Genomic DNA, 116,804 nt, shown 5'->3' with positions numbered 1-116,804 from the left:
GTAGTCATGTCCGTGTCCAGCTTGGAACTCCAGGACATGCCAGCGGCAGAAGAAAGAAGCGGGGGACAGTAGAGGACTACGGAGGTGGAAAGCTAAAGAAGGTCCCCCCCTGTACAGCATGTTACTGTAGGTTAAATAAAAATTATCATTAATTTATAAAATTGGTGTTTGTACTGTATGTAATTCAGTCTTTAAGTGCGCCTGAGACCCAACATGTGCATCTGTCATTAAAAAGGTACAAAAAGTCAATAACACACAGATGGAGGGGTGTATCTTCCTATTGGCCAAGATTTCACTCACCAGGGGCGCGTCGGCCGATGGGGGTTGCCGCCCACAGTCATATACTGTAGAGTATCCCTGTTGCCCATCCCAGTGATTTCACAGCTGCCCGGCACTTACAGTAGTATATAGTACAGTAGACATACAGTACTGTACACACTGAGGGCCGTTTTCAATTTAGGGGTCTATTTACTTTTTTTAGCCGGTCTCGTCTTTTCACTACAAGGGGTCTATTTACTGTACTAAGCAGTGTTAAGAGACAGAGTGAAAAGTGATAAAAACGTGATAAGGTGTCAGTCAATCAGCTCCCAACTGTCATTTTTCAAACACAGCCTGTGAGATGACAGTTGGGAGCAGATTGGTTGGCACTTTTTCACCCATTGGAGCGAAAAGACGTGATCGGCTAAAAAAAGTTTCGCCGATTATGTAATTTCGCCAGGCATAAAATTATCGCTGTATTCAATTTGAAAGCTTTTCCGCCTACCGTTGGCGGGAAGTCAATGCAATGTACAGTAAGACAGTATGTGAAAAAGTTTCACCTACTGTATGAATAGCAGGCGGAAAAAATTGGTGAATTGGGGTGCAACGTTGCGGGAAGCCTTCAATGTGCAGCCTTAAGACAGTCCCCTAAAGCTACTGTAAACTGCGTAATTTAAAAAAAAAAAAAACAGTCAGAACACACCAAAAATTCACTTTCATTTTGGGGGCGGAAGAAAAAAATTTTGGGGGAAAAAGTTAAACATGTAGGGGTAGAAGTTACTGTATTGTATGTTGCCCATAGCAACTAATCAGATTCTACTTCTCATTTATCTACAGTAGCACCTTCTAGAAGATAATACCTGGAATCTGATTGGTTGCTATGGGCAACATCACTTCTTAATAGAACTCCCATCTTAGTAAATTTACCCCCTAATATATCAAATGTACTGAGTTTAGTAAGGGTTGGATAACAATACTGAACAAAAGTAGTGAAGAATTAAAAAAAAAAAGCGCTACATGGGTATGGATCTGGGCATGCGCCTGACATACGATGACGTACAGTATTGTAGGACACACTCAAGCCAGGTGCAACCTTGGTATTGCAGGCGGCTGTAGTGTAATGGTAAATAATCAAACCAATACATTACATCGCTTGTACAACCCTTTTGTGGGTTAGAAACTTGAAAGGTTACACTTTTTATTTTTTATTATTATTACACAGTCAAGGTTACACTTTTTGTCATAAAGTACTGTGGTATAGAAATACCAGAATTTCTGGATAATGTATTAGTGAAGATTTAAAACAAAATAAAATTACCATATACAGTATATATTTTAAAGGTCTCGAACCAGCGGGACAAGAAAATGGTAGATGCAGTAGGGCTAGGCATTAGCCCCCTAGACTACTGCATCTACTGTACTGTAGTTCCTAGAGTCATGGAATCACTACAATGTTTACCGTAAGTCCGGGACAGTGCCGACAGTATTGTACTTACTATAATACAGACAACTGGGCATGCACAGTGCTATGAGACTCAATGCGCCACAGTGTAGCGCGCAACTAGCAATGCGGTATATGGCGTACCATATGGAGCAACAAACTACAGTACTGTAGCTGGGAACATCTACAGTACATACAGTATAATATATTGAGTTTTGTAAGGGTTGGATAACAATACTGAACTACAGTACTATAGTGAACATTTAAAAAAAAAAATTATCAAGGTCTCGAACAGAAGGAGAGAAGTGTAAGCAAGACGGATCACCTAACTCTTTGCTCACAAGTCTCTCCTAGTAAGAATTGCATCTGTCCTCTACAGTACCATACGATGAAGTACTCAGGCGTCTGTAGCGTAGAGGTAAGAAATCGAACTTCTACATTGCAGACGTCTGTACAACCCGGTTCAGGGTTCGAAACCTGGAACGTTAAACTTTTTATTTTATTTTTTTTATTATTATTAGACAGTCAAGGTTACACTTTTTATTTTTAATATTATTATTACACAGTCAGTGTGTAATACGGAGATCCCACTTTCACTGTGTGTGAATCATGACCCGCTACTGTATGATCTTCCATACCGTACGCCATGGCATAGTGCTACAAGGGTATGGCTATGGTGCAGCACCACTGGTAATGCATTGCAACCCCACCACTGGGCTAGCGCCAGAGATCCTATTTGTACCGTAACCCCTCAGAACTGGCTATAAGTCACCACCTCGCCAACTGTGCAGACATTGACGCAATTTTGCAGTTTAAACGCAGAGTCAGTTTGTAATGCAGGGACCTCTCTCTCAAACAGAGTCAACTATCAGTTACTGAACTCATTAAATCACTAAAGTTTCCAAGTCTGGGACAGCAATGACATTGACACAAGTTTGTGCTCTAGAGCACAGTCAGTTTTTAATACAGAGACTTCACTCCAAACAAAGCCCACTACTGTAGCACTTTCTGAAGTCATGAAATTACTATTGTGTATACTGTAAGTCTCGGACAGTGCAGAATGGCACAAGTGTGAAAATTCAACAGTACTATAGCAATACAGACAGCTGGGCATGTGCCATGGCATAGTGCTACTTGGTTTATGGCTTGGCTCCACTGGACATGCGGCACACATTCCATTGTCATTGCAACCTGTCCACTGGGCATGCACTGACATTGACGCAATTTTGTGGTTTAAACGCACAGTCAGTTTGTAATACAGAGACCACTCTCTTTAACAGAGCCCATTACCACTTGATGGTCATAAAAAAATCACTATAATGTCCACGTCTGGGTCAGCGCTGGCATTGACGCAAGTTTGTGTTCTAAGGTACAGTACTGTATGTACAGTAATAAAAATCCAATTTTCGCTGTTTGACTCCCGAAGCACTGGGCATGCGCTCCACATGTACTGTATTGAATACTGAATATTTTAAGTGAAGATTTTAAAAATAATAAAAAAAAAACATATTTTCAAGGTCTCGAACCCACGGAACAAGAAGAGGGGAGAAGCAGTAAGACTAGGCATTAGACCGCTAGGCCACACGCTTCACCCATTACTAGAGTTCTGTAGTTTGTAAAGTAATGAAACCACTACAATGTCTAACTCTGGGACAGTGCCGACAGTATTTACATTTGCGAAAGTACAGTATGATTTCAACCACACAGTCAGTGGGTAATACAGAGCTTAATGATTTCAAACTTTATTAGACATTCTTCTACCGCTTTATTATACCGCACATTCCTGATTCCATGTGGAAAACGCTGTAATACCGCTTCTGTCAACCAATCATCGGGCGGTGATACAGAACATACCGTACGGTACATTGGAAATCACACGCATGCGCTATGTAGTTTAGGAAAAGTGACACCTGGTGGGCAAAATGTTGTATTACACGTAATGAAATCAGACGCATGCGCTATGTAGTTTAGGAAAAGTGACATCTGGTGGGCAAAAAGTTGTATTACACGTGATTACTTTTTTCATTACTAAACTTTCTTTGTGTCGTGACTCATGGCGAGGTGTGTGGCGCACCATGCGTGGCGTGAGAGATAACGCTGTGATGCCATGTTATAGCTGGGCACATCTGTAGGATAATCTTAAGTCTTATTACATAGGAACCCCATAATGTTAGGGACACCAGTATAGAGGAGGCTTGATGCTGGCCTGGCACTTATTCATATATTTGCAAATGTATGTAACTAATACCTCTGAATTTCTATTATTATGTAGGATTGAAGTATTTTTTTTGCTATTGCTGCAGTGTGCTGGAGGGAAAATCTTTTTTTTACCCTGTAGTTCAGTGTAAACCTCGCCCTTTACAAGCACCTGTGCAATGTCATTAAGCTGATGTGAGCGACCACCATACTTTTTGTTTGCAGTTCTGTGAGGCATGAAGGGAGCCAGCATTGGGAGGATGTGCTGGTCCGTACAGTGCCATTAGGAGGTTTCTGGGGTACCTCCTAGGTGAGTCAGCTCTCGGCTTATATATGTGCTGTTATCATGCAGTACATTAATTTGTAATTATATGACCCAGAGTGGGTGCTACTATTAGGTAGCAACAATTATTTTGGGGTGAGCGTTTGGGCGTGGGGCCCCCGGAGTTGCTCTGGCTGGGCCTTTTTCAGTGCATCACCACTTAATTCACATAGATATTTTTTCATCACTTTTATATTTGTTTGTCTATTATTTATGTAATTTTAACTCTTTCTCATTATATTAACACTACTGATTTATCTTTGCACATCTATACTTTACGCTTCACTATCACTTTTTTTCCCTTTTTCATGTGATGCCTTGGGGATGGTCCTTGGCTAGATTCTTTTGGGGTTCCCTGTGCCTCAGACGTGAACCCAATAATGTTAGGGACGCCAGTATAGAGAAGCCTTGATGCTGGCCTGGCGCTTATTCATATATTTGCAAATGTATGTAACTAATACCTCTGAATTTCTATTATTATGTAGGATTCAAGTATTTTTGTTGATATTGCTGCAGTGTGCTGGAGGGAAAATCCCTTTTTTTTCTGTAGTTCAGTGCCCTTTACAAGCACCTGTGCAATGTCATTAAGGTGATGTGAGCGACCACCATACTTTTTGTTTACCTAGGATCTTGGTAAGTAATTTATAGTCAGTGTTGTGGAATGAATTTTTCCTATAAAACTCTGGTTGTTTCATATCCCTACCTGGTTTATAATTCCATTATAACTTTCATACCTTCATTCGGTAATAATTAAAAACTGTTTGAAGTATATCACAAATTCTAAATGAAAGAATTTAGTAAAATTCCCAACTTGGACATTGTGCCTTCAACGGCTTCAGTGCCTTTATTCCTTTAATAATTTCTGCCTTTGTAGTGTCATAAACAGTGATAATTGCTAGGAAGTCAACTGAGAGAGATACACCACCCCAAAGGGTAGCTTTTTATAAATCACTATCAGTCTATAAAGAAACTTAGGAAATTACCTCAAAATCTCTAAAATGTATTTCCCATGAATTGTACAAGTGTCATCCTGTGTTTGTATGAAATTAATGGTAACGTGGAGGAGGAAATTATGAATATGAACTTGTGGAAACAATACTCCTGATAAGCGTGTCTCTCCCCCAGCAAAGTCAAAACATCATTAAAGGTGATTTTATTTATTTTATTTAATCAACAAGCCTCCTAATGTACCTATGTTGGAGAACGTTTCATCATTTGATAAGCATCTGTGAGTTTTTGTTGGCCCATAATGTAATAAGTACTATAGTTCTTATAAAGCTATTTAGGGGCATATTTATCATTATGTATTTTTTACTAAAATAATGTGAAAACAGGTGTTTACACATCCTCTTTTCACATTATTTTAGTATCACTTAAATGTATAGAACTAGCAAAATTCTTCATGCCCTAAAATTTGCATATTTTTAGTATGCAGATCATATTCCTCATATCTGTAATGGGAAATGTGATTTACTAAAGGCAAATCTAAATAAAAATCCTGGAGGGAGCCTCACAAAATGAATGCCATCTTCAGATGGCGTTATAGAGGCTTCCCTCCATTCCGCAAGACAGAGAGGGAAATCCCTCCCCTGTTCTTCTGCTCTGTTGTGCTGAAAACACAAGCAGAGCAGAACTGATGTCACTGACTGAACTGCATGGAGATCCATCAACAGTGGCGTAACTAGGGTATTTGGAGCCCAGGGCAAATTTGAAAACGGAGCCCCCCCCCTAACACACCGATCCGCGCGCGGGAAAAAATGGCCGTGGTCACTTAAAAATGGGGCGTGTCAACATGACACACCCCTTTATTTTCACGCTGAACATTCCTATCCATATGCACCTTAACCCCAGTAGTTCCCCTTATACAGTATCCCCAGTATGCAGTTGTGGTCCCTCTTATGCAGGCCCATAGTAGTGCCCCTTATACAGTACCCCCAGTAGTAGTCCCCCCCCTATGCAGTGCCCTTTATATAGTGCCCCCAGCAGTAGTCCCCCCATGCAGTTTTCCCAGTAGTGGTCCCCTTATGCAGGCACCCTGTAGTGATCCCCCCTGTCCAGTGCCCCCTGTAGTGGCCCTTCCTATTATTGCCCTCAGTAGTGGTCCCCCGAGTGCAGTGCCTCTAGTAGGCCCCTTTCATAATGCCCCCAGTGGTAGTTCCCCCCCAAGTAGTAGTCCCCAGTAAAGTAGGTGCTCCCAATGGTGCCCCCAGTAGTAGCCACCCCTCCCCCAGTAGAGGTCCCCCCCAGTAGTAGCCACCCCTCCCCCAGTAGAGGTCCCCCCAGTAGTAGTCACCCCTCCCCCAGTAGAGGTCCCCCCGGTAGTAGCCACCCCCCTCCCCTGTTGTGCAGATAGGTTACAAAAAAAAAAAATATATATATATATAGCTATAAAAATATACTTACCTGAATCTCTGCTGCTGCTCCTGATCGCGACGCCGCTCCCGCCCGGGCGGGCGCGCTCAGCATTATGGGACAGACGTCATGACGTCAGTCCCATTACCCACTGCAGGAGCCGGACGGAAGTCCGGCTCTTGCAGTGGGTGCTGCAGCAGTCAATGAGAGTCTATCTGACTCTCATTGGCTGCTGTTTAACACACGCATCGCCGCCGGAAGCTGACAGCAGATGCAGGGAATCTTGCAGATCACCTGCATTGGAGTAGGTAACTCTCATTGATCACCTCTATCGACGGGTATGTGACCAAAAACAGATTATCTCTTCATATGAATGCAGGCGCTTTTCAGAACTAATCTATCAACATATAGAGCCTTCTTTGTTACTCTATTAACACACATACTGGTAAATTATACTGATGAGCTGAGAATTTTTTGGAGTAATCTTCCTGTGCAGATCTCAGCCAGTTGACTTGGAAATATGTGCATATAAAATACCTATGATATTGGCATAAACAACCATATGTGATTATCATTAAGAGCAAACCATTAATTAATATGATGTGATAATGTGTTTACCATCAGCCGCAACTTTTATCAAGAGTTATAACATTATTCAATGTGGCTATTGAAACTGTGATGAATACATGTATAAATAAGCTTAGATGGTGATTTAAGGCTATAACTCTCTGCAATAAGTCCATTCATACTCCAGAATCTTTGAAGGATAAGGATATCTGACGTTAATAGACTGCCCCTTAAGGCAGCTAATATCTAAGAGATTGGATATTCAAAAGCTTTTGTGCTTGAGTATATATTCTTGTAGCAGGTTGTTTGAACAATTCGTTGATTTTAACATATCTTTGTATCTAAGTATGTATATATGTTATATGTTGTGAGTAACTGTGTCAGTCTTTGAGATAGATCCAATAAAAGTAAAGTTTTATAATAATTTCTTAGAGTGCCCCCACATAGAGAGTCTTCTTTCTCTTTTCTTTCTTGTTGTTAAACAACATACCGTACCTAACATCACAAATGGATGTATCTAAAATAACATTGAGTCTCAGGGTCTGTGACACAGGAATGGATTACCCCACCACGTGCCTTGGATATAAAGTAAGAAGCTACCAATATGCTTTGCATCAAATTCAATTTGAGTCTTTGGAGCAAAGAGGTGAGTTTCTTGTAGAAGAGCTACATCTATATTTAGCTTGTTGAAATGGGATGTAGTTAATAGACCAGCGGACGCGATGGCACCGGTCTAAATCCCGACTTGTCCTGCCCGACAAGGGACTAAAGATAGGCTTCAAAATGCTGACGCCTATCTTAATCCCGACACCAGAAGAATGACCCCCGCCATTCCGATTGTCCTCGAATGGGTAAGTATACTACTTAGCCTGGGGATGGGGGGGTTAGGTTTAGGGACCCCTGGGGGTCTTAGGGTTAGGCCTCCCCCAGGGAAGGTTAGGGTTTAGCTAGGGGAAGTAGGGGTTAGGGTTAGGCACTAGGGGGGGAAGTTAGGGTTAGGCACCACCTCGGGAGGGTTAGGTATGGGGAGGGGGGTTAGGTTTATGCACCCCTGGGGGGAGGTTAGGGTTAGGCACTAAGGGGGGAGGTTAGGGTTAGGCACCCCTAAAGGAGGGTTAGAGGGGAGGGTTAGGGTACTTACCTTTAGCTGTCAGGATTTTGACCCACCGGCCTGCCACTGTTGGTATTTGATCCGACGGCTAAACAGCTGCCGGCATTACATACCGATTCCTAGGAAATATGTAAGAATTTTCTTTCTTTTCACCGGAAAGTGAATACCTCCCATATTTCAAGTGCCTGTTGTTAACAAGGGCATTAAAAAGTAATAAAAGATTTACCTATGACAGAGACAAGAAAACCAGCATTAAATTTGAAATGCATGCTACACAAAGCATAATGGGAAAAATTATTCAGCTAGACTCAGGAGTCGATAATATCTGATCAAGGACAGCACCTGCATAAGATTAAACATTTGCATGGGGAAAGGGAGGAGGGAGACACACAAACAAACAAAATAACATGATCAGGGATTCCAATGGGGAAAGGGTAGAAATAAAAGGGGAGAAAATAGGCCCTTTACTAAACAACTCCAACATGGACTTCCAAACAAATACAAGTGGGGGGAAAAATACTGTTTATCAAGATAAAGAAAAAATAGGAACACTGCTCATTCCTCAGCAAACCAAGCAAGTAATAGAAGGGTTATTTTGTAAAGGGCAACACAAAGACAGTCCAGTTTTCATCTTCAGAAAGTCACAAGGATCAGACTTCATAACGATCTAGCAGAGTAAAAGACCAGTGGGGTAAATAGAGCACAGTGTGATACCCAAGGGTCCATAGTAGCCAATCTATGTTGTAATTTAGGAGACTGCCAGTAGGTGGCGCCATTACATGCCAAAATAGAAGCAAGCCAGCAACAGAAACAGGAGTTTGTGGTTACACACATGCGCAGTTGACACTGGGAGATGCAGAGAAGCAGAGAGCAGAGTGGGGTGATGTGCCGCAGCTCTGCTGTGAGAGACAAGAAACTGGGAAAAGCATTATCGCTGAAGTGGTGAGGGTGACAGAAGCCACCGAGTGACAGCTTATGGTGCACTGAGTGATCTCTGTAGAGATGTCAGATGAGAGTGAGACATAGAACTCTGTCAGCACTAGGAGCCGCAGCTGAGATTAGTGGAGACTGTGAGTAATGTCAAAACTGGATTATTGGCTGAGACAAGATCAGTTTAAGATCAGTTTAAAATTGAATCGCAGCGAGACCATCTTGCGACTGGCCGCAAGACGCCATTTTGCAAAATGGTCACCTAAGCGCCATTTTAGATAAACTCACACTTTAGTACATGTGGCGATAATACTATTAGCATCATGCGAATGCATCTGTGGCCATCGCCATAGGTTATGGCGATTCACCAAAAGCCCATTTCATTACTTTATGTATTATAAAGGATATATATTTCAGAAATGGCTTTAAAATTTGCTGAATAGAGCAAGTGGCCAAGTGACAACTACCTTGTGTAGATAAGCTTCCTGGACAGTGTCTGCTCTCACTACAGGTGGTCCGGCTAGAATACACACCTTACATTAGCAGGCTTCCTGCAATGACATGATTTCAAAGACTAGAGTGTCATCTTAGGTCTGTCTCTTGTAGCTGGGCTATTTGCACTTCACACAAGAGACTGAAAGAGTTTTTCTTTTGAAGCCTGGGACAGGTGGGGGGGACTGCTGACAGTGGGCATTTGGAACTATCTGGCTCAGCATGTCACACTGCTAAGATGTTCACTTAGTGAGAGTTAAATGCACCCTTCCTCATACACACATTAATATATCAAACCCTGAATACTCACACATTACATATTCATACATAAGGTTTAATAAGCTTTAAAGTATATGATTTAAGTTGGTTCAGTTAGTTTAAATGCTGAGAAATAAAGATATTTGATAACTAAGGTTCTATACATGTTAAGACAGCCGTGTTTGGTTTTGCGTACTCTTTCAACAGAATTCTGGTACTATCGGTGTGGAGATCGCATCATGCATTCCCAACTTATGGACCGCAGAGACTACAAGCAACAAAATGTATATTTTAGGAACAACTGTTAGGATGCAGCATGGGGAGGCGGGAGGGAAAAGACCCTCAGTTGTTAGAGGCTGGGCGAGTCTATTTGAACCAGCCTGTTAAATGCACTGTAACATATGCTTCTCCCCTGGGAACCAATGGCATAAGCAAGAAACTTCTCTATTGTCTTGTCTATTCTGGGGGGGTATAAACATATGTGCTCAAAGTTTTAGTCTTCTTGCTGAATGCTGATTGACGGAGGTTTTCTTTCTGAAGGCCGGGATCTGGTCCAGAGGCGCTGCGTATGTATACTGTACTTGGGTCTGTATAATTCCTTTGCGCTAAATTGTTCACAGATCATAGCGTGTAACTGACTGTACTTTTACTTGAATAATACTTTGTGCTTCGGAACCACATGTTCTGAGTCTGGAGTCTCTATTTATTGTATGACTGCGTACGCAAATTAGCGTCATCCTTAGAGGTTTATAGGAAGGATTTTAGAAGGTACAGGCAGGGGTATATAGAGGTTCATTTTAATATCGTTAGTAACGAGCTGTAGAAGGGAGATGTCCTTATTGAGCTGCAGAGCTACTGAAAATTGTTTAAGGACTATAGAAAACTAATATATCAGAAATAAATAAAGGCTCTAACAAAACAATAATTATATGTCCCTTATAGGTGATGACCAATGGTGGTTCAGGCTGGTATCATGTTGAATTCATATATCACTCTTATTCTTTCTTCTTTAAACCTGTAATCCTTGTATATGTAGATCCTTCATACAACTCAAAAGAAGAAGAAACAGCCAACTGCGTAATTATGGAGTGTAGTAATGTTACAACAATACTTAAATATTCGACTCCTACCAGGCGGTGAGTCTACATAATAGGTAGACTAATGCACATATGACAATAGAGACTCCTCTAGACGTAACACAGGATGATATGTCTCAATTTCCCCAGATGTCCTCCAACAAAGGGAGTGAAAAAGTTAAAAAACATACATATATAAGGAAAAAAAGATGGGCGCCAATCAGATGGTATGTCTACACTATCAGGTAGACAAATAGGCATAAAAAGATATAGAGAATGGGCGTCCCCAGATGCAGGATACCAATAGCCAGACAGAGTCCACTGTTCCTCCTCCTCACCAATGCGTTTCAATACTCCTGGTATCTTTTTTAAGGCATGAGGAGGAAGTGCTAGTGAACAGTATTTATACTGCCATTGTCACAAAGAAAACTCCTAACACTAGACATGGATCATCTATTCTAAACACAATCCCATACATTTCCATGAGACAGTGAAAAGTCCATTCCATATTTTCCACATATCCCTTTCTATAATCTCTGCCAGAATCTGTTTTTCCCACCTTTATCATCCAGAAGTTACGACCAGTAAATATCACAGTTGTCTGAATATCCAGCTGCAACACTTTTGGTTCCCACTGTAAACTGGTAGTGACACGCAGCTGTAAACATCAAATGTATTGAAGTCCTACATTAGTAGAGAACCTGCTGGGGGATGGCTGCACATAAACACTAGTGACAACCACACCATCATCTTGCCGATAAGCCAATGTCCTTGAAGTAATATTTCCATAGTGATCGACATCATACTTAGAAGCGGCTGCCATTCTTAACATATACATCTAAAATAATATAATTTGGACACGCTAACTAAAAAAACACACACACATAACAAAGCCTTACAGTCTTAAATTAATCATAAAAAGCACTTTAACTCAAAGTCTTTATTAAGTCTTAATGGAGTGTTTTCCAATTATGAAACTCAATTATGAAGCTCATTTCCTCCTTGGCTAATTTATATGTGGTATCTTTAGCCCTGATATCCCCGTTAATCTTTTTCATACCATAAAAATGCTTACTGTTGCTTTGGTGTATTTCCTTAAAATGCATAGAGAGTAAACCCTTCTTAAAAACCACTTAACTGGCAGTCAGAAATTGCCAGGTCCACACATGAGTCCAGATCTATTCTGCACATGTGTAGAATGGATTTCCTCTTCAAAAACACAGTGGGCGGAGCTATCACACCTTGTCAGCTGAAGCACATTTGGCTGTGTTCACATCCCATCTGACCACGTCAGTTAAGTGGTTAATATTACGTAAATGCTCCCCTATTCTAATTTTAAGTGGTCTACTGGTACTACACACATAGAATTTTTCACAGGAGCATTCATCCCATATATTACATTCTCAGAATAGCATGTAATAAAATAATCTACCTGGCATTCCCATTAATAACAATCTCCTCAATTTTGTTACCAAAATTATTCTTTATATTTTTGCAACCTGAGCAACAACTACATCTGTAAAAGCCAGTTGATTTAATCTGCTTGTCAATATTTTAGGGTACAAGGTGATTTTCCAAATTCTTGCTCTCCTCCTATGTCGAGCACTATAGAATTAACGAGCTACGTCGCTGTGGTCCTTACAATTGGCTGTTTATAATTGATAATTGTGATGTGTGTAATTTGTAAGGTGCAAATTCACACTCCCAAAGTCTTACAGAATCGAATTATAATATAAAATTTGCATCAATCTATAACTTTAGGCGAGTACTTTTGCGAGTAACTTTGCATCAGTCCCTCGATCACAAAAGACCAAGATAATAGCTATTGGCTAGAGCTATAAAACAAAATTGAAAAAAGTAGTCTCTTACAAACAAGAAGCAATCTCAGCAAATCACACAAACTGGGCAAACACAGGATCCTTAGACATTTCTATGGTACTTTTTGTGCCCTATATAGACAATCCATACAAAAGACATGTAGTGTTAAATCTACAGAGCATTAGCTTTAATTTTAGATTTTAAATACTAGTCTGGAGGAAGGCTCTGGATGGACATGTAAATCCCCATGTGCATGCCTATGCATATGTATAAACTTATGGGGGGCAAGAACTAAATTACACTACATTCGAAGCATCACTTGAATTCTAGAATGCTTTGATATTGCTTTCCTTGCATAAGTCTGATAGGTTTGTGTTTGCTATTGTGTAAGCGAAGCAGGTGCTTATGTAAGCTTTGTTAATATTTTAGCAGTTAAATTATTGATTACTGTATTCAACTTAAATAGGATATGGGAAGCAGGTGGAAATGACTAACTATTGCTGCAATGAAGAGGGGGCATACATCAAGGCCAGTACAACAACGTCTTTTGACTGGGGAGGGAATCATGGGGCAAAGCTCAAGTCTTGCTGTGCTCCCTTGTAGGCATATACCTGCCAGACCTTGTGTAGCAACTACTGTACAAAGCTTAGTGGACGATTGCAAGAAACCACAACATGCCAGGTCAGTCTTAAATACTTGTTAGAAGTTTATCCTTTATTGCTGTTTCTTTAAAAAAAAAAATGTAAGCCTCAAAAATGTGAATAGGAGGTTGTAACATGCTACAAATGGTAAAACCAATATATATATATATATATATATATATATACACACACACACAGGAAATTTGTACATTTTGCAAAGCAGTTATTGTGAAAAATGAAAAAAACAAAACAAAAACAAATAACAATAATGAGACTTCAAATGTAGAAAATTATTCTTTATTCACAGGGCAGCCATCACAGGATATCTTTATTACATAAAGAGTTATAGCTAAATAAACAAGGGAGCACATTTGTTGCTACCAGAATTGATAGTAAAACATCTTATTAGCTGTTTGATTATCACTAAGTTGGTCGCTGTATTATATGCGTTTTTTTTTACTTTAATTTCATGAAATAAGCTGTGTAACTTATTTAGGATGGAAAGCAAAGTTAGCTTTGCACAGCAGAGCGGCGGGGAAGCAGTGGGTTAAGGAATCTGCCTTTGAACCTCTATATACCCTATACCCCTGCCTATACCTTCTAATATCCTTCCTATAAACCTCTAAGGATGACGCTAATTTGAGTACGCAGTCATACAGTAAATAAAGACTCCAGACTTAGAATCTGTGGTTCCAAAGCACAAAGTATTATTCAAGTAAAAGTACAGCAGTTACACGCTATGATCCTCATATAATCTTAGCGCAAAGAGATTATACAGACCCAAGTACAATTATACATATGCAGCGTTCTCTGGTCCAGATGTTAGGCATCAGTAAGAAACCCCTCGTCAATCAGCATTCAGCACAAAGACTAGGAACCCAAGATCAGAGCACACATATTTATACCCCCAGAAATAAACAACACAATAGAGAAGTTTGTTGCTAATACCATTGGTCCTAAAGGAGAGGGCATATGTTACAAGGCATTTAACAGGTTGATTCAAATAGACACAACCCAGCCTCTAACAACTGGGGGTCTGTGGTTTCCTGCCTCATGCAACATCCTAACAGTTGTTCATATAATGTACATTTTGTTGCTTGAAGTCTCTGCGGTCCTTAAGTTGAGAATGCATGATGCGATCTCCACACCGATGGTACCGGAACACTGTTGAGAGAGTACGCATCAGTACAATACCAATCACGGCTTACTTATCATGTATAAAACCTTAGTTACCAAATAATCTTTATTTCACAGCATTTATGCTAAATGAACAAACTTAAATCTTATACTTTAAAGCTTATTAAACCTTTTATGTGAATATGTAATGTGTAAGTATGTGGGGTGTGATGTAAAGACGCTAGTTAACTTGGGGCAGATGCGTGCGCATGAAGCTAATAAACAGCGTTTTCATTCAGGATCTTATGCATTCGCTAATATGCGACTAGTTAACAGCACAATTGTGTGTATTAATGTGTGTTGAGAAATGGTGCACTTAAATCTCACTAGCAGTGTGGAATGCTGAGCCTTATTGTTCCATGACTTGCTCATGCACCAGCAGCCCCCACCCTTTTCAGGCTCCAAAATACTGGTCTTTGTTCTCCCAGGGCCTGTGTGGATGCAAATTAGCACAGCTACAAGACCCAAACCTCAGATAACACTCTTGGCTTTGAAGGTATTTTATTGTAGGAAGCCTGCTAATGTAAGGTGCTACAAACGACCCTCTTGCTGTATTTGAGCAGGGCCGCCTGGAGTGAGAGCAGACGTTATGTCCATGAAGCTTGTCTACACAGGCTAGTTGTCACGTGGCCATTTGCTCTGTTTAGCTAATGCAATCCAATTTTGACATACTGTACAGCCATTTCTGAAATATATCCTTTAGGGGAATTATAATAATATACACACTTTATCCAGAGCACCCAAACTACGTATAGTCATGAAATGGGCTTTTGATGAATCGCCGTAACTTATGGCAATGGTCACAGATGCAATCGCATGATGCTAATAGTAATATCGCCACATGTACTAAAGTGTGAGTTTATCTAAAATGGCGCTTAGGCGGCCATTCGCAAAATTCCAGCTTCGACAGTGTGAATAGCGTCTATATGCAGATATATACAGAGAGAGCCTGGTGCAGTGTATATATATATATACATATATATATATATATACACACATATACACAGTATATATATATATATATATATATTCCATAGACAAAAGACTTTATGGTTTCACATGTCTCATTAAGGCTTCTTAGACATTATCTAAAATATCACAAAACCTGCTGAATTTCTGCCACTCAAACTTAAAAAAAAGCAATGAAATTCGGATCATTAAGGCTGACGCCTTAATGATCCGAATTAAAAAACACAGAACGCGCACACACCGTGCAAGTAAAAGTTTTTTTAAAACACACATACTCACCTATGTATCCCATCACGTCATGCAGGCTCAGATCAGGGAGATCCATGATGCCTGCATCTGTGTGTTACAAAAATAAACACAAATGCATGGATGGATCAGTGAGATCCATCTGTGCTGCTGTGTTTAAAAAAAGGAAAACTTGTAATTCAAAAAAAATTTTGTGGCCTCTACCCCACCCCAAACGAACAACAAGCACCGGCCTTTGGAGGCCCATAAGTGGTTGTGCTAAATACAGGGGACAAACAACGCAGGGGTCTCCTGCAGTATGCACAACCAACACTGTGCTTTCCAGAACCAGTCCTTGTTGCCAAAATAGAGGGGACAAACAATGTAAGAGTCCCCTGTATTTAGCACAATCAGCACTGGGCTCTGAGCCGGTCCTGGTTTTGGAAATACAGGGGAAAAAATGTGTAGGGTTCCCCAGTAAATTCCAGAACCAGGTTCGGAACCTTTCTAGTGGGGGGTAATGCCACAGCCAGGGGAGCCCTTTCACCGGGTTCCCCGGCCAAAGCATCACAGCTGACCACTAGTCAGCCCAGGCTGGAGATCCCTGTGGATCTGGGGACCCCCCCAATAAAGGGGTCCCCAGCTCCTTGGCACCCTAGGACTAGGCCGATAGCCGGGCTGGGTTGATTGTGTATAGAGTGGTGCATTTGAAATAGTTAAATATATTATCTTTTGCTTTGGAACTACAGGCCCTAACAGCCTCCCCCACATGCTGGTACTTGGAGAACCACAAGTACCAGCATACGGGGAATTACGGATCTGCTGGTACCTGTAGTTCCATAGAAAAATAAATATTAAAATAAAACACAAGACACACACACCATTGAAGGCAATGGTGGAAACCGCTCATTGGCTGAGAGGCTGAAGGCTCCCCTCTCTCAGCTAATGAATGCTCAGCACCGGGGTTTCTATAGTGAAATCCTGCTGCTAAGCCTTCATTCGGGTAGTACTGTCAACAGAAGATGGTGCTAGTGTCCGTGGCTCGCATACTTCATTTTTTTGCTTTGCAAAGACTGGGGACTGCCTACATGGAACAAAGACGATCCACGCATAGGAGAAGGGGAGTTTGGATTGTACTGGAGAAGAGGACGCGATTGGCTTCAGGGATACATAGGTGAGTATGTGAGATAGTGAGTGCATGTGTGTGTGCATGTATGTTTTAATAAAGTTTTACTCTACGGTGTGTGTGTTCTGTGTTTTTTTAATATTGCTTTTGCTGTGGAACTACAGGTACCAGTGGGCCTATAATGCCCTGAATGCTGGTACTTGTGGTTCTACAAGTACCAGCATGCAGGAGAGGCTTGCTGGGACCTGTAGTTCCACAGCAAAAAACAATATTTTTAACTATTTCAAATGTACCACACTACATAATTAACCCAGCACCCACTGGCCAGGGTGCTGGGGATAGCCCCAGGTTATCAGCCTAGGCCTCGGGTGCCATGGAGAGGGGAACCCCTTTATTGGGGGGTCCAAAGCTCCCCAGCCTAGGCTGACTAGTGGTCAGGGTTAATGCTTTGTCTGGGGTACCCAGCGAAAGGGTTCCCCTGGCTATGGCATTACTCCCCTGCTAGAAAGGGTCTGGTGCTGGTTCTGGAATTTAAATTTTTTCCCCTGTATTTCCAGAACCTGGACCGGCTCAGAGCCCAGTGCTGGTTGCGTTAAATACAGGGGACCCCTACGTAGTTTGTCCCCTGTATTTTGGCAACTTGGACTGGTTCTGAAAAGCCTGGTGCTAGTTGTGCTTAATACAGGGGACCCCCTACGTCATTTGTCCCCTATATTTAGCACAACCAGTACTGGGGCTCCAAACCCCGGTGCTGGTTGTTCTTTTGGGGGTGGGGGGGCACGCCATTTTTATTATTTACACGTTTTAATTTTTTTTTCAACAGAGCAGCACAGACGGATCTCACTGATCCATCCATGCATCTGTTTATTTTTATAACACACAGATGCAGGCATCACAGATCTTCCTGATCCAAGCCTGCTTCTGTCTGCCATCGCTAACCCGAGCACTTAAGCCAGGTCCCTGCTGACACTTGCACCCGCTACTCCCCCCCCCGGGTCCCAGCCGCAGCTAATGCCCACCTCCTTCCCAAGACAGCCATCTTGGTGCACCCAGGTGATGCCACGTATACCCCCCTGCTGGAGGCACCTACTGAGGCTGTGAAACAAGTTGAAGCTCCCTATCTATATAAAGGGGCATTTGTATGGTAATGGTTTAAAAACTGTAACTTTCTCAATTACCTGAACCCCAAAGCACCTAGCCTGCAACAAGAGCTACCTAATAAAACAAACCCCAAGTCTAAATTCGCCCTCTGCCCTGACTTATGCCTTTCCAAACATCCCCCATAGAGAACAGCAGAAAAGTGGTCCTAATTGAGAGTGGCCAAAAAAACTGACAGTTGGAACTTTAGATTGTTCCCAAATCCTAATTTTTTTATTTTTTTTTGCCCTGGCATGCAGCACCGAGCGACAGTTCTACCCATCCATGCCAAATTTCAGCTCAGCACCTTCAATAGCTTTTGGGTTGTAGCACCTTAAACACCAAGCCCCCTTCTCCGGAATTCTCTATGGGAAAATTCTGTTTTTTTTTTTGCGATTTACCCTTAATATAAGGGCACAACCCTTATAATATATATATATATATATATACAGTATATGTATACTGAACAACCTTATAATAGAATTGGGTTTCCATATTCTATTGCTTCTAAATAATTAGTATTGGTGGATTGTTATGTATGTATCCAAAAAGTGAATCCATGCATATACACCCTTGCATAATTCTGCCATTTATGCCTGCCTGCATGTGGAGAGGTGAGTTATGTAGAGGGAAGTGGAATTCTAATGTAGACTGAGTTAAGTAAGGACATATGCCTGAGGGCGCTATATTAATTACTTGTGGCCTGGGTCGGTTGCAAATACCAGATGATGATGACGACAGTCTCCAGCTCTAGCAAACCACTAATGATTGGCCATTGCGAATGTCCAGCTAATGCTGACAGGTGCTTTCTTCTTTGCGAAGGCATATATTTTACTTAGGTGTGCATATTTTAGCATTTTTATTAATGTAAATAAGATGGAGAGTTGTTGTGTCTGCTGTATTAGAAAGGTTTTTGAATTTTTTTTTTAATAAAGAATTTGTAGTTTGCCAGCAAAACAAATGTGAGTAATTGTGTGTGATGTATGAATGGCGTAAACTGAGCGCACATGCAACTTTCATGCATCTTGATTTGTGCCCTCAGAATCAGAGCCAGATTAACACCTTGTGGGGTCCTAGGCAAGTTACTGGTTCGTGGTCCCCAACTTTAACCTGTCTCATCAAAAACTAAAGTAGAAAGTTTAAAAATAGATAAATGTATATATTTTTTTAATGAATATTTTACAAAATGTACACATAAAAATACTTTATTCAAGGATATAAAGCTGTTTTTTTTCCAAATGATTTTAATATATACGCTACATGAGCCGCCATATGATGACACAATACATTTAGGTAATGTTACTGCACCACATCGTAGATCGCACTGTTCCATCTGACGTGCAGCACATTACGAGACAATGCAGCACATTGTGAGATTCATGTGATACTTTTATACCATTGTGCATTTTTGTGAATTGCTTTTTAGTATTCCAACTATACCAGTTGAATCCAATGCTTTATTAAACATTCACGTTATCTATTTGCGCTACCAATTTTTGTATCTCTCTTTTTCAATTAGCGGTTAGCCTCCCCTTTTGGTGAGCTGTATTTAGATTTTTAGTTTCACCACAGCGCCCTTTATTTCTCTATATATAACCTTAAGGATCACTGCCTTCCTGGGGACATGGTCCTACAGCCAGAATATACAGTATAATTATATAAATATAAAGGTCACACAACTGGGAAACTGGTATCCTTGCTGTATGCTGCACAAGACTGTGTATAATACACAGAATAAGTTACACTGACAGCAGGGGAAGACAATAAAACATGGAGATAGGGGCTATGATCCTCATAGTCTGCTCATGTTCTTATATAAACCAGCCAGAAGACCCCAGTATGTATGCTATAGTAGTTTGTAGGGTATGTCATGTATGTAATAATAACCGTTATACAGTCAGGTGTATAAATATACAAGGTACTGTACATAAAATATATATATATATATATATATATATACACACACAGTCAGGTCCATAAATATTGGGACATTGACAGAATTTTCATATTTTGGCCTCTATTCACCACCACATTGGCTTTGAAATTAAACAAATAAGATGAGCTTTAACTGCAGACTTTCAGATTTAATTTGAGGGTAATTACATCCAAATCAGGTGAACGGTGAAGGAATTACAACGGTTTCTATATGTGCCTCACACTTTTTAAGGGGCCAAAAGTAATGGGACTATCAACTCAAAAGCTATTTCAAGGACAGGTGTGGGCTATTCCCTCGTTATTTAATTATCAATTAAGCAGGTAAAAAGTCTGGAGTTGATTCTAGGTGTGACATTTGCATTTGGAATCAGTTGCTGTCGACTCTCAATATGAGATCCAAAGAGCTGTCACTATCAGTGAAGCAAGCCATCATTAGGCTGAAAAATCAAAACAAACCCATCAGAGAGATAGCAAAAACATTAGGTGTGGCCAAATCAACTGTTTGGAACATTCTTAAAAAGAAAGAACACACCGGAGAGCTCAGCAACACCAAAAGACCCGGAAGACCACGGAAAACAACTGTGGCGGATGACAGAAGAATTATTTCCCTGGTAAAGAAAAACCCCTTCACAACAGTTGGCCAAATCAAGAACACTCTCCAGGAGGTAGGTGAATATGTATCAAAGTCAACAATCAAGAGAAGACTTCCCAAGAGTGAATATATAGGGTTCACCACAAGATGTAAACCATTGGTGAGCCTCAAAAACAGGAAGACCAGATTAGAGTTTGCCAAACAACATCTAAAAAAGCCATTACAGTTCTGGAACAACATCCTATGGACAGATGAGACAAAGATCAACTTGTACCAGAGTGATGGGAAGAGAAGAGTATGGAGAAGGAAAGGAACTGCTCATGATCCAAAACATACCACCTCATCAGTGAAGCATGGTGGTGGTAGTGTCATGGCGTAGGCATGTATGGCTGCCAATGCAACTGGTTCCCTTGTATTTATTGATGATGTGACTGCTGACAAAAGCAGCAGAATGAATTCGGAAGTGTTTTGGGCAATATTATATGCTCATATTCAGTCAAATGCTTCAGAACTCATTGGACGGCGCTTCACAGTGCAGATGGACAATGACCCAAAACATACTGCAAAAGCAACCAAAGAGTTTTTTAAGGCTAAAAAGTGGAATGTTATGCAATGGCCAAGTCAATCCCTTGACCTGAATCCGATTGAGCATGCATTTCACTTGATGAAGACAAATCTGAAGGGAAAATGCCCCAAGAACAAGCAGGATTCTGAAGACATTTGCAGTAGAGGCCTGACAGAGCATCACCAGGGATGAAATCCAGCATCTGGTGATGTCTATGCGTTTCAGACTTCAGGCTGTAATTGCCTGCAAAGGATTTGCAACAAAGTATTAAAAAGTGAAAGTTAGATTTAGGATTGTTTAGTTTGTCCCATTACTCTTGGCCCCTTAAAAAGTGGGAGGCACATATAGAAACCGTTGTAATTCCTACACCTGATTTGGATGTAATTACCCTCAAATTAAATCTGAAAGTCTGCAGTTAAAGCACATCTTGTTTGTTTTATTTCAAAGCCATTGTGGTGGTGAATAGAGGCCAAAATATGAAAATTCTGTCAATGTCCCAATATTGATGCACCTGACTGTATATGTATCTATGTCAGGGTCCCCCTATCTTACCCTCCCCAGGGATGAGTGAGCACCCACCTTGTTGATAGTGACCCACCTCATCCCCATCCCAGCAGCTCCTATCAGTGCAGCGAATACCACTCACCCGCCTGTACTGCTCACCCTCACACAGGCCATAGAGCGAGCGCTGTGCTATACAGAGTCCTGCACGAGAGAGAGAGGGGTCTATAGGGGCCTCAAAATAGTATCTTACCTATAGCCTGGTGGGGCTATAATCCAGCTCCACAGACAGGAATATACTGTGTTCTTGGAATAGTGTTGATTTGATTAGCAACTTAAAACAAGGCAATTATGCATTAAACTTGATGCATGGTTGCATTGCACTTAGGACTTGATTCAGACCCACTCGCTAGATGCGTACGCTCGCATCCAGTGTATGCAAATTCAGTAAAGGCAGGCGATCGCATGGCAAGGGATTAGCATGCCCACAATGTCTTGGCGTGCGATAGCGATGTGTATGCAGATGCTCACCAGCCTGTCTTAAGATGCCCACTAATGCGCGTCATCTTCATGAAGTGTATGCAGCCATCGGTACTATCGAGTACCATCGGATGCGATCGCAGCGCTTGTGGTTGACCATACCCTGCCACAAGCACTGACAGTGCTTCAGTGTGAAAACCAACCAAGTGACGTGTACTTTGACACTCTTTGTTAATTATGCACGCCTCTTCAATGGCATTGAGACGCTCAGACACGCCTGCGTTCGCACCTCCACTCCCCCGTTTCCTTTGGCGAACCCGTTGCCACCCACAAACAGCTGTCTATGCGCAACTAGTGAACGCTTCCCGATCGCCTGGACTAGTCCGCACAAGCGCACTGCGATGCGTACGCATTTGCAGATTGCGAACCATCGGCAGCTAGGAGCGAACGCAGCCTAGCGAGTGGGTCTGAATCGAGCCCTTAGTGTGTACGTATACTGGATCATTTGAATCTGTAACTGATACTTTCATGAATGGGTGTGTAAAGAATAGGAACAGGTGCTTAAAGCTGAAATCCTCATAGCAGGAAGGATTTGGTTTCAGTTAATCTCCAAGAAGAGTGTCATCTATTCTTATCTCTAGTCTGGGCCCATGAGTTATGGAGCTCCTCACTAGATTCTATGTCAGTGACTGTAGTTGCCCTGTAAATCTAATAATATTTATCATTAATGGCAGCTTAACTCAAAACGCTAAGGGAAATAAAACAACTCAGTGTGTCTTTTAATAGGTTACCATAGTGATTTGTGTTATAGGGCCTTATTCAGAGTTGTACGCAGCTGCAATCCTGTACACAACTGCTGGGTGAAAATATGCAAAAGTCACAGCTGCCGGGATATGTATTAAGAAATCCACCGGCGTCTTTACAGATCCAAGCATCTACATACAAAGACGTAACTCTAGTCGCGCAGTATGACCGCAGGAACTGAGACGCTTTATCCATGTTTACTGCGTAAGAGATAGTGGATGCAGCCTATGACACGCCCCCTAAACAGCATCGAGACACGCCTGCATTTTTAGCCAACACTCCTCATTACCACCCCCCAAACACTCTGCTTATCAATCACCCTGCAAATAAATACTCGCTGTGAGCGACTTCGGTAATGTTCCTTGATGCATTCGCAATGTGACTCAGACGCATGCGCAGGTGGACGATAATCCCTCAACTGCGACAACATTGGCATAGGGTATATCTCTGAATCAGGCCTATAATACACACAGTGGGGCGAGTACTAATAGCCCAGGCCTGATGGAGGGGCCCGGAGGGGATGTCTGTCAGTGTCTCCTCCCCAGCCACGCACACGCTGCTCTGGGCTGATGTGGGTGCAGAAAGGCTGCTGCTATTGAGCTATTGGCTGTGCGGAGGAGGGGAGAGATCATACTGATGTTAGTGAGTTATATATATATATATATATATATAACCTCATCATCCCGCTGTCGGTTTCTCACAGGATTTGGACTGTATATAAGTCCCTTCCCTGCGGTGATCGGCGCCATTTGCTTGCTGAGTCCCGGGCTGTCGGGCTGTGCTCCGTCCATGGGGCTGTGCTCTGTCCAGGAGGAAGGCTATATTGTCCATCCAGGGGTGTGCTGTGCTCTGTGCAGGGGGCTGTGTTGCGCTCCATCCAGGAGTGTGCTGTCTGTGGATGGGCTGTATAAAAACAAAAAGTAACTGAAAGTTAAAAAAAAAAAAAAGTAAAATATTTTTTTTGTGCTGTATCCATATAAGCACCATGACGCTGTATACAATACCCCTCCCCCCAGTGTATCCAAAACACTGTGATGCTGCTGTCCATACTGCAGTGTAATATTCATAAAAGTATTGTGACGCTGTAGGCCATTGATACCGCAGTGCAAAATTCATACAAGTATTGTGAGTGAGATGCTGTAGGTTCATCATACCACAGTGTAAAATTCATAAAGTATTGTGACTTTGTGACACTGTCGGTCAGTAATACTGTAGTGTAACATTCATACCAGTATTGTAACGCTGTTGGTCAGTAATACCACAGCGTAATATTCATACAAGTATTGTGACGCTGTTGGTCAGTAATACTGCAGTGTGATATTCATAAAAGTATTGTGACGCTGTAGGTTCTACCCCAGTGCATTCACATAAGTGACTGCTCAGTGTTGTTTCTGACCAAATTTTTAAATAAAATTAAAAAAAAAATGTTGGTTGAAATTGTGGTGTGTACTGTACCCCACTTCGTACGTGTTTGTTGATATGGAGAACAATCAGTTGAAAGGAGAGCAGGAACCACATACTAGTGCTGGAGCTGCTTCCACCAGTGATGATACTATTCTGTCAATGTCACCTACTAAAGCCAATGCCCAAGGGCATACAGGGCTTAAGTCAAGGAATCTAAAATCAAAGAACCAATCTTTTACAGTTGTAAAGAAAAAAAAATCAAAGGGAAAGTTAGCTGCAGAAAGACATAAAATTGGCAATATGCCTTTCACCACATGAAGTGGCAAGGAAAGGCTAAGGCCTTGGCCTTTATTTATGACTGGTGGTTATGCCTCTTATGATGATGTAAGCCCTTCTCCCTGTAGAAGTTTAAAAAAAATTAAAATCTTTAAGGCACAGGAACCAACTGTGCTCAGAAATGTCACAAATCCCTGAGGAGAGTCTAAGGGGTAAATGTACTATGAATCGAGTTTGGTCGAGTTTTTTAGTTTTTAAACTCACTTTGCTTCACCAAAACTCGGGTGAGTTTGCACTTTAACAACTCGCAAATTTACTATGAAGTGAGTTTAGGTGAAAGTGAGTTTTTCGATGGTGAAGCAGATTGAGTTTTTTCCTCCAAATTGTGAGTTTAGAGGAGAGTTTAAGGAGAGTTTAGATGAGATTACTCACCCGAGATTGCAGTGTTTTCTCTCTTCCAAACTCACCCGAGCAAGCAGCCTGCACAAATCAGTGACATGTGTAAGCTGCTTGTGTGTTAAGACCTGTAAAAAATGGGTTAAATAATATAAAAAAAAAAATTACATGGGGTCTAACCCCCTAAATCTTAACCAGCCCCGGACTTGCCAGCCTGTCCTGGTACCTACAATTACGGGGAACAAAATGAGTAGGGTTCTACCGTAAATAAGGTACCAGCACCAGGCCGCGGGTCCAGACCTGGTATTAATTATAGGGAGTAAACATTTGCGTAAGGGTACCCCTATAATAAAAACCAGCACTGGACCTTTTCTAGCTGGGGACTGATGCCACAGCCAAGGGAGCCCTTTCAGCCACAGCATCAGCCCTGACCCCTAGTCAGTCCAGGCCAGGGATCCCTGGGGAGTTGGGGACCCCTCCAATAAAGGGGTCCCACTCTCCTGGGCACCCCTGGCCTAGGCTGATAGCCCGGGGTTATCCTAGGGTGGTGGGTGCCTGGTTAATAGTGTTAGTGTGTAGTGTAAAATCAATGGTTAAATATTGTCTTTAGTTGTGGAACTACACATACCAGCAAACCTCCCCTGCATTCTGGTATTTGGAGAACCACAAATACCAGCATAAGGGGCATTACGGGCCCGCTGGCACTTGTAGTTCCACAACCAAAGCAATAAGTAAATAAACACAACATACACCGTGAAAGTAAAATTTTATTATAACATACATGCACACTCACACTCACTGTCACACATACTCACCTAGAATCCGAAGTAATCCATAGGGGCACCTATAAAAAAAATCCATACTCACCTCTCCTATGCGTAGTTCACATCCTCTTCTCCAAGTAGGCATCCAAAGGGTTAAAAAAAACACGAGTGTACCTGAATCCAAGCGGACTGAGGAAAAGTGTGTGTGTGTACACATGCCTTTACCCAGCGCAAATGACCGAGGCACACGTGTGCCCCGTCATTGAAGGAGCCGCCAACCAATCTGTGGGCATCTCCGTCGGAGCAGCTCGCTGATTGGCTGTATGAGGTCAGCGTGTCTCCCCATAGACTTCTATGGAGAGAAATCTCCATTGAAGTGTATGCTGGGACCTGCTACATTGTATCATCGATGTAACCGCAAGGTTAATTATGTTTAACCTTGTGGTTACATCAATTATACAATGCAGCAGGTCCCAGCATAGACTTGAATGGAGATTTCTGTCCACAGAAGTTTATGGGGAGACACGCTGACCTCATACAGCCAATCAGCGAGCTGCTCTGACAGAGATGCCTGCTGATTGGCTGGTGGCTCCTTCAATGATGGGGCACACGTGTGCCACGGTCATTTGCGTGGAATAAAGCTATGTGCCTACTTGGAGAAGAGGATGTGAACTACGCATAGGAGAGGTGAGTATGGATTTTTTTTCATAGGTACCCCTATGGATTACTTCGGATACTAGTTGAGTATGTGTGATAGTGAGTGTGAGTGTGCATGTATGTTATAATAAAATTTTACTTTCACGGTGTATGTTGTGTTTATTTACGTATTGCTTTAGTTGTGGAACTACAAGTTCCAGTGGGCCCGTAATGCCCCGCATGCTGGTATTTGTGGTTCTCCAAATACCAGCATGTGGGGGAGGCTTGCTGGTATGTGCAGTTCCACAACTAAAGACAATATTTAACCACTGATTTTACACTACACACTAACACTATTAACCGAGCACCCACCGCCCTAGGGTGCTGGGGATAGCCCCGGGCTATCAGCCTAGGTCAGGGGTGCCCTGGAGAGGAGGACCCCTTTATTGGAGGGGTCCCCAACTCCCCAGGGATCCCTAGTCTGGGCTGACTAGCGGTCAGGGCTGATGCTGCGGTTGGGGGCCGGTGAAAGGGCTCCCCTGGCTATGGCATCAGTCCCCCACTAGAAAGGGTCTGGAGCTGGTTTTAAATATACGGGGGACCTCACACTATTTTTTTCTCTGTATATTTAAAACCAGGTCTGGCCCTGCTGCCTGGTCCTGGTTCTTAAATTATGATGGAACCCTATTCATTTTGTTCCCCATAATTTTAGGAACCAGGACTGGCTGGCAAGTCTGGGGCTGGTTATGCTTTTGAGGGGGGACCTTATGTAATTATTTTAAAAATAAAAACACTTTATGTTAGGTATACAGGCAGAAACATACACAAATCACACTGTTCTGTGTATGTTTCTGAAAAAACTCGCAGCTCAGGAGGTGGTCTATTTGAAACTTCTATTTCACAGTGAGTTTGCTACAATCTCACACGAGATTGGAAACTCGATTTTTAGTAAATTTGCGAGTTGCTTCTTTTTCATCTAAAGTACTTCCTATTTTGACCGATGGTGAGTTTTTTCGAGTTTGCAAAGTCACATGACTTTTAACAGTGAAAAAAGAGAACTCACTTACTCGAATTTGTCTTTAGTAAATTTGCGAGATGAAAAAAATGCCAAAACTCACGTGAGAATGCAATCTCACCAAAACTCACACAAACTCGAATCTTAGTAAATTTACCCCAAAGTGTGTTGGCGGGTGCCATGTGTGAGCCTGACCTTTCCAATACTGTACTCGAAGATACTTGTACGCCCTCTGCAAATGTGCGGATGAGCAGCACAAGTCAACATGCTGACATAGAGATCGAGGATGCTGCTTTGGAAGTGTACCAGGATGGGGAGGACATTTGTGTAGCTGATGCTAATAAGGATGCTGATGATGAGGATGTTGATGATGAGAATGTTGTTTGTGTAAATCAGGCACCAGTTTAAACAGTTGTTGCCCATGTTAAGTAAAAGACCATTTTCATGCCTGGGCATAAGACCAAAACAACCCACTTTGTATGTGTACCCTTTGTAAAGCCAGAGTAGGTAGAGGTAGGGAACTTAACCATCTAGGAACCTCCTCCCTGTTACGTCATCTGCAGAGCATCCATTAAAAGTTTTTGCCAAATTCAGAAAGTTTGACTAAAAAAGTAACAACAAGCAATCCAACGTCAGCTACCTCCCATCTCCCTGCTAGATCCAAGCACCTGTCATCAACAAAATCCTCAATCATGATCGGAAGTAGTCCTGCATCCAATTTGATTAGGCCAACGCAGTGTTCCCCTTTCCTGGATTCCTCAGAAGAATTCTTGAGCGCTACGTCTGCTGCTGCGAGTGGATCTTCAACCCAGAAGATGACCAGGAAGACTACTAGTAGTAGTTTAAAAAAACAATTTACTGTTAAACAATCCTTTGCAAGTGGTAGCAAGTATGACAGCAGTCACCCAGCTGCACAGCGGATCAGTGACACCATAACATCTATGTTGGTATTAGATGTGCGTCCAATATCCGCCATTAATGTAGTGGGTTTTAGACAGTTAAATGAGGTCCTGTGTCCCTGCTACCAAATACCATCTAGCTTCCACTTCACTAGAAGAGCAATTCCCACCATGTACAGGGACATAAAAAAAAAACTTAATTAATGTCCTCCAAAATTTAATTGTACCCACTGTCCACTTAACCAGATATGTGGACAAGCGGAACAGGGCAAATGAAAGATTACATGACTGTAAGCCCACTGGGTGGATGTATTGTCTTCAGTGGCACCAACAGCAGCAGCAACTAAGAAACAGCAGCTCATTCAGAGGCAGGCTACTCTGTGTATCACTGGTTTCACTAAAAGGCATACCATTGACAACCTTTTAGAATAACTCAGGGAAGTTATTGTAAAATGGCTTACCCCGCTTGAACACTCCTCGGGATTTGTGATTTCTGACAATGCCACCAATATTGTGAGAGCATTACAGCTGGATGAATTCTAACACATCCCATGTTTTGCTCACACAATCAACTTGGTGGTGCAACATTTTTTTTTTTAAAATGACAGGACCGTGCAGGAGATGCTCTCTGTGGCTCGAAAAATTTCTGGACATTTTCGCCATTCAGCAGATGCATTTAGAAGATAGCAGCACTTGCAAGAAATGGTGAATTTTTCATGCCACCAGCTGAAGCAAGAGGTAGTTACGAGGTGGAACTCCACCCTTTATATGCTTCAACGGATAGAGGAACTGCAAAAAGCCATCCAAAGCTACACAACGAAGTATGACATAGGAAGAGGAGGGGGAATGTATCTTAATCAAGCTCAGTGGAAAATATTTCCATGTTGTGCAAAGTACTGAAACCCTTCGAAGTAGTCACCTGTGAAGCTGCCAGCTTGACTCAGGTATTTTCCCTAATTAGACTGTTGGAAAAGCAGCTTGAGAAACTGAAAGAGGAGCTGAAACAAAGCGATTCCGCTAAGTATGTCAGACTTGTAGATCAAGTCCTTTATTCGCTTTGCCAGGATCAAAGGGTTGCCAGGCTCTTCCAATCAGATCAATACATTTTGGCGACCATGCTTTATCCTAGGTTTAAGTCATATGTCATTCTTCCCAAAGGACACAGATCTGAAGAGATGCAAAGAGCTGTTGGTAAGCAAATTGTCAGCTCAAGTAGAACATGATGCAGCGATGGCTACTCCTTCAGTTTCTCCAGCAAGTGCGGCCGCCAAGAAAAAACTAAACTTTCCCAAAAAAAGACCCACTGGTGATGCAGATGAGACAATACAACGAAGTTTTGACATCTGGTCGGGTCTAAAAGAATTGCCTACAATTAATGAGACCTCTACCGTGACTCCATCTGATATGATCACCATTCAAAGAATGATTGAGGGCTATTTTAATGATAACATCTAAATAGGCATGTCAGACAGTCCGTTTGACTACTGGCAGGAAAAAAAGGCAATTTGGAGGCCCTTGCACAAACTGGCTATGCTTTATTTGAGCTGCCCACCCTCCAGTGAGTACTCAGAAAGAGTTTTGAGGCTACTTCTTCAAAATGTGGAGATGTTCATCAAAATGAGCTACAAATTCCATGAGGAAGACCTTTACCACCACTTATGTCCAACAATTACAGATACACCTGTAATGGTGGATTCCAGAGAGGACGGATAAATATTGTGTGAAGATGATGTACACACTGATGAGGGTGAGGAATCGCATGATAATGGCGACAACATCTTGCCTCTGTAAAGCCAGTTTGTGCATGGAGAGATCATTGCCACCAATGTCAGCTGCCCATTGGTAGCTTGTTTTGTGGGGGTCCAAAAAAACCAATCACTTCAGCCACTTTTGACAGTCCCTGTCGCTGAAGTGATTGGTTTGTTAGCCATGTTTGGTCAGATGCATCTCAAATACCAAATGTAGAGGCTATTTTGTGATTATATCTGGAGATGTTCTCCCTCCTCCCCTCCCAGCCTTTCCATACATAATCCCAGAGATGTTTAGTACCAGACTTTTAAATCCCTCTGCCTCCTTCTTGTTCAGAGCTTAAATTTTGTGTGCTACCACATTCAGCATCTACTGCATGCCCTTTTAATAAAAAAACAAAAATGCAGAACCACCAAAGAGCTCAACTGGGGCAAGGACTGATGTGAATGATTTACATATTTTGTGTATTTTTTTTAAATGCCTCCCCTCCTCCCTCAGAAATTTGCTTCAGAATATAAAAATTAAATTTACTACGAATCAACCCTTCCTTTCCTTGCCTTCAACTACATACATAATCCAACTCCCTCAGACCTCTTGAATACTAAAAACATTTGTGCCTAATGTGCCACGTTGGCAGTAGAACTGCCACTGTTGCTGCAATCTTTGATATGCGGTTACTGAATGCCAAAAATGTCCAGAAATGTTTATGGCCACAGATAGCATTTCCTACATGCCCCTTTAATTTAAAAAAATATTCTGAACCTCCAAGTTGATTTTGTGGGCAAAACATGGGTCATATTGTTCACCCATGCTCTCCCTTCCTCCCTCATAAATTTGCTTCGGAATCAAAAAATGAAACAAAATTTACTACGAATCAAACATTCCTTCTTTGCCATGTTGGAAGTTGAACTGTCACTTGTTTGTGCTGCCCACTGCAGCTAGCTTGGTGCAACATTTGGGCCTAAACTGGATAAATACAATATTGTGAGGTGGTCAAAATGGACTGGAAACAAGTGGAAATTAATGCTATTGAGGCTAATAATACTGTAGGCACAAAAAAAGCCGAAATTATGTGATTTTAGCAGTTTTTATAAAAAATTTTTTAATAAAGAATATAGATGCAAATCCAGATCCAAAATACGGAGACACAGATCCTGGTACATATATACAAATATTGAAACTGGATAGGAGCACCTGATGTGCTTATATACCCTTATATTTGTGTATTTATAATAGTGACTTCAAAATACAAAGTGCTAAGTGACAAATTTAAAGTGCTACTGTAGGTGTGTAAATACAATTCAGAAATTTCTAAGAATCTTAAGATCACTTTATACTCATATTAATGTTGATAAGTTATATAAATACATAAAAGTGCAATTCACAGTGAATAAATATGTGCAAAAAGTCATAAAATTGTATATAAAATATAGACAATTTTTATGCAGAACAAATGGACTATCCCCATCTATATATAGGATATTATACGTACAATCCATAAATAAATACATATGTAAAAAAAATATTTCAAATATACTTAAAAACATCAAATAAAAAAAGGGTTAAAAATGGCTTATCAGATCATAAAATTGGTAAGTTCATGAAAGGAGAAGAATAGGAGCCACCAACGCGTTTCGTCCATTCCTTGGACTTCTTCAAGGGATACGGAAGCTCCTGTGGGGTGTCTGATCTTTATACCTCCTTAATGAGGACAAACAAGCAAGGATTAGAATCAATTGTGACCTCACTTCCGGTTTTCTAACCAGCATGTGTTTTTAAATTCAAAAGAAATTCCCAACTTTCATGGTGGGTTAAGTTCTGTTTCAGTTATGTGTCCATATTCATAATCACTTTTTGATTATGAGCTAGCTATAGTCCACAAAATCGCAAATTAGCTCCCGCGATTGGGACCTCGCATGACATCACTTCCGCATGCTTTGATAGATGGCACGTTGCCTCTATCAGGATAATAATACTTCCGTTCAGACTTCTGCCCGGGACTCTCTTCCGGACTTGTCGCCTTCGCACTTAAGCTATAACAGCAGCCATCTTAGTACGCAGGTGGGGAGTTTGACTGGGGCGGTACACCTGTAAAACCGTAACGCAGGTGTCATAAGGCGAGCTCAGGGAGGACTGAAACCTCCCATGGAGCAGATGGGCAAATCTGTGGCCATCTTGGTACTCCCGGTAATATACACTTGCGGCCATCTTGGTACACCCACGGCCATCTTCCGGACTCGTCGCCTTTAAACAGCAGCCATCTTGGTGCTCCCGATATTGTATACACCCGTGGCCATCTTGATACTTCCGATATTCCATGCACTTGCAACCATCTTGGTACACCTTCTTATGCATTGTTCCGATTCTTAGGTGCTGCAAATGTCAGAACCAATGTTCCTGATATTATATAACATAATAGGAGAGGTGTTAATACAAATATCCATCAAATCTAAAATAAGGGAGGGGGGAGGAAAATCATTGTATATTATACCCCTGGATGTAACTATTTATAATCACATTCCCCTAAAGTAGTTATCTTATATATGTTTCTAACCTTTTCTATAATCGTATCCATATATCTATATAACATAAATGATAGTTGGTCAGTGTGGCAATAGGGCTACTCCCATTGTGTTTAGGATAAGTTACATATATGTGAGTTTTTATGTGACATAATGACTTTTATTCTTGATCATAACTATTTTACATTTTTAGATAATTTTTATCGTCAAACCTGCGTTACGGCAATGGGGACAACCTTTGCCCCCAGCTTTGCCAACATTTTTATGGGGTGCTGGGAGAAGAATTACATCCATGAGAATAACCCTTTTAAAGAGAACATCAGACTATATAAGCGGTACATAGATGATATCCTGATAATATGGGAAGGGTTGGAAGATGATTTTAGACTGTTTTTACATCATATTGCAGATAACAACATGAACAACGTCTAACATAAATGCTACCTCCATCGAATTTCTGGACTTAATTTTGATTGAAGAACGGGGTAAGGTCATCACAAAAAAGTGGATATGAATAGTTATCTCCACTACAAAAGCAGGCACTTGAAGAAATGAAAGGAGAATATACCATATTCACAGTTTCATTGAATTAAAAGATATTGTAGTGAAATGGAGACATGTAATGAAGAAATTAGGCTCTACACAAACAGGTTCTTAGAAAAAGAATATCCTCCAAGAGTGTTATGGGAAGCGGAAAATAATACGAAAACCCTGGAGAGAAATAATCTACTTGAATACAAGAACACCAAGGAAGAAGGAAAAAACATTATTCCATTAATTACTACGTACAATGCACAAGAAAGAGTTAAACAAGAACTCTTTAAACAAACATTGGAAAGTACTCCTGATGGACCAAGATCCCCCATTGTTTTTAAGAAGGCCAAAAATCTTAAGGATACCCTAGCACACAGTATGTTGAAAAATACTAATATTTCAAGATCCATTCCTCTCCATAATTGTCCTGGAAGTTACAAATGTGGCAGATGCAATGTATGCAAATATGACAAAGGAAGACTTTTAATAATTCAACGAACAACAAGGAATACAAAATTAAACAGCACCTAAACTGCAATTCAACATTGGTCATATATCTCTTGGAGGGTTGCTGTGGGATAAAGTACGTGGGCAAAACTAAATGCATGATGAAGCTAAGAATACAGGAATATGTATGAAAAATCAAGAACAAGGTGGAAGGAAGGAATCGGTATGAAATACCGCCAGCCGCACCCCCTTCCCCACTGCCTAAACCTAAGTCCCCCGGGGGGGGTGCCTAACCCTAAGATCCCCCCAGGTGCGCTAAACCTACCCCCCCCCGCGGCTGTCTGCTCGCAACGCCTGGCATCCCTTCAATCGGGATGCCGGGCGCCTGTCTCCCGGCGTCGGGAAAGTGACAGGTGTCTAGATATAGACGCCTGTCATTTAACCCACGCCGGGATAAAGCAGTCGGGAAGCCGGCTGTCGGGATCACGTCAGCCGGTTTTCCGATTGCATCCCGGAAGGACATATGGTATCAAAACATTTTAGCTTACATCATAATTCGGATTCGGATCAACTTACTTTCAAGACAATCGTACATGTGGAATTGGGAGACAGAAAATAGCAAATAAAGTCTCCAGGCGTGAGATGTACTGGATCTTCGAACTCGACACCATGACCAGCAGAGGATTTAATGATAGCTATAAAATAGCTCCTTTCTAGTAATCGGATGGGGTTGTACAGATGGGAAGGACACACTGTGTGTCCTAATGTTACCTACAGTCATACCTAGGTTCAAGCGCCCAATCTTGTCTGATATTGGAAGCTAAGCACTGTTGGGCCTGGTTAGTACTTGGATGGGAGACCTCTGGGGGAAGACCAGGTATTGTAGATTTATATGGTATACATAGGTTCAACCTATCGATGCCATGTGATCTATAAATTGTTCTCTGAAATTTCTGAAAATCAGTCAAACAATTGATACCAGATTGGTTCCCAAAGATGTGGTATTATTCAAGATGGACAATAAAAGAACTATAATAAACCAATTTTTGGATATATCAATTCTGAACAGTGAAGAACATTTTCTTACTAATTTTATATTTTTCATTGATTGCTCCTCCATTTTTCCTAAAATTGTTAAATAACACAAATTCTCACATATATGTAACTTATCCTAAACACAATGGGAGTAGCCCTATTGCCCCAACTATCAATTATGTTATATAGATATATTGATACGATTATAGAAAAGGTTAGAAACATATACAAGATAACTGCTTTAGGGGAATGTGATTATAAATAGTTACATCCAGGGGAATAATATACAAAGATTGCCCCCCTCCCTTATTTTAGATTTGATGGATATTTGTATTAACACCTCTCATGTTATATAATATCAGGAACATTGGTACTGACACTCGCAGCACCTAAGAATCAGAACAATGCATAAGAAGGTGGCCGTGGGTGTACCAAGATGGTCGCAAGTGCATGGAATATCGTGAGTACCAAGATGGCCGCTGTTTAAAGGCAGAGGCGACGAGTCCGGAAGATGGCCATGGGTGTACCAAGACGGCCACAAATTACCGGGAGTACCAAGATGGCCGCGGGTGCATACACCACCTGGCATACTAAGATGGCCGCTGTTATAGCTTAAGTGCGAAGGAAACAAGTCCGGAAGAGAGGCCCGGGCGGAAGTCTGAATGGAGGTATTAGTATCCTGATAGAGGCAACGTGCCATCTATCAAAGCGGGCGGAAGTGACGTGCTGCTCACAGAATTGGGCGGAAGTGATGTCATACGAGGTCCCGATTGTGGGAGCTAATTTGCGACTTTCTGGACTATAGCTAACTCATAATCAAAAAACGATTATGAATATGGACACATAACTGAAACAGAACTTAACCTCCATGAAAGTTGGGAATTTCTTTTGAATTTAAAAACACATGGTGGTTAGAAAATCCGGAAGTGAGGTCACAATTGATTATAATCCTTGCTTGTTTGTCCTCATTAAGGGGGAATAAAGATCAGATACCCCACAGGAGCTTTAGTATGCCTTGAAGAAGTCCAAGGAATGGACGAAACGCGTTGGAGGCTCCTAGTCTTCTCCTATCATGAGCTTACCAATTTTATGATCAGATAAGCCATATTTAACCCCTTTTTTATTTTATGTTTTTATGTACCTTTGAAATAATTTGTTTACATATGTATTTATTTATGGATTGTACGTATAATAATAATAATAATTATATATATATATATATATATATATATGGATTGTCCCTTTTGTTCTGAATAAAAATTGTCTATATTTTATATACAATTTTATGACTTTTTGCACATATTTATTCACTGTGAATTGCACTTTTATGTATTTATATAACTTAACATTAATATGAGTATAAAGTGATCTTAAGATTCTTTGAAATTTTTGAATTGTATTTACACACCTACAGTAGCACTTTAAATTTGTCACTTAGCACTTTGTATTTTGAAGTCACGATTATAAATACACAAATATAAGGGTATATAAGCACATCAGGCGCTCCTATCCAGTTTCAATATTTGTATTTGTCTATATGTAACAGTTCACCACTGTTACAACTCTTTCTGGTTGAACGGACCCATATTATTGGGGTGTACTTCAAATATATCTGGGCCTGATTCATATAAGTAATATTACATATACGAGTAGTAAAAATAACAAATCAGGAGTGTCACTAGTAAGGGTCTGTCTTAAGTGGCGCTGTAATCTTCCTCTTCACACAAATCCTGGTACATATATATTTACCATACATGATACTGTATGCTGCAGCATGTTTGGTGTGATGGTCACCATAATGTCATGGCAGCTGCTGATTACTAACATACAGTATTATTGTCAGGCAGAATGTTAGCAGATGGTGGGACCGATTGGGGTGTCTAAAGACGCACCAAGATGTATTGCAGCATCTGTAGATGATAAAAGTGGGTGTCTCAGTCCTTGCATATTCAGACGCACAATGCAAGGAGTTTGTAGTGACTTTAGCATAAAGTTTCAGATGCAACTGCAGCATAGGACGTTCAGACAGGCGCTGCTGCATCCCACTCAGAAAATACAAAGTAAAATGATTCCGAGTCTAATGTAGATCTTTAAGGTGCTGGTTAATTCTTCATTTCTGCAAAGCAATATTAATATTATTAATGGGCTGGGCGTTCCTGGGTGGTTACAGGTGGTTGTTAATCAGATCTGATTAGCAACCATGCAAGGGGTTAGCAGAGGCCGAAATTGAGTATCCCGTCCCTTCAGCAGACCCTGCCCTCTCAACAGAGTCCACCCCCATTAGGGCTGCTTCCAAAAAGTTTCCGGACTGGTTTTCCATCCCAATCCTCCCCTGAGTAATGGTCAAAGATGGTGAAGACCAAAAGGCTTTTAGCTAATAATACTGCAATGCAATAGAGCCTCCATGTTGTTTTACAGATTGGACTTTGACAAAAATGTATATGTGCGCTAATGAATGCACATATTTCTGCTCCTCTATGAAACACCTGTTCTTTATCAGTCAATTGCATTGAGATGAAAAGGAAAAGGGGTGCTTCTTAGTGTGACAAAGATTTCTACTAACAAAATAAACAAAGATGTTTATCTCTAGGAGGATAGTATCAGGTGAAAATACAGAATAATACACAGATCGTAAAGTTATGGCACATTAGTAAATGCAATAGTCTAGGAAATCCTTTAACAAAGAAATCTTTATCAAAGTCCTAATAGATACATTTTGTATATCACGATCATAGGGGCTGATGCATAGATACACACAAGTCCATTTTGTGGTTGCGATTTTTAGCACTGTGCATGCTCTATAGCTGAGCAAATACCTCTATGAGTGATTTCAAATTACACGCATCTCAGTGGTATCTACAGTTGTGACTGAATTTACGTAATAGGGCAGCAACAGGGGATTCACACCTAGACTAAATTTAGTGTAGGCATTCAGAGGATATATATATAGGTAATTGACTGATCTCACTGACAACCAGGTGGGTGAGTCTCCATCCACATAATACTTTAATCATTGATTCAGTATAATGTAATAATCAATCAACATTATTGAATAAAATTAATAATCACTCAGCAATGACGGGTAGGCACTGCAAGCATTTTATAAATGTATATTTGTATTTGTTTAGGTAATTCTGTGGACAGCACTTGGCTTTTAAAACAGATAATCTGCAATTTGTATTGTCCCAAAATACATGGGTAGTTCAATTCTGACCCTATTTTAATTTCTTTCAATTTGTATAGTATTTGCAATGATCCTCATTCCAATAAATAGTTATTGGCAGTGGCACTACCATTGTTTCTGTCATCACAATGTGCTCCAATTCCTTTATAATATGCACTTCTAAGCATTGTCTACCCAAACACTGCTACATGTCCCTTTTTGAGGTGCCATCTGTCCCCACTGAAGTACAGAGACACATTTGGGATCTTATATAAGGTAGGCCACAATTTTGCTGAATGAACCTAGAATGCAAAGGTGTAGCGCGTGGCCAGGGCACCTGGAGCACGTGTGTGCTATGGCGCACCCCCCAAGTGTGCCAGGGAGGAGGCGTGTCCAGCATGTGGAGGTAAATTAAAGGGAAATAAAAATAAACATTAGGGGCAGCATCGAATTGGGGCATAGTGGGTTAGATATATTCCAACCCACTAAGTAATTCCACTAATAAAGAGGTTCAAACAGACTCATTCCCCTTGTCACCTCCTATCCTGTGTCCCCTACAGTCTCCTGCCCCCTGTATCTCTCCAGCCTCCTGCCCAGTTTTTTCAGCCTCCTACCCCATCACTCCATCCTCCTGCTCCATATGACACCAGTCCCCATCACATCAACCCCGTGTCACACCAGGGTTCTGCATAGATCCCCTTCAGTTAATGTACCTGGATGTGATGTGGAGTGAGGGCGGATGTGTATTTCCATGCCCTTAAAGCACTGTTACATTAGAAACTTGTATCCTCGCTTCGCTCCCCAGGCTTCGGGCATGGTGGCTCGCTCGCAACAGGATACTATTCCTGATGATGTCCACATGGATAATAACTGATGACATCAGGGTACATTTACTGAAGGGGATCTATCCCCAATCTTCACACTAGCCCCCTTTCTCTTCAGTCATCTGTCACTCCAGCCAACCCCTTCCCCTGCCCCCTCTGACTTACCTTCTCCTCTTTAACCTGCATGCTCCTCTTCCTGCTCCTCATAGTATAATTGTTGTGTATAGCACTATATATATATATATATATATATATATATATATACATACACACAGGCAGCAAAAGGCGGCGGCACTCAGAGGCTTCCAAAGGGTGTGAGTAATTTATTCCAACATCAACATTTCGAGGAGCATATCCGCTGATTTTGGAATAAATTACTCACATAATTTGGAAGCCTCTGAGTACCACCTTGTGCTGCCTACATGTATACCTGGATATTACAGTGTGAGCAAGTACCTTTTCTTTCTTCTATTTGTATGAGTGCCGGATTTATGACATTATATATATATATATATATAATGTTATCCTACACTCACACCTATGCAGTGAGTCACCAGGGGGGTGTCACTAGAATCAAAATTGATCCAAAAATATCAAATATGTTCGTTCACTGTCAATGAACAAGAGCACTCTCCAAAGTCAATTCTATGAAACAAATCATTTTTATTCGGGCTGATTAATGCTATATTATCGATAAATATCCAAGCTGACAAATGCCTTATGTCAACGTTTCGGTTCCTGTCAAGCCTTCCTCAGGACATTGTATTTCAATCAAAACATCTGTTGCACATGACCTACATAGGGATAACAGTTTCTGTGAAAAAAACAAACAAAAACATATAGACATAGTCTATCAGGCTCCACAAACCATTTAAAAACTAGGGCACAATCATATGGATGTACTCACACATTAGGTTGCAAAAAACAACAATAATTCTGGCCTCTGTGCATACTGGTATTAATGAAAACTGAACCATCTGTGTCAATCACGCTAAAAACTGACAGTGAGAATGCAGTATCCAGATATAAACAAATGTCAACAACGGGCACCTAGTAACAAGGTGTATAAATGTATATATATTCAGACATACATGTGCCTAAAAATGGCATGTCAACACCAAAACAGTGCAGCGAGATACTATGTGCATTACAGTTGTGGACCCAGGACAGAGTGCACACTGGTCAGAAGTAAAACAAACATAGCATAATGTGTACACAAGGCAAACATTAATCAACGATCTAAGCTAAGGTCTGATATACCAACGGGACAACCTAGAACTGCAGCATAGAATATGAACAAAGTGCTTACCAGTGTGTCCTAACACTGTGAATGGCCGATGCCCAAGAGGTGCTTCCAAACACCTATGTCTTCAATCGCCTGTAAAGAGGACCTGCAGAGACTTGAGTTTAAGACACCACACAACCGGAAATGCGCGCCGGCGCGTGGGTGTTAAACATGCCCATCTATAACTACACCTTGCTAACTACGGTGGTCTAGATGGTCAAACATAAGTAAGTCAAAGTGTGGAAACGGCTTGCGTTCCACCAAAATGGCAGAACTTCATAGGTGTGAGTGCAGGATAACATTTACTATTTTTTCAGATGTTGTATAATAGCAAGATTTTTCCCTGACACCCACCATTTCACTAATACCGTGATTTTTAGTGGATTGAACCTACATTTTTTTTCATATAGTCTGGTCACCATCTGTTTGTATTCATATTTGTTGGAGTCACCGACTGTTTCAATATAATATGGCCCAAGGAGGCGCAGGATTAATGGATGAGGGACTGTTGTTCCAAGCCGAAAATGGGACAATATCATTTACTGATGATGAGATTGAGAAAGTATTATTCGAAGAAATTAGATATTGATGCTCTTCCCGTTGAAACCTGTGCAGAGTTATTTTACATATCATTAAACCTACACAGAAGAGAGAATGACCTGTTACTACACGGGCAATTTCTTCAGAATATCATAGACGTAAAATAAAATTCCTAGGGGTTTCCAGATTTCAAATATCCCCACATTGGGACAAAACAACCCTGTATTTTGCAGCCGCTGGTGCGCATATTAAATAAGTGTTCACTAGATTTAATTGTTTTGGTCATTGAAGAGGCAGGAAGCGAGCTTAAAAAGGTTAAAGTTGAAATAGAGCAGTTAAACCTAACTACATTACCAACTCTCAAGGAAGACAAAAGCACTAATTGGTTGGAGAGGTTATAGAATCAAATTGACCTGTACAAAAGGGATCTAACATCTTTTCAACTCAAATATTTTTATTAGCGAAAAATTTTCAATACAGATCATATATATCAATACAGAAAAATACTATACAGAACAATAATAAAAATATAGTAGTACTGAACATAATAACAGATCAATAAAATTGGAGATAAGTTAGAAAAAAAAATAAAAAAAAAATTAAAAAGTAAAAAGAAAATAAAGAGAAAACTAGTAGCACATACTCATGACAATCACTACTAAAGATAAAGAAATACAACCACCGTATTACATGTATTATCAATGTGAAACACGGATAATACTAATAGGAGATGACTTTGATATGTGAGCATCATAGAAATCAGACCAAGGTCGCTATTGATTCAAAGGGGATGAAGTTAAAATAGAATATTTGAACCCAAAAGTTTCCATTTCAAAACTTCTCTGGATCTTGGAGATTATTTCTAACATCTTTTAAAAGGAAAAAGTGATCAACTGTAACTACTGACTATCAGACCCACTCTGTATATAGGTGGTTGCTGGGGGACAATGCCCAAGGAAAAGGTGCCAGACGGTCCTGTCCTTTCAGATGAAAACAGCAGCCATAATTCCCTATAGACTGTCACGACCCTGTCTAGTTGTCACCTTTTTGCCTTGGGACTTACCCCTGTCAGCTTCCCCATGGAGCGGTGTGTGTAATTTGCCTGGAGGATTTGCTCTGATTATTGCACCTGGCCTCTCCTCTGTCTGTGAGCACTGCTAGCCCTGATTGGAATCACAGGTGTGGTTCTGATTCTCAGAGCTGCAGAGATGAATACTCCCTCTGCATGTTGTGCCTTCCACCACTCAGAATGCTACTACCAGACCACCTGTCCGTATCCACCTATTGCTGCCAGACCCATGATATATATATCCTCTCTTGATAGCATTCTGGGCCTGAACATCTCGTCTTCCCGTGGTGTATGGTTCATGCATTCAAGTCTGTCCCTGTAACCTGCTACAGCAATCCCTGGCGCTATCCAGAAAACCTGTTTCAGCTGTACCTGGCAATCCAGTAAATCTGCTGGCAGCAACCCCCGGTGCTTTCAGAAAACCTGTTACAGTCAAGCCTGGCAATCCAGTAAGCCTGCTGACAGCAACCTCTGGTGCATCCCGAAAACCTGCTACAGTAATACCTGGCATCCAGACGTCCTGTTACAGCAATACCTGGCCTGTGCTCTGTTGCTAGTCCTACTCCTGGTTGGTCCCTGGCACTCTGTAAACCTGCATCGTGTTACCCTGCCTTGCTTCCTGCTGTGGATCAACTCCTGTCCCTGTTACCTACCTATTCCCTCCCTGAACCTAAAATTCCCAAACCTACCCATTCCTTCCTGAAACCTGTTATTTCCAATTATCCTGTCCAGCCTGCAAGTTCCCAAACCTACCCATTCCTTCCTGAAACCTGTTATTTCCAATTATCCTGTCCAGCCTGCAAATTCCCAAACCTACCCATTCCTTCCTGAAACCTGTTATTTCCAATTATCCTGTCCAGCCTGCAAATTCCCAAACCTACCCATTCCTTCCTGAAACCTGTTATTCACTATTATCCTGTCCAGCCTGCACCTGAGTTCTAGCCTTTGTCATAGTAATTCCAGATTACCCTGTTTAGCCCTCGTCTCAGCATTACCTGACTTCCCTTCAGCCATTGTCACATTCCAGTCCTGAGTCAAGTTCCAAGCTCATCAGTTCAGTCCACGTTGCTCCAGTCCAGAGTCAAGTTCCAAGCTCATCAGTTCAATTCAACAAGTCTTCCTGCCGGTCCCAGTCCGGTCCCTCCAGTTCCTGTCATTTATCATCAAAGGCAGTTTTCACTGCTACCCAAGTCTTGTAAATAGAGCTATTTACATTATCTGTGATTCCAGTCATGCCGGCCTCCGTTGAAACCCGATTACCACCTGAGACAGGTAACTCGCAGACACCAATCATGACATAGACACTGGTTCTTCATTTTCCACTTCCGACACTGAGTTCAATGAGAGCAGGGTCCAGAGGGAGAGATGATTTTTTTACAGCAAGGCCCAGTCAGGGAACCTCTGCCACCTGAACTTGGAGACAGAAACGATCAAAAAATAGGAGACCCCACCCGCGGAGGGGGAGATATAAGAAGGTGGGGGTGCAGAAGACAGATGTAAATACTGTCTTTAATTTATCCAGCACCCCACTGGGTGAACCGGAGATGAGACTAGTGGCTAAAGGTCTTACATTTATTCCCACGTTTAAGCATAAAGATTTTGACGCGACAGTTGATCTATATAAATTTGGAAGGAACCTCAAACTAAGAGATTTTTGTGGACAAAGTTACCACCTCTGAAGGCAAGCTATTCAAAAAAAAGTCAAACTTTGATCCCAACTCCAATAATGCCAGTCTAAAAACCTATCTTCGGTTGGTCGATAATGAGAAATCTGTCACTAAAAAGCCAAAAATCTATGATAATCTCCCAGATGAGTAGACTTTGTGACAATCCCAATATTGTCATCAGATCAGCGCATAAAGGTGGTCCAAGATTGGGAGAAATACGACCATGATATTTCAAGACAGTTATCAGACCCCTCTGCGTATTTGCGGTTGGAGTCCAATCCGATTAACAAGATTAAGATGTAGGTGGATCGTGTGCTCACCCAAGGGTTACATCATGGCTGGCTGGATGATGAATTTAAATATCTGATGGTGGACAAACCCAGATGTCCTATTCTATATATGCTACCCAAGATACACAATTCAGCTGACCACACCCCAGGAAGACCCATCATATCTGCCCAAGGTTCCGTGTTACAGCCATTGGCAATTTACATTGACCACGAATTACAATCATTTGTACGTGATATCAAAATTTATATATGAGACATGGGTGACTTTCTTGATCAACTAAGACTGATTGGTCCCTTAAGCGAAGACATATTGCTTGGAACCATGGATGTAAATTCCTTGTAAACAGTTATACCGCATGAGGAGGGTCTCGAGACGATCTGGAACACCCTCAAGTACAGACCAGGAGCTCATCCTCCAACTGAACACATGATTGATCTAGCCACATTGGTGTTGTACAATAACCATTTTTTCTATAAGGCTGTTTACTACATGCAAACCGCTGGGACGGCAATGGGGTCCAATCTTGCTCCGTCATATGCTAACATATATGACAAGATATGAAACTAAGCATATTTACCTAGATATGGATCGAATATCATCTTTTTCTGCTGGTTCATAGATGACATTTTTACCCTGTGGAAAAGCACTAAAGGCTCTTTTGTAGAGATGGTTGACAAGTTAAACCAACTACCAAGTCCTATTAGGTTCATATTTCAGATAGAACACCATTCCATCAATTTCCTTGATGTAGCCATTTTGAATGAACGTGGCCAGTTGACAACCTCATTATATCGGTAAGAGATAGACAGAAATATGGCCCTCATCCCTACCAGTTATCACCCGCCGGCACTAAAGGAGAATCTTCCCATTTCTCAGTTCCTACGTGTCATGAGAAACAATAGCGATCACACCTTAAGGGATAAACAATTGAAAGAGATGACAGCCAAGTTCCTGGAGAGAGGCTACAGGATAACTACGCTCCAGCGATGTCACAGTAAGGCACAGAAGATCTTCTCAGGAACTTCAGGTGATATTGAATGCAGGTCAAGGAGACAACAAAGCCCGATATTTATTACGAGATACGATAATTGCGCACCAAAAGAGCAGAGAGCTCTCAAGAACTTTTGGCCTATAGTGTCAAGTGATAAGTCACTGCCTTTTAAAGCCGATGATTGGGTTCAAACGAGGACCCAATCTTAAACAACTTTGTAATGAGGCCAACTGCCCACCCGGGCAGCCAAAATAAAATCATAGAGGCCATGACATCTAAGCCTGGTAGTTTTTCCTGTGGTAACTGCCTCACGTGCACTTCCATGTTGGTGGGACCTATGTTCCTACATCCGCATTCTGGCCATAAAATCAAGATCCGTTACCATCTCCATTGTGCATTGGATCAATTGATCTACATTTTGACATGTCCCTGTGTACTTTACTATGTGGGGTTGACCTCAAGGCAGTTCAGAGACCATATGGCCAATCATAGGGCCTCGATTAGGTCAACCTTGAACACAGGCTCTACTGATAAAACCAAGGCCAGGCATTTTCTGGAGTAAGGACATCAAATTGCCAGTCTGAAATGCAAGTTGATCGACTGGATACTGCCTCCTGAATTTGGGGGTGATAGACTTTAAATGGTGAAGAAGCACAAAAGCTACTGGATTCATCAGTTGGACACTGTGGCCCCTAGGGGCCTAAATGAGTACAATCCACTGAACATATTCTTATGAGCACAGGGGTGACTAATTGGACCTTGCATGACTGGTGGCATGTTTGGTGACTGGGCTGTCTCTTTATTGGTTGTTATACTTTGTGTTCACTTGTCATAGTATATGGTATCTGTTTTGCATCCTTTGGCCTATCACCTTTTCCTGTATATTTTTTGTTTCTCATGCTCATGAACTGTAGGCACTTTAACTTATATGTCTGCAGTAGTCACGTTTTTTCCATGTACATCACCACCCTTGGGTTCTCTACCAGCTCCTGGGTCACCATTATGTTCCACTTAATATGCATGTTCTTGTCTCTTCATACACCATATTACCATTCATCTTGTTTTTTGTTTTTAATTTGTTCACGCTGACTTTTAATTGTCTTTAAGAGGCATAACACCCGCAGTGGTGTGTATTGTATATTGTTTTGTTTGTGTGTGTTTTCCACTCTATGAATAGGTTCAGACCCCAGGCTTCACAACCATTGTTTTGAATAACACTTAGTAAGTCACACTGCCTTGTGTATATTGTTTTATATATTACCAGTACTGGATACCTATTTGTCTACTTACCCATGTGTCTATACACTTTGAGCACGATCAGCGCTCTGGTATTGGGTGCCTACAGCAACCCTGGTGTTTACACACTGTCAGTGCTATTTTGTTCTCTGGCACACACATCAGTTCCTAATTCCGCCACTTTGGTGGAACGCAAGCCATTTCCACACTTTGACTTACTTATGTTTGACCATCTAGACCACCGTAGTTAGCAAGGTGTAATTATAGATCGGCATATTTAACACCCACGCGCCGGCGCACATTTCTGGCTGTGGGGGGTCTTAAACTCAAGTCTCTGCAGGTCCTCTTTACAGGCGATTGAAGACATAGGTGTTTGGAAGCACCTCTTGGGCATCGGCCATTCACAGTGTTAGGACACACTGGTAAGCACTTTGTTCATATTCTATGCTGCAGTTCTAGGTTGTCCCGTTGGTATATCAGACCTTAGCTTAGATCGTTGATTAATGTTTGCCTTGTGTACACATTATGCTATGTTTGTTTTACTTCTGACCAGTGTGCACTCTGTCCTGGGTCCACAACTGTAATGCACATAGTATCTCGCTGCACTATGTTGGTGTTGACATGCCATTTTGAGGCACATGTATGTCTAATATATATACATTTATACACCGTTGTTGACATTTGTTTATATCTGGTATGGATTCTAGCTAATCTGCTATACCAAATTGTCACTTAATAGCGTAATGAGTCACACAAGAAATAAATGCTTTCAGACTTTGAATGTGGTTCCAAAGCACAAAAAGATATTATTCAATATAAAAACAGATGGTTACACGCTGTGATCTAAATACAATTAGCGCAAATAAATGTATACAATGACTAGGTACAGTTAATATACATACACATAAAACAGTGATTACACTTCAAATTACAACGAGAGAGAGAGATATGTCTGCTGAGAGCACATGTCCAAGATGGCTGGTGAGGGTGTGTGTGTGTGTGTGGGGGGGGGGGGGGTTGGGAATTACACATGATACTCACATAATACACTCCACTTTGAAAGTAAGAAAACTCACATTATGTTGTAACTCTGTAAATCATGTATCATTAATGATCACAATTATAATAACTACAACAACCTATTTGTACTATACAACAACAAAACTGGGTAGAATTATAACTATAATCACAAAACTATTAATTCACAACTTCCATGAATCAAGCACATGTTTCAATGGGGGGAGGGGAGTATCACATGTAATGCCATGCATTGTCTAACCCACTTGCTGGTAACCATCTTTAACAAAAACTGCAGTCTCTATCTTACACACGGTTATTACTTATACCATTCAAAGCTGTTATTAATTAAACTTCCATGATATAACACTGATACCAGCCTATGATTACATTCATACTATACAAACTTATTCAGATAGTAAGCACCATATAGTAGCCAAAATACCAGTACTCACAGTACACAATTCTATCATAACACTGAAATAACACCAAACCTATGCCAGTCTTATAGCCATGATCACACTACTAATAATTCATCATTCCATTGAATCAAGTACTTGGTTCCAGGCCCTAACACAGCTCACCAGTGGATCTCAAACAATTAAATCAACCAGCACCAATCATTACAAATACCATAGTTCTGTTTCACATATTACAAAAACTCCATAATCAATCCCTGCATGCTGATAATACAACCAGTATAAACAGACAATTGTACACTGCAGAGTGGATGATAATCTTACAGGCTTACAGGCATTCCTGCATGCTGATAATACAACCAGTATAAACAGACAATTGTACACTGCAGAGTGGATGATAATCTTACAGGCTAGATCACACTATATCATCCACTGTATGCTAACACAGACTTATGAATTCCTTTAACTACAAACTTGTTACATACAATCTTTATAAGCTACTTTACAGATTAACACACAACTAGCTACAGATACCCAAATAGACTAACTACTGTACAGTTTAACAACAATATACATATTCCAGGAGTACAACGTCCCATTTTTGGTTGTCTTGTGAGAGGAAGACCTCTCTCTTCCAGTTCCCTGCTACAAGTGTGTCTCCTTGCATGTGTGTTCTCAGACTATTTCTCTGTGAGTGTCCCCAGTGTGAGTGCCATACTCCTGCCCCTCACCTGTGAGGCCGTTTCCATAAAAGGGCATCCCAAACCTCCACCTTGAAACTCCTGTCCCAACAGTGTGAGAGCAGGCCACTGGTATACAAATGCTAGTTAGATTGTAGTATCAGTTAGCCATCTCTTTTGATATGCTTGTAAACTTGTTCTGGGACCTGGCTCTGGGATGTGATTACACACATATATATATTTGGTTCTAGTTGTATAAGGATTTGTTTTTAATATATATTGGTCTTAATATATTCTATATTATATGGTGATATTGATATACCCTCTGTACAAAATGCAAACAAAATCTCATTGGCTTTTGATAAGGGTCATAGTAGCATTCAACAGTTTCTTGGACAATTAGTATGATGTCATTAGGGGTAGTTCTTGGTCTTCTGTTGCTGCTTTGTTCTTGGTTTTCCCGCTCTTGGTATGCTAATCTAAAGGGAAATACTACATACATAGTACATTTCTATCACCTAATATCTTCATAATCCATAACTTGCAGACGCATGTTGCGATCTTCTCACCGATGCTACCAGAAATCTGTTGAGACACAGTGGATCAGTACAACACCAAACACGGTCTGCTTACCATGTACTAAACCTTAGATATCAAATAATCTTTATTTCACAACATTAATAATTACTGAATAAACCTTGAATATTACACTTTAATACTAGGGAACCTTTTATGTGAGTGTGCAGTGTGTAAAAATTGGGGAATAGGGAGAAGACACTAGTTAGCGCTGTGCGATTGTGTTTTGTGGAGTACATTATGGTACGTGTTTTGCAGGGATAATCGTTTAATATGTTTTAGTGACTGTCTGTATTTACATGGTGAGGACTTTTAACTTCTTTCTATTGCGTGGGAATCGCACGACGCTAAATAATAGCATCGCCATATGTACTTATAATGGCGAGCTTCACTAAAATGGCGCTGGGCGGCCAGTCGCAAAATGGCGTCTCATTGCCATTCGCAAAATGGTGTTGCGCAGATCTAATTTTAAACCGATCCTGTCTCAGCCAATTATCCGGCTTTGACACTGGATACTGCATTCTCACTGTCAGTTTTTAGCGTAATTGACACAGATGGTTCAGTTTTCATTAATACCAAAATGCACAGAGGCCAGAATAGTTGTTTTTTGCAACCTAATGTGTGAGTACATCCATATGATTGTGCCCTAGTTTTTAAATGGTTTGTGGAGCCTGATAGACTATGTCTATATGTTTATGTTTGTTTTTTTCACAGAAACTGTTATCCCTATGTTGGTCATGTACAACAGATGTTTTGATTGAAATACAATGTCCTGAGGAAGGCTCGACAGGAACCGAAATGTTGACATAAGGCATTTGTTAACTTGGATATTTATCGATAATGTAGCATTAATCAGCCCGAATAAAAATGATTTCATTCAAAGAATTGACTTTGGAGAGTGCTCTTATTCATTGACAGTGAAAGAACATATTTGATTCACTATTCCTAGATTTGAGGTGCAACATGGTATGTGACAGCATTGTTTAAATAGAAATCACAGGGGCTCTGCACTCACCATAATAACTAACAATAATAATAAACAGTTTGGTTTTGGTTCATGAATTGATCAATGCGTTTAAGCTTGCAGCACCCGTCAAGGGACCCCACCTTACTGCAAGTCCCTACTCTATTGCTCAGAATTATAACATGGAAATAAATATCACATTAGTGTTAAACTCAAGGTATGCTATTAGGTTTAAAGCTCACAACAACACCAGTTGCAAAGCACCTAGGAAAACAGCTGACATAAGCTAGATTAAACAGGTTAAAAAGGGTGCATGAGAAAATGTGATTACAAAAAGATTAATTACAGTAAGGTGGGGTCCCTTCAAAGCAATTCATTTAGAAGATATCTTTATCCATCATGATATTAAAATCCGACATGAAGAATAGAAGCTGGGTTATGTGAACCTCAAATTTTACTTCAACGTTTCAATCGTTAGATTTTCATCAGGAAGTATAAAATGTACAATACAAACACTTATCTATATAACACCACGAGTGCACAAACCGCATCTGTGAGAGGCATGGTCTGACGTCATCGCAGCGCACAGTCTGGCGGGTGCGACGTCTGACGTGCTCATCACTATGGCAACAAAGTAAACAGTGAAGCGAGTGAACATCGATCACCAAGAGACAGATACATGGAAATAATAATAAAGACTTACAAAACATAAATGCAAAGGACACCATAACCACAATATTATTAATGAAAACACACTGCACCAAAAAAGAAAAGAGACAATATAGCCATACATCAGAAAAAAGAATCACCTATGGAAATAGGTATAACTAAAATAATCACTCCCGAAGCATATCACAAAAGGACCGTTAATTGTAGCAAGATAAGGACAGGGTCTCATTGAGACCAAAGGGTTATACAGTATTGAGTAGGTGTATCCACCTGGACTCCATCTGCAAAAGCAATCTGGATCTATCACTGCCTCTGGTACTCTCTGGGACGTGATCTATCATTTTATATCTGATCGTCGACGAGTTATGCCTGTGATCTTTAAAATGTCGAGATACAAGTTGCTCGTTATCCTTGCCACCAAAAGCTGGTCGGATTGCCGACCTATGTAATGCCATCCTTTCACGAAATTGGCGGGTGGTTTTACCAACATATAGTAAACTGCAGGGGCACCTGATACAATAAACGACATACTGACTAGTACAGGTCAGTATATGGTTAATTTTGTATCGGCGTCCCGTGTGGGGGTGCAAAAAGCTGTCACCTGTTTCTAAGTAAGTGCACGTCGTGCAGCCTAGGCACTTATAGTAGGCAGGTTTCTTGGACAAAAAGTGGGTCCTGGTCACATTACCAAAACCGATGATATCATTGTGAACAAGCCAATCACGGATGTTCTTACCGCGTTTGTAACAAGGTAGCAGTGTAGTATTTTTTAATGCTGGAAGATTGACCTCGGTTTTTCATGGGCCAAAACTATTTGGACCGTGTTCACAATGGAGCCGCTCCCTGCACTAAAACGGTTAACCCAAACCATCCTATCATTCAGTAGGACCCTGTCCTTATCTTGCTACAATTAACGGTCTTTTTGTGATATGCTTCGGGAGTGATTATTTTAGTTACACCTATTTCCATAGGTGATTCTTTTTTCTGATGTATGGCTATATTGTCTCTTTACTTTTCTTTTTTGCTGCAGTGTGTTTTCATTGATAATCTTGTTGTTATGGGTGTCCCTTGTATTTATGTATCTGTCTCTTGGTGATTGGTGTTCACTCGCTTCACTGTTTACTTTGCTGCCATAGTGATGAGCACGTCAGACGTCGCGCCTGCCAGACTGTGCGCTGCGATGACGTCAGACCATGCCTCTCACAGATGCGGTGTTGTGCACTCGTGGTGTTATATAGATAAGTGTTTGTATTGTACATTTTATACTTCCTGATGAGTACCGAGCCCATGCTGTGAATATATATATATATATATAAAAAATACACCGCAAAATTAACTTGTGTTCTATGAAGTGAGGGCGGAAGTAGCCCTATGGACAACTTTAACAACATGGACTAGATTGATATCAACTAAGAGCGGAAACTCCCGGAGGCCGCTATACGTAATGTAAGTTTCTAAAACACCATTTAAACTTAACATCTAATGACTATTTATACTAAATCTAGGTTAAATAACTTAGTTTATATACATATATATAGATTAAGAGCACTTGGGGCAATATTAACCACAGGAAGTGAGATCAAAGATGGCTGCCAATTAACCCCCATTAGTGGGGTATATATAGTCCCAAAATCCCTAATGGAGCTACACTACCCTTGAAGTAGTCCACACAACGGACGAAACGCGTTGGGTAGCTCCTCGCCTGTCCTATATGAACTTGCCTGAAAATTTTAAATAAGATAAGCATTTGGCACTTTGTCCTATTTTTGCATATATTGCACTTGGAAATACCTACTATATTTATTACTAGGATAATTTTTAAAACACTTGTGTAATTGATTCAGTATTTTTATGTCTCCTATATTCTATGTTTTAACTATGTTCTTAGTTTAAATAAAATCTTGTATATTTTGTGTATATAAAATATTCGCCTTTTCTATTTTTACGTTTTCAATCATGGAGGTCTATTAGCACTCAACCATATTATTGCACTGACACTTTATTTATTGAAGGCTAAACATATTTCTAAAAATACATATTTTTTTGTATATATAAATTATTTGCCTTTTTATTTAAAATAAGGTATACAAGCCATTTATATATGGATGTCCACCAACATTTAATTTGCACTATTGCACAGACACTTTATAAGATCTATTGTATATGCATATTAATTTATTCACTATTTAGCACTATTGTCACTTTTCACCAAGTCTATTTTTCTAATATCTTTTCACTTAATAGCAGATTACCACTGCTATTTCTATACCTCTTGTTTTAAGCTGACACCCAGAACCGATTGGTGTGCAACCAGTTATCAGTAAGGTTGTATATTTGTATAGATAGAATCCAGGTGGCGCTGATTGATCTTTCACATATATATATATATATATATATATATATATATATATATATACACACACCAGTACGGGTGGCACTCCCATGTAATGTAACAAACGTGTGGGTGCCTTCCGGAGAAGCTCCACTCCAGTGGGCTTCAATATACATACAGACCGGCGGCACTCGTCCAAAAACCACACAGACGGCAGGTCAAATGCGTTCAACGTTTCGATGTTAATACATCGTCATCAGGATGACGATGTATTAACATCGAAACATTGAACGCATTTGACCTGCCGTCTGTGTGGTTTTTGGACGAGTGCCGCCGGTCTGTATGTATGTATATATATATATATATATATATATATATATATATATTCCAAGGGTGAACCGGCACTCAAAAAATAATAGAGATATGTGCCAGGGTGCCTTCTGTAAGTGTCCAATATTCATGCAAAGAATCAGCGGCACTCCTGGACTGGTATCATAAGCAAAAAAAGGGTTTAATACATGCCAAACTGCCGACGTTTCAGAGCCAGACACGGCCCTTTTCTCAAGGCTGGCATAACAATATTAAATATATAAACAGCAGACATAAACACTGCTGAGTCTTACCTTTAAATAGCGGTGTGTTTCCTGTGTGCCGGCGCCGGCCAGGACAGGCAGGGGGAGGGGTTGGCGCGCACGCGGCGGCTCCTGTCCTCCATGGATGACATCACTCCAAAGCTTGTTGGTTGTCATAGAGACAAACCTCAAGCTTGGTATACTGTCTGTCTGGCCCGCGTCAGCTACAAGGAGAGACAAAGAAACATATTATGTTACATACATGCAATAAACTTACATATAAATATCAGTCGCTTAAGCTATTAACTATGAAAAATACATACAAACTAACTACATATAATATATACCATAGACTAGAACAGCTATAATGATAAACTACAGGTAAGTCATCCTAACCACACTTTAAGTGGTTACTCAATACAAAGTAGTGTCTGAGGCGTAACGGTTATCTTTACAAAAATACATTAAGAGACAGTTTCTCATTAAGTCCCGCAGGATGGATCGTATTTAATTTGTGTATCCAGGACGCTTCGAGACGCAGATGGGGATGTTTAAATGTTGATCCTGTCATCATATATTGACACGTGGTACATTTTGTACATTTGTAGCAATCTATAAATAAAGACAAAGGTAACATTATCCCTTGGAAACTTGAATACCAAACCAGTAGTCCAGTGATCCAGCGAGCCACACGGGCATTATGGCCCATAGTTTCAACTGATAAAGACTTACCTTGCTTCACAGGCAAACGACCGATGGCGTGCTTCAAAAGAGGCAGAAATATTAGGGACATGGTGGTCCATACGGATATAACTGGATTCGTGCATCCCAGTCAGGAAGGTCAAATTATACGGGCAAAAGCACCAGGTTGCTACAAATGTACAAAATGTACCACGTGTCAATATATGATGACAGGATCAACATTTAAACATCCCCATCGTGACCATATATATCATTTAAAACATGTCCTCACCTGTACTTCAACATACGTAGTTTATTTGATAATGTGCCCGTGTGGATATCATTATGTCGGTAAGACCATCAGGACAGTGAGAGAACGGATGGCTTTACACCGATCGGCCATTAAATCAGCCCTACTAAAAAAAGTGGCTGAGCAACCTGTGGCTAGACATTTTTTGCTAGCTGACCACCCTTTGTCTGCTTTGAAACATATTTTAATTGATCATGTCCCAACAACGTTAAGGGGAGGAAATAGAGGTGAAAAACTTCTGCGTCTCGAAGCGTCCTGGATACACAAATTAAATACGATCCATCCTGCGGGACTTAATGAGAAACTGTCTCTTAATGTATTTTTGTAAAGATAACCGTTACGCCTCAGACACTACTTTGTATTGAGTAACCACTTAAAGTGTGGTTAGGATGACTTACCTGTAGTTTATCATTATAGCTGTTCTAGTCTATGGTATATATTATATGTAGTTAGTTTGTATGTATTTTTCATAGTTAATAGCTTAAGCGACTGATATTTATATGTAAGTTTATTGCATGTATGTAACATAATATGTTTCTTTGTCTCTCCTTGTAGCTGACGCGGGCCAGACAGACAGTATACCAAGCTTGAGGTTTGTCTCTATGACAACCAACAAGCTTTGGAGTGATGTCATCCATGGAGGACAGGAGCCGCCGCGTGCGCGCCAACCCCTCCCCCTGCCTGTCCTGGCCGGCGCCGGCACACAGGAAACACACCGCTATTTAAAGGTAAGACTCAGCAGTGTTTATGTCTGCTGTTTATATATTTAATATTGTTATGCCAGCCTTGAGAAAAGGGCCGTGTCTGGCTCTGAAACGTCGGCAGTTTGGCATGTATTAAACCCTTTTTTTGCTTATGATACCAGTCCAGGAGTGCCGCTGATTCTTTGCATGAATATTGGACACTTACAGAAGGCACCCTGGCACATATCTCTATTATTTTTTGAGTGCCGGTTCACCCTTGGAATATATACATTTGGGATTGCAAGGTCCCGCTTGGAACAAGGCACCATTCAACTCTTTACTGGCAGTTACCTGTTTGGAGAGTAACATATACAGCATGGAACAAAACAGCTCTAATCTACAGAGTGGCGGGGAATATCCGGCTGGATTCTCAGGCATCACCTTACCTAAGGGAATATTACACAGCTTCACTGATACTGAAGCTGAACATATTTTGTTTAAAGAACACTGGCCTTCTACAGACCATAAAGACGATGCAAAAGACTATTATCACCAAATGTTAAAATTGAAAAAACGGGAAACAGAATATCTCCTGCACGGAATATCCCTTTCAGAATACTACAGGGATCAAATGATACCGCGGGGATTCCGTGTGAAAAACGCTCCCACCATAGGGAGGCAAAACCCTGATTTTTGTAGGAAATGGGTAGGAGTGGTTAATAAATGCAGCATGGACCTAATGCTGCTTGTCATTCATGAAGCAGGGCTTGAACTGGCCAAGACCAGGGATAAAATTGAAGCTCTAGCTACTAAATCTAAATCCAGCTTCGATAGTGAAAGCAGTGTGGAACTACTCCAAAAACTACAGAAACAGAGTGAGACATATCGCCATGAATTAATTAAATTCAAGCGTAACAAAAAGCTGGTGGTGTGCGCTGGTGTTCTCTTTGATGACGTCATCAGCAGGATCCGCGGCTGGGGAGATCGTCGAGGTGACAGACACATGGGTGAGTAATCTGCTATATATTGTACTGTTTTTTTCATTATCTGTATGTCTTGATAAAAGCATTAACTTGCTGAAACGTTGATAGCTATATTTGGCTCTGCCTAGTTTATTTATACAAGCTGCTTAAGTCCCACTGAGTGCCCTTCATCTGTTTTCTATACATTTAACCTTTGGTTGGTTGTGGCACCAGGGCTAATGACATTTATTTGGAGAGTGCCGGACTGTATAATTTATATATATACGTTTGCAGGATCAAACGTAATTGTAGTGAACAAGACATCTGTGAGGAACAACTCAAATTATATTCGGATAGGTTTAAGGAAAGGGGTTATCCTGACAACCTGTTGATTGACTCTAAGATAAGAGCAAAAAATAGGAATAGGTCTGAGTTATTAAAGTATAAAGAAAAGATAAAAAATAATGAAAATGAGGTCCTCTTTATCACTACATACAATAAAGAGGAAAAAAGGATACGTAAAACCCTGACTAAGCATTGGGATATCTTGAAAATGGACGTTGTACTGAATATAGTCCTACCAAATAGACCAAAATTTTTTTTTAAAAAGGCCAAGAATTTGAAAAGTATACTGGCCCCCAGTCAACTAAAGGTGAAAACACAAAGAAATTAGAATAACTGGGAGATTCAAAGAAAAGGCTTTTTTAAGTGTGGCCACTGTATTATTTGTAAATATATTCATCCGCAGAACAAATTTTTCATGAATTTTGATGATTCAAATTTTTTTCCAATTTATGAGTTTATGAACTGCATAACAACATGGGTGATTTATATGCTAGAGTGTCCGTGTGGACTGAAATATATTGGCAAAACGAAGCGACCCCTAAAAATGCGTATACAGGAACATGTACGTAGTATTAAAAATAAATTGGATAATCATAGTGTACCGAGGCATTTTAAACAGTTTCATAATTCTGAATTGAATGGTTTTAAATTTAAAGTAATAGAACACGTCAAGATGGGAGAACGAGATGGCAATTTAGATAATAAATTATCTAGACGTGAGATGTTTTGGATTTATTCTCTTAATACTATGGTTACCAATGGCCTGAACGATAATTACGAAATTGCCCCATTTTTAGATTAAGTTTTTGATGTTTTTAAGATTATCAGTACTATTTATTGTGGTTTCTTAAAGTTTATTTTATTCATTCCTCTTCTCTTTGTAATTTAGTCCTTGTTTTATTGTAGATCACTATCGACTTTATGATCCTTAGAGGCTTTTATTTTTCCATTTTATTTGTCCTTCTTATTAATACTTATGATGATCTGTTATTGGTTTTATATTCCTTCCTATATTCATATGCTCATTATTTATTTATTTTATACATTAAGTCCAGAAGTGATGGGATTTTTGCGATCATCTTGACTAATAATTGGCCTATATTAATATGTAGACTAATGCAAAATGGCGCCAGCCACCACTTGAGTGGTTATTAGAGAATGCGCTACAATAAAATGGCCGCCGCTATTAAGAAGCGGAGCCCGCCGGAGTTACACGCGGCTGCTGGAGCTGGGGGCATTGTGACCCTTTCTGCATATCTGGCACGCCGGTGAGCTCTGAGAGGGCGATCCGCTTCTAATAGGGGCCATCATAAGTATTTTAATGAGTCCCAGAACGGACTTTTGATTATCCACTTCCGGCTAAGTGGAACGCACTTCCGGTTCTTGGAACGCAATCCTAATTGCGGAATGGCGGTACACACGCCCACTAATTAAATGATTATTTAGGTTATATGGGTCTCTGCTATGATCTTCTTTTATCCTCCTGATGAAGTCCTATGAATTATGATTGGACGAAACGTGTTGAGGTTTTTGCTGTGATTTACTGCCCGGGGCACCTGTGATGTGATCATCTACAGATAAGCTTGGTTTATTTTTTACATTGTACGGGCATTTTACTTTACTTTGTTTTATGTGTGTATTAAAATTGTTTGTGTAATATACTACAGTATGGTCCTTTTTCTCTACCTTGATTGCATATACTGCTGAGACTGGCATATATAAGATTGGGTCTCCTTGCTTGGATGAGGAAGGAAAAATGCTGAACGACCAGTGATTCTCATATGCTGATATAATTGTGGATTATTCCACTGTTCAAGGTACCCCTCCGCCACACAGGTGATTGAAATTGGTGAAGGGTCCAAAAGGTCTATACGAAATTACACTAGGAGGTGCTCCTTTTCCACTTTTTGTTTTATAGGCTACAACTGCTTGAACTACAATTTTTTGGGAGACGGAGCTGCCACCCTGAAGATCTGGGGAGTGCTGCATCACTTATTTCTATATAAGACTCTAAGTGACATTATTAAGGACTAGCGCCATATACCACTATTTGCTGAATATATATATATTCTAAATAACCATGTATATATTTATATCCACCACTACCTGCATGCACAGGGTTTGGAATGCAGCCAGCACACCATTTAAAGTAAATAACACTGTTTAATGTACTATCATCGGGGTGAAAAGCCATCAAAAGACACTGGTAAAACAAGCAGTACTTAGCGTCATGAACCCCAAAACAACGAACTTAGATATCCAGTGTAAAGCGGTGCCCTCCAAAGACTACAGTAGAATGGTGTAGCCACAAGATAGAGTATCCAGCCGGCGGCACTCAAACAAATTAAACAAACAGCGGTGGGTAAACCAATGTTTCAATGCTCTATTTTGGCAAGTGAATACAAAACAAAATGTGCTTACATAAATACTAGCAGGGCCATCCATGCCTCCGCTCGCCGTCAACCTGGTCGCTAAAAAATTATGTCACTGGGAGGCGCCGTGCGGTGACAGAAGGACCACAACACGTGATGCACACACTATCAATGAGAGGAAAACAACTACATGGTTACCATAGTGATAGACTGAAAGGCATAATTGTGGTGATACAAATTAAGCACAAACATCAAGTAGCATATATAAATGTCAAGATACAAACAACAAATAAAACATCAATATGAAGTATAAGGTAAGTATAAACCAAAATATATACATATATGAAAAAAACAAGTATATAATTATGCATAAAAGGAAACAAACAAAATAAAAAATATAGTAATAAAAATATATAAATGAAAAAATGGATAAACATAATAAAAATAAAAAAATCTAAAGAAAATTAAAAGAATATGGGCAGTAAAGATTCAAGGTGAATAATACATAGCCTGCAAAAAAAAAAGCTAAATTTTTTTTATAAGAAGCCAGAGTATCAAGGTAAAATATCCAACGGAATTCAGCCTGGAGTAGCAACAAGGAACGGTCTCCACCTCGCGTAGGAGATGGTATATGCTCAATGATGCGGTACTGCACAGTTGCTAAACTATGCTTAGCTTCACAGAAGTGATGGGCGACAGACTTAACATCAGGTTCTAGTGACCAGCCTGTTGCCCGTCACTTCTGTGAAGCCTATGCATACTTGCCATAAAAATAATTTCATGGGAGATTATGAAAGCATCACCTATGAGCATGTGTTAAAGTGGGCGTGTACTGCTACATCTGAGAGATGTCATAAAATTAATTTACAAACAAATGTAAATGAGCCCCAAAGCAGGTAGTAAGATCTATTTGGTAATAAAAAATGCACTGATACTTTTCAGAAAATGCATGTAGCCATAGGGATCATTGTGCCTTATAACCAATGCAGGGAAATGTTACTAATGATGAAATTTGAAAGTATAGACACTGATTTTTTTTTGTATATAAGAGCTTCATAATGGGGGTAAGGTGCAATCAGTGAGATTGTTACACTCTTCAGGGAGATTGCTGCTATTTCAGTGAGTCTCCCTGACAATCGGGGAGAGTTGGGAAGTATGTCCCTACGCCCCTGCAAACTTGTGACTGTAAAATTGTTACCTTACATGTCTATTATGTGTGGTAAAATTATGATTTCTGATGTATAAAGTAGAATAATTAATTTGATTTAAAAATATATATATAATTAGGGTGAGACCTTCCAGATTCTGTAGATTTTTTCCTCTTTATTCCACAAGTATTTAATACAAATGAGCCTCGCAACCTGCACAGCGTTAAATACATCAGTTCTCCTCAGTGATTTGTCAGAATTATACAATTAGGCTGAAATTGTATTTGGTATGAAACTTGATTATGAAAGTATAAAGTTTAGTATTCAAAGTCCCTGTATGTACTGAAGATATATTTTTTCCTTCTCATTGCTATGCTTTAGATGTAATTCGGGAGAACTGTGCTTTGACAGGAGGACTGATCCGCAAAATTCTCAGTGCAATCAAGAGCACAGACTAACATCTTCTTCTACAAACACCAGAACTGTGTATAGTGCATCTCGAGGACTTGTAACTTATTTGCAGCTCAGCAGACCAATGGCGCTTAAAGTACGGACAGATAATTCTGGATTTAAGTTGCATAACTCTCATTCACCAAAGTCTAAAATGAATGATACTTTAACTTGCATGGACACTGATCCTAATTTGGTGGTATATGGTGTTCCATTTGGACAGACAAATCCATGCCCACAGAAACTCCACCAAATAGTGGATAAAGTACATATTCATGTCTACCTACCAAACAGCCAGCATACAGGCAATGATACCACAGACCATCAGTCTGAAGAAGCTGAGGCTAGTTCTAAAATTTCCTCCCTGAGCCTTCAAGAATGTTAAAATCTAGTATCAGCCTGAAGACAATAAAAGAGTTGTTACGTGGCCATGTACAGTATAGTGATCATTACAAAAAGTCATGCACTTTACATAATTCAAACATCTTGAGCTACTGACTAGTATAATACATATTGTCTTATTGTTATTAAATTATACATATGATGATTGTAAGATTTATATTCTATACAATAAGCAATAGCTTCATGGTCTTATCGTTTTTTTGTGAAAAGCGGAAGAACCGTGCATAATTTTGATATAATTATTTTCATACTGAGTCACATAAATATTTACTAGCAAACCTATTCTAACAATGCCAATACCTGTTGGCTATTTAACCTGTGCTGGTTGGTGGTCCCCACAGTCTATTGGACTATGGGTCTGATCCAGAGTTGTACGCAGTAGCACAGCCACTGAGTTTTTGTACGCAGAGTCTCAGCTATAATATGCAAAAGCTGCAGGAGAATCACTGCCGGCTCCCCTGATCCGATGCTGCTCCCGGAGAAGCAGCCATCGAATCCACTGCGTGACCATCGGACATCCGAGTAACCCTCAGGTTACTCAAGATGTCTGGGTAAATCACGCTGCTGGGGCCATCCCTTCCCCTCCTCCACAAGTCTGAAGCATATCAATCAGTTGAGAAAATAGACCAAGTATTTCTATGATGGGGCACTCACGTATTATTAAAGTTAAGGGATATATCATAAGTGACCCATGTTCTTTAATGAAACATAACTTTTAATGTATTCTTAAAATAAGATCAGCGAAATATCTAAACTTGTAAATTTTAAACCAGTACATACAATTATTATTTCAAAATATTTATTTGTGTTTTGGTTATTTTAATAAAATATGTGTTCGTGATTTAAAACTTCGTGTATCCACATTCCTGGATTCATATACAACCAGAAAGCTGCATTACAAACTATAGGGGGTATTCAATTTGGAGTGAAAAGTCTGGACTTTTCACTCCACATCGGAGGCTTGGCAGGGGATAAAGTATCGGGCGCGTGCCCGATACTTATTAAATTCCAGAAGCTTCTGAATCGGGACCGGGCGGAACGGTAAGTATAGGTAAAATCAGGGAATTTTCGGGAAATGTTACAGACACCCCCCTAAAGATGTACAGACATGGGGGATCACTATGGGTAGCCCCGTTTTGCCTGCTCAAGGAAGGCGGAGGTTTTATTAGCCGTGGCAGGTGCATAAATGCGGCTTTAGAAGAAGGGGTGAAGAATAACATTTAGATTATTTTTTTTTTAAATAACTATTTCCATCAAATTTGGGGTACATGAAAATGGGTGTAAGCATATTTTTAAGTCCCTTAAATGATTTTGAAACATTCTGCAAAAATGCACCTGCTGCATACTTTGGAATCCCTCTGGAATCTATTTTGCTACTGTAGGATTTTGTACCCCATATTTATTTATTTTTTACCCCAAAATTCAAGTACATTTTTTGGGGTGTCCCGATTTTTTTTTAAAACTTTTTTTGACACATTTAGGGGCTATTCCCAGGGGAGCAGGCTATTTTTTTTAAGTCTGCACCCCTAAACACCAATTCTGCACTTTTTTTCACCACCTATTGTGTAGAGAAAAGTTATCACCATTTTTTTACAGACTTTTCGCACCGGCGAAAAGTCTTTGAAATTGAATATGGGGATAATTAAAACAGCCGAAAATGACGTCATCGGCAATAAATTATAATGGGTTTTCGCCTCAAATTGAATATTGCCCTATGACTCTGGATACAGTCCAATATAGTTTATAGTGTCCTCTAATTCACACGGGACTGTCTGATACTGTGTCAAATATTGATCTAAAGAAAGCTACTGTATCTGTTTCAGTATATTCCGTGTTCAATTCGGTATTAAGATTAACCTCTGGTTATTCTGAGGATTCAAGGCTCCACATGAACTAACTACAATGAATGATGGTCTCCTCAATAGATCTCACATTAGCAGTATTTAACCATGTATGGTATTATGATCTGAATAGCCAACACTTTAGATTCCAAAATTGGAATAGTTCTCATACATTGTGTAATTTATTAGTATATGAATACTAGATTGCTCCTATTTACGGAGCCCAATAATCCAGCAATTAAATATTGCAGGAGCTGGCTATATTATATTCAGGGAGATTCGTTTCAGATAGATACGATATAGTATAAAATATACCCTAGACCTCAGATCTAGTTTGTATAATCATAGTCCTCACATCAAAAATGTATCACAAACATAACTAAGATGATACAATGTTATGTTCTAAGAGTATCACATATCAGATTTGTATCCAAAAGTTAGTTTGTTTTATTATTCATTTATTCAAAGGTACTTATACATGTAGCATACCGTATGTGCTGAAAACAGATTTTTACTTTGATCATTGGTTTAATCCTCCCTAGTTCATCTGTGTAATGGTCTTTCAGATAATCTCTGGCATGCTAAGTAGTGAGTCATATCTCCCCATAAAGTATCACCATTCTGGAACATCTACAATGTATTCCTGCTACAGGGGATAGATCTGTTACATGCATGTATGACCTGCAGTTGAACTATTTATCACATAATAGCTATTTTTGCAGAGACACAATATTTAAAAACCCGTGGGACACGCCAACATCGCATGTCCATTAAAGTCCTGACGCGTGTTTCGCTGTCAGCTTAATCATAGGAGCAACCCGACCTCCCGGCTGCCTGTTCCTATAACCTGATTCTTCACCAATCAGTGATCCGGGCTGTGATTGACGATCCCCTCCACCAATGGGGAGAATGCTCGTGACTGACAACCTTTGTGGCCAATAAGCTCTGCCAGCTTCCCCATTGGTTATTCAGTCTTTGCTGTGATGATAACGAGAATGTACAGAGAAAATACAGTGGTAAGTATCTCACTGGGCTAATTAACATTACTATCATCTACTAGGTATTCATCATCAGTATTTCTGGAGCATGCAAAATTATTAACTTTAAAACAAAGGGCTGACGACACTGCTAACGATTATTATATGTAAAATTACTTAATAGGAAAATCACATAACCTAAAAGTATTTCATTAATAGAAGACATGATATCAGTGATATTATCCTTATAAATACAATTTAATAATATTGTGAAATGAATCCACCTAATCACCTTCATAATGTAATTCCCAATAATATTCTGTGAATATTATGTGAATAAATAATGTGAATAAAGTGAATAAATGTCCTCTATCCATATAAAGAGAAGACATAATTACCATTATAATTTTGTGAAAGGAAATCTATTTAAATAGTGTAATCGTGTGTGATATAGTTAAAATGCGAAAAAATATGATACCATGTATAGTATAATAAAATTAATAATTCACATTTATTATGAATACAATTAAGTGAACTGTGTCTACAGTAATACATGAACATCACTGAAAAAAGGAAATCGCTTACGCGAAATAGTGAAGCCACTCAAAAACTAAATATAAAAAGTGTAAAAAAGGTTGAAAAGAACAACTAATATTCACTACTCCCCTATCTGATATCATACCCTTAATGATTATATAAGTCGCAGTATGTTTATCGCCCACTATACTGTCAGTATCGTTTCATTGTCCTTCCCTGATATTACCGCCAAAGAAATGTCCCATAATTGATGTTCTCATTAAGTCCCTTTGGTTGTAGCCCTCCCAGCAAAAATATCCAGTGACTTTTTCTTTTAAGCAATTCTCTAATACCAAGATGTAGTTTCACCACTCCATGAACCCTCATATATTTCGGGTCACTTTGGTGATGATCATGGAAATGTCTGGCAACTGAGGTCAATTGCTTAAATGTACTCAAATCCAACTTAGAGTTTAGATATTTTGCTGATCTTATTTTAAGGATACATTAAAGTTATCTTTTATTAGAGAACATGGGTCGCATATGATATATCCCTTAACTTTAATAATTCATGACTGCCCAGCGCTTAATCATATATTTGCAAATGCAACTAATACCTCTGAATTTCTATTATTATGTAGAGTTCAGGTATTTTTGCTGATATTGTTGCAGTGTGCTGGAGGGAACACCCTTTTCTTCTGGTTCAGAGCAAACCCCGCCCTTTACAAGCACCTGTGCAATACCATTAAGCTGATGTGAGTGACCACTATATGTTTTATTGCAGTGCTGAGAGGCATGAAGGGAGCTAGCATTGGGAGGATGTGCTGGTTCATACAGTGCCATTTGGAGGTTTCTGGGGTACCTCCTAGGTGAGTCAGCTCTCGGCATATACAGTGGGGCAAAAAAGTATTTGGACAGCCACTGATTGTGCAAGTTGTTGCACTTTAAAAGATGAGAGAGGTCTGTAATTTCCATCATAGGTACACTTCAACTGTGAGAGACAGAATCTGAACAAAAAATTCCGGAAATCACACTGCATGATTTTTAAACAATTTGTATATTCTTTCTGAAAAAAAATATTTGGACAATCAAAAAGTTGAACTCAATACTTTGTAAAGTAACCTCGGTTGGCAATTACAGAGGTCACACGTTTCCTGTAGTTCTTGACCAGGTTTGCACACACTGCAGCAGGTATTTTGGCCCACTCTTCAATGCAGATCTTCTCTAGATGTGTCATGTTTTGGGGTTGCCGCCGGGCAACACGGACTTTAAACTCCCTCCACAGATTTTCTATTGGGTTGAGGTCTGGAGACTGGCTAGGCCAATCCAGGACCTTGAAATGCTTCTTACGGAGCCACTCCTTAGTTGCCCGGGCAGTGTGTTTGGGGACATTGTCATGCTGGAAGACCCAGCTACATTGCATCTTCAATGCTCTTACTGAGGGAAGGAGGTTTTTCCCCAAAATGTCACGATACATGTCCCCATTCATCCTCTCCGTAATACGGATCAGTCGTCCTGTCCCCTTTGCAGAACAGCATCCCCAAAGCATTATGTTTCCACCCCCATGCTTCACAGTGGGTATGGTGTTTTTGGGATGCCACTCATCATTCTTCTCCCTCTAAACACGGCGTGTGGAGTTTATACCAAAAAGTTCTATTTTGGTCTCATCTGACCACATGACATTCTCCCAATCCTCCTCTGGATCATCCAGATGGTCACGGGCAAACTTTAGACGGGCCTGGACTTGTGCTGGCTTAAGCAGGGGGAACTTTCGGGTGCTGCAGGATTTGAATCCATGACGATGTAGTGTGTTACTAATGGTAACCTTTGTGACTGTGGTCCCAGCTCTCTTGAGGTCATTGACCAGGTCCCGCCGTGTAGTTCTGGGCTGACCTCTCACCATTCTCAAGATCTTTGATACCCCACGAGGTGAGATCTTGCATGGAGCCCCTGGTTGAGGGAGATTGTCAGTGATCTTGTATTTCTTCCATTTTTTAATAATTGCGCCAACAGTTGATCTCTTCTCACCAAGCTGCTTGCCTATTGTCGAGTAGCTCATCCCAGCACGTCTACAATTTTGTCCCTGGTGTCCTTAGACAGCTCTCTGGTCTTGGCCATGGTGGAGAGGTTGCAGTCTGACTGTTTGAGGGTGTGGACAGGTGTATTTTATACAGTTAACCAGTTCAAACAGGTGCCATTAATACAGGTAGCGAGTAGAGGATAGATGAGCTTCCTAAAGAAGAAGTAACAGGTCTGTGAAAGCCAGAATTCTTGCTGGTTGGTAGGTGTCCAAATATTTATTTTCCGCCAGAATATAAAAATAAATTGATTAAAAATCATAGAATGTGATTTCCAGAATTTTTTGTTCAGATTCTGTCTCTCACAGTTAAAGTGTACCTATGATGGAAATTACAGACCTCTCTCATCTTTTAAAGTGCAACAACTTGCATAATCGGTGGCTGTCCAAATACTTTTTTGCCCCACTATGTATGTGCTGTTATTATGCAGTACATTAATATGTCATTATATGACCCAGAGCGGATGCTACTATTAGGTAGCATTAATTATTTTGGGGTGAGCGTTTGGGGGTGGGGCCCCCGAGGTTGATCTAGCTGTGCTTCTTAAGGGCATCACCACTTAACTCACATAGATACATTTTCAAATCACCTTTTTATTTGTTTATTATTCATGTTATTTTAATAATTTCTTACTATATTAACACTTATTGATTATCTTTACACGTCTATACTTTACACTTCACTATCACCTTTTTTCCTGTGATAGTGGTTTTCCTGGGGATGGTCCTTGGCTGGATTTTTTTGGGGTGCCCTGCACCTCAGATGTGAACCCTTGAATGTTAGGGACGCCAGTATAGAGGAGCCTTGACGCTGGCCCAGCGCTTAATCTTATATTTGCAATTGTATGCAACTAATACCCTGAATTTCTATTATTATGGTGGGTTCAAGTATTTTTGCTGATATTGTTGCAGTGTGCTGAAGGGAATATCCCTTTTTTCTGTGGTTCAGTGTAAACCACACCCCGCCCTTTACAAGCACCTGGGCAATATCATTAAGCTGATGTGAGCGACCACCATACTTTCTATTTGCAGTTCTGAGAGGCATGAAGGAAGCCAGCATTGGGAGGATGTGCTGGTCCGTATAATGCCATTTGAAGGTTTCTGGGGTACCTCCTAGGTGAGTCAGCTCTCGGCTTATACATGTGCTGTTATTATGCAGAATATTAATTGTAATTAATTACTTTTATTGCTTTTAAGCCACAAAAGGATGTTAATCCAGCCACTGAGCACCCATATACCTCTTTAAAGTGGGTTAAAAGTGCATGGGACTCTAGTCCCTTCTTGATGTTCCGTACATGTTCTACCAATGTAGAATTTATCGCATGTGCACTTAATTGTATATACAACATTCTTTATGACATGTTATAAATTATTTAATTTCCTTATCATTAATGACAATCCTATCAACCTTGTTTATCTCTTTGCTAAGAATGTTTTTGCAGCCTAAGCATCCACTGCACCAATAAAAACGGTTGAGGAAATGGAGGATAAAGGAGATGCAAGGGGTAATGCACTTGACACCAACTTCGATTTCAAGTTGGGAGCTTTACGATACATATATTTGGGTTTTGAGGCAACATGGAACCTAGAATGGGATCTTTTCTCAATAACCCCAAATGTTTTTTTTTAAATCTTTTCTACCATTTTATGTTCTTTGTTGAAATTGGTCATAAATGCATACTCATATCCATTGCTGATTTTAGGTGTTTTTGTAATATTTAAAAGTTCCTTACATTCAATTCTTTTCACGAGTTGAATAGAATTCTCTACTCTTGTCTTTATCATACCAACATGAAGTGAATTTATCACCCATAGCTTTAGCCTGGTCAGCAAAGATGGCATCATTTGTGCAATTTCTCCTTAATTTAGTTGTCCATTGGGAAATGGAGTTAATCCAATTTGTGTGATGACAACTAGTAGCCCCAATATAGGAGCCTGAATCGGTGGGTTTTGTATTACAGGTTGAGTTTACCTTATCCAAATTACTTGGGACCAGGGCTATTTTGGATAACGGAATATTTCGTATTTTGGAATAATTGCATATCATAATGAAATATCTTGGGAATAGGACCCAAATATACACACAGAATGCATTTATGTGTTATATACACCTTATACACACAGCCTGCAGGTAATTTTATACAATATATTCAATAATTTTGTGGCTCAAAGTTTGTGTACAGAAATTAAATTAATTTATGTTTCTTATAAACCTTATACACACAGCCTGAAGGTAATTTTATACAATATTTTTTAATAATTTGTGCCTTAGACAAAGTTTGTGTGCATTGAACCATCAAAAATCAAAGGTTTCATTATTTCAGTAATGCCAAAAAAATTCCGTATTTCGGAATATTCCGTATTTTGGAATATTTGGATATGGGAGACTCAACCTGTATTTTTTATTAATTGATCCTACCATCTTCAATGCACACTGTTATGTCAAGAAAGTTAATTTGCTCTTCCTGTATGTCAAATGACAACATAATATTTTTATCATTACTATTCAGGAATTTACAAAAGTCTCCCAACAGATATTTCCGTCCTTTCCATATAAAAAAAAATGTAATCTATATATTGTCACAGCGCCGCCGAATCTCTTACCTGGTCCGGCGATGCTGTGGTCCGGGCTGGCGTGGGTCAGCGGGCGGAAGATCCCTGGCGCCCACTGTCAACTGTTCTCCTCTTTCCCCGGCAGCTGTGTGCAGTCAGCCCCAGCTCCCATAGGAACGCGCGCGCTGCTCTGCATAGGGTTTAAACTTTAAAGTGGCAGGTGCAAGAATAGGGAGTATTGATTGGGGCTTGGTTTGAACTCTGACCTAGTGCCAGAATCTAGGCTCCATTACCATACTCCAGTGTTCCTGTGCATATCCTGACTATTGGTTCTGACCTTGGCTTGTTCGTGACTGATTCTGCCTGACCCCTGGTTCTGCGTTGATATCTGGTTCTGACCTCGGCTATTCCCTGTGACCCGTTTACATCTGCTCCCTGGTACCGTCTCGTCTGTTTGGTTCTGACACGGCTAGTCGACTATGCTAAAGTCTCCTGCATTCCAACCAAGTTTGCCAGCACCTGCATAGGGAAACCTAACCTGAGGGCCGCGACCTGTGTGTCGGACGCAGCCAAGTCCATACCTGTTTGCAAGGGACCCTGATGAAAGCCGCCGGCACATTAGACTCTGCGCCTCAGGAATAGGTCTAGCCAACTCTCTGAATACGGACAGCATCCATAATCCGTCTGAGAGTTTGTGACATATATCTAGCAAAGGACACCAGGTTCGCTTCGAAAGGGTTGTTAGTCCAGGGGGTATTTTTACTATGGTTCGATTTTGATTTCTGTTCGATTTTGCATTTGATTTTGGTTCGTTTTATTATGAAGGGATTTACTAAAGGCCAAATCGAATGTCAAATCGAACAGAAAAAGGAATTTGAAGTTAAATCGAATTTCTGAAAAACATCGATGTTTTCACAGAGGACAATAGGATCCCTTCTTTTACTCGATTTGTAAACTGAATGAAAAACGAACTCAAACTCGAACTGCAAATTCCCAAATGAACAGAACTTCATGCATTAGTTTTCAGCATGATCAGTTTGATTTCACAGATACATGCATACATCAGTGAGATGCATGCATGTATCTTACTGTAAAAAGCTTGTAAAGAGTTAATGTTTAAAAAAAAATGACGTGGGGTCCCCCCCTAAATACCCAACCAGCCCCGGACTTTTCATAGCCAGTCCTGGTAGTGTAAGTACAGGGAAAAAATTGTGTAGGGTTCCCCTGTACTTAGCACCACCAGCACCATGCTCAGATCCTGTCCTGGTTTTGGAATTACAGGGGAAAAAATGTGTAGGGTTCCCCTGTAATTCCCACAACCAGCACCGGACCCTTTCTAGCAGGGGGGTAATGTCACAACCAGGGAAACCCTATCACCGGGTTCCCTATTACTCATGACTGCTTGTCAGCCCAGGCCGGGGCTCCCTGGGGAGTTGAGGACCCCTCCAATAAAGGGGTACCCCTCACCAGTGCACCTTAGGCCTAGGCTGATAGCCCACCGCTATACTCGCCACCCATGGGCGTTGGGTGGCGGGTTGATAGTGTAACTGTAGTGTAAAAAAGATAAGTGTAAACATTGTCTTTACGAGTAGAACTGCAGGTACCAGTAAGCCTTCCCGGCATGCTGGTACTTTGAGAACCACAAGTACCAGCATGCATGGCATTAAGGGCCCGCTGGTACCTGTAAGGAAATGTTTAAATAAACACAATACACACACTGTGACTGTATACGTTTAATACATACATACATACTCACACATACTCACCTACATTACCTGGACCGGTTTTCTTCTCCCTGTAGACATCCTAGGTCTTTGTAAAATAAAAAAAACGTGAAAACCCGAGCCACGCAACAGGTAACTTCCACGATGGTTGTTAATTCCTGAATGAAGAGCTCAGACGTGGCTCTTCCCTTTGTAGGGCCGTGTCTGAGCGTTCATTGGCTGAGAGGTCAGCCCCCGCCTCTCCCAGCCAATGAACGGCTCCCACCATTGAAGTCAATGGTGAGAGACGCAGGGTTACTAAAGGTGATTCTGTGGTTCCCACCATTGACTTCAAGTGGGTGATCTGTATGGAGGGGTAGTAAAGAGTGGAGGGGAGGTTATAGCGCTCCTGAAAGTCTGCAAATGTGGCTGGAGCAAACTCTCCAGAATTGTGCACAAAATGTGTAATCCCAGATCAAAGTCAAGTTGCTGGAAGGAATAGAGGGTGTTTCCAAATAGGTGTTTAAGGGGAATGGGTAGTATGTGAGTGAGAAACATCTATTAATTGCATCCCATGTTGACAATGTAAATTGGAGAGAAGAGTGAGCGTAGGCCAAGGCCAGTCTGTGAATAAGCGGTAGCCAAGGGAGAAAGTCTACTCCCAAATCTGGGGATGAAGCACTTTCGATATCAACCCATTCCTTTGTACCAGGGGGAGAGTGCTATGAGATGATATGCTTCGATTGGGTAGCATAATAATAATTCTGCAGCAAGGGAAGACCTAAGCCGCCACTATCCGTAGACATGGACAAAGTCAAACGGCTCAACCGTGGTTCTTTTGCCCTGTACTTACTGGGGGAGATAAACTACCTAAACAAAGTTTGCAAGGATTGTTGTACATGCATAGGGACTGGTACAGGGAGTGTTTGGAACAGATATAGAATTCTAGGGAGTGTATCCATTTTCACTGAATTTAGCCTACCAATTCAAGATATATCCAGGTTGATATGTCCTGCTGTAGCTCTGAAGAAGGGGGGTATAGTTTGTGTGATACAAATGGGAATATTGTTTGGTGATATAAATTTCGATGGTGCCCTGCAAATATTCGATATTCAGGAATCTATAAGTGAATTCCAAGCCAGCCCTAAGATGACGTGGGACATGCAGAGAGAGCACTTCAGATTTTTCTTTATTAACCTTATAGCCTGAAAAAGCACCAAATTGGTGTAGTTCCTGAAACAGGAATGGGAGAGACACAGTCGGATTGGACAGCGTGAGAAGCACATCATCAGCAAATAGTGTTATGTTATACTGATGGCCCCCAAGAACACTCCAGTGATATTAAGATTAGCTCTAATGTGTGCAGCTAATGGTTCAATACAATGTGCAAAAAGCAGAGGCGAAAAAGAGGCACCCTGCCTAGTCCCATTTCCCAACCTGAACACATCCGAACAAATACCGTTAGATGTAACCATAGAAGATGGATTTTGATAGAGACTGGACAGCATGTAAAAATCGATCACAGAAGCCAAACGCTTCTAGGGTGTAGAACAAGAACGGCCAGGAAACCCAGTCGAATGCTTTCTCTGCATTGCCAGAATCACCGAAGGTAACTGGGAGTGATTGATACTGTGGATAAGATCGATGGTTCTACGAGTATTGTTCAGTCCCTGGTGATGAGGGATAAAAACTACTTGATGCAGATCGATTAGTACAGGTAAAATCTCATTAAGTCTATTCAACAAAATCTTGGTGAACAATGTGATGTCCGTGTTCAAGAGGGAAGTGGGCCTAAAGTTAGAGCACAAGGTATGATCCTTGTCAGGCTTAGGGATGACAATGATTTTGGATTTGGTAGACCCCTCTAAATTAGAGATAAATAATTTTGTTAGACGAGGGATTAAGGTGGTCCCAAAGAAATTATAATAAATCATCGGGAAACCATCTGGGCCAGGGGCCTTCCAAGGCTTTTGGGTTTTAAGAGCCTGAGTGACTTCTTCTACCGAAATATCCCGACCAAGACTAAGCGCTGTATGGGAGCTAATGGATGGCAGAGTACATGATTCAAGATACTCCTTACAGTGCTGAGCAGATGTAGAAGGATCAGAGAATGCGGGCAGATTATATAATGCTGCATAGTAGTCTTTGAATGTCTGATTAATAACGCTAGGATCATAAGATAATCTACCTGAACTACATTTCTTAAAAACTATTGCTTGAGCAGTGCATAATAGGGTATCCATTTTGTTGACTTTTTCGTAGCATTTTTGCCCGAGCTAGCAAAGACTTTTTTTTTTTAAAATTAGGATATTGCGCAACTCGTCCCTGGCCTTATCAAGTTGCCTCAATATCGAAGCAGAATGAGTGCATTTATGTTCTTCTTCCGGCTGTCGAATCCAATAAGTCAAATTCGACACTGGAGCAAGTTGAATTTTCTTACGATGAGAGGCATATCTAATAATTTCCCCCCTAATCACTTCTTTACAAGCCTCCAACACTGTCCCCACAGAAACATCAGGGTAGTATTGGCCTCAAAGTATTCATTCAATTTCGTAATTAATATTGCCTGAAAATCTGGGAGCTTCACAAGTATATCATTAAGCCTCCAGAAGTGCCCTTCCAAGCATGGTGACGTCCATGCTTGGAAGGGCTATCCGGATCTAATCAAACCACTAAAGCAGAGTGGTCAGACCAAGGGTTGGCATAAATGGTTGAATCCACAAGAGAGTTAGTCAAAGAAAAGGAGCATATCCTAGAGTAGGAGTCATGTGGGTGGGAATAAAAGGTATAGTCCCTAGCTGAGGGATAGAGAGCTCACCAGGAATCAAAACAGACCAGCCTTGGCCATTTGCTGCCCCAAAGTCTTGGAGCTAGCCATACAGGAAAGGTGAGGGGAGCTACCTGAATAATCCAGGGCATGCGAGAGAATTGCGTTGAAGTCACCCCTTAATAAGATCTCCCCATGGCGGAAATTATGGAGCTCTAAAAATAAACTACGGCAAAAAGCAGACTGACCTGAATTTGGAGCATACACTGTTGCTAAGGTGATGTCTCTCCCTCTGAGGTGACCCTTCAGCATAAGGAAGCGGCCATTCTCATCATGGAGTGAGTCAAGCAGAGTAAAATGTACAGAGTTACGAATCAGGATCGTCACCCCACAACACTTTGACCTATTGTCACAGCGCGCCGGACACCGGCACGCTCTTACCGGGTCCAGCAGCGCTGGTCCATGATAGGGCAGCGGGCGGGGAATCCCAAGCACCGCTGCCGTGCAGTTCTTCCTTCTGGCGGCATGGTGGGGGCGGCCGTGGCTCCCTACGGGCGCGCGCGCCGGCCAGAAGATATTTAAAGGGCCATGTACACCAATTAGGTGTAATCACAGAAGGCGCCAATTCAAGCCCTGCCTATCTAAGGAAGCCTATGGGAGCACTCCTGTGCAAGAATTTAGGCTCCATTACCATACTCCAGCATTCCTGTGCATATCCTGATTATTGGTTCTGAGTTCTGACCTTGGCTTGTTTGTGACTCCGAATCTGTCTGACCCCTGGCTCTGTGTTGATATCGGGTTCTGACCTCGGCTACTCCCTGTGACCCGTTACGTCTGCTCCTTGGTACCGTCTCGCCTGTTTGCTTTTGACCCGGCTCGTCGACTATGCTAAAGTCTCCTGCACTCCAACCAAAGTTCACCAGCAACTGTATAGGGAAACCTAACCTGAGGGCCGTGACCTGTGTGTCGGATGCAGTCAAGTCCATACCTTCTTGCGAGGGTCCCTGGTGAATACTGCCGGCACATTAGACTCCACGCCTTAGGTATAGGTCAAGCCAATTCCCTGAATATGGGTCGCATCCACAATCCGTCCGAGAGTTTGTGACACCTATGGTTCAAATAGTGAGCTGTCGGGAACTGTAGAGTAGACGATGGATGGCCCGTCTGCTTAAAATGTGTCTCCAGCAAGAAAACAATGTCTGCAGCAGAATAAGAATGGGCATAGAGCGCTTCTGTGGAGTATTGGCGTTCTGCGTCAAAATAGAGAGCAGCATGGTAAAAAGAAAAGATAGGGAAGTACAAGCTGCAAACAAGCTGCAAAGAGAAATAATTACAAAAAGGAAAAAGAAAAAAAAAGACAGGGAATATGGACAGGGACCTCGCAAGGAGGGAGACCAGCCACACAGTTAGAGCACCCTAAAGGAGGTGGGGCTCTGGGTAGGGCGTGAGAAAAAAGCTCCCACAGGGTAGTTAAGGGAGGTGTCTAGCAGAGACAGTTTAGAAACACCCTAAAAATAAGGGAAGACATAGACAGATAAAAGAACCGACACATAGAACAACGCTTCCAGAGCCATAAAATATAACAGAATGTAGCAAGTACAAACATAAAAAACAATATAGAACAGTCAGTCAAACAGTGGTATAATAGGAAATACAAAATGTAATGGTTAAACAGGCAGTACTAAGACAAGAGATTCCCAGGTTTACAGGGGTACATAGGACACATACTGCAACATGGCAAAAAAGGGAGGCATAATCAGTGGCGGTACCACCATGCCCCAAAGAGTTCTGCAACATGAGGAGGCATATATTTGTATAGATCATAACGGACAACATGGGGACATTTCAGGTAATTGGGTCGTCTTCCCCAACAATCGGAAGGGGTCAGGAGGAGCAGAGCGCAGATTCAACTGTTGGGAGCAGTTCTTTGTCTTCGTCTGGGGATCGGATAACACGTTGATGACCTCGACGAAAATCCCCCAACGATATTTGTAGCCATGTTCTTGGAGGGCATGAGTAATCTTCCAGGAGATCACTACATTTGGCTATGCTAGTAGGGGCAAGATCTCTAGGAGGTTCAGAGTATTTAGGTTTGGGGCGTAGGGCACGGTGTGCACGCTCAATGCCTATATCTGAAGGTGACAAGGAAGGCATCATTGATACAAAAAACAGGTGAGATAAGAGGTGAGGCCTGAAGGCTCCAACTGATTCTGATATTTTCCGAACGAGGTTATTGCGTCGTTCACTGTACTCGAGGTACGCATTCTTCTCTTTTAAAAAATAAAGTTCATGGCTAAGATAGTCCAAGTCTCTGCAGGTTTCAGATTTGAAAGTGGAAAGATGGGAGGTGGTGGCTTCTAATGCTGTAGTGCGTTTATCAAGATGAGATGTCCTGCTTCAGTTTGACTACCATCTTGTGAAATTCAGCGGTAAGGGTGTTGTTAAGAGTCACAAATAGAGTCCTGAGATCAGAGATATCTTTCTTGGTAGCCAATGCTTCCTCTTGGCCCATGTCGGAGTCAGTAGAATGGAGGGGGCTGGGCTTTATGCATAGCGATAAAAAAACAAAGACGTGTTCCAATAATACAGCAAATGAAGGGTAAACTTGCTAGGAGAACGAAGCTCAGGAAGCGACACTCAATAGTTAAGGCATTTGTACTGCTGTGGGAGTCTGACTTGTCTCACCCTTGCAACGGAACCAGAGTGAAAGGAGGGTATAGTAATAAGAGTGCTGTGGTGGGGGTACAGTGTCCAGCAGAGAGAACCATAGAAATGGGACAGATAGATGGGTATTGTCCATGGAGTTCAGATGCTGCTGAGAGGGAGAAACAACTATGTTCCAGGAGAAAGTAAGTAATGAATTGCACAGTACCTGGGTTGAAGAGGGGAGTCTTGATGGATCCCACTGGGGAAGGCAGCAAGCTGCAGCTCAGCAAGATGTAGGATAGCTGCAGTAATCCAGAGCCGCAATCCAGTGCTCAGCATGTACAAAACCCTGGCTGACTGGCCCTACAGGTTCCCGGGGTCACTGGAGAAGGTGTACGCCAAGAACCAGATATCCCCGGCAGGGAGCACCACAATCGCGTATCCACTCTGCAGGCCACCAGTAAGCAGTGAGGTGGAGACTGTAATGAGCAGGAGTCGTGGGTCAGGGCAATGATATCGCAGCCATCCGGCAGATGGATGCAGGAGCCCACCGGGGACAGCAGCAGGGAGTCATGCTGCTTGAGAGGCCGCCATGTGCAGGAGGGAGCAGGGGGCACAGAAAGGCAGCTGCAGGTACCCAAGATCATCCAGAGCTCTTAGCCTGCTTCAAGGGCCAAAGCAGCTGGGACAGATCTCTATAAACGGGCACTTTTGGGGGTATAAATGCTACAGCTTCTGTGAGACACGTCCACCCTGGTTGACAGCTAGGCCACGCCCCCCATATCTTTGGTTTTTAATGTTCCTATTTATGGGAATTGATTTGAATACATTTCATTTTTATTACCTTTGGATGTTTTTAGGGTATTTTACCACTGAGAAGTGGTGTAGACCATACGGAAATGTATCCGGGACACCATTAAAGAAACCTTGATAGGCTTCCAACCACCTGAATTATAGTGAGTGGGGTACGCCCATTGTTACCTGAAAATAGAGTGCATGCCAAAGAATCCTTTAAGGGCTTGACTAATTCCTACACCTACAGTGAGTAGAGTACGCTTGATTATTACCTACATATATACACAAACAGATTATCCTGGTTGTTTGGGAGCTCCGACATTAAAAGAAACCTTGATACACATGATACCACCATTCAGGGTGTAAGTTAGGGTACGCTTAATTCTTCTAACAACATCACTTTTTCTTGGATACCACGAGGGTTGAAATTGATAACTCAGTTTTGCATCTAAAGACATTTCTACACATTGGATGTTTTTATTTGTCTTTACTATGACATAAACACGAGGAAAAAAAAAGAAAATCTGAAAGGAATAGAGAGAAGTTGATCTACAATTACCACTATCCACCGATTCTTGAAAAAGGAATGTATTGTTTATATGTTTTTGTTCTACTCGAGCGCCTTGCTCTGTGTTTATCCTATTTTTCTGTTTGAATATGTATTTTTGAAATGTGGTGACGTTTTCTGGATGTGATACATTTCAAGGCAGCTTGCTTGCACTGTGAACTGTAACATAACATGAAGGGAAACATAATCATGAGCCTTCCCTCTAAGCTCCTCGTTTTATAGCCTGAAATATTGTTGATATTACATACACATAGTCCAACAAAAAGTAAAAAGGTTCAAGCACTCTACCTCAAAAAGACACAATAGGAACCCAATTTAACTGGTGAGAATCATAAATAAAGTATATCCAAAATCTTAATGCACATATATAGGAATAGTATTAAAAATTATATAAATTTCTAAATAGTCACGTGTTTTGAGGAAGAAAATTTCCTCTGGATGATCTTCACAAACAATGATTTAAATAATAGTCTCGAATAGTAGTCTCCACAACAAATCCAATATTAGTCCACTCCTGAATCCTCCAATGTAATTAAACTATTCTCCACACTACGTGTCCCTTCATGTCCTATTGTTCCTCGTACGGTTAACATAGAAAACATAAGGGGAACACATCCATAGTGTAAAACAGTATTTACTTCAGATAAAAACACACATAACAAGTGGCTGCATACCATATGAGTCCTTTTTTGGAAAAGGTACAATATAATGCATATAGGGGAAATTTATATTAGCTCCCCCTACTGAGCTGTACCTTCTCTTCTATAGGATCTGGCTGTTGCTGCCACCAATCACTCCACCAACGCGTTTCAACCTGCAGTAGGTCTTTTTCAAGGTGTGTGTCAGTTAGAAAAGGATTCAGTTTTATAAGGATTCAGTACTCCGCCTACTTCCTGTTCTCGGATGGGCGGGTTTAGATATATTAACTCCAAACAGTACAGAAAACGTTCCCCAAATATAGGTCAGTGTGTACCGCTACTTGGGTGTTATATTCCCCTAAAACGAGGCCATCCAGCACCACATACTCGCTTAATAGGCTTTTAATTATTACTGTGCGTTCCACTCTCTGGAACGCACAGCATCACTTCCTGTCCCGGAGGCAGCTCCATGCCTTTAGCCTGCTCTCCGTCGTGCGTTCCAGGCTATGGGACGCAGGACATGGCGCGCGTGACCCCCGGCAGTGACGTATCGAAGAGGATTAGAAATGTGCAGCACTAACTTGTGCGTTCCAAACAAATGGAACGCATGGTGCACGTGACCCCGAATAATAACATAGCGGGAAGGATTTAGGATAGTGATGTGCATGCCAACACTATATTACGCCACTCTCCTGATAGATACATTATTAATTATTTGTCTTAAATTAGTTAAAAGGTATACATCATAATCCATCCATACCATACATATTTGTATGGCATTCAATGTGCAAATAGTCAATATATAAAGTGCATAAAGAGATATTAGTAGTTATCTTCATGATAACTAAAACCATATAACACCATATTAAAACACTAGGAATATATAAAATATCATAAAAAATATCATAAAAGATGCATGTAAAAATACCTAAAAACGACAGTCTGGATACCTGTATTATAAAAAACTAAATAAGGGTTTTAAAATCATAAAAACCACTTCAACTCAAAATCAGTATTTAATCCCCACGGTTGTAATATTTTAATGTCATATATGGATTTAATTTCAGCTTTAGCTAAAAAAGTTTCCGTACCTTTGGTGCGCCAATTCCAATAAAAACGAAAGGGTTCCACTGCTGTGGGTCATGTAATGTTTGTATTTCTCATAATAACCAAGCTACAAAAATGTAAGAATTTACTTCCCATGCCACAAAACAAACTTTTCAAATCTATGATTTTATGACGTGCAACAACACCAATTGTATTTATTTAATTGAGTGCTCGTGCGGCCTCCAATATATTGGAAAAACCACAAGGAGACTCAGAGACAGATGGGCAGAACATCTGCAGAATATCAAAAAAGGTTTTGCCAACCACTCTCTTTCCAAACACTTTGTTTGAAAAATACAACTGCTCAATAATAAATATTAAGAGCATTATTGGTATTAAAAAAGTGGACGGGAATTGGTGCACCAAAAGGTACGGAAACTTTTTTTTAGCTAAAACCGAAATAAAATCCATATATGACATTAAAACATTACAACCATGAGGATTAAATACTGAGTTTGAGTTGAAGTGGGTTTTATGATTTTAAAACCCTTACTTAGTTTTTTATAGTATCTGGACTGTTGTTTTTAGGTATTTTTACATGCATATTTTATATATACATAGTGTTTTAATATGATGTTATATGGTTTTAGTTATCATGAAGACACTTTTTACTAATATCTCTTTATATATTGACTATTTGCACATTGAATGCCATACAAATATGTATAGTATGGATGGATTACAATATATACCTTTTAACTAATTTAAGACATATAATTAATAATGTATCTAACAGGAGAGTGGCATAATATAGTGCTGGCATGCACATCACTATCCTAAATCCTTCCCGCTATGTTATTATCGGGGATCACGTGCACCATGCGTTCCATTTGTTTGGAACGCACAAGTTAGTGCTGCACATTTCTAATCCCCTCTGATACATCACTTCCAGGATCACGTGCGCCACATTGCCTGGAATGCACAACAGAGAGCAGGCTAAATACATGGAAAGGCCTCCGGCGATGATTAAAATCTTATTAAGCGAGTATGTGGTGCTGGATGGCCTCGTTTTAGATGAATGTACCACCCAAGTAGCGGTACACATTGACCTATATTTGGGGAGTTTTCTGTACTGTTTGGAGTAAATATATCTAAACCCGCCCATCTGAGAACAGGAAGTAGGCGGAGAACTGAATCCTTATAAAACGGAATCCTTTTCTAACTAACATACACTTTGGAAAAGACCTACTGCAGGTTGAAACGCGTTGGTGGAGTGATTGGTGACAGCAACAGCCATATCTTAAAAAAGAAGGTACAGCTCAGTAGGGGGAGCTAATGTAAATTTCCCCTATATGCATCATATTGTACATTTTCCAAAAAAGGACTCATATGGTACGCAGCCACTTTTTATGTGTGTTTTTTTATCTGAAATAAATACTGTTTTACACTAGATATGTGTTCCCCTTGTGTTTTCTATGTTAACCCTATGAGGAACAATAGGACATGAAGGGACACGTAGTGTGGAGAATATTTTAATTACATTGGAGGATTCAGGAGTGGATTAATATTGGATTTGTTGTGGAGACTACTATTTGAGACTATTATTTACATCATCGTTTGTGAAGCTCATCCAGAGGAAATTTTCTTCCTCAAAACACGTGACTATTTAGAAATTAATATTATTTTCAATCATATTTTTCCTATATATGTGCATTAAGATTTTGGATATACCTTATTTATTATTCTCACCATTAAATCGGGTTCCTATTGTATCTTTTTGAGGTAAAGTGCTTAAACCTTTTTACAATATTTATTTCTGTGATTTGGTGTTTATCACTTAGGTACAAGCTGCCTTCCTCCAGTGTGAGGGCGCAGGTGATTATTTATATTTTTACATAGTCCATTTTGCTTATAAAACAGCATTTGCAATAAATTTAATGGAAAGCAAAAATATTAAATAAAAACAATCTATATTTCGATAACAATAATACCGAGGGTTCATGAGGGAATTATACAGAGGTGCAGCAGTATATAGTGCTGGAAATTTGGTGTGTTTTGATCAGGGATGTGTGGAAAAGGTAGACAGGGGAGGCAGTGCCTCACCTGCCATACACTTTTTACTCCAGAGTTTTGTCTAGAAAAAGGATAAGAATAATACAAAGAAGATATTTATAATATTTTCTTGAAATTTTTCTAGTTCAAAACTCTGGAGTTTGCTGAAGCATGACAGGAAAGGCTCTGCCTCACATGACCGCACATCACTGATTAAGTTGTGTTTAACCTGTGAGTTGCCATCGATTTGGGCTTTAGTAAATATCTGATTTACAAAATCACATTTCCAGAAATACAGCAAATCGACCAAAAACGATTCTTAGTAAATGTACCCCTATGTGCATCCTAAAGAAAGCAAACGCACACATGTGCCTATGCCGACAGCAAGATACTGCAAACCCTATAACCGTAGAGGTGGAGGGACTGCGGGAGAAAGCATTTTACTTTTGCATTAATCTTTTTTTTTTTTTTTTAATAAAGTAATTTACACCCATTTTGTTATCAATTCTACATCATCCCTTTTATTACTCCATGTTAACAAGCTGCTGCCTGTATGATGGTGGTGTAAGCACTTTAGTTTCTGCCATGTCGGTAGAAAGAAAAGAAAATTATGTAAATGTTGTAATATTATGTCCCAGGAAGTGATGTTATGTTTAGAGGCATAATGTAATGTATATTTTAACCTCCAATCTAAATAACAGATTGTAAATAGTAGTAAACAGGAGAAATCCATAGGAATACCTGAAACATTTGAACACTAAATTATCAAGGACTATATAATATAAAGAAACACATTGATATGAGTTGGAAGAGTTGGTACTGTAGGTGCATTATCTACCTGTGCAGACCAGCAGCCGGGTAGGCCAGGCACTGGGCTGGGATGAGCTGGTACTGTAGGTGCATTATCTACCTGTGCAGACCAGCAGCCGGGTAGGCCAGGCACTGGGCTGGGATGGGAAGAGCTGGTACTGTAGGTGCAATATCTACCTGTGCAGACCAGCAGCCGGGTAGGCCAGGCACTGGGCTGGGATGGGAAGAGCTGGTACTGTAGGTGCATTATCTACCTGTGCAGACCAGCAGCCGGGTAGGCCAGGCACTGGGCTGGGCTGGTTGTTGTTTTTGCTTTGTAGAAACAACAGTACAACATGAGAGGAGGACTTGTGTGAGGGGCGGGAGAGGCCGCTGCTGTCTCCTCCTCCTCCTCCTCCTGGAATGCATTGCTGCATGCTCGGCTCCGTCCGTTGTTGTTAGACAGAATCAGTGAGCGGGAGGGGACTGACAGAGCAGCAGCAATGGCCTTTCTGTTCACTGCTATCAGAGTCATTTTGGGGCTCTTTTTTGCCCTCTCCGGAGTGTTCAAACTGACTGATCAGATATCAGCAGAGGTGTACGAGAAGATGGTGAGTGCTGGGCCGCGTTATATGCGGCTCTGTGACAATTGCAGACCCAGCACATATACACACATATACACACACACACACACATACACATACACACACACATACACACACATACACACACACACATGACTAGAACATGCTAATCTCATGCTCACTATACCGCTAGCTATAATAGCAGCCTGGTAACCAGTCTGAGTACTAGGCCGGGGAGGCAGGTGTTACTCAGTGCTCTCCTGTGTTACACATGTTTCACTGTTATAACCGTAAGTAGATCTTCTAATGTAGTATTTGTTTACCCTGCAGCCACACTTGTAGCGAGACATGCTCCTAGTCCTATACAGTGGTAACTACCGGGCTAGATCGATGTCGTTGTTGTGCTGCTAGAAGCGGAAATGAGCAAAACAAACTTTGAAAATCGCATCCTATGGTTGGCAGCAGCCGGCTACTCTTAGTATAGTCACTGCCACAGGCCATTATATGTAACGTTACTGCCAGACAGCCCCTCCCGGCGATTTATGCCGGAGTCCCTAGCTATAGCCTGCTGCAGGAGTTCCCTTCCCTCCTGTGGTCGCCTGTAGGAGCCAGGACTAGGTGGGGACTGAGGACTGCATTGCTAGGCAGTATAGAGGGGAAGGCACTAGCTTCCATTATGTACATTTCTGTCACACCAGCACAGGCACTGTGCACCTTCATATAACGTTATATGTCTAGGAAGGATTCCGATTTATTTTCTATTCAGACTGATCTCTGATCTTAACAATTCAGGGGTATGAGTCAGATACTGACTACCTGGCAGACTATTAAACATAGGCTAAAGTCTGAGAGACTATGAACTATTGCCTCACATAAACTAGTTCTGTACAAATATCAGGTGGGAAGAAAATATGACACAGATGTTGTACAATTAAATAGTGTATTGAGAAAATAAAACCAGATAGCACTTTGGGAATTAAGTGATGCTTTGATGTTAGGTTGGTCTTCAACAAAGGTATTCTGAACGGGTTGGGTACAGGATCCCTGCGGTCGGGATGCTGGTAGTCAGAATACTGACAGAATGAGATAAGTATCCTAACCATCCCCTCCCACAGCCTTAACTTAACCCTCCCCATAGTGCCTAACCCTAATACTTACCTTCGGCATGTCAGCGGTCTGGCTTCTGGATTCCGGCGCTGGTATTCTGACTGCCGGGATGCTGACTGCATCCCATCTGAACAGTAAATCAGATTTATTTATTTTTGCATTCTGTTCTTTTAATGAGTGTATGCTGCCATTTTGCTTGTATTGTTAAATATGCACATATATTTCTACTGTCTAATGGTGCGTACACACGGTACGATCAGTCAGCGATAACAATATCGCTGACTGATCGTCCTGCACCTTCCCGGAGTGCATGATGATCAATATCATTCATCCAGCACACCACCAACCCAACAACGCGGGTCCCTATAGTAACCTAGTCGATATCGATCAGGTTGGCCTCCATGCACAGGCGATGGACGATATCGTTATCGTCCATACGTGCCCGCACATCGCAGGTCGTTAGTGGGTTGGAAATAACCAAAAAAATGCACGATATTAACGATATGATTGAAATCGTGAATTATGGTGGCGTAAAGGTTAGTATTGCTTCTTCACAGTACAAGGGTCATGGGTTGCATTCTGAGCCATATCTGTGTGGACTCTGTATGTTCTCACTGTGTTTGAGTGGGTTTCCTCTGTGCTCTGGGGCAGAGACTGATGTGAATGACTAAATATTATCTGTAAAAAGCTGTGTAATGTTTGCACTCCATATATATAATAGTGAATCGATTTGGAAATTTCTCATGACTTTTGGTTCAGCCCCCAAATGGTTGTCTTCATTGTGACCGAGGTACACTTACAGCAAATAAAGTTTTTTGCTTGTTTTAGATCTCCTTTAGGGCATATATATTATTCATCGGGTTTTATACCCACTAAATAGAATTTCTTATCGCCACTATTCGCAGCAATAAGAAATTCTGTACTGCAGGGTTGTATTAAAAATCACATCCAGAGACGGGGAAGTTAAAGAAGCCTGTCTTTGTGATGTTCAAAGTGATAGAGCAAGAAACTCAATCACCTGGACTGATGGTGAGTATATAGAGCCAAGGTGGAGATACAAATGCAGATTACTGCTCAATAGCACAAGTACTCACAGTGGTATGGAGTAACAACCTTTAAACTTAAGCTGGTAGAAATACTGGAAGGGCATAAGAATGTCCTTAACTTCTGGCACTGTGGGTGCCGATTGTTGCTGCAGCCAAATATGTAGCCGCCTCTGTATCATCTTTGTCCACAGGGAGAGGAATCCTGTAATATTGCATGTACCGAGGTTGTGGGGTCCAGTGGGTTTCCGGCTGCGGTTGAAATCGATGCCTTTAATCATTGATCTGTTGTGCTGCACGTTCCCCTTGGAATCCACCCAGGTGATGGAACTCATTCTACACTTTAAGTACAAATCTGGCAATAGTGTAACAACGATTGGATACATTAACACACTTACATTTGTGGAAGATTATCCTTTTTTGTTGTGTGTAGGAAGTTTCATATTTTCACAAATATTTGCCTGCACTGACTGATAAAGAGTTCATTTTATTCATATAAAGAATCTTTAATGTGGAAACTCATGATTACAATTTAGCTTTCCTACTAGACTGCTGGCAGGGTGCTGGGGGAGTCTCTGCGCCTAGGCGGCCAAGCTCCTGAAAAGTGGACGTGGCTGGTCGGGGAGGGGCGTGCCCTTATGATACGTCTCCAGATTGTCATGCTTGGGGGCGTGCTGGGCTTCACCAAAGCTCTCCCTTCAGAGTGAATAGATTCTGCGGCGATCGTTCACCACAACGAGAACTGCGACCTGTGCATGGAGAAGACTCAGGGCATGCTGTTTTATCGGAGCCCCAATAAAAGGACAGGGCACGTTTTGCCCTTTTAAAATCGGTCAGGGTGCAGCAACCCACAAAAACTTGCGGGAACACTACAATTCTTACACGTTTCTTAAATTATATATTATTCACTTTTACATATGCGCATATGGTCATTTTATAATTTATTTTCTACTTCAGGGTCCATAGGGTATCCACAGGATACCTTGGGGTATAGGTGATGACGTCAGGCATCGGGCACCATAGAGTTAAGTTTTCAGTCCTCCCAGGATGTACTAGGGTCCCCCTCCTATACCCCGCCCCCGAGCCAAGGCATCCCAGTTTAGTTTGGTGCCCGGCCGGAGTCGGGTGCACCTGTTGGAGTGGGGGCTAAGAAGAGCCCCTGAAGTTTTCTTCAAGCAGCTGTGGCTGCGCATCTGGAAGTACAGCATGGACAGTCAGTCCTGACGTCCATGCTGTCTTCCCTACACCCCCGCCGGTACCAGAACGCCGGTACTGATCCGGGGATGCTGGTAGACATCTGGGGTCACAGCTAGCGGTGACCCCAGATGTTCAAGACCATGGCCGGAATCAAGGGGGACAGCAAGGTAAGCAGCGGGGTCCCGCGGTGGGTCCCCGCTGTAACATGGTCCAGAGTCCCCAGGCAGGGGGCTCCCTGGGGACTGGCTGCAGCGTGGAGCCAGGTATATAACCTGCGCTTCCACTACCCCCCTGGGACAGCGGATCGCAGCAGAGCGGTAGCGCTGCGGCGTCCCGGGGGTTAAATGCATGCCAGGGGAGCGCGCCTTCCCTGTCTCACAGCCGGCGCCTCCCCCGCTGCACACAGCCCTCTCTGCACACGCCGACTGGCCCTGTGGCAGCGCTCCTCCCCCAGGCCAGCCTCCTCTAAGCTCCTCGGCGGCCATCTTCACAACCGCATGGTGAACGCTGCTGGAATCAGAGGCATCGTGGTCTGGGTCCCCCCGCATACCTCTCCTCCGATTTGGTACAGGTCTGTGTATGCAGCGCTGTGTCCTACCAGACTCTGTGTCTGGGTAGTTGAGAATTAGCGCTGATAGTGCAGGAATTGATTTTTCTTTGCATTGTATGTGACTGTGCTAGCGCTGCTGCCTGTACTTCTATTACTGTCAGCCTTATTACTGTCCCTGTCTTTCTGCTAAAGCCCTTGTGGTGCGGTGCTGCAGGGTGGTCTCTCACTATACGAACAAGTATTGTTGAGAGGGGTCACATATTTACCATTTTGTCTGAGAGTGATTTCCCTGTACAGTTTCGGTGTGCTACGTGTAAGGCACCTATAGCGGAGGGGGAGGGTAGCGCGGAAGGGCTATGCCGTCCGTGTTATTTATTGACGCGACCTATTACGGTCACAGCACCGGTACAGGAGCCGCCCTGGGCTTGTTTCGCCAAGGCGCTTATAACCCTCGTGGGCCAGTTAGCTCCGCAGCCTCCATTCACTCAGATGGGATTGTCCCAGCAGTCGGTGGTGTCGTCACCCATGCAGGGTTTCCCGAGACAATTAATGGTACCCCACGGTCTCCCTATTACCCCTCCTCAGGTCTCTCATGAGCCTGCGTGGGTTAATTAGTTAACAAGCTCTGTACAGCAGTTGTCAGACGTGTTGCAGGGGGAGTCTGTGATGCGGCCCCACAAGCGGCCGGTGGCGTCTCAGTCCGCTCCTTATGAGGAAGACGACGGGACGTCCGATGATGGGGAGATTCTGGATCTTTCTGACCAGGAACCTCTCCGTCCTAAAGAGTCGGATGCTAAGACTAAGGTGTATATACCTGGCCTTATTCGTGCAGTCCGGACTGCTTTAGTTATTGAGGATGAGGAACCTCCGGTATCTAAGTCCAAATACGCCTATTTCAAAGAGGTTAAAGGAGATGACACAGTGTTTCCTCTTTCGGGACAATTAGTTGACCACCTAGAGGAAGCGTGGAAACAGCCAGGCAAACGATATCGGCCTCAAAGGCGTTTAGCAGTGGCGTATCCGTTTGCGGACAATTATTTTGCTAAGTGGGAATCACCAAAGCAGAAGGTTTTGCACACTATGCTCCAGGCTGGAGTTATAGTGCCTGTTCCATTCTCCCAGAGGGGCCAGGGTTTCTATTCCAATCTCTTTTTGGTGCAGAAACCCAATGGGTCCTTTCGTCCGATTCTCAACCTCAAAGCTCTCAAAGCGCTCAACAAAGCTATGCGGGTACCGAAGTTTCGGATGGAGACCCTACGGTACATCATTCTGGCGCTGGAACCTGGGGACTACATGGTGTCATTGGACATACAGGAAGCTTACCTGCATGTCCCTATTCTTTTGCGCCATCAGACCACGTGTTTTCACCAAGGTGATGGCGGTCATGGCGGCTTCCCTGCGGCTGCAGGGGGTCCGCATGTTGCCGTACTTGGACGACCTTCTCTTAGTGGCAGGATCTCCGGAGCTCCTTCTCCGACACTTGGACCTGACCATTGCGCTACTGCAACGGCACGGCTGGTTGATAAACTGGCAGAAGTCCACCCTGATCCCGTCTCAGCGGATTCTGCACCTCGGAGCCTTATTGGACTCGGGACAGCAAACGATCTTTGTGACGGGGGAAAAGATCGCTGCCTTACAGTCGAGGGTACGCAGTTGTCTGCAGAGCCGCCAGGTGTCTCTGCACTCGGCGATGAGGTTACTGGGCTCCATGGTGTCGGTATTCGACATGGTGGAATATGCCCAGTTTCACTCAAGACCTCTGCAGCACCTGATCCTGTCCAAATGGAATGGACTGCCTCAGTCTCTGAAATCCCAGTCAATAGTGCTCACTCCGGAGGTTCGCCTGTCCCTTGCCTGGTGGTTGCAGACGACCCATCTCAACAGGGGTCGTCCGTTCTGGGTGGCGAATTGGGTCCTGTTGACGGACGGACGTCAGTCTTCGGGGCTGGGGAGCAGTTTCGGGTCCACACTTGTTCCAGGGCAGGTGGACTCCGGCGGAAGCGGAGCTTCCAATAAACATCTTGGAACTCCGAGCGGTTTTCAATGCTCTCCAGCAGGCACATCCGGTTCTCCAGGGTCGCCCAGTGCAGATCCAGTCGGACAACGCTACCACCGTGGCCTACATAAACCGGCAAGGAGGAACCCGAAGTCGGGCGGCTCTCGTAGAGGTGTCTCGGATCCTGGTATGGGCGGAGCGCAATCTTCCGGCCATATCAGCGGTCTTCATCCCGGGAGTGCTAAATTGGGAGGTGGACTTTCTCAGTCGCCAGGACGTTCATCCGGGGGAGTGGTCCCTGCACCCGGACGTTTTTCAACTGCTGGTGGACAGGTGGGGTCTTCCAGAGATCGACCTCATGGCGTCCCGGCACAACAACAAGTTGCCGGTGTACGGGTCTCGCACAAGAGACGAAGAGGCGTCTCTGGTGGATGCTCTGTCCGTCTGGTGGACGTTCCGGTTTGCTTATCTCTTTCCTCCGGTTTCCCTTCCACGGGTAATCCGGAAATTCAAACAGGAAGGAGGGACGCTTCTGTTGATAGCTCCCGCATGGCCCAGACGGCACTGGTTCTCAGATCTTCAGGGTCTGTCCATGGACAGTCCTCTGCGGTTGCCGCTACGTCCGGACCTTCTGTCACAGGGTACTTGGCTTCACCCGGACCTGACTCGGCTGTCTTTGATGGCGTGGCTGTTGAGACGGCCATGTTAAGGTCCAGGGGGTTTTCCAGCTCTGTAGTGCGGACCATGCTAAGAGCTCGGAAACCGTCTTCCGCGAGAATATACCATCACGTGTGGCATACGTTCTTCCAGTGGTGTCGACCGAGAGGTTATGCACCGCGGGAGTTTCGTCTGTCTCGGGTACTCGCCTTCCTACAGGCGGGACTAGACAATGGGCTTCGCCTTGCTTCTTTGAAGGTACAGGTTTCGGCCCTGTCTGGTTTCACCGTAGGATTGCTACAATCCCAGATGTACGCACCTTTATGCAGGGCGTTCTGCGTATTCAGCCGCCTTTTGTTCCACCTGTGGCGCCTTGGGACTTGACTGTGGTCCTGAGGGCTCTCCAAGGACCGCCGTTTGAACCACTGGGCTCAGTGGATCTTAAATGGCTTAACAGCTAAGACTGTTTTCCTTCTGGCCATAGCTTGGGCCAGACGTGTTTCTGATTTAGGGGCTCTCTCTTGTGGACCCCCTTTCTTGATTTTTCATGGGAACAGGGCAGTGCTGCGCACTCGTCCTGAATTTCTTCCCAAAGTTGTTTCCCAGTTTCATGTTAACGAGGAAATAGTTGTTCCGGCCTTTAAGTCACCTGGCCTTTCAGTGGGTGAGGCCACTTTGGATGTTGTGCGGGCCTTAAGGACTTATGTTGACCGCACTTCTTCGTTTAGGAAGTCGGACGCCTTGTTTGTCCTCTATGGCTTACGTAAAAAGGGTTGGCCTGCTTCAAAGCAAACTTTGGCAGCCTGGATCCGTATGGCTATTTCTGAAGCTTATCTTCAGGAAGGCCTGCCGGTTCCTCCTTCTGTGAAGGCTCATTCCACTAGGTCTGTGGGTCCTTCGTGGGCAGCTCGACGTGGTGCCTCTGCGGTCCAGATCTGCAAGGCTGCTACGTGGTCCTCTGTCCATACCTTCGTGAGGTATTACAGGTTTGACACCTTCGCCTCTCAGGATGCTTCCTTCGGGCGGCGGATTATCCTTTCAGCACAGGAGCGTCCCCACCCTTAAAGGATACTGCTTTGGGACATCCCCAAGGTATCCTGTGGATACCCTATGGACCCTGAAGTAGAAAATATGAGATATGGTAAGAACTTACCCTTGTTATCTCTATTTCTACGAAGTCCATAGGGTTCCACAGGACTCCCGCCCTGTCGCACCTGTGCTGCAGATGGGCTTTACTCTGGTCACCGTTTTTTCCGTCTCCCTCTGGTGAGAATGTGATTCTTGTGTGTGTCCAGATCTTTTTTCTCTCTCTTCCTTCTCTTCCTCCGGCCTATGGCTTGGTAACTAACTGAGATGCCTTGGCTCGGGGGCGGGGTATAGGAGGGGGACCCTAGTGCATCCTGGGAGGACTGAAAACTTAACTCTATGGTGCCCGATGCCTGACGTCATCACCTATACCCCAAGGTATCCTGTGGAACCCTATGGACTTCGTAGAAATAGAGATAACAAAGGTAAGTTCTTACCATATCTCATATTTTATCTGTGTATTTCTACTGCAGGGTCCATAGGGTATCCACAGGATACCTTGGGGTATAGGCGATGGCGGCAGACATCCAGGCACCACAGAGTTAAATTTTCATCCTCCCAGGATGCACTGGGGTCCCTCTCCTACACCCCGCCCCCGAGCCTCAGGCCACTCAGTTTTCGTCGGTGCTTGGCCGGACCAGTCGCACCGTACAGAGGGGGGTCTTTTCAAGGCCCCTGAAGAGTTCTTCGCAGCTGTGGCTGCACAACTAGAGTGCTCCAGCATAGGACAGTAAATATTGACGTCCATGCTGTCACTCCTACACCCCGTCGGTACCAGAACGCCGGTACCGATCCGGGGATGCTGGTTGGTAGCTGGGGTCACAGCTAGCGGTGACCCCGGCTACCTGGATTGTGGCCGGATGCATGGGGGACAAGGTAAGCGGCGGGGTCCCGCGGTGAGCACCCGCCGGTAACAGTCCTTTTTGGTCCCCAGGCAGGGGGCTCCCTGGGGACCGGCTGTGCGTGGGGCCAGGTACTGATCCTGCGCCTTCCACTAGACCACCAGGGACAGCGGTCCGCAGCATGTGCGGTACAGCGCGGCGTCAGAACGCCTTCCCTGTCTCACAGCCGGCGTCTCCCCAGTGCCATTCCACAGCGGTCTGAGCGGGCTGTGTCAGTGCTCCTCCCCCGGGCCCGCCTCCTCTCTGCTCCTTGGTGGCCATTTTCTCACTACATGTGCTGGGAATGACAAATGCTGCTGGAAGCTGTTACAGGTGCCATTGTGGTCCGGGTCCCCTGCATACCTCTCCTTCAATTAAGGTCAGTGTATGCAGCACTGTTTCCTACCAGGCTCTGGTCTGTGTAGTTGATCGCAGTGCTTGTAATGCAGGATGTTAACTGTGCATTGTATGTGACTTAAATGCTAGCGCTGTTTGCCTGTACTTTCATTTCTGACTGTCAGCCTTTTTCCTACACCTGTTCTTCTGCTACAGCCCTTGCGGTGTTGTGGGAGGTCACATACGCTCCGTTCACACTCCTCATTTCTGAAAGTGAACGAGGATATCCTCTTCCAGCTATAATGTACTGATATCATGTGCAGTTAGCGGAGGGATATGTATGTTGTATTATATATCACGCCCCATTTCTGTCACTGTGCCTGCACAAAAAGGGGACCGCCCTCGGCTGGCTAAGTTGCTTACAGCCCTTGTGGGCAACGCCCCCTGCGTTTCCCCATAGGGGTTATCGCAGCGAGTGGTGGTCTCATCACATGCAGGGGTCCCTGGACAGTTGATGGTACCCCAGTGTATCCTGTTTTTCGCCCCCCCAGGTCTCGCTGGAGCCTGTGTGGGTGAAATTATTGTCCAAATGGTATAGCACCTGATGGACGTTTTACAGGGGGAGTCACCATTTCGGCCTTCTAAACGGCCTTTCGGGTCTCAGACGGGTAAGGACATGACGTCTGATGACGGTGACATTATTGACTTTTTCAGACACGAGCCCCTTAGTGCAAAGGAGGCGTAGTCTGGGTCTAAAGTCTATATACCTGGCCTTATACGGGCAGTCTGTGCGGCTTTGGTTATTACATATCCCCCGTGGCTAAATCCAAATATGCCTTCTTTAAGGATAAGGGTGTTGCCACTGTAATTCCTCTATCTGGTCAGGTGAATCATTTAGAGGAGGCGTGGAAAATCCGGGTAAGCGTTTCCAGCCTCAAAAACGGTTGACCTTTTGCATACCCCTTTGCGGAGAATTATTTTTCCGAATGGGAGTTACCTTTGCGGGTAGATTCTCATGTTACACGCCTAGTGAGGAGTGCTACGTTGCCCATGCCCTCCAGGTCCTCCTTGAAGGAGGTTACACATTGCAAGGTGCAAATATATCTAAAATCCAATTATTCCCTTGCTGGAGGGGCTTCCAGGTCGGCTATGGTCGTGTGCTGGGGGGCCAGAGTCATGGAGCGCTGGGTAGGTAACTGGAACTCTGCACACTGACTCTCCAGCAGAGCAGGTGGATAGTGGCAAATTCTCAGAGACTTAGCCACGTTCATAATGAGACAGTCTTACATATAGCCTACTCCTTTCCAGAATCTCCTCGGCAGCAGTGGCGCCTCGGCAGCAGTAGCGGCTCTCCGCTCCCTGTGGTTGCGCTCTTGGAAAGCGGGCGCAGATTCCATTTGGAATGCTGTGCCTTTTACGGGATAGGTCCTGTTTCGCCCTCATCTGGACACAATTGTGGCCCCGCAGGCAGCAGCTACGTCTGCGTGTCTGCCATCGGCTACAGTCCCATCGGGGTCAGGGGCTTCGTCTTTTCAGCCCTGTGAGGCCAGGGTAAGTCTAAAATATAGCTTTCCAAGACAGTCAGTAGCCTGGAAATCTGCTCAACCATAAGAACAGGCTTGGAGTACAAGACGTCCTACTCCCAAGTTGGACTATAGGCCTTCAGCCTCATGGGACAGGCCTCCTCTCAGGGGACCCCAGAGTTGGAGGCCGGCTTCTCCAGTTCGCCCAGTGCTGGTGTCTGACCTCCACGGCCACTGGGGTAAGAGAAGTATTTTCTTGAAGGTATGTCCTCTCCTCCCGGTAAACGCCTCCCAGACGGTTTTTCGTTACAGGTCTTCTGTCAATTCAAGACAAGGCCCTGTAATTTTTGAGGGTGTTACACTCTATGCTCCAGGCAGGAGTTATAGTACCTATTCCGTTGCCCCAAAGGGGAACGAGGTATTACTCCATCCTCTTTCTGGTACAGAAACCCAATGGGTCTTACCTGGACATCCTCAACCTCGAATCCTTCAACAAATTCTTAAGGGTTCCTCGGTTCAGGAGGGGGAGCCTGCATTCCATCATTCAATGGAGCCTGGGAATTTTGTGGTGTCGTTGGATATATTCAGGGTGACTGCCTGAATGTCCCTATTTTCTTAGAACACCAGTGTTTTTCCTCAGGTTTGCAGTGGTCGATAAGCATTTCCAGTTTTACCAGGGTCATGGCAGTTATGGCAGCCCACCTGCGGATGCAGGGGGTCCGCTTGTTACCCAATCCGGGCGACCTCCTGGTGTTACCAGAGTCTCCAGAGATACTTCAGTGCCATCTGCAACGGACAATATCTGTGTTGTTAAGTTAGGGCTGACTGATGCACTGGAAATGGTCCTCTCTGATTCTTCACAGAGGATGCTCCATATCCCAACATCTGAGGATCTTTGTGATTGAGGAAAAGATCTCAGCATTACAGGCAAAGGTACGCAGTTGCCTGCAGAGTCGCCGCGTGTCTATTCACTCGGCAATGTGGTTCCTGGGTTCCAAGGTGTCGCTGTTCGACATGGTGGAGAGTACCCAGTGTAACTCCGAACCTCTAGAAAAATTGATCCTCTCCGGATGGGATGGGTTACCCCATAGGATAAAGTCAATAGTGATTTCCCCGGAGGTTTGTCTCTCTCTGGCCTGGTGGCTGCGGAAAGCTCACCTAAACAAGGGGCACCCCCTTTGGGATTGCGGACAGGGTCCTTCTGACGACGGACGCCAGTATCCGTGGCTGGGAAGCAGTGACGGGTCCACACTTGTTCCAGGGCAGGTGGACACCAGTAGTTTTTGCGCCTCCCATAAACATCTGAGAACTGTGAGCGGTATTCAAGGTTCTCCAGCATACAGGACAGGTCCTCCACAGAAATACTGTGCAGGTACAGTCTGACAATGCCATCATGATGGCTTATGTAAACCACCTAGGAGGTTCCCGAAGTCGGGCGACACTAACAGTGGTATCCCGAATTCTGGCTTGGCTGGAAGGATATATCCCTGCCGTCATCAGCAGTGTTCATTCAGGAATCCTCAGATGGAAAGCAGGCTTTCCCAGCCGTCAGGACGTGCATTCAGGGAAATGTCCTCTTCTTCAGGAGGTGTTCAATCTTCTGGTGAACAAGTGGAGCCTTTCAGAGATGAGACTCTTATGGTAGACGTATGTTGGTCCAGTGGACCTTCCAAGTTGTGTACCTCGTCCCTCCGTTATCCCTTCTTCCTCCAGTAATAGCAAGAAGGAGGCGCGCTTCTGCTGATAACTCGTGCGTGGGCCAGATGGCACTATTACTCAGTCTATTAACACTCTGAAGCTGTTACCTCTATGACCGGACCTGTTGTCTCAGGATCCTGGCTGATACCCAGAGCTGGGTTGTCTGTCCTTGACGGTGTGGTGGTGGAGACTGCCCTCTTAAGGTCTAGGAGTTTTTTCCAGCTCTATAGTTAACAGGGCCTATGTCCATGCTAAGAGCTTGGAAGATTTTATCTGCAAGAATTTACCATCAGGTATGGCATACTTTCTTTCAGTTGTGTCGCCCTACAGGCTATGCTCCTCGAGTATTCCGGATATCCAGAGTGTTGGCTTTCCTACAGGTGGGCTTAGATAACGGTCTTCACCTTGCTTACCTTAAGGTGCAGGTTTCTGCCCTGTTGGTTTCATCGTAGGATTGCTACTCTTCCTGATGTCCGCACATTTGTGCAGGGTGTACATTATATTCAGCATCCCTTTGTTCCACCTGTGGCTCCTTGGGATTTGGCTGTGGTCTTTAGGGCTCTCTGAGGACCGCCATTTGATCCACTGGGCTCAGTGGATTTCAAATGGCTTACGGCTAGGAATGTATTCCTTCTGGCCATTGATTTGGCCGGTAGGATCTCAGAATGGGGGGCTGTGTCATGTAGACCTCCCTTTTTCTCATCTTTCCTAGGAACTGGGCAGTGTTTCGCACTTGCCCTGGTTTTTTACTTACGGTGGTGTCTAGTTTCCACATCAATGAGGAAATTATAGTACCTGCCTTTACTTCCACAGTCCTTTCTGCTGGTGAGGCCTCTTTGGATGTGGTACGGGCTCCAAGAATTTAAGTTGACCATACCAGTCCGTTTAGGAAATCAGACTCTCGGTTTTGTCCTTTCTGGTTTCCATAAAAAAGGGTTGGCCTGCCACTGTGCTAACTTTGTCCCTCATTCAGAGCCGTACGCTCTGAGCAGAGTGCACGCTCTGAATGAGGGCCGCCCTCCTAAAAAATGGAGCGTCCTCCTGGACGCTCGTATAGCTGTGGGTCACCACCCACAGCCTATACGAGCGTGCAGTTTGATGGCCGCGATGGTCTTGACCATCGCGACCATCGAAACTGCGAGCCGGAGCCTGCGGTTGAGGTTTTCAACCGCAAGCTCCGGAGTGATTTTGGCTCTATCAGAGCCAAAATCACTCCCACTGACATCACTAGTGCTGTCAGTGGGCCGGCTTCTGACGGGAGGCGTTCCCGTGGGAACGCCCCCGTCAGGGAGGCACGCCCACCAAAGGGGGCGTGCTGTCAATCAACATCGACAGCACGCCCCCTTTGATCAGACCCAACGAGCGAAGGACTTTCCTTCGCTCGTCGCGTCTGGCGCATGCGCACGACGGTGCTCCCTCCGTCGTGCGCATGCTCAGTGCAGAACATCGACCCACATATTTTTGTAAGGTATTATGTGTTTGATACCTTCGCCTCTCAGGATGCTTCCTTCGGGCGGCGGATTCTCCTTACTGCACAGGAGCGTCCCCACCTTTAAAGGATACTGCTTTGGGACATCCCAACCCTGCAGTAGAAAATATGAGATATGGTAAGAACTTACCCTTGTTATCTCTATTTCTACGAAGTCCATAGGGTTCCACAGGACTCCCGCCCTGTCGCACCTGTACTGCAGATGGACTTTGATCTGGTCACCGGTTTCTCCGTCTCCTTTTGGTGAGAATGTGATTCTTGTGTGTTCCAGACTGTCTTCTCTGTCTTTTTTGCTCCTGCTTCGGCCTATGGCTTGTTACGAAACTGAGTGGCCTGAGGATCGGGGGCGGGGTATAGGAGAGGGACCCCAGTGCATCCTGGGAGGATGAAAATGTAACTCTGTGGTGCCTGGATGTCTGCCGCCATCGCCTATACCCCAAGGTATCCTGTGGAACCCTATGGACTTCGTAGAAATAGAGATAGCAAGGGTAAGTTCTTACCATTTCTCATATTTTCTACTGCAGGTTTCTCTTATACAAGTCTGCTGCAGTCTTATACTATTTTATTGTATATAAATTGCCATAAGTACTATCTCCAGTCTTTAGATTGTATGTAGGCATGATTGAACTTAAGTCCTAAATGTTTGGTATGTGCTACATATTTATTTAAGCCATTTTATTGCTGGGTATGTATTGGCTGGCCAGTGGGAGGTTGTCATTAATTAGGATGCACACTTGGCTACATCTCTACTTAAATATCATTCACTAGGCTGTTTTAGCCTTGGCTGGAGTTAGCAGACTCCTAAGTCCAGAATCAGAAGTGCAAAATAGATTTTAGGGAAAATGTCACCGTTACACCAGCGTTAAACCGAAGGAAAACAGGAGGAGAACATTTCATCAAACAAAACTAAACTACTGTCAATACTGCATATTGACACCTTTGGAGCATCAAGTTTGAGTTCACTACCTCTTCACAATAAACACCTGCTGCCTGCATAACCAGGACATGCAACACTGAACTCCTTGTTTGATCATTGCAAAGTCATTATCTCACTTGCTACTATTTGTGCTTCCTCTTTTTTTCACAAAACAACGAAATTTGTACCAATGCAAAGTAACCTCTAAACCTCGCATATACGATCTGCTTTACCATTGCTTTTGCCTAGCCTCACAACTTTGAACTTCTTTTTTATTACTCATTTTCAAAACCCTTTAAATCACATATATTCCCCTCAATAAATAAAAAAAAATCTACTTTGTTGGTGAATGCGTATTCTTGATGAACAGTGTTCTTTCACCAGCATTTTTGAAAAACCTTCAACATTTTCGTTCTCACACATACACTATTCTTACCTCATCCACACCCTGACCATGTTTTCTTCAAATTCTCACTTTACTCAGTGCCTTAACTAATCCTTTATTCTGCCCCCTGTTCCCACCTCTATCCTTCCCCCTAGTCTCCTCCACTTCTTCCTCCCCTTCTCTCTCTTCCTCTTTCTGTATGCCTCCCCTCTGCTTCCCTCCTTCTCCTCTCCCATTACTCCTCTTTCATTCTTTTCTCCCCCACAATGGTCCTACTACCCAACCACTAAGCTCAGCACCCACCCTCCTCTCCCTATCACTTTACCACACCTTCATCTACATCACACTAATCTCCCTCCCTTTCCTACAAATGCATCCCACCTTTCTTGCCTATTGATCACTTACTTCCACTCCTGCCTCCAAATTCTCGCTCGTGCTGCTCCCTACCTCTGGTACTCTCTCCCTCTCCGATTCTCCACCTCTCTACAAACCTCCAAACGGGCTCTCAAGACTCACTACTTCAAAGCCTTCCAGCTCTCATCCTAACCTGCTGCTCACATGCTTCTTCCCGACTGTCTACCCTATCTGTGTCACCCTTGTCTCTCTCTCCCCCACCTATAAAATGTAAGCTGTCAAGAGCAGGGCCCTCTTCCCTTATGTGCTTGTCCTTCCCTCACTCATACGATCATCTACTCAATACTCTCCACAAGGGCACTTAACACTTGGTAGCTGACGCCCTACTGCTTTTTTGAGTGTTATGATCGCTGCAACAATGTTTTTAAACCATGTTCTGTTTTGTCTTGTACTGTAAGTCGTTGTTTTACGAGTTTGCTCATTTGTTAATGTACTTTGTGAGGCGCTGCGGAACCCTTGTGGCGCCATATAAATAAAGGATAATAAATAATTTCCCGCTGTGTAAATTACTAAAAAGATGCATAAAAAATATATGTCCGGTTATTATGCAAAGTGCATTTCAGTCTAGGGGAAGGGAACTAATATTTCAGTAAGTTTTGGGCCACTATGTATTGAACCTGTTTGTAGATGATAATCCTGAGCAGGGAGGTAGCTGCAAGCCAACTGCACTATGGCCCTCATTCAGAGCCGTACGCTCTGAGCAGAGCGCACGCTCTGAATGAGGGCCGGCCTTCATGAAAATGGAGCGTCCTCCTGGACGCTCGTATAGCTGTGGGTCACCACCCACAGGCTATACGAGCGTGCATTTTGATGGCCGCGATGGTCACGACCATCGCGACCATCGAAACTGCGAGCCGGAGCCTGCGGTTGAGGTTTTCAACCGCAAGCTCCGGAGTGATTTTGGCTCTATCAGAGCCAAAATCACTCCCACTGACATCACTAGTGATGTCAGTGGGCCGGCTTCTGACGGGAGGCGTTCCCGTGGGAACGCCCCCGTCAGGGAGGCACGCCTACCAAAGGGGGCGTGCTGTCAATCAACATCGACAGCACGCCCCCTTTGATCAGACAACGAGCGAAGGACTTTCCTTCGCTCGTCGCGTCTGGCGCATGCGCACGACGGAGCTCCCTCCGTCGTGCGCATGCTCAGTCCAGAACATCGACCCACTTGCGAGCGGACAGCCGCTCGCGAGTGGGTCTGAATCAGGCCCTATATTCCTTTTTTTGGTATCGGCACAGGCTGTATTACTGTTTCCAACATGAACGCTGTACAACTCCAAAGTTTGCTGCAATTAGTCTGTGTTGGTAGCTACGCAATAATCTCAAATTTTTTTTTTTTTTTAATTTGTGCCATTTCTCTCTATATTGCAGACTAGTCTTATTCGTACTGGGTATTCACTACTAATATAAATATATATTTCTACATAAGTGTTTTTTTTATTCAGAGAGGAGAGAGGGAATCTTCCAGCAGTCCTAACTTGTGGTACATTACCAGGAAATTTGTTAAAAACTGAACTTTATTGTGCAAAACAGTAAAAATGTCCAACTGGTTTTGACTAGATTATACATACCTTAAATTCTTGAAGCTGATGGACTAACTGGTTAGGCAACTGTGATTTTACAAAGAGTTTCTATTTTCTAAGTTTGAAATATTGCTTCAGATAGAAATCTAGCATGTTGGAGCTTACATTGACAAATAACATTTATAATCATCCTTTATTTATATGGAGCCACAAAACAAGAAAAAAGTGACTAACAGTGCAGAACATTATAGGACATGGACAAGTTTTATAAACATTGTTGCACCAGCAGCCCTAATGCCCAAATGAACAGCAGGGCTGCAGAACCCAATGGATAGATGCCATAGTAAGAAATGGGGAGGAGATGTTGGTATAAGTGAGGGTGGGAAAAGCACATGAGGGAAGAGGGCCCTGCTATTGAAAGCTTACTGTTTAAAGGGAAGAGTCAGATGGGGTGACACAGAGGGAAGAGACAGTGAGCAAGGATCATGGAGCAGTGGGTTAGTATGAGAGCTGGAATGATTGATAAATAAGTGGGTCTTGAGAGCACATTCAGACTTTTGTAGAGCGAGTTAGAGTATTCCAGAGGTGAGGAGCAGCACAGGCAAAATCCTGGAGGAAGGAATGGGAGAAAGTTATCAGTTGGAAGGAGAAGTGGCATTCATTTTTGGAGTGAAGTGAAGGGCGTGTAGAAGAGGGGCCAGTGTAGGGCTTGTAGAAGAGGGAGGCATATTTAGTATGTTTGGAGAGGAAGATGAGCCGTGCAGCAGCTGTGAGGACATAGGAGTGGAGAGAGGTGGGAGACAGGGAGGGCAGATAAGAGGGAGGTTACAGGTGTCCAGTCTGGAGATGACCAGTGAGTGGATGAGTATTTAAAGGCCCCCGTACATCAGCAATTGATTGCAGCAATCTGCAATCGATTGTGTATACAAATCTTTCCCTTTTTCAATCGATTGCAGAATTGCACGATTGCTGCAATCAATTGCTGATGTATGGGAGCCTTGAGTTGCCTCCAGGGTGAGAGAGGGTCTGTTCCTGGAGATATTTTTGAGATGGAATGGCAAGACTGCAAAAGGTACTTAATGTGTGATTTGAAGGAGCATAAGGGGGTCAAGAATAACTCAAAGACATCGCACTTGCGGGCTAGAGGAGATAGTGGTGCTGTCAATAGATAAAGGATGCTGTCAATAGATAAAGAAAATTGGGAGGGTGGGAAGATTAGGAGCTCCGTTTTAGACAAATTGGTTTAAGGAAGTGCTGGGACATCTAGGAGGAAATGGCAGATAGACATTTGGAGATACAAGTGAGGAGGAAAGGTCAGTGGAGGAGAGGTAGATAGATGATTTTAGAGGCCAAAAGAGCTGATGACCTCACCTAAAGAGGATGTATAAGAGGAAAAAAACTTAAAAGTACAAGAACAGAACCTTGGGGGACACCTACTGGTAGAGTTAGTGGGAGGAGAAGGGGAGTCATGGGAGGAGACAAAGAAAGAACAGTCATATAGGTAGGAGGACAGCCAATAGAGGGCAGTATCACGCAGACTGAGGGAGAAAAGAATTTGCAGGAGGAGAGGCTGGTTCACAGTGTTAAAAGCCGCAGAGAGATCTAGGAGAATGAGTTAAGAGTAGTGGCCATTGAATTCGGCATCAAGAAGGTTATTGCTGTCTTTAATGAGGGCAGTTTCTGTGGAGTGGGGAGGACGAAAGCCAGACTGAAATGGGTCAAGCAGGGAGTCGCAGGAAAAAAAATGATGAGGCGCGGTTGTAGACAATCTGCTCAAGGAAAAAAAATAAAAATGGTGTGTTGCGCTTGTATTTCCGCAGCTCAATAAATAGTGGTCAGATTAAAAATATGGGTATATGAGTGCTGGTATGGATTAGAATTGGTGGACCGCACAAATAAAAATATATGAATAATCAGTAATCAATAATAAAACAAACCAAACAAAATAAGAAAAATATTTTTTTTTAAAAAAATAAATAAAAAATAATTAATAAAAAAACAAAGATGAAAATAGAAAGAAAAAACAGCAAAGGAGAGAAAAGGCATAAACAGTATTATGGAATTAATGTTTATAGTCTTTATAGACTATTTGGGGGTGTGCCAGTTCTGCATGTACCCCACGAGGGGTCTGCTGTGCTGTTGCCACCTAACTCACCCTAACTAGCTCGGCGTTGACTGCTGACTTCAGCTGCAGATTCCCATCTGAGCCGCGATCACATGTCCCGCCGGGCTGGCGCCGCTTGATGACAGAGGGCGTCGGGGGATGGTCAGTGGGCTTGTAGCGGCAGTTGTTCTTTTCCTGGGCACTCCTTCCAATCTCCAACGCGTTTCGGACCTTCCACGGGTCCTTTGTCATACCAGCGCTCATATACCCATATTTTTAATCTGCTCAAGGAGTTTGGAGGCAAAGGGGAGGAGAGAGATGGGTGGTAATTAGATAGTGACAAGATTGAGGGAGGTAGTTGAAAGTGTCAAAGAGATGACGGAGGTTGGAGAACTGGGAGAAGATAAGGGTCTCAAGGTGCCTACACACTTGGCGATATTTTACCTGATCTGGCCGATTCCGACGCATCGTAACGACAGATTGTGTAAAATATGCCCAAATCGCATCTTCAGATCTGCCGTGCTGTAGGGCAGATCTGGCAATCTGGGACACAATGCACTGGAAAAAGTCTGGATGCACGATAGATCGTTTGTAAATTGGACACTTTAAACACCAAATCGTGTGCAGAGCTGCCGGGGAGGAGTTTCAAGGGAAATCGTACACATCGTGGGATCGTGTGCAGGTCGCCAAGTGTGTAGGCACCTTTAGAATAAGACTGTTTAGAGAGGGAAAGAGCAGCACTGTAAGTTGCCAAGGTTGAGGTGTGGTTCTGCAAAAGATGAATAGTGATCGCCGTAGCAACAGAGACAAGAGTAGATGTAAAGAAGACACTGTATAGGGAAACAGCTTGGTCAGACAGACAGACAGGAGAGAGCGAGAGACAATGGGGGAAATTAGTGCCTCTTCTAATATGCTCAGTACAGAGGTAAGATGAAGCCATTTACCAACTGGTGTTGTGAAGTTTACCATATACTCAGAATTATGTTACCTAGAGAACAAGAGACATGGAGAAAAAGAATTTAGCATATTAAAATGTTTTAAATAGTTAAATTGCTTATTAGGGCAAGTACTTTTAAAAAGTTACAAAATGAAGATGCTGGCCATCCTTTTTGGGTAATATAAACAATAATTTCAACATCAAACTGACATTTTATTTACTAACACATGATATAGTCCTTTTTAAAAAAATACATAATGGCACAGCCTTGTTTCTCATGATATTTTATGTTTAAATGCCATTTTTATTTTCTTTTGGGCTAATGTATTACTAAACTCAAAGTATCATACTGTCCGTTATACCTCCTGGCCATATTTTTATTTTTACTCTCTAGCAGTGGGAGTCTTAAGTAAAAGGTTTTATTTGTTGCTTTATACTTTCATTCTATTCCACACTCTGCATACACATATGCTGTCACTACTGCGTTGGCGGTGTTGAGATCTAGGGCCTGAATTACAGCCGCACTGAATGACTTTGTTCACGTAGTTGAGCGATTATTTGGAGCTGGGCATGCTCTAAAAATTCTGAAATATCCTATGTGTATGCACAAATGTACTATTATGATCGGGCCAGACAGTAACAGAAAGGTGGTGGAAAAGTGGTGGCTGTTGCTGGGAAGTGGCTAGTAGTGCACACATAAATGGGCCGTTCAGTGGGAATGTTATGGGAGCATCAATGCATGCGGCTGCGTTCACAGTCGCACAGACACAAACATAGGAGGTCGTGGTCAGACGGAGACACTGCACCTGCCAGGAGGCTGATGCAATTATTCGATGGTGCGACTAATGGTGGTGTATAAGGATACACCAATCAGTATTATTTGCACAGGCGGTAAAAGTGGGCATCTCAGGCCTTGCACATTCGGCCACACAAATGTACACAAGGGAAGGAGTTTGTAGGCCTATTGCATAGAGTCTCAGATGGGAGACCATCAATAGACGCTGCTGCATGCGCTTTTGCATGTAACTCAGAATCCAAGCACTACTGTGCAAATTACATTTAAACAGACTTAAGGTCCCCATACATCTGCGATGGATCGCCACGATGTTGCTATGGAATCGGAAATGCCGACCGGCGACCATGGATGTTCCGCGATCCGTTGCAGAATCGGTGAAATTCTACATGTTAAATTTCACCGATCTGCCAATCACGATAATTTATTGATCGTGATCGGCATATCTGTGAAATCCGACATGTTGGATTTCACCGACCCTGCGATGTCGGGTTGCAGGATCGCTACATCGCGACAATCAGTCGCTGATGTTTGGGGGCCTTTACAGCTGTACATGTTTTCTAAGACCTGTTTCAACAATTATGCCTTGAATAATAACTGCGCAGAAAGAAATTGCAGAACAACCAAAATCGAAGGAATGCAAAATGTGAAGTAAAAAGTTTTTGCTTTTCTGTTAATGGAAGTTCCCTTGGGTGATCATTATAACCCTCTTACAAAAATATGTAGCATACATTTGCACATGTTCTGAAAACCGGAAAACACACTGCCACAGTTAATTTACAACTACTTTTAAATAGTTGAATTTGTTCTTCTTGAGTGAATTAATGCCCATATAATGCTGCAAATTATTGATTAATATTTATTTGTAGAACACCAATATATTATTGCAATTGGGTACCAATAAACTAATTTATAAAAACACTGATTATGACACATAAGCAGGTCAATCATAAAAATATCTTGAACGAGTTTGAAAGAAGAAGCTTAGTGCTATATATAGCATATTGGTCCAGCATTATTGCAGTAAGAAAGTACAAAGTGGGGCTGTATGTACAATCGCTCATGTTTGGATGGATGTTTGTGTATAACAAGAAAAGTAAAGTATGTTTTAGGTAAAATATGTAGAAGTGTGGTACTCTGGTAGAAAGACTTAGGTTAATAAGGTAGTTAGTAAAATTCTCCTAAGCTTTTCTAAATAGGCTTGAAGGTGGAAATTCCGTAGGACACTGTCCTGTACAATTCCACTTATTTCATATAGCAGCGTGTAACTGTGTCTATAACTTCGAGCATTTATTGGTGATGGTAAGCTAGGAAGTATACTACAACTGTTGCCTGACCTAACTTTGTAGAGTCAAGGAACAATAACAGCATAGCCACAATCTGAAATTCTTTATCAGCTTTTTGTTCTACTTTTGGGTCTTTTCTGCCAAACAGTGTAATTTGAAGAAATGTATGACCTGCAACTTTTTGTCCTAGGGAATAGAATTGCTACCTAGCAACAGTAGGTAGATATCGGGAGCAAGTACCAAATCTACGCTGAAAGGCAGGGGGTGAAAATGTTTTCTTCATTAACCTGACAACACTAATAGTGAAGCCCAGCAGGTTAGGTCTTGCACAGGTCATATGCACACAACAAGCTGGGCGGGGCTACTGGTTCACTGAGCAGATTTTCGGATGTTTACTGGTAGCAATCCCAATAACTAGGAGTGGTAATGCCTTCCATGAGGTATTCCCAGTACACACGTGACACCGTATATCGAGGAATGTTGAATGTATGCAAAAATTCGGAAATGGAATGCACCAACTATCATGCCCCATTTGAATTCCAATAATTTCCGTCACCTTGCCTTGAGCAGCCTAGCCAGTGTTCAAACTGACTTGCAAAATGTCAGATTACAACTGATGAATGTCTGGGCATTTCCAAGCTCTCTCAGTACGGTGACGCCACCTATCATTACCTTTACATACTCTTATCCCATGACTTTTGACACCTCAGTGTAGTCCTTTCAAAACTATAAATGGAATTAAATGCATTGTCTGTCACAGCCAAAGACATTGCTTCCTCCATCACAGGACCTGATTTTAGATGTGGACGCAAATGCCATTGCAGCTGTGATTTCTCGCGGATCACAATTGCTAAAATATACTAATGAGCCACTCACTGTCCAGTGCTTAGAGACGCCCACTGACAGCATCTAATACAGGGCTCGACAAATCCCGAGTGCCAGGTCGCCATGGCGACTAAGATTACCAAGCCCCCTCCCCACCGCCGCTGCAGGGAAGCTCCATTTGCCGGGCGCCCGCTGAAATATTACCAGCGGGCGCCCGACTCCCCACAGCGGCAGCCAGAGCTCACTCCTGAGCTCCGGCGTCCGGCTCCCCCCACGTGCACTATGGGAGAGCCATCATGCCGTCTCTCCCATAGTAACTAGGAGCGGCGGCAGCTGGAACTCACTCCTGAGCTTCAGCGTCCGGCTCCCCACACAGGCACTATGGGAGAGACGTCATGCCGTCTCTCCCATGGTTCCGAAGAGCGGCAGACGGCAGCGGACGCAGGATCGTGGCCTAAGATAAGTATTCTGAGGTTTTTTTGTGTGTGCGCACGGCACACTTAGAGGGGGCTTAGTACTGGGCACAATATTAGAGGGGGCTTAGTACTGGGGGCACTATTTCAAGCGGCTTACTACTGGGGGGCACTATTTCAAGCGGCTTACTACTGGGGGGCACTATTTCAAGGGGCTTAGTACTGGGGGCACTATTAGAGGGGGCTTAGTACTGGGGGCACTATTACAAGGGGCTTACTACTGGGGGCACTATTACAAGGGGCTTACTACTGGGGGCACTATTACAAGGGGCTTACTACTGGGGGCACTATTACAAGGGGCTTACTACTGGGGGCACTATTACAAGGGGCTTACTACTGGGGGCACTATTACAAGGGGCTTACTACTGGGGGCACTATTACAAGGGGCTTACTACTGGGGGCACTATTACAGGGGGTTTACTACTGAGGGGCTTACTACTGGGGGCACTATTACAGGGGGTTTACTACTGAGGGGCACTATTACAGGGAGCTTACTACTGGGGGCACTAATACAGGGGGTTGACTACTGGGGGCACTATTACCAGGGGGCTTACGACTGGGGGCACTATTACCAGGGGGCTTACAACTGGGGGCACTATTACCAGGGGGCTTACAACTGGGGGCACTATTACCAGGGGGCTTACAACTGGGGGCACTATTACCAGGGGGCTTACAACTGGGGGCACTATTACCAGGGGGCTTACTACTGGGGGCACTAATACAGGGGGCTTACTACTGGGGGCACTATTACCAGGGGGCTTACTACTGGGGGCACTATTACCAGGGGGCTTACAACTGGGGGCACTATTACCAGGGGGCTTACAACTAGGGGCACTATTACCAGGGGGCTTACAACTGTGGCACTATTACCAGGGGGCTTACAACTGGGGGCACTATTACCAGGGGGCTTACAACTGGGGGCACTATTACCAGGGGGCTTACAACTGGGGGCACTATTACCAGGGGGCTTACAACTGGGGGCACTATTACCAGGGGGCTTACAACTGGGGGCACTATTACCAGGGGGCTTACTACTGGGGGCACTATTACCAGGGGGCTTACTACTGGGGGCACTATTACCAGGGGGCTTACTACTGGGGGCACTATTACCAGGGGGCTTACTACTGGGGGCACTATTACCAGGGGGCTTACAACTGGGGGCACTATTACCAGGGGGCTTACAACTGGGGGCACTATTACCAGGGGGCTTACAACTGGGGGCACTAATACAGGGGGCTTACTACTGGGGGCACTATTACAAGGGGCCTACTACTAGGGGCACTTTTACAAGGGGCCTACTACTAGGGGCACTTTTACAAGGGGCTTACTACTGGGGGCATTTTTACAAGGGGCTTACTACTGGGGGCACTATTACAGGGGGCTTACTACTGGGGGGCACTATTACAGTGGGCTTACTACTGGGGGCACTATTACAAGGGGCTTACTACTAGCTTGAGGGGCACTGAAAGGGCATGTGTGGTGGTCTATACAAACTTTCATACATTTTGGTAATGGACGATGGTCTGGCTCCTAAACTTTTAAGATGGCTCCTAGATTTTACAAAAATTTGTCGAGCCCTGATCGAATATATGCCGCTCACACAGACAACTGGAAAGATCGAACGCAGATCAGATGGCCATCAGCCTTCTGAGTAAGTCTAAACTGTCACAGACATAGCGGGTCTCCACTCATGCAGAGGGCTCTCCTGCTGCGAGCATGAAGTAGTGGCTAAATTATGTACTCCCAGAAAATGTTTAAATGGTCCAATACGCCTGTGTTTTTCTAACCACTCCCTGTTACCTCCCCCAAACGCTGACTACCTGTCACTCTGCAAATGATTCCTCTGTGTGAATGTAATCCTAATACAGTCACTGTGCGTGCACAGTGTGGCTTATAGGCATGTGCAATGGCTAACAATTGCTCAATCTGTGTAAATATCGGCATTGTGTCCACATCTGTATCAGACCTATAGAATGCTGAGACAAATTCTGCTTTATGCTGGGCATACACTGGCAGATAAAATGTCTGGCAGCCTGACACCCAGCAAATATCAAAGTCATATACTCAGATTCTCCACAGTGTATTGGCCACATTAACTAGTTTACTCCCCTGGAGAGGAGACATTTCTACTTTTGTAAGTTAAAAGTCGGCAGCATCGGGCAGCATATGCGGCGCCACGGCCGACTTGCAACTTACAAAATATTGCATCAGACAACATGCTGGACAATCCAGCATGACTGACCGATTTGATATTTTTGGATCGGTAGCATGCATACACAGTGCGGTCATCGGCGGATCGCCCCGATAATTGTGTAGTGAATGCCCAGCATTAGCCCTTCCCAGCTGCTCGTGTACATGTGACCTGTACATGACTTACCTTGCTGGGCATGTGCTCTTCACTTATACTGTCTGCATTTCAGTGAAGTAAAAATTTTCACTGCCCTGTCTTTCAGCGGAGATTCGGCAGGCTTCCTACCATTTCCCATTCCCTGTTGCTAGGTGGCAATTCTTCAGTAGAAGAAATAAACTATGTTGACATAATAACCCTGAAATTCTTACTAGTCTTTCTAAATAGACCATAAGTGCTCTCTGCTCATTAAGCTCCTAAAATGTTTATCGGTAGTGTAGCTTTCACTAGCATCTGATAATATAGATTTGTTATATCTGACCCACAACCAAGAAGCATTTCCATGTACCCTGTGGTCTTTTTTATCCGACCTCTCAATCATAAAATTATCCTAAATGTATGTGATATGTTCAGATTGTGTAAACATAGCATATGCTAGTAGAGTGGTCTAACCTATCTACTGATGTGTGGGAAGGATGTATTGATCTGTCATTATTCTGAGCGTGATGCTAACAGACACCTCTTCATCACCAACGGACATCAGGGATACAAATTAATTTCCAAAGTGTTATTGATTCTTGGAAAAGGGGAGTGTAGTATCAGCTTCTCTTTGTGAACCAACCTGGGAAAAAAACAGAATGACAATATTTGTCAGATTCACATTTTTGTAAACTTGGAGTGTGGAAAAGTATAAAAGAGGACAAAAGACTGCACCCCACATTGTATCCCACAACTGCCAGTGAGCAATGTTGTAAGATTGTCCAATGTTTACTGACTACTTGATTGTGAATCCAATGAGTCTACTGTAATTCAACAATTGTAATCTGATATACACTATGAAACCCCTCCTTTAATTTTCGGTTCTCACCCGGATGAGCCTTCAAACAGAAAGATGACTACCAAAGAATATTAGTTTGAGTGCCCAGAATAGCGCCAGATTAAAACATCCTTCCCACATCATCTCTTTGGCGCAGGCTCGTCGATCTCTTTTCTCTAACACAGTGTTTCCCAACTCCAGGCCTCCGGGGTCTATAACAGTGCATGACTTACAGGGCAACTCAGTATCACAAGTGAAAAAATTAACACCACCTGCGAATATTTTAAAATGTATCAGCCAGTATTGGATATACCCATGCAACAGCTAGGAGATATGGAAAACATGCACTGTTAGTGGTCCCTAAGGACTAGAGTTGGGAAATACTTCTGCTGTGACTCATCTACTGGTCAGCTGGAGAATGTAACCAACTCGTATCAAGTGAGTTTAAAAATATAATGTGGTCTGTGCTTTCATATTTCCCTCTATTGACTTATGGGGGCCATATATCTGCGACCCCGATTTCCTGTTCTGTCATCGATGATCATCAATCTGTCGGCGTATTGGGGAAATTCCAAATGTAAAATGTCCCTGACTCACTGATTCCGGCCATTTTCAGGTCTGGTTTGGGGAATCGAGATTGTCAAACACGTTGAACATCCCAGACACACTGAACCAGGCATCGCTAGAATGGGAAATTGCGGCAATCGGTCGCAGATGTATGGGCCCCTCAATTCACAACAACAGACCTTTGGCAGGGAGCCAGCAGAGAGATGCTACTACATGAAAATTGGAAACATTTTAAACGTTTATCTTTAATGCTGTGACAACATGGTAAGTTTAAATTATGTCTTTCAGTATAGAATAACAGCAAAAATGACAGTGGCTGACAGCTTATATGTACGAGGTATGTCTATAAAATAACGAGACTGTGATTCCACCTAGTAAACAAAGCAATCAGAACCGGTTCTAACTGCATACGTAGTAACCTTGAACTTGTCTGAACCTGCATGACAAGCAGCAACACTCTATGATGTTCAGTTGATTATGAGTCGCCATTTAATTTGGTTGTGTTTTCTGTAGAGTGCCGTAAAAATGGCAAGTTTAAATGTTGAACAATTTGAAATTTTTTGTAAATTTGCACAAAACACCAACCGAATGTTTTCAAATGCTTACTACGGCCTATGGGAATGACTGCCTGTCTCGTGCGTGTGTGTTTGAGTGGCACAAAAGATTCAGCGAGGGACGTGCGAATGTCGAAGATGATGGACGACCTTGCACTTCAAGAACCAAAGAAAATGTAGAAAAAAAATCAGTCAGATTGTTCGAAAAGACTGCTGACTCAGTGTTTGAAAGATAGCTGAATCTGTGAACATTGACAAAGACACCGCATGGAAAATTTGGCTTGAGGATCTTAACATGACGAAAGTTTGTGCAAAGATTGTGCCAAGGGTTCTCACACCGGAGCAAAAAGAACGTTGCAAGGAATGTTGTGTTGACATTCTGCAGTGAAGCAGCTTTTTGACCGACAATCGCATTACTACACTTGAACATCCTCCATATTCGTCCGATTTAGCTCCTTGCGACTTTTATCTTTTCCCAAAAGTTAAAGCAGTGCTTAAAGGGACACATTTTGAATCCGTTGATGCTGCAAAGAAGAAAACGGCAGATATGTTGAAACAACTAACAGAAATTGATTTGATCCATGTCTTTGACCAGTGGAAAACAAGACCACAGTGTATTCGTGCAAATGGGGAGTATATAGAATGGGACAAACATTAAATTTGTAATACCAATAAATAAAGATGAGTTATTTAATCAGTCTCGTTATTTAATAGACATACCTCGTAAGTCTCTAAGGCCAGTTACCCACTGACGTTACTTTTGCATTGGAAAAATGCACCTGCAAAACGAATGGCAAAACACACAAAAACACTATGAGCCTGTGGCTGGATCTTCATTGCATCTTCCCTTGCAAGCGGGTGTAACTGGGTGGCAGCTGGCGTTCGTACATAGGATTGTGTCAGTGTGGAGACAGAATTGCGGCCTGTTCAGAGGTGACCATATATGAAGAATAGGGCTGGTGCTAAAGTGTGCTGATAATAGTGATGGTCACTTTCATAAGTGGATGGATGGTGATGGTACTGTCTAATAGATGTGGCCGACTCGGACGACAGGTAGAGATCTGCTTTTACGTCTGAGCACAGAAAGAGGCCTCAGTTGTGCTAATCCGAATCAAGTCCTTATGTGTTTGTGCATGCGTTTAATATGTGGTTCACATGTGGGATGTATTTAGTTGTCATGTGCGGGATATGGTTCAATGCATTTGCAAATTCATCCAGAACACATTTATTTTAACAGTGTTTCCAACTCCAAAACCCTCATTTACCAGTTTATTAATAAAATAAAAGGAAATAAAATGTTGTTCTTGTGCTTAATAATTTACAAAATATCTGGGTGACAAAGTGGTAGAGCAGAGGATACAACCTGAGGCATGCCAGCTGCTGTGGAACTAAACCTCCCAGCATGATCTGCCACAGTTTTGTTGTTAGGGAATGGTAACCACAGCAGCTGGAGTAACAGGTTGCCCACCCATGTGGTAGAGTACATTAGTGCGGTCTGATGATGACTATGGATGCAGACTGATGGAAAGCATTTAACAACATACACATCATCATCATCGATACCATGTATGTATAGTGATCCACCCAATTTAATAGGGACATTATTTGTGATATTGCATGTACGAGAGCTGGATAGATCCCAATTGTTTAAATAAAATGGGCCCTAGTGACCAGAGTAAATCTCCCTTTTTCTGTATCTGCTGCATTAAGCTGTGAATGCTATCAGTACTACCTCAGTAACGGCTAGCCGCTGCCCTCCCAAGTACCTCCAGTTATATGTATCACACCAGGGAATTCGTTCAGGAGAGAAGGTGGCCCAGCCCGTGGTATTAGTAGTATTCAAGAAAATAATGAAGGCTGTGGTCATAAAGTCTTAGCAGATTGAAATCTGAAGTGACAGTTATGGTGGGTACACATTCGACAATATGTCGCCCAATCCGGCGAATCACGCCGACATACTGTCCACATTGGCAAGTGTGTACGCACTTTGTCGGACCATGTGCGCTCATATATTCCATTTGATACCTTCAATAACATCAGCTAAAGACATTGTTTCGCCTTAGTGCACCAATAAATGCGCTAAGTGCAAAATTATGGTTAATTGCACAATAAAAAAAGCTATGCATATCTGTATTCTGATTCGTAAATGACTCTTTATTAGAAAACAGATAATCCTTTCACATAAGTATGTAACAGTAGAGTAGCCTCATCAATGTGAACTGAATGTAAATCTGATTAACATGTAAACATGTCCTCATCTTTAGGTAAAACATTTCTGAGCATTATACAAAGGAGAGTAATGACAGGCTGGTTTTGCTTTTTCATTCTTTAAAATATGGCCTAAGTTGCTGGAATCGCACCCATGTCTGCATCTCGCAGGGTATTCTATCATGCCAGAAAAAATACACATAAGGGAACGCTATAATAAAAAGTTACAGATTCATTTAATATAGCATGATTGCTAGACTATATTATACACCTTACATATAATAAAAGCACTTAATATAGCCAAAGATAATTTAAATAAATAAAAACTTGGTATAAAATAGGGCAAAACAACCTCAAGAAGAAGAAATATAAAGCCCACTATGCCTTTAGAAATCCATTTAGAATGCAGGGATCCACTTTGTGAATTAACATGTACATTTATCCAGGTATACAATATAAGGATCAATAAGCCCAAATGCTGGCTTTTCAAGCTCAAACTCATCGTAAATCAACCTCACCACCTTGCAGATCTCAATCCCCAGTACTCCGTCCCGGAGTAGCAGCGGTGGTTATTTATTATTATATATAAGGTGTATAATATATTCTAGCAATCATGCTATATTAAATGAATCTGTAACTTTTTATTATAGCGTTCCCTTGCGTGTATTTTTTCTGTTGTTTTTAGTGTTTCCACAACCTTTTTGGGAGCTGCAATACGGGTAACAAATGATTATCATTATGTATGTGTATATATATGTGTGTATGTATATATATATATAATTTTATTTATTTTTTTGCGCACCTGATCTACATATTTAGCTATATCAGTATTCTATCATGCCGTTTTATTTGTTCACCACATCTACTAGATCGTAAGCTTATTTGGGCAGGGTCATCTTTACCTCCTGATGTCATTATATGTTATTCGGAGGAAAGCAGCCCAATCACTAATCATCTCCAGGCTAAAGCTGGGTACACAGTAGACGATATGTTGTCCGATTCCGCGGATCGGAGCGACATTTCAGGTACATCTTCCAGTGTGTACCCCTGATATGCGTGCTCCCGCGGGGAGCAAGTGACATCGCCACTGTCAGCCCTACGTGTCTTCCACCTGTCGGACCAGCATCAGCAAGTCTGTCTTGCTGGGTACGCATCGTCTAATGTGTACCTGGTTTTAGCTACAAAATGAATGATCATAGTTTGTGAAGAAATAGTGTTAAGGGTATTTGTATACTAGGTATTATTGTTTATAGCGATACCATATTATACTGCTGTATAGAGAATATTGAGTCACCCGGCCCCTGCCCTATTGGAGCTTACAGTCTAAATTCCCTAAAATACAGACAACCACACAAATATATTTTTTTGTCAGCATGCAATCCTTAGGTTTGTTTACAGGTACATTTTTTAAAATGCAAAGTGTATGTATTCTTTACAGTACTCAATGTAAAATTTTATTGATATTAATCCCGCTTCTCTCTCTTTTTTTTTTTAAATGCAGAAGTCCCAGTTTGTGCAGTTTGCTGATGTCTTCCCTCTTAAGGATTTTGGTTTCAAGCCTGATCCTGACCAGTACATGCTGGCAGTAGGATGGGTGGAGTTAGTGGCTGGAATACTGCTGGCTGTTGGTCCTCAGATTCTGCAAGAGATTAGTAACTTCGTGCTGAGTATAATCATGATCGGTATGAATGGTCTAGTTCATGTTTCCTTCTGTTGGGCGTTCTTTTAAATGAAGTTCTAATGCTATTGTATGTAATGATTTTCTGGCAATTAGCATTTCTCTATTCTCCACCAACCGCTCCCTTGGAAGTTTACAATCAATTTAAAAGCTTGTGAAGATTAATGGATCACAAAATATTATTTGAATGGGGGTGTTACTAAGAGGACACCAACACAAGCTCCTGAAACAGGAATTAATATTGCTTGAACCTCTATTCAGTCCATTTGCTAACTTGTCACTAGATGGAGTTACAAAGCATACTCATAGGGGTAGTATGAATTAGGCACAGAAGGGCGCATGTTAAGTGCAGGAGACAGATTCTGCTTGCAGTCCATGAAGCTGCAAACAGAATCTGCCTCCTGTAACTAGATAAATGTGTAACTCCGATAAAGGTATAACACGAGTTGATGATGACAGCTCGCGTCTAATTGAATCTGCCCCCTAGCCTTCCATCAGTAAAGGCTGTATGATGGGACAGTCTCTGGGTAAATAAAGCAGTGTGCCTGGAGCACTCTGTGTGAGCTCCTACTTGAATAATATTGCATATTGTGCAATACATTTTCTATATCAAAAAGAAAATCCACCTGTGGGTGACTTCCAAAGATGAACAACAAAATATTGCTTAGCTGTAGTCCATCTTTCTCCCGGTAATGTTAGGGTCCAACAATGTACTTCTTACCCTATGTGGCTGTTCCTCAAGCATGTAGCATGTTAGTGCCCATTTGCCATGGCCTTCCCGTGCACATGACAACGACCCAAGAGCTTGGTTAACAAAACATGTACAAAAGAATGTGTTACTTAAAGGACATTTTACATTTTTAGAAACTGTATTCCTTTGTGTTGAGAAGGATTTATAAAGAAACAGGCTGCTACTAAGCAAACATGAGATGTGCCCCACTGGCTGCTCCTGGCTGCAGTATTGTGCCAGTGTCCTATTGCTGCTTCCTTTAAAAAACATAATGATATTTGAAAGCTCCAGCACAAATATTTAGCATCCTGGGATGCTCCCTTCTCATTTTGAGAAACGGAACAGTCCATTACTGGTTCATCCTTGGCTAGTTAAGGGTGTGAGGAATTTATTTTTTAAAGGGCATTATCAAAACTTAACTTGTCATTAATCATTTACAGACACATTGTGGCGCCTAGATATGAATATACATAGTTTCAGGGGTATTTGTAAAGAAAGGAAGTAAAAATACTAATATCCGCCACATTTTGGAATGTTTTATAGAGCAATATTTTTACTTTTAATATCATTGTCGCTATAATTTTCTCACTTAAACACACCTAGAAGTGGTGGCATGCACAAGTTGCAGCTTAGTAAATTTACCCTATGGTCTATTACACGTGTCTAATACATATTACACTTTTAGGGGTATATTTACTAAAGTGCAGGTTTTTAGAAGTGAAGATATTGCCCATAACAACCAATCAGATTCTGCTTATGCATTAAGTACCTTCTAGAAGAGATCTAGAATCTGATTGGTTTCTATGGGCAACATCTCCACTTCTAAAAACCTGCACTTTAGTAAATGTAACCCTTAGTCCTCAAAAGCTTTTGAGATGCCAGATTTTAGTGAGATGTCCTGTACGTTCCTGTGGAATTTATTGTGTGTGACACCCTTGTTCTTTGGAACACTGCTATACTAACTGCTAATCCTCCCTTCTGTTCTGCCTTTAATTCTGAAATCATTTTTCTCTGCCGTAGTCTGATATTTCTCCCTATTGTTTATTCCCTTCAGGTGCAATCTACACTCTTATAGTACTTAATGAACCAATCGCCATGTGTGCTCCAGCTACTATCTGTCTGGGACTTCTCTTGTTGCTCAACATCCGTGGGCGAGGCAAAAGATCCAAATCGAAGCCAGAGTGAGAACTGGATGTCTTATGGACTGGCACCGGACCAATCACTTTCATAGTGTAAACCACTGTTACACCGTGGGGACTTTTAAGAAGTATTGTGATCCTGCTATCTGTCTTTGTTTAACCATCTTGCTATTTAGCAAGTCAAATATTACTCAGGTTTTTACAGTGAGATTAAAAAAATATCTGTCATGCCATTAAAACTCGGGGACGAGTGTTAATATTTTGAGTACAGATTATCATATTTTCCAGTAATAAAGCCATTTTTTTTTTTTCCACAAAGACTCACGTACTGTGTCTTCTGCTTACTTTTATTTACTTTCAACATTTTCTTGGGATATATTTGTGCTATTCGTTACAAGCAGTTCAGGGTCAAAATTAATATAATGTTCAGTAAAGACCTACATAAAATATTAAGACATTGTCAAGCACTGCAATACTCTGGTATTAAATTGACAGTCATGCCCAAGAATAATGTACATCGCAGCAGGGATAATAGTTTTTTTCATGATTATCCTCACTGTGTACTAAATGTAACTTGCAGGGACAGTGCCGCACCTGCAATTTACATCCCAGGCATATTGGAGGAGGCTTTCACATTTTTTAAAGACTCCCCCCTGGGTTACTGACACACACTTGCACACAGTGGCTGCTTCCAGAGACTGCGAGAGAGGGAATATGGCCATTTTCATCCATTTCCCAGCATTTGGGAGTAAACCAACCAATTGTGGTTTGCTCCCATACATTACTAGATTTTCCTTCTAACCAGCCAACTACAGGCTGCAAACATGAGATGTAGCATATGTGTTTCCTTCCCCTGGCAAATAATGGGTGCAGATGAGCCAGGAATATGACAGGAGGCGTGGCTGTACTGTAAGCATAAACCATGCTCAAAAACACAGCACACATTTCCTACACAATTACTTCCTGACAGTAATTGTCAGGAAGCTGCGTGGAACCTGTTGAAAGCAGCCTTCCCAAACAGAGTAGAAAACATGCTTCAGTTTCTAAAAATGTTCAGTACACTCTAATGCTGCTTTTTACATCACAGATGCAGCAGTTATATTTTTCATAATTTGTTGCGTTTTAACCCCCTGCCAATATGCCATGGGTAGGAAACCTGTGGCACCCAAGCTGCTGTGGAACTACACATCCCAGCATGCCCTGTCACATATTTGCTGTTGGGGTGTGCAAGAACAGTGGCAAGGCATGCTGTGATATGTAGTTCCACAGCAGCTGTAGTGCCACAGGTTGCCTGCCCCTGTAATATGCCTTTAAGACCATATCTTACAAATCCTAATGCCTCCTGAAAAGGCCATCACACCACTCTGTGCCATCAAGATGCTACTTTTTTATGCCTTAAATTTACCTTCCACCACCAATAAAACAGCCATTTCTAACATACCCCCTAAGTGTTGGTTAGATTTATAACAATTCCTACCTCCAACAACCTATAGACCCCAAACATCCAGGGAGATCCAGAAAAATGGTTTGACTATTGAAGTGAAATCATATGTCATGGCAAGCACTGCTACATAACTATAAGCCAGCATTCCCTTTGTTTCTTACCTGTTATCTCACATATTCCACAGCACTGTACAGAAAATATTTGGTCATTCACATCAGTCCCTGCTGGAGTAGCGCTTACAATCTATACATATG

At 42.3% G+C, this 116,804-nt stretch overlaps 1 protein-coding gene, 1 long non-coding RNA gene and 1 pseudogene across 2 annotated transcripts; 2 read left to right on the top strand and 1 right to left on the bottom strand.

Moving 5' to 3' along the window:
• Nucleotides 1-21,746: 21,746 nt before the first annotated feature.
• Nucleotides 21,747-81,672, bottom strand: LOC148500935 (uncharacterized). Its single transcript, XR_015870101.1, has 3 exons — nt 81,316-81,672; nt 58,347-58,462; nt 21,747-23,875 (listed from the first exon to the last, which is right to left on the bottom strand). It is a non-coding gene; the product is annotated as an uncharacterized LOC148500935 (long non-coding RNA).
• Nucleotides 34,384-34,503, top strand: LOC148500936 (5S ribosomal RNA; annotated as a pseudogene).
• Nucleotide 81,673: 1 nt separating the features above from the next.
• On the top strand, nt 81,674-115,430 carry TMEM35B (transmembrane protein 35B). Its single transcript, XM_088451166.1, has 3 exons — nt 81,674-81,877; nt 113,061-113,241; nt 115,022-115,430. Exons 1-3 carry the CDS (start codon nt 81,770-81,772, stop codon nt 115,150-115,152), a joined length of 420 nt encoding a protein of 139 aa, XP_088307292.1. The 5' UTR covers nt 81,674-81,769; the 3' UTR covers nt 115,153-115,430.
• The last annotated feature ends 1,374 nt before the right edge of the window (nt 115,431-116,804 follow it).

The sequence above is a fragment of the Taudactylus pleione genome, unplaced genomic scaffold (genome assembly GCF_031769625.1).
Source record: "Taudactylus pleione unplaced genomic scaffold, aTauple2 ptg000539l, whole genome shotgun sequence".
In the NCBI taxonomy this organism is placed as follows: Eukaryota; Metazoa; Chordata; class Amphibia; order Anura; family Myobatrachidae; genus Taudactylus; species Taudactylus pleione.
Note: the sequence above shows the minus strand (reverse complement) of the source record. Positions and strands in the feature narration are given on the sequence as shown.

Coding starts and splice junctions, on each gene's coding strand:
- TMEM35B (XM_088451166.1), top strand. CDS start 81,770: ATGGCCTTTCTGTTCACTGCTATCAGAGTCATTTTGGGGCTCTTTTTT. Junction 81,878..113,060: donor CAGAGGTGTACGAGAAGATG/GTGAGTGCTGGG, acceptor TTTTAAATGCAG/AAGTCCCAGTTTGTGCAGTT. Junction 113,242..115,021: donor GCTGAGTATAATCATGATCG/GTATGAATGGTC, acceptor TATTCCCTTCAG/GTGCAATCTACACTCTTATA.